This window comes from Antechinus flavipes, chromosome 3, assembly GCF_016432865.1.
Source record: "Antechinus flavipes isolate AdamAnt ecotype Samford, QLD, Australia chromosome 3, AdamAnt_v2, whole genome shotgun sequence".
NCBI lineage: Eukaryota > Metazoa > Chordata > Mammalia > Dasyuromorphia > Dasyuridae > Antechinus > Antechinus flavipes.
The window spans coordinates 159,794,144-159,938,322 of NC_067400.1; the positions used below are offsets into that span (position 1 = coordinate 159,794,144).

General features: G+C 32.7%; 2 long non-coding RNA genes across 2 annotated transcripts; both read left to right on the plus strand.

Annotated features, from left to right (window-relative positions):
• Positions 1-9,904: 9,904 nt before the first annotated feature.
• On the plus strand, positions 9,905-72,734 carry LOC127553438 (uncharacterized). Its single transcript, XR_007951739.1, has 5 exons — positions 9,905-10,068; positions 52,121-52,163; positions 53,358-53,442; positions 58,489-58,566; positions 72,009-72,734. It is a non-coding gene; the product is annotated as an uncharacterized LOC127553438 (long non-coding RNA).
• A 3,737-nt stretch (positions 72,735-76,471) lies between these two features.
• LOC127553439 (uncharacterized) lies at positions 76,472-111,153 on the plus strand. Its single transcript, XR_007951740.1, has 3 exons — positions 76,472-77,383; positions 110,084-110,168; positions 110,561-111,153. It is a non-coding gene; the product is annotated as an uncharacterized LOC127553439 (long non-coding RNA).
• Positions 111,154-144,179: the final 33,026 nt, after the last annotated feature.

The following is a 144,179-nucleotide window of genomic DNA, read 5'->3' on the forward strand; positions in this document are numbered from 1 at the left end:
TATTATTTTTTTCTTTCTCATTGACCTTTTTATGCTTCTCTTGAATCCTTTATTTCAAGATCAAATTTTCTATTCAGTTCTGATCTTTTCATCAACAAAGTTTGAAAGTTCCCTGTTTCATTTAATATCCTTTTTCCCCTTGAAAGATTATGTTCATTTTTTTTTTCTCAATGGATGATTCTTGGTTGTAATCCAATCTCCTTTGCCTTCCAGAATATCATATTCCAGACCCGCTGGTACTTTAAGATAGAAGCAGCTAAATTATGTGTAATCCTCATTGTATCTTTATTTGAATTGTTTCTTTTTGGCTACTTGAAATATTTTTTCTTTAACCTGATAATTATGGAATTTTGCTTCAATATTCTTTGGACTTCTCATTTTAGCAGCTCTTTTAGGAGGTGATCAGTGGAATGACCATTTTAGCCTTTGATTCTAAGATAATTTCTTAAAAGATGTTTGTTGGATCATTTTTATTTGTTTGTTTTTATTCTTTTTTTTAGATATGGGGATGATCTTGACCTTCAGGCAGTCCAATAATTCTTAAATTATCTCTCTTGGATCTATTTGTTTCAGATCAGTTATTTTTTCAGTAAGATACTTTACATTTTCTTCTATTTTTTAACTGATTTGTAATGTCTCACAGAGTCTTAGCTTCCATTTGCCCAATTCTAATTATTAAGGAATTATTTTCTTCAGTTAGCTTTTGCACTTTTTTCCCCTTACTTGGCCAATTCCATTCTTTTCAAGGAATTGTTTCCTTCAATTGTTTTTTGTGGTTCCTTCTCCAAGTTGTTTACTCTTTTCTTCCCCATAATTCTTCTGTATAGCACTCATTTTTTTCCTCCCAATTTTTATCCTACTTCTATTTTTTTTTTCAGATACCTTTTGAGTTTTTCCAAGAGGACTTTTTGGGATGGAGACCAATTCATATTCTTCTTTGAGGCTACATATATAGGCATTTTGAAGTGTTGTCCTCTTCTGAATTTGTATTTTGAGCTTCCCTATTACTGTAATAGTTTTCTATGATCAATGCTCTTTTTTGTTTCAGATTCATTTTTTAGCCTACTTCATGATTTTAAAGTTCTTCTTGGGGCACAAAGTTCACTGTTCCAAGCTGGGGAAAGGGGCCTGTTCACTGGCTTTCCACACCAGGGTTTTAGGTGTTTGTGGCTTGCACACTCTGCTGGGATAGCCCAACCTAATTGTACCTATTGTCCAGGGTTTTGGGGACTCATAATTTGCCTTCTTAATTGAGTCAAAGGTCTCACAGCTGACCTTCTATGCCACTAGTCAGCTGAGCCAGGATCTAGGGGCCTCAGTTGCTTATCCATATTTTGGCTAAGAGCTCCTGATGCCTTGCCCAGACACCATCTGCGCTGGGACATGATCCCTTTTTACATGATCCCTTTTTACCCAAATAAGACAGACCTTTTCTAATATCCTTCTAAGTTATCTTAAGCTAGAAAATTGTTTCACTCTGCCTTTTTATGGATTGTATAACTTCAGAATTTAGTGAGAGGCTTGATATTGTTTCTGAGGGAAACTAGGAAGAGCTTAATCAACTTCCTGACTCAAATCTGCCATTATGGATCCATCACTCCATCATTCATTCACTCACACACACCCAAAAAGGGCGGGGGGAGTAAAAGTATTTCTGTTACAAAGTACCTAATGTTCAATTCTCCAGACTCTTCACAAAGATCTCCAATGAGAGTCAACTCCCTGGTTGACTCAGCAGACTATTCTACTTTTGGATAGCCATAATTGTTGTGGTTCAGCAGAGACAAAGCCTCAGTTGAAATTACAAAGAGTCATCTTTCTGCTTCAAATCTGGTCTTAAATACTTACTAGCTGTGTGATCCTGGACAATTCTTTTAACCTGATTTGCCTCAGTTTCCTTATCTGTAAAATGAATAGGAAAAAAATGGCAAACCACTGCAGTAACTTTGGCAAGAAAACAGCAAATGGGATCATAACTGAAAATGACTGAATGACAATTTCTGGATGTTCTCATCTTTGTGATTATTTTTTTCATTATCCTTTATTGTAATTTTTTTAGTTATTATTTTAACCTTTGCTTTATCATTCAAAAGACTGTCAGCACAAGAACTTGATTCTGATATAGTAACGAAGTAACAGATCATTCTCTGTCTGCTAAGAAATAAGCTATTAATTTAATGTAAGATATCATATCTGACTAAAGTGATAACTTTCCTAAAGATGTTTTAAATGTACTCACATTAAATACTACATTTTATTTATTTTTTGGACTTCAAAATAACAAAATAATATAATATTTTAATCTTAAAATAAAATATTATAAAATATCATAATACTGTACCATACTTTATCAAAATACTTTAAAATATCATACTGTTCATTTGTGCAATATCTTTGTATACCATGTACCTTTCACCTATACACCTGAGTGCCTTACATGGTAAAAGCACAAACTTGAGCTATTAAATGATTCAATGAACCACAGACTTGGACCCAATACAATAGAACATTTAAAAGGCCCTTCATGAAGCCAATATTTCATGGAATAGCAATCTTGAACTAATTCCTGAAACTTGCTAAACTTGGGATTTTACAAATTTGCCAGAAGGGAAAAATAATGTTGGGCCCCAGAATATACTATCACTTTTAACCTAGTAATCATTGATAAGAGTTAGTTAGTTATTATAAATCAAATATCCCATGAAAGCCATAAAGGTTTTGTTCTGAACAATTTATTAATCCTATTTATGGAAGCCTACTATTTTCCAAAAGTTTATATGTCAAAAATCAAAATTCTCTAATTCAATTGAAAGAGATCAGTTTAATTCTAATTACAAGAATCTTTACATCTGTTATCTTTGCATATAGTATTCTATTGTCAATACTCTCAAGTAGCAAAAGCAAAGCTTTTAGAGCAAGCAAAATAAGAGAGACAGACAGACACAGACCCAGAAACAGACACAGAAAGAGCTCTTAAGAAAAATGCTTTCAAAGCATGTAACTGTTTCAATATAAAAAAGTACCAGAATTGAAGATAGAAAATAGCAGAAGAGAAGGCATTTTGGGCTGGATAGGTTGTTGAGTGTATATTACTAGTTATTCCAATGATAGAGAAAAGGGTATTCTTGGAAATGTCTTTGGAGAAGTCTTTTTTGTTTGTTTATAAATCCAAGATTTGAGTTTAAATTACTGTTTCCAATTAATCATGCAGCTAAGCATCAACTTATATGTATAACCATAGATTCACAAAACTTTACATGAGAAGATATTTAAAAAAAAACATTTGCTTCAATTCATTACTAAAGAAGAATCCTGTGTTTCATACACCTGAAAAGTAGTCTCTTACTTTTTGCTAATAACAATATTGGGCTAAGGAACAAAGTGAGGAAAATATTGAAAGTTTTATATACAGTATTTTCTGTTATTGTTAGTGTTTTGTTTCCCTGGGAACTGGTGTCTCTAAGGCAATAATGAATATACGTGTACCTTGATTTACAATAGATAATAAATGTATTTCTTAGAAGTATGATTGAATCATATTTTAAAAGCAATAGGTTATTGACTCTTTAAAGAGGTCTTGTGATAAGTCATTTGGTTATATAAAAAACTCAACATCATTATTTCAAGTTTTTGTTTTTCTATCATTCAATTATTAAATATTTATTCATCACTTACTAGGGGCATAGAAGTGGGCTAGATGCTGCTAAAATCTTTCTTTTCAATAATTTGTTGAAGAATTGGTAAATTTCCTCCCACTCTTAGAAAGGAATGTACAATAGGTACAATTCTAGATCCTCTTCTAACAACAAAATGTTTTTAATGATCTCATCTACTCCCATGGCTTCAGTTAACACACACACACACACACATATATATATATATGACTCACAAATCTTTATCTACCTTAGCCTCTGCTAAGACTTCTGATATTCTTATGTTCATATCTATATCTACCTGGATGTCTCATTACCTCAAATTCAATATGTCTGAAACTGAATACATAATCTTCTTCTCTGAACCTTCCTCTTTTCCTCATCTCCCTATTTTGGTTAATTTCATCACATTCTCAGAAATTTCTAGATCCAAATCCTGGAAAAATCTACTATATTTCCCTTCCCTTCATTCTGAACATAGTTTATAGAATTTAAAGCAGTAAACAACTTTAGAGATCTAATCCATTTTATTTTTGGATAAGTAACCTCAGAATTAGGGACTTATCCTCAGTTGGATAGGTCATATCTTCAAACTCATAAACGCTGATTTCAAATTCAGCATCCTTCAAATTGGTTACTCAGTCCTTCTGCTTTCATTTTTTAAATATCTCTTACCACCTGATTCTTTTTCTTAACTTTTAATCCAAATTCTAACTTTACAATATTTCTAGTATATGTCACTCTCTGTACTTTTCTCTTCTATACTTTTCTGTACTTTTCTCCCTTCCTATATTTGAATATTAACCTTCTGCCACTGTGTTCACCTTGCATTGATGAGTTCCTTCTAGCATTTCCATTTTGAGGGCAGACTCAGGCAAGCCATCCTTCATTTCTTTCCCACCCCCCAATCTATTGTCTATACCTTTTATATGTTTTCCTCTCCAATTAGAATATGAAGTCAGGGGTTTTATTTTTTGCTTATATTTATATCACCACTATTTAATGCAATAGCTAGAACATTTGATAAATGTTGTTAACTTAATCAGGGCCCAACATATATATAAGTTTTATAAGTTTTAGAATCAAAGAACAATATAAATCCATTACCTCAGATTACAAATGTTCTCTAATTTTATGAGATCAGGAATTGTATTTGTGATTTCATTTAATGTAGGGAACTCCTGAAGAAAGATAGCTTGTACCTTACCTGTAACGTATATTCTCAGGTCGTAACCTATTTAAAGGTTATATAACTTGACCAGTTACACAGTAATATATGTTAAATGAAAGACTTGAAGGCTTTCTATACACCACAACCTCTCTGAGGATAGGGGACTCAAAATTGACTATGATAACTAGGAAAAACATATATTAGATAAAAGAGATGAAGAAGTACTACAATAAATGAAATATTATTTGTTAAAGAATTATCAATACAGTTTTTGACAATTGTTAGGGGACTGATAGATATTGTTTGTACTTGGGGAAAAGCCGATAACATTGTGATTTAAATTTTCTAAAAATGTCTGCCTTTTAAATCATTTTTGCCCTTTATTTTTAAAAAGAGGGGATGGTGTTTTTAGAAACATATAGTGTAGAGAAGAAGGTTAAAAATGATATGAGAAGTTAAATATGTCCTTAGAAGACTGTATCTAGTCAGTTTACACCTGAAACAAGTAAAATCGTATTAGCCAGAGGTCTAGCTATATAAAAACAATAGATGTGTTTCTTCACATCTAAAGCATCAAGTTTGAGGAATGTGAGAAAAGATACAGGGAGAGAGGAAAGATATAGGGAAAAAAAAAAGAGGGAGAGAGGAAGCAAAGAAGGAAAAAAAGGGAGAGAAAAGCAAAAACAGAAAAAAGGAGGAAAGGTGAGAAAGAAGGAAAGAAAGATGGAAAAGAAGAGAGGATGGAAAGAAGGAAAGAAGGAAGAAAGGAAGACAGGTAGTAGGGACAGAGGAAAAGAAGGAGAAACAAAAAGGAGAGAGGAAAGTAGAAAAAATGGACTTTAATAGGTTTGTTAGTTTGTTAACAATCAGAATAAACACAAATTTATGTGTGTTGTGATGGTCTCTAAAACACTTTGTCTACATAGTTTTATTATTTAAGATTAAGTTTTTAACAGGCTTAGAAATTACCAACATTTTAATGCTTGGTGGCTATGTCGAATATCGGATTTATTGCAAAGGATGAATACGTTTTTAAAGCATTTTTTTAAATTAGAATTTAATTTTTTGAAAAAAAAAAGCCTCCCTCTTATGAAGTATCCCATTCCAATTGAATACACACACACACACACACACACACACATACACACACTCACTCACTCACATACACACGCCAAAACAAAAACAAAATGAAAACAGCAGCAAAATCTTTGGAGATTAAACAAGGTACCTTGCTGAGTAAGTGATAGGGAATAGAAATGCCATGAAGATTACAGAAGGACTTAAACATTAAACATCTATAAAAATAATAAACTGGCTCTTTGGCTTACTGTGAAACATGAGGGAAGCTCTCCTGCATCACACTTAAGGGAAACATTTGGTTCTGTGTGGTCAAAAAGAAATTTCCTCCTGAGCTAATATTACAGAATTTAGAAGGGCTCTAAGGTCTCATCCAGTTTGAAATCCATAATCCTATGAATAATAGGTCCCATTCTTCTGAAGCATTTATCATCAACCTCTGTAGGAGACCAAATATGGAGTTTTAGATGATCAATCTATCCCTGCATGACCATTTAAATTAATTAGATTTTACAATAAAGTAGATTTAAAAAGACAGAAAATGGTCATAACTAGAAAGATAGTGTCTAGATTCTCAACTTTCTATTAATATGTGCTCCTCAACAATCTGTTTCTGGATAATAATAGTAATAGTATTTATAGTGTAGTTTTAGGTTTTTAAAACACTTTAGGTTTTAAAACACTTCATATATATATATATATATATATATATATATACATATAATTTGTGTTGAATGTACAGTAAGAATCTGATATAGTGCTTTATAGTTTACAAGCATTTCTTATATTCATTGCCCTTTGAACTTCAGAGAAATCCTGTAAGATAGTAAATTCAGATATTATTATCCCTCTTTTCATAGATGACAGCAACAACAATAAAATTATATAAAGTTGCTAACATTTATATATTGCCTACTCTGTGTCAGGCACTTTGCTAAGTGCTTTACAAACATTAAGCCATTTCAGTCATACAATAATCCTGTGAGATAGGTGCTATTATTTCCCCATTTTAAAGTTGAGAAAACTGACTCCAAAAGATATTAAGTTCTTCTCCAATGTCATGCAGCTAGTAAATATCAGACACAAGATTTGAATTTTTATCTTTCTGACTCTAGGCCTTGCACTCCATCCACTGGTCTATTTTGTTGCTTAGAATGGGAAAACTGAGATTTGTGGCTGTTAAGAAAATTACCCACAAATAAAATAAATAACAGAATAAGAACAAATTTCTGGTTTCCAGAATAAGGTTCTTATAAAAATACTAAGCCTGGTTTATATAATAAATGTTTATATATATATATATATATATATATATTATATATATATATATATACATATATATATATATATATATATATATATATATATTATATATATATATATATATATATATATATATATATATATATAAAACAAAAGCATCAGACAGAACCTAAACACCTAAACTCTTCCTTGCTTCATATCTGTCATAATAGTTATTTTTGAGCACACTCTTTACCATGCTGTGGGAATTTATCTTTAGCTGGTTCAATGGGCATTTGGGAATTTATAGTTGGGGAGACAAACAAAAAAACAAAAACAAAAAAGAAGTAAACAATAACAACAGTAAAGAAGCAGTGCTATCATCCATCTCTTGCAGACTACTCCACTAGGACATAAGGAAAAAATAGATGAACAGTTCAGGAAGCAGCCTTGCATAGAATCAAAATATAGCAAGGATAGGATACTTCAATTATCCATTCATCTTCTGGATTATAACTAATACGTTCTTGGCTGACTTTACAGTCATGTTTTCCTTTAAAAATGAAAGAAATAAGAAAAAATTGACATTCTAAAACTAATTTTTATCAATAAGAATGAAATGCTTGCAAAAATAGATATATGATCTTTGTGGAAAAGTAATCACTCGCAATTTTTTTTTGAATATCTCTATCAGTCATACTCTTGAATAGACCCTAAATTTTGGGAAAGGAGATTTCATTGGCTTCAGATTTTTTTTCTATAGGTAAGTGAAAAAATTTCTTCCAAATAGGGTTATCAAAAAAACAAAGCGGAATATGTTGCTTCTAGATGTTATGAGTCAACTCTTAATTACATGTCTTTAAGCAAATCCTGGAGTTCAGCTAGATGCTCAGGAGATTGAGCATTAAACCTGAAATCAGGAAGATCTGACATCAAATCTGCCTTAATTTACTGGAAAAGAAAATGTCAAACCCTTCTAGTATCTTTGTCAAGAAAATCCCATGGGCACTGGCTACATTGGGTGCACTGGGTGTACAGATGACTGTCACAAAGAGTGGAAAATACTGGACCATAATAACAACAAACAAATATTGGATATGAAGTTCTTTGTGTAGAGAGAGAATGCTTCTTTAGGTAAATTCTGAACTAATGTAGCTTCTAGCTATCCCCATATATTAAACCATAGTTCAGAACTATAAATAACTAAATTTTTAAATAAAAATATATGCATATAACTTTTGTCTCAAATTATAGCTAATTTCATGTTTATGGTATCTAAGGCTTGCACAATTCATTTCCTTCTTGATGAAAAAATTCTGGAAAATCTATATTAAGTTTTAATTAATTATAACAAAATGAATATAGGATTATATTAAGAAATACTGAGAAATAACAGCAATGTATCTCAGTTTATTATTTTTTCTTTTCATGCAGAGTGTATGGGTTTGGGGTCTAATTTTCAGTATCCCTAAGTCAAAATTATAAAATTGGTAAAAGATACATTTCCTTAGGCAGACAATTTCTTGACTATAGCACAGATCTAGAAACCCTATCTTTGTAATTACCAAGAGTGTCTATTAAGAAGAATGACTGCTCTACTATCCAGTGTGGAAAGATATCGATTCATGTATTATTTTAAGAAGGCATCCATGTACTATTGCAGTAAGCATATAAATCACTAAATAAGAGAGATAAAATTTAAGAATTCAAGTGCACCCAAAAATACTTAAAAAGAAAAAAAAAAACACAAATAACATGTAAATTGCAAAGGTACATGAATACTGATTAATAAATGAAGGATAATATATCATCTCTTATAAATTGCCAGGGTCTAGACAGGTAATTTTCAAATGAAAATAAAAGTTGATGTCCTCATCTTATTCTTGATACTTTTATTTTGACCTGAATTAATCTGTTCATGCCAAATCAGGAGATGTTTAAGTATATTAATAACTCTTACTCTTATGAAGCCGTCCAAATAAGCAAATATTTCAAAGTGTTGACTTAAAATTTAGGTTTCAATCTAATAACACAAGTAAATAAAATTGACTTGGGGAAAAATAATGAGTCTTAAATGGCTCAATAATAGTTTTTTAGAAAATTATTATCCTGGAGTTCAAATTGAAAGTCTCTACAATGAGAAAAATCCTAAGTCGAGGTATGAGATAAGTCAAAATAAACTTTACTCTTGATTTTCAAAATCACAGTCCCAGTAGATTATAGAATATCATTTAAGGGCTAAAAATGATATTATTGTATCTTTCCCCCTAAACAAACAAAATCCTAAAATAGAAGAGAGAACAGAAGCAGGAATGCTGACAAATAAAAATGATTCAGTCCCTGGAAGAGGTTTTTTTTTTTTGTTTTGTTTTGTTTTGTTTTTTTAATATCATGCATTACTACTTATGGCAGAAATATCACTATTTGAGATTATGCTTCAAGGTTATATGATTTTGCTTTGTAATTTTCATAGTGTAAGGATTTTAATAAACTTTTGCCTCTGAATATTACAAAGTGATTTTATTGTGTCATTTTATTTTTTTGGTCTATTGTGTAGGTTGCATTAATATTTCCTGTGCAGGGCTTTCTACTTTGATCTGTAGTTTGGTTTGAACATGTTGTCCTTCTCTAACTTGTTTGCAGTAACCTGCTTTGTTGAAGTGCCCAGAAGAAGCCTTAGGGCATGGGACACTGATGAAATTTAAATTGGCCATTGTTAGTAACCTGCTCATTATTTAACCAGAATCCCAGAAGACAGAAAACACCTGATTTGGGGCTAGTAGAAGGATTAGTTTAGGGAAGACATTAATTTCACCTTAGGAGTCGAGTTCTGACTTTTTGTGAAGATTTCCCAGCCAACTATTGAAGGAAGGAATGACACAGGTGCTAGGCACAAAGTAAGATATGAAGCAATATCTGATAATGGTGAGTAACTCAATTATAATAAATGTCTAGGACTGCATTCATATAGGCTGAGACAGGCACATATTTATTCCCCAGTGTTTAAAGGGCACTCTTCCTTTCTAGAAGACAACCTAGGGAGAAGTCATTGTTTGGGAGCTAGGCGGTGCCCATCTCTGGAGCTTGCTGATAAGGGTGACATTTACTCTGTCAGAGCAATACAATCATTATTCTGTTTTTGTCTCTCCCTGGTTCTTATTGCTCTTGAATATGACCTCTCATGAATGGGTGGGTTGTTCTGCCTGTGGGAAATAAAAGATTCCTTCTGTGACCCTTGTGCTCCTCACAGAGTTGGAGTGACTTGTGACAGGACTGCTTTTATGTTTCCCTTTAATATTCATAGATCTGCTTTCCAGTGTGGTGTAAAATTTAAATATTCAGTAGGTTGGTAATTATTCTAAAATATTCATGTAACTGAATCATAGAATCTTAGCTGGGAGGGACCTCCCTGGTCATTTAGTCCAATATCTTCCTAAAGTATGAAACCTATGAAACATCCCTATGGAAGAGCCATGTAGACTTCATTTGAAGAATTCATGTGGAAGAGAAATCCACTACCCTTATAGTAGCCTGTATCCAAACAACTTTAATTATTATGAGTTTTTTCCTTATATTGCTTGAAAATCTGATTCTCTAACTTGTATTCATTAGTTCTAATTACAAGCAGGCAAACTAAACTTTATGAAAACTATTTTCATTGGTGATCATTTGTGGTTATTTTATAAAGAACAGTAGAAACAGTGCTCCATTAGTTATTAGTAAGTCAATAAATCTTTTCAAAAATACCTACTATATGTATATTACACATATACACACATATGTAACATATGTATATATATGTATGCATACACATATATATACATATATATATATATATATATATATATATATATATATATATATATATATATATATGGCTAAAAGAAGGAAAAGACAGGCCCTATTCTAAAGGAACTCATAGTCTAATGAGTAAAACAATATACAAACAACTATGGACAAATAAGCTAATGTCCTTGCAGTAAAAATTTGAAATGCTCAATGGAAGGAAGGCACTGGAACTAAATTGGAAAACCTGGATTAAAATTTCAACTCTAATAATATCCTCTTTCTATGTAATCCTAGGCAATTCACTTCATTTTTTTCTCATTTGCAAAAAATTTAGATAGAACCAGTCAACATCTAATGTTTTTAACCAAGGGAGCCGGAGTCAGCTCCCACTAACTTTAAGAGCATGATATTAAACATTTTTGGAATCAGTAAATGTCATAAATCACAAATTGATTTGTTGTTTTGATTGTCTAGAGTTAATAAAATAATGGAGAAAATGCTAATACTGCAGATTAAACTTAAAAATATGTTGTGGGTATATATTTTTATTCTTTTTCTAAAGAGTCAGTCAGTTGTTAAACATTTGCCCACATACTCCTTTTTGTCAGCCCTAAAATTTTGATTTAAGGCTCCAAATTTCCTCTGATATCCTTGTCCTCTAAAGTAGTTCTTTAAAAAAAAAAATCCTGTTTTATGCCTCACCGTTACCTTGTTTAATTGACCTATTTTATTTATTCTTAGAAGCATGATAGAATCATTTCTTCATAAAGTTCAAGTTCCAAGTAGATTTGTGCTTTGATATGTTAATTTTTTGTTAACAGATTTTAGAAGGCAAGGAAGCAAAATAAAACAAATAAACAAATCAGCCTTACCACAGATAAAAAAGGCAAATAGGACATGGGATTGCAACTTTTGGTATTCTGTTTAAATTCCTCAAGTATAGGAATTATACCTTCTACTATTAAAGTAATTCCCCAAAACACAGTAGAATACATCTAAGTGCTAATAATCATAAATTGCAGACATTCAGTTAAGAGAAAATGCATGAAACACAATGAGAGATCACAAGGAACACTAGAGATAAAGGAACATTAAAATTCAACTATGGCTTGACCCTTATAATGACTCTGATTAAAGGCTAGCCTCTTTTGGTATTCCTAGTAATTCTCTAAGACTAAGTTACAAACGCATAAGCAATCTACATAGGTAAAGGGAGTTAGCACATGAGGCAGTTTTCTACACTAATGAAATTAGTTTCAAAGCAAAATTTATAAAATAAATAAATACATAATTTTTTAAATTAAAAAATACCATTAAAAGTTAATGTAATATATTCAAGTTAATTTTATGATGTTGACCTTTCAAAGTATGTAACAAAATCTACTATAAAAAGCTTAGACAACTCATAATTTTTATTTTTAGAATAACACTGAACTCTTATGGCAAACCACCAAACTTTTTAGTGTAGTCAAAAAGTGGGATAAATTGTAGACTGTAAAAAAGCTTAACTTTAAAAGAAGAGACTTTAAAAAAAAAATTGAGACCCTGACTAATGTTTTTTTTCTTTCCATGTAAAAAATTTTTTTATAAAATTAAAAAAGTTAAAAACTAAAAACTAATACTTCTATAGTAAACAGTTTAATTTGGAAACTATGCTAGAACTCTAAATTTTCATTGTAAAATAGAACTATTTAAGGGTAGAGTTTTATGGAAATAATTTCACTGCTAGAATATAAAAGGGCTGAAGTTAGATAGGATTCAAGACAAATGGAGAAGATACTAGAATACCCACAGTGATTTTTTTTTTTTGTCATAAGTTCCTTTCTCATTAGCATGCAAAATATCACTTTTACATGAAACATTTCAGGGAGACAAGCACCATTTTTCAAAAAAGATGTTTTTATAAAACTTGCACACAAATAATTAGTTAATAAACAGAAGTGATGACCCAAAGGTTTTTCTCCATATCATTTTCCTCTGTTTGCCTCAGTTTCTCAACAATAAAGTGAAGAATATGGAAAACTACTTCATATATTTGAGAAGAAAATACCAAATGAGATTATAAAGAGTGTTATACAACTGAATAACAATGTGTGTGTGTGCACCCACATGTATGCATATGTATAGACAAATAGAAAAAAGGGAGGGAAAGGATAGAGATGATCAATTTTGAAATCCATTAACATTCTCTTATATCTTCTATATTTGATACTATATAAGTAACTATGGGCTCCTATAGGCAAAGTGAAATATTCAATCTCTTGCCGTCCTTACTAGGATAATGTGATTTTGATTATTGCCCAAAGAGATTCTATTTTTGATTTTTTTTATCTCAACACAGTACAAAAAAAGAATTCTTGAAAATGCAAAACAGCACCATGAACTAAGAAGAAAATATTGCTGCAAAATTGCTTTATTAAATCTTTACAAAACAAGGAAAGACCTTCCATGAGAATTGGAGACAAGGCTTGTTAATGATTTCTCTCCAATTTATTATAGACTTATTGAGATAAAAATAGACCAAAAAGAGAATTTGCTGCTACCCCTTGTTATAAAGAAGAAAATAAAAATGTTACAGCCATAACAATATAAAGACAAAAATTTTAATATTTAATTATTAAAATCAGTTTTCATTCAAGGCCATACTAAAACCATTGTCAAAAGAAATCAGAGATGGACAATGAAAACTGGCCACATTTATTAAACTAGATTTAAATTAAAATTTTAGGGATATTTATCACTTTCAACACTTCTGAAAGTGTTTTCTCTATTGATGTAATTGTTGACTCTTCTAAATATATTGATATATTGAAAAGCAGAACTTTTCTGGAATTAAAGAAAATCCCAAATATAACAATATATATAATACTGCAGAAATATAATACCCTTATGTAACTTTACATCAATATCATGCCACCAATTATTTTTAAAAAGTTAAAGAATGTATACCAGAGATGAAAATAAATGTGCTTTAATGATCTAATAATTCACTTGGCTTTGAATCTCACTTTTAAAAAAATATTCATTTGAAATACATTAAATATTCATTATGATTAAAGTGTAGTTTAATGATAAAAATGAAAGAATACATGTCAAAATTGTGTAAGCTCAGAGCTGAGTTGTTTAAAGCATAATGACATCAAAAGGAGTATATATTACATTATTTGTAATAAAATATAAACAATTGTAACATTTAATATTTTCCAATATAATTTATTATTTTTCTTTGTCTCAACTGATGTGTATACCACTATAAATATTGACTTCTATGCAAAATATTCGATAATTTAAATAAATTCACTAATTTGCATGGCTATGAGTGATGTAGAACAGGAACTTTAATAACTAATCCATCCATATCGTTTCCATTGTCACATAGAGATAAACCATCTTCTGAGACTGTCTTAATTAGTTTATCTTAAGACAGACTGGTATATAGTTATGACCACATTGACATAATCGACATACATTTAAGTTTGTTTTACACCAGGCTACTTCTTGGACCCTCTTTAGTTCCTCCCCATTTTCTTCCTAATTTCTCCCTTATACTCTAGACCCTGCCTTTCCTTCTCTCCCCTTCTTCTCTCCTACTTTAAAAGTTCACAACACCTGGAAACATGTTGCTTAATCATATTTAGTTTAGCTTGTGAGCTGCATATAATAAATGCTATCTTTTATGGCTGTGGTAAAAATCTTGTGAGATTTTTAACATCTGAAACCACTCTCCCACCTAGTAACTGGTACTTTGTTTATCTGATACTTTAATAAGTATATTTTTTATAGAAGATGGAGTGAGATAGCTACATGGTGGGAATAGGGACTAAAGTCTTGATTGCTTTGGGATAGGAATCTCCCCTCTGCCCAGATTAAGCATTTCCAGTTAATGTAAACTGATGTCTTTTTCTGCACCTTCTCAAAAAATTTTGGTCTACATTCTTAAGAATGATTTAAGACAGACAGACAGAGGGAGAGAGAGAGAGGAGAAGAGAAGTAAATATTTATTGTTATTTATCATATTAGAAATTAGAACTTCTCAATATTATTATGAAAATAGTTTAGACATCCTAGATGCATAAAAATTGTCTTAGGTCTACCAGAGAGACTCAGTTTGAGAACTGTGGATTTAGAATACTACCTAGAGATCATTATACACTTTGACAACGATATTGTATGAGGATGTATTCTGATGGAAGTGGATTTCTTTGACAAAGAGACCTGAGTTTCAATTGATAAATGATGGACAGAAGCAGCTACACCCAAAGAAAGAACACTGGGAAATGAATGTGAACTATTTGCATTTTTGTTTTTCTTCCCGGGTTATTTTTACCTTCTGAATCCAATTCTCCCTGTGCAACAAGAGAACTGTTCGGTTCTGCAAACATATATTGTATCTAGGATATACTGCAACATATCTAACATATATAGGATTGCTTGCCATCTAGGGGAGGGGTGGAGGGAGGGAAGGGAAAAATCGGAACAGAAGTGAGTGCAAGAGATAATGTTATAAAAAAAATTACCCTGGCATGGATTCTGTCAACATAAAATTATTATTAAATAAAATTAAATTAAAAAAAAGAAAACTAGAAAACTAGAAGGGTTAAATGATTTGCTCAGCGTCACAGTTAAATGTAAGATTTGGACTAAGTGATTTTTTGATTTCAAAGGCAACTCTCTAGTCATGTATCTTTCATCTTTCCTGCCTTCCTCCCTTCTTCCCTCCCTCTCTTCTTTTCTTCCTGTCTCTTTTCCTTCCTGTCTCTGTCTTTTCATATTTCTGCCTATCATCTATCTTTTATTTATCAACTTTATAGGTGTTAGTTGTGAAGCTGATTGGACTATGGTAGTGGAACTTCCTTGAGCTACAGATGCTGTCTGTCAACAACATCATTGAATAAGACACATAATTTTAATATCAATAATGTAAATTCTGATTTCTTTTCCTCCAGGAGCAACTTCTTTTAAGTTGGTTGTGATTAAATTTTAGTGATTTAATTTTAGTGATTAAAAAGTAGCCTTATGGCAGAACTTACATTTTGAAAATGTAGCATTTTTTTTTAAATTGATAGGCTTCAAAATTGAAATTTCTATATCAAAAGAAATCTTTAATTATCAAATATGCCTCCATATATTTGTGTGTATATATATATATGTATGTATGCATGTATGTGTGTATATTGTGTATACATATATATGCATGTATGTATATCCCAATATAAATATTCATACACGTGTGCAATCATTTTTTCAGTCATGTCTGACTCTTTGTAACTCTTTTGGAGGTTTTCTTGGCAAAGATATTAGAGTGGCTTGCTATATCCATTTCTTTTTCCTGCTCATTTTTACAGATGATGAAACCAAGGCAAACAGCTTTAAGTGAATTGCTCAGGGTCATATAGCTAGTAAGGTCTGAGGCTAGATAGAAACTCAGAAAGAGGAATTTTTCTGATTTCAGGCTGACAATTCTATCCACTGGGTCACCTATTGCTCATATAAATTAATATATATAAACATTTGCAAACAATTATAGGCGCACAAATTAGTTAAATTACATGTATGTATGTGTGTATCAAAGAACATTTTTTGTCTGAATGCATGTATATATGCTCACATATGTATAGATAGGTAGGTAGATTCATACATAGGAAACATGACATTGGAGATAGCATCAGAAATCATGATGAACTATGTTTAAATTCTGTCATTTACCCAAATCATCTATCTAATTAGGAGTAAATCACTTAAACTCCCGGTGCCCTGAGAAAGCTCAGAAAGTAAATCTTAAATCCCATCTTCAATGACAGAAAAAATTTCCTCTCTGGGACTTGAAAGTATCAATGAAATCATAGCTTTAAAAAAATCCATTGACACACTAAGTTTTATCATCTCTGCTTGTTCCTTTTTAAAATGATATTTATTTACATGGATTCTCATTTATAACACTTCATATCATGGGGATACGTTAAAAATTTCTATATTCTCTTTTTATCATTTTGCAGATGTTTCAATTGCATGTTCCTTTGGAAAAAATGAAGCATGACTATATGATGAGCAAGCAGTAGTTAAGTTTTGAGTCTATAATGGAAAACACTGACAGATCTTCAAAGCTGTTAAAGAAAACATTCTTCTTCACTTGTTAGGTAGCTTGAGTAGTGGTAATGTACCAGGTGTGCTTGGTTTGTGGCTAAAGAAGCCAAACTAAATAGAATGATTTCCAAAATGCAACATTTTTCTGAATTACACCACTAAGCCAGTCAATCAGAATTTCCTAATGTCTCTTGGAAGAAATATGTGTTTTTAAAAGGCAAAGAATTTTGTTCCTGTCTGATCTGGTCAAATTCAACAAATATTATTAAATGCCAGCTGCATACAATTACAGCATTGAGGGAGATAAAAAGATTAACTAAAGCATAAATCTTTTTCCTTTTAGAACTTAGAGTCTAGTTGGGAGATAAAGCACATTCACAATAAATTATATTGCAGTGAAATATATTATGAGTATTGAAGACAGGTATTAAAGTGCTATGTAAATTCCAATGAGCAAACAGGGAAAATTTGGGGCAACAGGGAAAATTTCTTCGAGATGTTTATATTTGAACTGGGGTTTAAAAGATAGATAAGAATTAAGCTATATAGGAAAGAGAAGGTAAATCTGACCTTCAGGATCCACTATTTCATGGCTGAAGTTTTAAAATCAGACATCTAATAAGGTATATTTATTTCAATCATATTCAGTAAGTTGTAAAATTGTGTTTTCTTCTGTACCTACTGTTGCTCTCTCTTCTTCTCTTTATTTGACATCTTGTTGTCATCTTGGTAACTCATCACTTTTTGCTTGCACTATTGTAAGATTGTCCTATTTAGTATCCTGACTTGACACATTTTCCACACCAATTCATAATCCAGGCAGTGACAATGGTTCTTTCTGTCTTTGTCAGTTCCCTCACCCCTGAAAGAAAAACCAAAAACCTAAATTACCTCTTGAATTAAATAGAATTCATTTCCTTTCTCTTTTTGTTTTCACTGATTTTATTTTATGTCTAGAGTGTTCTTGCTCTGCAGATCCTGGAATTCTTGGTTTCTTCAAAACTCAGCTTAAACATTGTTTTCCACAGGAAGACTTTTCTGATTCTTCTCTTTTTACAAAGTCGTTTTTTTAAAAATGTTAATAATTTATGCTTACAAATATATATTTTGTGTCTACAAATTGAATGAAAATATCTAGAGGGGAAAGAGTTTTCAATCTGTCTTTTTAAATCACATTTTCTAGTATGATAGCTGGCAAAAAGTAGGTAAAACACAAATGAGTTCATAGTTGGTCATCATACATTCTTGCTGTTATTGTATACAATGTATTCCTGGTTCTGCTTGTTTCATTTAGTACCAATTCTTACAAACCATTCCATTTTTTCCCCAAAAATTGCCTATTACACATTATTTTTATAGAACTGTATTTTCCCTTACCTTCATATACAATTCCCCAATTGATGGGCATCTACTCATTTTCCAATTCTTTGCTAACACAAAAAAGAGCTGCTATAGACATTTTTGCACATGTAGGTCCTTTTCCCTTCTTTATGATTCCCTTAGGATATAGCCCCAGTAATAACACTGCTGGGTCAAAGGGTATTCACAGTTTTATAGGCCTTTGGGCATAGTTCCAATTTACTTTCCAGTATGGTTGGCTTATTTCACAGCTCCACCGACAATGCATTAGTGTCCCAGTTTTTCCCACATCTGCTCCAACATTTATCATTATCTTTTCTTGTCATCTTAACCAATCTGAGAGATGTGAGGTGGTATCTCAGAGTTGTTTTAATTTGCAGTCCTCTAATCAATAGTGATTTAGAACATTTGTTCATGTGACTATGGATAGGTTTAATTTCATCATCTGAAAATTATCTGTTCAAATCCTTTGACCATTTATCACTTGGAAAATGACTTGTATTCTTATAAATTTGACACAGTAAAATTAGACTTTTTAAGAAACATTGTCTATAAAGATTTTTCCCAGCTTTGTGGTTCCCTTTTAATTTTGTTTCTGTTGCTTTTGGTTGTGCAAAATCTTTTTAATTTTGTGTTATCAAAGTTGTCCATTTTGCCTTTCATAATGTTCTCTAGTTCTTCTTTGGTCACAAATTCCTCCATTCTCCAAAGATCTGACAGATAAGTTATCTCTTGTTCTAATTTGTTTATATATTATTCTTTATACCCAAATCAGGTACCCATTTTGATCTTATTGTGGTTTGAAGTGTGAGATGTAGATCTATATGAGTTTCTGACATATTATATTTTCCAGTGTTCCCAGCAAATTTTGTCAAATACTGAATTCTTATTCCAAAAGCTAATGTTTGAGAGTTTATGAAATACTAGATAACTATACTATTGGTTATTCCGTCATGTATATTTAATCTATTCCACTAATCCACCACTCTCTTAGCCAGTAATTATGCTTTTTAGGTTTGGTAATGTTAAACCACTATCATTTGTATTTTTTTTTCATTAATTCCCTTGATGTTCTTGATCTTTTATTTTTCTAGATGAGTTTTATTAGTTTTTCTAGTTCTATAAAATATATATTTTTTAGCAGTTTAATTAGTATGGCACTGAACAAGTAAACCTAGGAAGAATTGTTGTTTTTATTATATTAGCTTGGCCTAGCCATGAGCAATTGATATTTTTCCAGTTGTTTCGATCTGACTTTATTTGCATGAGAAGTGTTTTGTAATTGTATTCATATAGTTCTTGGCAGGTAGACACTCAAATAGTTTATTTTATCTATAGTTAATTTAAGTGGAATATATTTTTCTAGCTCTTCCTGACAAATTAACTGATTGGCTAATTAAAAGAACATTTTTTTCCCTTTATTTTTGGCAAATATGTAAATGCATAGTTTTTTTTTTTTGGTTGGTTTTGCATTAGCATTGTTATGAAAGGTACAATTTAATATATTTAAATTCATATTTTTCTCCCCAAAATAAATGTGGAATTATAAAATATGCTAAGCAACAAATATCCATTGGGGGAGAGATGGGGAAGAGTTGAAGAAAAGTATCATTTCTACTAGTATCTAAATACAGAAATGTTTTTTTACATTGTGTATGCTGCTCCATGCTGTCCCTTCTCTATTTGGATTATCAGGTCTACTTCTACTTACTGATATGTAACTTGAAGTAAGCTGGCAAAAATGAGATGGCAGAGGAAGAATTTCAGTCAACAGCTTTTGCCTTGTGGTATCTGTAGATGGGCTGATGTTTCTATCTTGCCAATTCTAAGTACAAATTGATTTAGATTTCAATTTATATTTGTTTGAATAAGGGAAGAAATATCAATGAAATAATATTGACACTGTAAATACTAACAAGTAGAAATCCCAAATCCCAAATGATTTTGAAGCATGTTACAAAATCCTTCAGGACTAAATACAGGAATAACCATTTGTTCTCTTGGGGTGGTCAAAGATAGGGAGGGACAAGGAGAGAGAAATTTGGAACTCCAAATTTTACGAAAACTGAATGTTGAAAACTATTTTTACCATGCAATTAGGAAAAAATAAAATACTATTAACTACAAAAAATGTATCGAGATTCTGATTATTCTCCTCTAATATTTTAGGGTTCTCCTTAATATACAAAAATCATTAGGAAAAATTTAAAATGTGTATTAACTTTGTGGTGTACAGTGATACATTCAGTAAAAAATTTTTTATTAAAATTTCAAACCATATACCAAAATAAAAGGTATAAAAGTTATTTCTATCTTAAATGTACATTGTTCAGTATCTCAGCACTAAATTTGATAAATGTTCTTAAATTAATCACCCATACAGGACTTCCTAAATATTACTCTGACATTGAGTGCTATCCCAGCAACTTAATAGTATAAAAACTGGAAGGCATATTTATAGTCCAATCCAGATGGACAAAAACAAAGTGTGATTATTCCTTCAAAAGTCGACCTTTGCATGCAGCTTAAAATGGGTTGCTTCCAAGACTCAAATAGAGAAATGAACTCAGTCCCCCAATTGTCTTTCCTTCATTATAGCACTATTAGACTTGGTTTAGGGCTGTGCTAATTAGTGACATGTCTGTGTTAAAAGTTGGACTCACTGTCTCATTTGTGGAGTGGCAGCAGGAAGAGTTGTTATGAAACTAATTACAGCTACCAGAGATGGTTTTATTTTAAACTGCTTGTGAACTGGACAGTTTCATAGAAGCAAATAAACTTGAATTCAACAATGGCAATGAATAGATCTATGAAAGGACAGCAATCCAAGTGTATTTTATCCTTAGAATGCTTCCTATTCTTAAAGTACATTGCAACATAGAACTATGAAATGAATCTTGATTTATTTTTCCAAGTGGATAATAAAGAAATAAAAAAAACTGTTAGGTTGGAATTTTTCTTATAATCATAGATAAGGAAGGAAAGAAGGGAGGGAGGGAGGGAGGAAGGAAGGAAAGAAGGAAGGAAGGAAGGAAGGAAGGAAGGAAGGAAGGAAGGAAGGAAGGAAGGAAGGAAGGAAGGAAGGAAGGAAGGAAGGAAAAAACAAGTCCAGCAGAAGAAATGTAAGCTAGTATCCATAAATTTCAAAATCTATCCATTCTTCCTATAGAGTACATGTTTCAAGTGGAAGAGTAATTTATGGAATATAATGCACAAAATGCCAAAAAGTAGCAGTACCTAATTAATTTAATGGCCTAGACTCTAAATTGTGAATATTCTGAAGAAGCTATGCTTATGAAAGGCAGAATGGCATAGTGGACTTCAAAATTAGGAAGATTTGAGATCAAATCTTACCTTTAGCTTATATGCACTTTGCCATCCTTAAAAACTCATGTAATCTTTTGGTTCTCTAAGAAGTACACTGAAGCTTTTAAATGGCAGAATGGTCACCAATTTGTTTGAGATAGTTTCCTCACTTGTCCTATTATTTAATAGGTCCAGATATTAGCCCATGTCCCATCACTCCTCTCCCTCTCACCAAAGCAAAATAAACAACAAAACAAACAAAAAACTCCAAAACAACATACACACAAACACAGAAAACATTGAGTAAAGTATTTATTTTCTCTCAATCATGCAGCATATTCAGTCTTTCCAGTCATGTCTAACTCTTTGTGTGCCTATTTGAGGTTTTTTTGGCAAAGACACTGGAGTATTTGCCATGTTATTTTTCAGCTCATTTTACAGATAAGAAAACTGAGATAAACAGGGCTAACTTGCAAGGCAAATTTGCTAGTAAGTATCTGAAGTCAGATCTGAACTCAGATCTTCCATCCACTTTACCATCTAGTTGCCCTGCAAGTTAGGTACATTCAAATAAGTACCTTTAATTTATGTTCATCTTCCCTATTAGGAGCAAGGAAAATGGAGAATACTTTTTTATCCCCTGGTAAATGAATGAATGAATAAATGATTGAAGTGCTTTTTAAATATTCAATGTGTACAAAACACTATTCTAAGCACCAGGAATACAAATATTGAAGTTAAAAGAGACTATGCTTTCAAGAAGCTCTCACTCTCACAGAAAAGACAATGCATGAGGAAATATCAAGGGTATGTAAAAAAAAAAAAAAAAAGCTTCATGGTCCTTAGGCTGAAGGAGCAAAGCAGGTGAAAATGCTTCTTTTTCTAACATAATTTTTTACTTATTTACATATATCAGCTTCTGAGGTTGAATTACCAATATTCCAGTAGATAGTGCATTAATTAAGCATCTCCCAAAAATCCATATGGATTGGAGTCTACAGGATTATACACACACACACACACACACACACACACACACACACACACACATGCGTGCGCATGGGCACACACACGTGCACACACACATATGTATGTATGTATATCATACACCATAATCAATATATGAATATCTTTTTTTTTTCTTTCCCAGCATTTCAGAAAGTATTTCCTTCTCTAGGCATTTTACAAATGAGGAAACTTGAGTTAAAAAGGGTTACATGACTTGCACAGGGTCACACAGTATCTGAGGTCAGATATGAATTTAGGGAAATAAGTCTTCCTGACTTCAAACCCATGTTCTTTGTACTATGGTGCCACCTTCTTTCCTCTTAACATTGGTTTAGGTTTGTAATATCTTTGGATTTCTATTTTATTAAAAAGAGAAAGGAGAGAGTAGAATTAGATGTTCTCTAAGGTAGTATAAATCCCTAAATTCTCCAACTGTAAAATTCTCCAAGTACTTTAATCTTTAAGGAATGTAGATGACACAACTATAAGGTAATTTTTAATTTTAGTGATTAAGATAGTACACCAAATACAATATAACTCATTATTTATTTGTCCTTAATATACGAAATCTTTAGATTTATAAAAACAAATGTCAATACATGATACAATTATCAATTATAAGAATTAGTAAATTTTATAGTTGATCATAAGACTATCACACATATATGCTTCTCATATATACAACATAATGTTGGGAAATAATTGTTCATATATTGTTGTAATATAATTTGAACTATAATGATTTTCATTATCAAACTATATTATATATGTACATATATATGAGTATATATATATATATATATATATATATATATATATATATATATTCAGTATTCTTTAGTGATCTCTAATCATTATCCCTGTTAGAATCCCATTAATTGTAATGTCTTCCCACTGTTGATATTTCCCACTACTAAATATCCTATAGTTTGTTTATACATTGTTGCATGTATGTTATTCTTGTTGCTTTTAATGAAAGGCTTTATTTAGTTATATAAACACAAAGTAACATTTTTTTTTTGTCCCATCATATCGGTATTTCAAAATTCCAGTATGTGGACTTTTAATGTAGATCTATCCCTGAATTCAAATTTAGAACCTTAGGGAATGACTTGAGGAACTGGGAAGTCAAATGAAACTAAAGCTGGCTCTCTATCCACTGCCTCATGACTGTCTGTCAGGGAAAATGAGAATCATCATCATCATAATACCTACCAAAAGCAATCTCTTTACCCATCAATGTGTTCATAAATAGAACAAGGGCTCTTGACAGTTTTTGTGTGCTTTTCATACCTTTTAGCAATCTAGCTTGGCCTGTAGACCTCTATTTAGAAAATGCATAAAATATATTAGATTACAAATGAAATGGATTATATTGACATGCAGTTTGTATACTGGAAGTTTGCTGTTATAAGTGATAAAATGATTCTAATCACTATAGTAATTTCAAGGTATTGATGAATGTAAATAGTAATTTCAAATATCTATAACTAATAAAATATATAATAAATATTATTAATATTGGTGAGAATGTCAAAGATCCTGCAAATACTACTGTGACTTGTTCATAATCATAATTTTTAAAATATTAAATTTCAGTTTAAAATTAGGGAATCTTAAGATACAGATATAGATAGAGATAGATAGATATATATATTGTTTATTTATTACTGAACTACTTTACAGATCCCCAAAATCTTCCATCAGGGGATTTATTGCTACAGATTAAAAACTCCTTCCATAGGAAATTAAATATAAGCATGTCTAGATAGTCCATATTAAAAGATGAGAACCAGATAATGATGATTATTAACAATTTACAATATATTATGTAACTTAACTTTTGACATAAAATGGGTATTAATTTAAAATGAGTGCCCTCTGCAGGAGTTGCTACCAATACTCTTTAGTTTACTCATGTAAAAATAAATGAATTGACTACCCCAAAATAGATCATGAATAACCATTAGGGCAGCTGATTTTCAACCTATTACTCCATGTGATGGGAATGCTTAGAAATTATAGTCCTGGCACTTAGATTTGTTAAATATAAAAGAAACTAAGAAAAATACCTAAGTCCCTTTTGTTTTCCTTTTAAATCTTTTCAGTCATTCCCTCACTACTTACTCCTTCCCCTAGAGCCTCAGAGGTTGGCCTCCACAAGACTAGCCATTCTTGATTAATTTGCTCTCACCCTTTTAGCATATGCATGTTTCTCAGAAAGTCTGTAATGATTCTGCCCATATGGGAAGGAAGATTACATCAGTTACAGATCTCCCCCCTGCTGTTCCTGGAGTCTGAAGTCCAAGTTTGTGGGTGTGTTTAGTCATTAAAAGATTTCACAATATGGAACAAAAAGGATGAAAACTCAGTTGCCTGGATAATTTAAGACCTCTTCACACCACTTGAGCTAAATACCCCTGTCTTGCAAAACTGTTCTCTAGGGCAGTTAATTAAAATATTCACCTTTTCAATCAGATTGCATTGAATATAATCTGGCTTAATTCTCATAGGAATTAATTTTAAGGGGTGGAGGACAAAAGATTATATTATTGACCCAGGAGATATAGTAAAAATATAATTACTCAATCAAATAAAAAGGAAATAATGAAAGGAACATATTAGTATATTTCTATTATCTTTTAGGTTACTTATGTTAATTAAGTAAACTTTATTTAAGGAGAATAAATGATTGACTATTGGTCTAATAAGAAAAAAATGCTTGCCTTCAGTATTACTTTCAAATACATAATCTATCCATAATTTAATTTAGTAATAATGCCTTTGATTCCATAATTTTGGGTGCTTCTGTGTGTGTGAGTGTGTGTGTGTGTGTGTGTGTGTGTGTGTGTGTGTGTGTATGTGTATGTGTATTTGGGGGCTGAGCTGAGTGATCAAAATTTATTCTAAGTATTTGGTCATCCTAAATTGAACTTCCGTGGTTGACACAACATGTAAACTATGTGAAGTTCAAAATATAATATTTTTTTTAAAAAAATCAATCCCTTTTTCCAACTGTTTAGACATAAACATATTTCAACTCAGTTCAACTAAATCATATTCTCCTCATTTAGCCTAGCTTAGATTTCTTAGCCTATAACCATATCCTGACTATCACTTCTAAAACTGACCTTTCCACTTCATTCTTGAATCTAAGGTTTTTAGAATAATTCCTAGCTCTTAAGAGGTTCAGTTTAATATCAACATTTTAAAAATTCACCTCCAATCACAACTATTTTCCTTGGATTCAAAGGACCTCAGTTTAAACCCAAGTTCTGTCCCTTGTTGACATTCTAACTTTGGACCAATCACTTAAATCCTTTGAGTCCTAATTTCTCTTCTATAAATGAGAGGGTAGACTAGATACTTTCTAAATTATGGATCTTCAAGCTCTCAGGGGATGATTCTATGAGTTTGTATATATGTGGAGCTATTTTGTAATTCTTCATATTCATTTCATTCCTCCCCTTCTCTCATCACTTTAAGATCAGTTGGAAATAGAATTGACATTTATGTAAAGATTTAATTTTGAAAAGTACTTGGCTTTCATTGTCTTCATTAGGAATTCATATCAATAGAAACCAAGACTGAATACTTCCAGAAATACATGGAATGAGAGCTGATAGACTTATATGCCTAAAACTCCAAAGTGAGATAGACAAGTAACAGAACAAAATTACAGAGAGCAGCTAAAGGGATCATGTTGGGTTTGGTGATGAAGTGAAGTGAGTTGCTCATATATTTTGGAATCCCACACACAGAGAGAGGGAAACATGTGTCAGCAAGCTTGAAGAAGAACTTGGAAAATTTTGGATATGTACCTAAAGATTTAGAAATTAACTTATCAGTACTTACTCTGTACATTATGATTTCAGAAAAGTGCTCAAAGGCATATAGACACAAAAGCCATCTACCCACATAATTCCCATTATAATCCATGAAGGAAATATTGCACCTATCTTGCCTTTGTATCTATATTTTTAAAACACTAAATATACATTTTTAATTACTCTGAGGAATCATTTGAAACAAGTTAAAATGTCTTTCATGTATTACAGTTTTCTAAGTCTTGAGAAAATAGATTTTAGCACATTCCTTGTTTGGCTTCCTTGATTTTCCTCATCACTCAATAATCTTGTTAGACTATAGGAATTCTCTTTAATCATGCTAACATAAAAGAAATTCTGTTGTTTGTTGTGTTTTTCCTCCTCAATTAATTAATTAATAATAGAGAGACCTCAGGACACAAATATCCTGGATTAGTGTTAGAATGCATGACAGTAGAATACATGATTGTTCAAAAGCCAACTCCAATAATTCAATTTCTGCAAACTTCCTTTTTTGACCAGTAGGATTGTGTTTTATATTTTCACATCAGCTATGCATCATGATTCTGAATTAATGAAAATTATTCTTATTTATAAAATGGGGAAATCAGTCTTGTTGCATTATAATAAATATGTATATGCAATAAAATTAAATTTGGGGCAGCTAAGTTGATGGATCAAGTAGTTTTAGTGGGATGCTGCCTTCTACATGCTTTTGAGGATACAAATATCACTCACTAATTTCAAAGTGCCCCAGTCATTATAGTTCCTTTCTTCTTTGCTACCTTCTTACTTTGCTCTCTTTAGTATAATTGGACTTTGCTTACTTTTCTGTTTCTTCTTGCAATGTCCCTTCTTTCCCCTTTTCACTTCCTGTTTGATGTAATGATGCAGTGATTGTGGGGATGAAGGGTAAACAAAATAAGTAATTCAGGGTAGGTACTTTTTGAAATCCAAATTGTGACAGAAATAGAATGTTTCAAGTTTAATGCACTCTTTTGTATTTTGTATTTAATGTTGAGTTGTAAAGATTCAAGATTTGTTCTGTTTAAATCCTTTATTCTGTGTCATTAAAATGCTTTGAAGCCGTGGATTTATTGAAAATGTACATGTGCCTCATTTATTTCATCTGTGAAATGGATAGAATCTTGCTTTAGCTCTTTTTTCCCCACAGTGATTTGAAACAAATATCATGATACTATAATTCCTAATACATTGTCATTTTATGATTAGTGAGACATGATTAGGAAAAGTTCTAAACATTAATGTTGACAAGATAAGATTGTTACAAAACATTATTCTGATTCATTGTCAATTCAGACCATAAAAAATAATACAATGCCAAAATTCACCTGACTGTTATAGCTAATAGAATATGCTAATCTAACATGGTTCTCATTGTATGTTTTATATCAGTGAAATGAAATAAGCATCAAAAGAAAGATAGCCAAGGGAGAAGTCTTTTTTGTTCAGTGCTGAGTATCCTGGAAGATAGGTGTATTGCCAGTTAACAGAGCTGACAAATTGTTGTAAATACATTGTCTTGAGATTTATGAATACACCCATATAGAATAAATCTTGTAGGTACAATTCCCTGCTAAAATTAAGTTGTGCATCATTTAACTAGCCTCATTCAGTGTGGCAATTCATGCCACTATTTGGTAATCAATGAAATATTAGCATTTTCCTTACTACCTTGCTCGTTTTGCAAAGGTAGAAATTTCCTACAAGAGGAAATAAGTGGTATTCTAACAGGAATTATAAAATTATTCAGCTGAAAAAATTCAGTCTGGGGTCAGCTAGATGGTGAAGTGGACAGAGCACCAGCCCTTAAGTCAGGAGGACCTGGGTTCAAATTTGATCTCAGACACTTAACACTTCCTAGCTGTGTAACCCTGAACAACTCACTTTATTTGTCTCAGGAAAAATTGCCTCAGGAATGCCTCAGGAAAATTGCCTCAGAGGAAAAAAAAAATTCAGTTTGCAAAATAAGAAGATAGATGATTTCCTTTGTCCCCTCCTAAGGGGAAAAAAAGTCTTACTAGAAGTCATGTGTGAGACATGAGAGGATCATAAATTTAGAATTGGAATACACGTTAGAGACCATCTAATCTTTATCTCATACACTGTTTTATAGAGTACAAATCCAAGTCTCTTCAAAGATAAGTAACTTTACTCAACGTACTAATCATACATTAGTAGCAAGTATCAACAGAGAGAGTCCTAGTTTTCCAGTGATATTTTTTGGATTTCCATTGCTGGCCATTTAGAAATTTTCATTTCTTATTTTATAGGGTGGAACTATTTATTTATAATACTTTGTTGTTTTTCTTTCCATATCAGTTGGGTCCATATTCAAGATCCTAACTTTCAACGTAAATATATTGTTAGGGAACCAATAGGTTTCTCATGATTATTCATAAATCAATGAAGAATTTTATTCCATAAAATGTTTTTAATATTACAGTGATAGTCATGATCTAATAAAATGTTTATAATGCTCCATTTCTTTTAGAGTAGATATAACTTTTTTGTCAACACTTAGCAATAAGGAAGCTATGGTACTATTCTATTGAGAATACCTTTGATTTTCACTTAAAGGTGTCCAATCATTCACTTTGACCATTAAACTATTTAAATAATTTTATCACATTGTTGATTTTTTTATGTCTTTGTGTGTAAATCTTTTATGGGTCCATTTTTTTAAAATGAGATATAATATCATTTTGACTACAATGTTTCCATATATAAGATATTCCCACTAAAAGAAACAACTTTTTAAAAAGCTTATATGATTTCTGAGTCTCCTATTCCAACACTTCTGAATAGTGAATTTGGGTACAATTTTAGTAAGATGAACTTAGTTATTTGATTAATTTTCATCCTTTGTCTTAGAGGTTGTGACTATAAAAACAAGTTAACTAAACTGATTTTTTTATCTAGATTGAGAAATAAAATTATTTATTTTTGCAAAATTATTATATTCAGGAATGTCAAACAATGGGGGATTTTCTTTTTTATGTTAACAAATATAATGTTGGTTTTATGTTATGACTAATATTTGAAAATTTGAAAAAAATATACTTAAGATGGGATAACATGTATCATGTAAATGATCTAATGTGTTAGAAAGAAAAATCAAATGTTTTACATCATAAGTTGTTTGTTTTCTTTTTGAATATCAATCAATGAATCAACTAGGATTTAAGTGTGGTGAGCAAGGAAGATTCAAGTACAATGAAACAATCTATACTTGAAAAGGACTTTTATTCAAATAAGAGATAAGTGCATTTATAAATATATACAACAAATATAAAATAAATAAACACAGATATATATGAAGTAGTTAAAAATAATTAGTTTGAAAACATTGGCAGTTGGAGGATTAAGAAAACATAGCAGAGATCAATTCTGTAATTCACCTCAGTAAATCCCAGTTCTCCTCCCATTATCTCATTCCATAGTCATCTAAAAAGAGAAGAAAAAAAGACCATACCACCACCCCCCACCCACCCCACCCGCCCAAAAGGAGAACACAGCTATAGAAAAATTTTTGATTAAAGTCTACCACAAGAAACAAACAGAAAAGCAAGTTTAGGTATTATCAGGGGCCATCTCAGCAGTCACAAAATGACTTCTTCAGAAAGCTGTAATTGCTAACAAATCAGCACTCCTCTGTTACAGAGAAACAACACATTTTAGCTGACAAATAACTTAATCATAGAGATGAGACAATTGCAAACCACTTGAAAATTTACTGTTAGCAAGCTTTGTTTTGTAGTGTCTCATCTTAAACTCCCGGCTTTGTGTTTACTTTTCTATTTTAGGAGGCTCTTGGCAGTAGTTTTTATTTCTTGATCATCTGAGAAAAATGAGGACAACATAAGGCCTGACTGTTTGGGTACTAAAAATTTAACTGTATAGAAGAAGAATAGCATTTCAAAGCTACCTCTGAGAACTAGCTGTGAATCCATAAACAAGAGAAAATTGTGTGTGTTTGTGTGTGTGTGTGTGTGTGTGTGTGTGTGTGTGTATGCATGGGCGTCTGTGTGTAGATAAGATTTATAAGGTAATAGTGCCTTTCTAGATTATATACATTGAATCACTTTAAATATTGACACACTACAATACCTTTATAGAGGAAACAAAAAAGGGATATATCAGTTCAGACATCCACATACCTTTCTATTTTGTATAGAGTACCATTCTTTACATTCAGTAAATGTCCAGAAAATAGTGAGGCAAGAAATCTTATTGCCTTGCCAAACTAATTGTTTCCCAATGTCATTTTATGTCTTAATATAAGTGAAAATAATTTCTTCAGAAACACTCTGAATTTTACTTGAACAAAAATGAAAAAAAAAAAAAAGACAAAACACTTCTGATAGAAAGCTAAAAGGAAGAATCATTAAGTAGACATGATCTTATGAGCATATTTGCTGACAGTTTATAAATAAAAGAAGCAAACGCATATGACCCAGACAATTATTCTTTTTTCTAACTTGCTTTCTTTCAGGATTCCCCCAAGTTTCACAAAGTTTGAGACACTAAGGAAGATAAATGATAACTGAATGGTATCAGGTGTCCTTCAACATTCTCGGCAACACCCTGGGGTTCCATTTGTATTTTAGTCTATTCAGCACTGAGGGGAGCTAGACTAAGCACTTATTAAATTTGTGCCAGTGTAATAATCATCATCTGCATAATCTCCCTTCTGGGACAAACATTTGTTAGCCAAATATCTTATCTTTTAAAAAGTATTTATGTCAAGCCTACCAACTTTGAATGAAGCTGAAACCATAAACTAATTTATCCCTGCATTTTCTTATATACCAATGTTTAAAATTGCATTAGTCTGCTGCCCAAACACCTCATGGAACTAAAAAGAAGGGGCATAGCAAGCATTTTGCCTTTCCAATATTTCTGTCCAAAAATATTAAAATAGTAATGATAAACTACAAACTAAATACAATAGATACAGTGATAAATGACTGAGGGTCAAATCTCAAGCAATAATTCACTCAAGGGGATTTGCCAATGTCATAAACTAGGAAAGAAAAGTGGAGCTATTTTTAGTTAGTAGAAATTTTAGGGTGAATTACTACATTTCTCTCAACTCCTGGGGATCAATTGTTTCTCAGAGTCTATCCATCTCAAAAATTAGAGACTAAACAAACAAACAAACAAAAACCTACCATTTATCAGCCAAAGCAAACATAATCTTGAAAGTTTTTACTATTTATAGATGATTATCTGTTGGAATCCTTACTAACTGCTAACTAATTAGAGTTGATCTAATCTTACAAGAAGATGTTTTGGGCAGAACCTGAAACAAGGTACTAAGTAGAACTAAGTTCAATGAGTTCACACCTCCCTTGAAGCTCGTTGGGCCAGAGAGCACTATGGGAGAAAACCCATAATCCCTCTCTCTTGTATCCCACAATTCCTCCCTCTTGGATAAAAGAAACAGACAGAAGCTCTCGTCAGATTTCAGTAGAGTTACGCCAGAAGCCCTCTCTCCGAGGCAAGGCAGAATATTTTCCATTTGGCTGGCTGGTGGCAGAAGTGTTCTGGAGAGAGGAAGACGCTACAAGTCGAGATTTCACTGGAATGACATGAAGACTGGAGCTGGGGAGGCTGAAGAAAGCAGAAGCAGAGGCTGAAGGACAAAACCTTTGGATTTAAAGACATTTGGAGAGAGCTCTTGGAACCAAGCAGAGAGATAGGCCTCTAAGCTAACCGGGCTATATTGGGATAATAAAAGATCTGAACTTTTATCACCTGGCTGCTTTTTGAGAAGAAAAAGCTCACAACATTTTGGCGCCCTGAACGTGGGACAAACAGACCCCCTCAGTGGATTTCAGTGGAAAAGCTCCGATCCTGATTCAAGTGGAAAAGCTCCGATCCTGATTCAAGTGGAAAAGCTCCGATCCTGATTCAAGTGGAAAAGCCTCTGATCCTGATCCAGTGGAAAAGTCTTCTTGACCCAAAAAATTAGAGTGAGTACAACAAAGATATTTTCACAGGTGGAAAAGGCTAACAATGAGACTGTCAAAAGAACTTTAAAATCTTCAGCTTTCAGTTCCTGAAAAACCAGCAAGAATCACTGGATTCCCTGAGATGAAAAATTGTTGATGAGACCTTTTGCAGTACTTCAGAGCTTACAGGAATTATTAGATTCCTGGCACATGAACTAATGGACAATGGAATCCTATTGGACTGTTTCTAGGACTTATGGACATGTGTAAATTTTCAGGATGATTCATGTTATTTGTTACATTACTACTAGCCTGTGTTATATTGCTATATGCTTATGTAAATTATGTATAATGCCTCCCATATTGATGGATTTATGTATACCATGTATATCTGTTACAAAGTTCTGGCCCATATTGATGGATTTATGTGTATCCCCTCAGAAACCCCCTATGTTTTAAAACAAAAGAAAGGGGAGATGTTGGAATCCTTACTAACTGCTAACTAATTAGAGTTGATCTAATCTTACAAGAAGATGTTTTGGGCAGAACCTGAAACAAGGTACTAAGTAGAACTAAGTTCAATGAGTTCACACCTCCCTTGAAGCTCGTTGGGCCAGAGAGCACTATGGGAGAAAACCCATAATCCCTCTCTCTTGTATCCCACAATTCCTCCCTCTTGGATAAAAGAAACAGACAGAAGCTCTCGGTCAGATTTCAGTAGAGTTACGCCAGAAGCCCTCTCTCCGAGGCAAGGCAGAATATTTTCCATTTGGCTGGCTGGTGGCAGAAGTGTTCTGGAGAGAGGAAGACGCTACAAGTCGAGATTTCACTGGAATGACATGAAGACTGGAGCTGGGGAGGCTGAAGAAAGCAGAAGCAGAGGCTGAAGGACAAAACCTTTGGATTTAAAGACATTTGGAGAGAGCTCTTGGAACCAAGCAGAGAGATAGGCCTCTAAGCTAACCGGGCTATATTGGGATAATAAAAGATCTGAACTTTTATCACCTGGCTGCGTTTTGAGAAGAAAAAGCTCACCACAATTATCACTTTGAAAAAATAGTATTTCATGACAAGTAAAGATATAGAAGTGTATTTTTAAAATGATAGACAATAACATGATTAAAAAAAGAAAGTAATACAGCTCTTTACTATCATCAGTTGAAAATGGTTTTCACTTTTTTCAAGCCCTTTGTCACATTTGACCTTTGAGCTGAGAGATAAGAAGCTACTAACTTGAATTATTTATAATCAAGTACTATAGGATAGAGAGATCAGCTTATGTAGATATTGAGTTAACTGCTTGTCTTCTCTATGAAAATTTTAAAATAGTTGGTGACCTAGTATAAATATTGAAGCATGCCTAATATTATTTACCAATCATTTATACTTTGAAGAAAGGATGGTGTCAAGAAAGGGATAAGAGCCATTAGACTTGGGGGAGGTAATATGCCATTTTCAGGCTTTCTTATATAACAAAATTTATTCAATCTGTGTAAAAAAAAATTCAATATTATCCAATATCATCTAGTACAAAGAAATAAGTGATCTTTCTCCAAACTTTTCTCATTACCAAATCTCATCCATTCTTTAGAAGTTTACAGAAATTATACAAAGCATACATTCTTACTCCCAAAGACATTTTGGTTGTTAGACCTTCTTTATTTTCATGGAGAAATTGTTGCAGAGGATTTCAGGAGAAGCAGCTTGGTGGATAGTACTCTAGCTCTGATGTTAGGAAGAGCCTCAGAATTATGTGTGAGCCAGAGCAAGATACTTAATTTCTGTTTGTGTTCATTTCAGCATGAGTAAAATGAGGATAATATTAGAATCTACTTCTAAGTTGCTGTGATGATTAAATGAGAAAATGTTTGATAAAAAGATAAACAACAAAAACTTAGCATAATGTCTGGCACTTAATAAATGATTATTTCTGTTCTTTTTTTTCCCCTTCTAACTTGGAATGGTTAATTTGACCATATGATTATATATAGATTATTGCATTCCTTTGTCATTTTCAAACTCTTGTTGTATACCCAAATTTATCAACACTCCCTTTGTAGGTGAATAGTGTATTTTATCAACTATCCTGTAGAATTATGCAGTTATTATAGCTTTCTTTTATTTGTTGGTTTGTTTGTTTTTAATACACATTGCTTCTGAATCATATTGGGAGAGAAAAAAATCAGAACAGAAAGGAAAAACCATGGGAGAGAAAAAGAGAAAAAAGAAGTGAACATAGCATGTGTTAATTTGCATTAAATCTCCATAGCTCTTTTTCTAGATGCAGATGGTGTTTTCTATCCAAAGTCTATTAGGATTGCCTTGGATCACTGAACCACTGAGAAGAACCAAGTCTTTCACAATTGATCATCGCACATTTTTAATGTTATTGCCTACAATACATTCCAGCTTCTGCTTGTTTCACTCTGCATCAGTTTGTGTAAATCTATCCAGGACTTTCTAAAATCAGCTTGTTCATTTTTTGTAGAATAATAACATTCTGTTACCTTCATATATCACAACTTATTCAGCTATTCTCCAAATGATGGGTATCTAGTCATTTTCCAATTCTTTGCTATTTCAAAAAGATCTGCCACAAACATTTTTGCATATGTGGATCCTTTTCCCTCCTTTATATATTCCTTGTAATACAGAACCTGTAGTGGTCCTGCTGGGTTAAAGAATATGCACAGTTTTATAGCCCATTGGAGAGAGTCCCAAATTACTCCTTAACATGGTGGATCAGTTCACAGCTCCATCAACAATGCATTACTATCCTAGTTTTTCCACATTCCCTCCAACATTTATTATTATCTTTTCCTGTCATCTTAGTCAATTTGAGAGGTGTGAGGTGGTAACTCAGAGTTGCTTTAATTTTTCATTTCTCTAATCAATACTGATTTAAAGAATTTTTCATATAACTATTGATAGCTTTAAATTTGTCAACTAAAAATTATCTGTTCATATCACTTATCACTCATCATTTGGAGAATGATTTGGATTCTTATAAATTCGACATATTTCTTGATATATTTTAGAAAAGAGACCTTTTTCAGAAACACTGGTTGAAAAAAAAATTCCCCCTAACTTTCTATTTCCTTTTGATTCTTACTTCTGCTGGTTTGTTGTGCAAAGCTTTTTTTTTTTTTTTTTTTTAATCTCCTTTTGCATTTGGCCAATTGAACTTTTCTATGAAGTGTTTTGTTCATTGCATTTTTTTTTCCATTTCACAGATTGTTTTTCAAAGAATTGATTTCTTTTTCATATCTGTTTTGTAATAAGTTATATGCTTTTCCCATTTCATCAAGTCTATTTTTTAAGGAGTTTTCTTCAGATAATTTCTGGTTTTCCTTTTCCATACCCTCTTGCAAAGATCGCATTCCCCCCCCCCCCATTTTTCTTCTAACCCCCTTGTAAGATCCTTTTTGAATTCTTCCAAGAGAGCCTTGTGAAATAGGGACCAACTCATATCAACCTTTGGGGCTTCATCTGGAGCTGGCTTGCTTTTAGGATCCTCAGGGTTTGAGATCTGTTCTCTTTTACCATAAAAGTTGTCTATAATCAGAGTTTTGTTTTGTTGTTGTTGTTGTTTTTTGCTTTTTTTGCTATTTTTTTTAAGGTTGGGGTCTGCTCTTAAGGCAAAGGGGCAGATAGCCACTTTAGTTTGCCCTGGGGCAGTTCTGATGACTGACTTTTGGAACTGGGTAAACACCGCCAATTCTGTGTTCTTCCTGACCTCAGAGGCTTTCAATTTGCCTTTTGTATTGGCTTTTGGGTATCTCACAGAAAATCTGCTAAACCACCCATTTGCAACCGGGACAGAGTAGCCTAAATTGGGAGATTGATCTGTAATTTTCTTTCTCTGCTTTGATCCTTCCTTATTTAGATGTCAGTGCCATATTTGTGTCATAGAAGGAATTTGGCAGTACTCCTTCTTTACCTATTTTTTCCAAATAATTTACAAAATAGTGGAATTGATTGTTCTTTTAATGTTTGATGGAATTCATTTGGGAATCCATCTGGCCCTAAAGATTTCTTCTTAGGGATTTCATTGATAACTCGTTCAATTTCTTTTTTTCAAAAATGGGACTATTAAGTATTTTATTTCCTCTTCTGTTAACCTGGGAAGTTCATATTTTTTGTAAATATTCATCCATTTTGATTAGATTGTCAGACTTGCTGCCTTAGAGTTGTACAAAATAGTTCCTAATTATTTCTTTAATTTCTTTTTCATTGGTGATAAGTTCCCCTCCCCTTTTCATTTTTGATGGTGATGATTTAATTGTTTTCTTTCCTTTTTCTGATCAAATTAACCAAAGGTTAATCCATTTTGTTAGTTTGTTCATAAAACCAAGTCTTAGTTTTGTTTATTAATTTAATAATTTTCTTTGTTATTATTTTATTAATTTCTCCTTTGAGTTTCAAAATTTCTAATTTGGTATTTAATTGGGTTTTTAAAATTTTGTTCTTTTTCTAACTTTTTTAGTGCATGCCTAATTCATTGATTTCCTCTTTATTTTATTTGTGTAGCTATTTAGAGATAGAAAATTTCCTCTAGGAACCACTTTGTTTGCATCCCATAGGTTTTTGTATATTGTCCCATTATTCTCATTATCTTGAATAAAATTTTGGATTGTTTCAATGATTTTTTGTTTGACACACTCATTCTTTAGAAATAGATTATTTAATTTCCAATTGGTTTTTAATCTATCTTTCCCTGGCACTTTATTTCATATAATTTTTATTGCATTGTGGTATGAAAAGGAAACATTTACTATTTCTGCCTTTTTGCATTTGATTGTAAGGTTTATGTGCCCTAATACATGGTCAGTTTTTGTGTGGCTGTCATGTACTGCCAAGAAAAAGGCGTATTCCTTTCTGTCCCTATCTAATTTTTTCTAGAGATCTATCATATCTAGGTTTTCTAGGATCCTATTAACCTCCTTAATTTTTTTCTTGTTTATTTTGTTATTAGATTTGTCTGATTCTGAGAGGAGAAGTTTAAAGTCCTCCCCCAACAGATAGTTTTGCTATCTATTTTTTGCCTGTTAACTCGCTCTACCATTTGGTGCATATATCTTTAGTATTTTTACTACTTTATTATTTATAGTATCCTTTAACAAGATGTAATTTGCTTCTTTATTTCTTTTAATTAGATCTATGTGTACTTTTGCTTTATCTAAGATCAGAATTGCTACCTCTGTGTTTTTTTTTTAACTTCAGCTGAAGCATAATAAATTCTGTTTTAGCCATTTGCTATTATTCTGTTTGTTTCTCTGTGTCAAAGTTGTTTCTTGTTCACAATATATTTTAGTATTCTCTTTCTTAATTCACTCTGCTATTTGCTTCCATTTCATTGGAGAGCTTATCCCATTCACATTAATAGTTATAATTACCAGCTCTGTATTTTCCTGCATCCTATTTTCTCCTTGTTTATGCCATTGTTTTTCCTTTACATCAGGTTGTTCAGTATTGTTTTGCTTTTTAACTCATCCCACCCTTTATCTTATCTTTTATCAGCCTTCTCCCCTTCTATTAACTTTTTTTCTTACATTCTAGAAAGGGAAGGAATACATTCTAGAGCTTAATATATCTAACACAATATCATACGCAAATACTTGTAGTATTATATCAGGAAGAAAATCTAATTTTATATTATGGAATCAATGTTATTCATGACTGTAGCAGTTTCTTAGGGAAACCAAATATTTCCCTGTGAGACACTTTAAATGTATTTTTATTGTTGCAATTTTAAAAAAAAGCAATATTATATTATCCTCAGATAATCATATGATACCTTATAGAAAAATATGTTTAATAACTGCATCACTTCACAAATCAAATGCTTTTTCATAATAAAAACCAAATGATAATAACAGTAAAAACTTCTATTACCTGCAAACATTAATCTAAAAAGTAAGGATATAGTCTGTCTAGAACATTGTTTGTTTCACTCCTTGTTTTATGGGCTTTTACTACCATTGCTCGGAAGCCTTTTGACCCTGAAAGTTCATTTTACCCCTGAACTTCTCACATTAGATGAACTCTTCTCCACTTTTAGGTACTAATTTTCTGATTCTTCTGGTTTTTTATCTGGCCCAAGGATTGTCTGGTTCATTCTTGAATTTCTATTTTAAGGAAAACACTCAGATCAGCCACAGTTCTCTAACCTATATTTCTAACACTCTGAACTTTCTCAACTACTCCCCCTCCATTTCCTCTTCAGTTTCATTTAATGTGATGTATTCCTTCCCTTTCTAGAATGTAGGTGCCTTTGAAAACAGGCACTGTATTTTGCCTTATATTTGGATTATCTGAGGTTGGCCAATAAAGGCATTTAATAACCAAATACTTTAAAAAAAAAATTGATTGCAAACAAACATGATGGCAATTGCTAATAAATCCAGCCAAGAGTCTGAGGGGAAGACTATCAATTGATATATATTACACTATAAGTTAATAGAAGGGGAGAAGGCTGATAAAAGATAAGATAAAGGGTGGGATGAGTTAAAAAGCAAAACAATACTGAACAACCTGATGTAAAGGAAAAACAATGGCATAAACAAGGAGAAAATAGGATGCAGGAAAATACAGAGCTGGTAATTATAACTATTAATGTGAATGGGATAAGCTCTCCAATGAAATGGAAGCAAATAGCAGAGTGAATTAAGAAAGAGAATACTAAAATATATTGTGAACAAGAAACAACTTTGACACAGAGAAACAAACAAACAAAGTCAGAGATAGGAAAACATGCTATGACCAAAAAAGATACTTGCACATGGATACATTCTTTTTCCTCTGCTGGGAGTTCCTAGAAATTTTGTGAAAGAAGTTTCCTATGTTCAAGGTTCTTTTCTGTTTCTTGTTCATTTTCTTTCGGCATTTCCCTTTTTTTTTTTTTTTTTAACTTTTAAGGTTAAAATGTTGTCTTTATAACATTGTAGTATAAATTATTCTTCTATTTCTACTTAGTGCAGTATTTCAGTTCATATATATCTTTCCAATTCCCTCTAAATTGTTTGTGTGTTTGTGTGTGTCTGTGTGTGTCTGTGTGTGTGTGCACGTATGTGTTTCTGATCTATGTTAGTTATTGCAGGGAAGCTAAATGTTGCTTCTTCAAAACAGGATCAAACCCAAGACTGCCAAGAAAGACTTGATCTTTTCAGCTACAAAACTCTCCTTCCCCCTTTCTTACCTCACTTATAGTCTACTATTTAGGGAATACCTCACAAGGTTCATAATATCTAGGAAGCTCCAGTTATATTTACCTATAATAGTATTTTCTCAACATCTACATTGCTGCAGAGTGTGTACTTCCTATTCACTATGGGCTACCTTATCAATACCATATGAAACTAAAGAATGAAAGTTAGTCTATGCTCATAAAATTTGTCTCATCAAATTATAATTTTTCCAGAAAAACTGCCAGTTCCTGGTTGTCCTTCTTTATGTATTGTTCCCTCTACTAAATTGTAAATGCCTTGAAAGCTGAAATACTCATTTGACTTTTGTATTTCTTACTTTCCAATTTTGGCCATTCTTTTATATACAGGTTATGTATCTATTTGACATTTAGAATATATTATGAAATGTTAGTCTAAACCTAATTTCAGCCAAACTACTTTAAAATTTTCTCAACTGATCCTATTAAATAGTGAATCCTTCCACTAGTAACTAGGATATATGCCTATCAAATATTTGTATTTATTTATTTTTCTGTGTTATATAATCAAATTTTCTGACTGATCTCTTTGTTTTTAAATAATCCCAAATTGTTTGAATTATTACTGTTTTGTATTACAGTATGAAACCTGGTATTATATACCATCTTCTTTCTCACTTTAATTTTTCATTTGCCTTGAGATTCTTGAAATTTTATTTTTCTATGTTGTTGGAATCCTTACTAACTGCTAACTAATTAGAGTTGATCTAATCTTACAAGAAGATGTTTTGGCCAGAACCTGAAACTAGGTACTAAGTAGAACTAATCAATACAAGGCTTGTGTTCACACCTTTACTCATTGGAGTTCAATGAGTTCACAACTCCCTTGAAGCTCTTTGGGAGCATAAATAGAGCTTCAATGGGCCAGTCGAGGAGTTAGAGAGAGGAAGACGCTACAAGTCGAGATTTCACCGGAATGACATGAAGACTGGAGCTGGGGAGGCTGAAGAAAGCAGAGGCAGAGGCTGAAGGACCAGACCTTTGGATTTAAAGACATTTGGAGAGAGCTCTTGGAACCAAACAGAGAGATAGGCCTCTAAGCTAACCGGGCTATATTGGGATAATAAAAGATCTGAACTTTTATCACCTGGCTGCTTTTTGAGAAGAAAAAGCTCACAACACTATGTAACTATAATTTTTGTAATTCTATTAAATACTAGCTGTATAAAAAATTCTTTTGATAATTTAATTAGTATACATTGAAAAAGAAAATCAATATTGATGATATTTTATTTTAAAAATTGATTTAGGTAGTATTGTCTCTCTATACATATTATAGATATAAAAGATATTTAGCTACCTAAGTACCTATTGGCTTGGCTTGACTTACCCATATGCAAACATGGTTTCTCTAATTATTTAGGACTTTTTATTTCTACAAGAGTGTTTTATTGTTGGACTCACATAGTTCCTTGTTGAATCCTGTTAGATACATTGACAGATATTTTGTAGAATCTATTGTTATTTTGGATGTAATTTTTCTTTTCATCTTTACCTATGTTTATTTCTTCTAATTTTTTTTTTCCTTACTGCTATAGCTAGTCGCTGCCAAAGCTATGATAAATTGTCATGGTGACAATGGTCATCCTTGTTTACCCCTTATCTTATCAGAAAGGGCATTTTTGTTTTTCTTCTACTGCTCTTGGATTTACATAAGACATAGAAAAAGTACATATGTTCCTATACTTTTAAAATCCTGAAGATAAAAGAGTTTAGGATTTTGTAGAAAAGACTTTTCAGCATCTATTGATATAATCAGAAGGTTTTTATTATTCATATTATTGAAATGGAATTTTACATTTATAATCTTTCTTATGAGGAACCTACTTCATATTCCTAATATAACTCCAACCTTCTTATAGTGCATAATCTTTCAACTTTGTTTTTGATGTCTATTAACTAAGGTCACATCTCCCAAAATCATTTACGTTGGTCACCTGGATCCCCAAAGGGCAGTTGATATCCTATACCTTCAGGTATCAAGAGGCAAACTTTAAGGGTTGGCTATCTAACTATGTTTATCATGACCCTACCTTCTCTCTCTCTCCTTTGTTTCCTTCCCTCCTTTCTTCCTTCCTTTCTTCCTTCCTTCCTTCTTTCTTTCTTTCCTTCTTTCTTTTCATTCCTTCCCAGGAGAGATTGAGACTGGCAACTTTGCACTCCCCCACTTAAAACCAATTCTCTTGCATGAACTCTTCAAGAATAACAAACAACAACACTGCTTTCTCCTTCTCTGATCCTTTCTATGGCTTTGACTTGAATCAGGATCCTGATCATTTATATGTGATATTCAATTGGAAGCAGACACTCTAGTTCATTCAAAAATTAACAAATGATTCATTTAGCTCTATCAAGAGAAGGACATTCAATAAAGATAGGCATTAAAATGCCCCAAAGTGATTTAAGTGAAAAAGCTTCTTTTGCTGCTGAATTGTCTACAGTGAATAACCATAATAAGCCATTTGTTGGTGGTAAACTGCTTAAGGTCTTCTAGAAGATTTGCCCTCAATTAAAATGAATTTAGGGCATTGGTCAATCTTGACCTGAAGTTTGTAAGAAACTTGACGTAAGTGGTTTTGAAGAGAAGAAAAAAATTAAAAATAAGCAAAATCAAACAAACTGCTAATAACCTTCTGAAGGAGAAAGCACATATAGAAAAGACACAAGAATTCCAACTTAGCCCTAAACCCTCTCACCTTTGGTTTGTAAAGACTCGGTGCTCACATCCATGTGGTAGATAATGCCATATCTTTCAGATCATTGTAAATCTCTCATCACAAAATATCACTAGGCACATCAGAGTGAAAGCAAAGTTGATTATACTTTCTGAGTTATATTAATTCCTATGACATGGAATTGATAATTTTCCCACTTAAAGTTCCCTAACCTATTGATGTAAATTGTGTCCCCTTTGACTTTGGGGGGGAGGGCAATTTTGTCCCCATTTTCCAGTGAAGTTCCTATGTCTCAAACTCTCCTCTGAAAGAGGTCCACTCTCAGGGAATAATAGTCCAGAATCCCTCTCAGTAGTTCAAACTTCAAGGATAAGTAAACTCTTTTCACTTTGAGATCTAGGCTCCAGGATTGACAACATTGAGTGACTCTTATTCGGTTTTGAATTGAAGCCCAAGCCCAAGATAATAAAAGACAACTCTGAACCCTGAATCTTTGCAGAAGTCCTAAACAGGATTATGCTTGCCAAAGAAGCTATATTCTTAGCAAGCTGTCCTGCCAGGACTTTTTGCCCACTGGTGAAGATATTCTTTTCTCAGTGTTAACCTTTGCTATCTTCCTAACAAGCTCTTTAGCTCACTAAAGAAGTCTGTCTTCCTAGCAAGATGGCTTCTCAGTGCCAATAAATTCCTTTTTGCCACACAGATTTTGAGTTTGCTAATTATTTGGTATAGCACCTGCGCCTCCCAGCAAAGGGGATCTCCTACCCCAATTCTCACACCTCATCACTACTACACTAACCTCATCATTTGCATCTCATCATTTGGTTCCCTGACTTCATCACTATCAGCTAGGACTTTGGCTTACAAATTTGCAGCAAGTTGTATAATATTTACCCCATTATAAGACACTGAATGACTGTTCTCCTTCTTCCACTGTCTATGGTGTCTGCTACCCAATAGGCCTATCTCTGCCCTCCCTTCCACTTATGGTGGGGCAAGGAGTTGCCACAGATGAATACTGCCATTTCTAGGACTTGACACTTCATGCTTTAGTGGGACAACCACTTTTGCCTGTCTAGGTGCTCTAGGCCAGGTGTCACTTCTCTTGGATAGTCTAGAAAGACCAAGGAACATAAGTTGATAACTTATATAACCCACAATCTTCTATAATATCAAATTCATAATCACCAAGTCTATCACCAAGGCTAAGAAAGTGCAAATCATAATGACCCATAATGTCCTTTATCTATCATATCCAAGCATTAGTCCTATTTTTCATGGTGGAAAAGACTTGGAACCTTGAACTCTTGAGAAAGGGAGGAAAAAGAGAGACGGGAGATACTGCTGATAGGGCTCAAAGTCTAAGTTAACCTCTTTTTAAACCCTTAAATTTACACAGCATCCTCCATTCACATGAAATCACCAGGAATGTAATTGACCTAATTGACCATATCACTATTTTAAGAAAGGTATTTGGCTTCCTAAAAAAATCAAGTAAATTCCTTTCAAATTCCTTTCTACAATGTCTACAAAGCAGTTCAACATGAAGAAAAAACAATCTTAAAAAATTCCTTCTGTAAAAATTTTAGAATATTCTCATGTTGACTATAGGACCCTAAAACTCCTTAAAGGACAATTTTTCCTTGAATCCTGCCTCTGTAAAAGACACGAGGACAAACATCTTCATTCTGTTATCTAGGTGGGGCTAGCTGAGTCTGGAGTTGGAGATTCTAACCTCATTGAATTGGAGAAACACTCATTTAATTCTAAGATTTTCTATTCAATTCCAGCTCAAGGTGAAACTCAGCTTGTAGATAAAAAGAGCCAACTTGGAACTCACTCCTTGCAGAGGAGCTAATATGCCATGCCCAAGGAAACTGTCTCTCTTCCTGGCATAATAGCCTCTGTCCGCTAGAATAATATTCTTTTTCAGCATTACCCTCTTTTTATCTCCCTCACTTATTTCCCTAAAGAGACTTTATATCTCTGTGTCAGGATTTCTCTATTTGAAACTTTATTCCCCTGTTGGGACCTTACCACTAAGGAATTCAGCCTTTCTATTGGCTGACTTCTCAATGCCTATAATAAACTTTTTATCAAAAAAATATATCAAAATATATTTATTTATGAGTTCATAAATTCCTTTAGAAAGGACTCATGTGTTGCCAGGGGGGTTCCCCAAAACTCTCTACCCATGCACCAAATCCCAAGGGAATTTAGGGGAGCCAAACCTCTTCATTTGGTTCCTTAAACCCCAAACCTGCCACTAACCTCATCATTTAACTCCTGACCACTGGGAACCCTAAATCTCATCATTTTGGTTCCCTCAATCTAATCTCATCAACATTACAGTTTTGGGAGTTGAAGAAATGAGTTCTGGTAAAATCATAGCCTATACCTTTCACTACCAAAATTATATCTACATTTAAAAAAATTATACTATTCCAACTGCTTACAGTTTGTTCTAGTTTTCTTCAGAATACAATTCTTAATAACATAGTAATGTATATATTGATTTTTCCTTGCTGAATGGCACAAAATAGTTGATTCTCTAATGTTCAAAGCATGAGTGCCGATGGAGGGCATCATAGAGTAAACACAAACAATATCTCCAGAGGTATTGCTAAAAGATCATTAAAACCAGAAGTCAATCTAGGCTTATTTTATTTCCTTTATTGTCCATCCTCAGCTTCAATGAGATCTTCCCACTCTAATCCTGCTTGATTATGCCACATTTTCTAGGATAGATGGGACTGACTCAGGCAAGTATGCTGGTAGGTTTTTGTTTCATTGGGATGAAATGAGATATCCCAAGGTCATTAAGCAGTTAGGGGGGAAAAGGTTTTAAGTAGTCACAACAGGAAAAAGATACTTAGAATAGTATCCATTTAAGTAAGATATGTAAAATTGTTTCAGCTGAGCAAAGTTCCTTTGACATTCTAATGACCATTGTATCATTCTAGTCAACATTACTCTATTTGTAGTTCTTTATTGTTGTTTATGCTAAGGTAACCAGGAAATTGTATCAAACCTAAGTCATTAATCCTCTTAGGCAATCATACCTCAAAGATGATATCAATTCATTGTAAAGATTTAAAAAAAAAAAAAAAAAAAAAAACTAGTTGGAGAGCAAATTTATGACATAGTTCTGATGAATGCTATGCCATGACATTGGGATGGCTCAAATGGCTTAATGATAACAAAGCAAAGTATATGTAGCAGAGTTGTGAAACTATCAAGGTGGAAGTATATATAAACACCTTCCCTCCATAGCCCCATAGGCAACATGATGTAGCTGGTGAATAAATGACAGCGTAATATGCTTTCTGGTCAGTCACACAGAGCCACTGAGTTTTTATATAAAGAGCCTTCATTGGCAATTAGGGCCCTGGGTTCTCAGAATATGGACCTTTAACAAAAATAAGCATTTTCAAAATCAATCAGGAAGGGTATTCATGATTAGGAAAGTGGAATTTTTACTAACGTTAACATTAGCAAACTTAGTGGAAAGTTTTAGCAGTCTTTTTTTTAAAATAATTGTTTTTTATTTTCAAAATATGTGCAAAGATAGTTTTCAACATCCATCTTTGCAAAACCTTTTGTTCCAAATTTTTCTCCCTCCTTCCACCTCCATTCCCTTCCCCTAGATAGTGAATAATCCAGTATAGCTTAAACATGTGCAATTCTTCTAAATATATTTCCACATTATCAGGCTGCCAAGAAAAATCAGATCAAAAACAGAAAAAAAAAAAGAAAAAAGAAAAAACGCAAGCAAACAACAACAAAAAAAAAGGTGAAAATATTATGTTGTGATCCATATTCAGTCCTTATAGTCCTTTTTTTGTATGACTGTAGCTTTCTCAATCACACTTTTGGAATTGGCCTGAATCACCTCATGGTTGAAAAGAGTCAAGTCCATCATAGTTGATGATCATGTAATCTGTGCTGAATACAATGTTCTCTAAGTTCTATTCAGCTCACTTAGCATCAATTCATGCAAGTCTCTCCAGGCCTTTCTGAAGTCAACCTTTCGCAGTCATTTGTAAGTAGACCAGAGTGCAATTTAAACATTAAGCCCATCCCAGGTTGTGTGAAAAGAAAAAAGTCCTAGAGTGGAAATGTAGATACCACTGGCTATTCATTAGCTCAACTTGCAGGAGAATGGGGATTATTTAGTACATAATTTCCAGCAAACTATTTTGTCGTATTTATACTCATTGTATCTCTCTTTATCTGGTTGGAGGGATTGTTGCTGATTTGTCCAGTGATGTGTCCTCCTTGTTGTTTCTAGTATACTATACTTTATTCTCCTTTATATTTTCACTTGCTGTACAGCATACTTAGAATATCCTTCCTGACCTCAAATCTACTTATCCAGTCTTCACTATCTGCTGACATTTGATCAGGCATGTTCAACTGCTGAATGGATATCTCAAACTGAATATCTGCCAGATATCTTAAACTCAACATGCCTCAAACTTACTTCAATAATTTTCTTCCTTAAACTCTTGCCTCTTCCTAATTTACCTATCATTTATATATCACCACCATCCCAGTCACCAAGGAATACCAACCAAAGGTATTCCAAGATACCATCCTAACCTCCTCATTTTCTCTCTGATCCATATCTAATCTGTTGCCAAGGCCTGTCTATTTTATCTTTGTAACATCTTTAGTTTATACTACTACTTCTCTCCTGACATTTGTCATAATCCCAGTACAGGATCTCAACACCTCATATATACATGGAAATAATTGGCTAGTTGTTTTGCTTTCCCCAAGTTTCTCTAAATTTGTCTATCCTCCACCCAGATGTCATTTTTTTTTCTCTATACTGCAAATCTGAGCAGATCACCCTTTTAGTCAATAAGCTCCAGTGGTTCCTCTGAGTCAAATATAAACCCTCCCTCCCCCTTCTAGTCTTCTTATTCCTGATTATTACTTACTCCTACTTCCTACTTCCCCTCCCAAATCATGTACTTTATGTACTTTTCAATCCAGTGATGGGCCACCTTCCACCTTACCACTCCTGATATTTTAACTCATTATTCTCGATGTCTGTGATTCTTTCTCTTAACATCTATCTTCTCTGGGTTCCTTTAATTCCCAGCTAAATTCAGCTTTTACAGGAAACTTGCTGATATCCTGAAATTCCAGTGCTTTTCCTCTATTGATCATTTCTAGTCTATATTGTACATAACATGTTGCATAATAGTTTGACCCCTGTTTCCTCCAGTAGATTGGGAATACCTGGAAAGCTAAAATAGTTCCTTCTGCGAGAAATTTTTCCTGTTCCCACTGTTGTGCCACAGTTCCCTTTTATTGTCCTGACTCAGTTTCCCTAATTGTCCTGCTTCAGTTCCCCTGAATTATTCTGCCTCAGTTTCCCTGAATTATTCTGACTCAGTTATTGTTCTGCTCAGTCCTGCAACACTAGGACTGATCATCCTGATCCAGATAAGATCCAGATAAGAAAGACTTCTATCTTAGACATCATGACCCCAGCTCTTCCCTACTTATCAGAATGTCTGGTGCTTCCCTCCCTCTCCCCCCATTCTGTCATTGTTCTTCTTGATCCCAACTTATCAGAATGTCTGGTGCCTCCTCCGACCCTGTCAGAACCAGATTGATAGTCAGGTCCAGCTTTCAATGCTCTGATTCTGCCCCTGCCTCAGTTTACCCCCTGGTAGCTTGGAACCACGTGCATATATACTTCCTGGGAAGCACACATTAGCTGCTGGATGCTGGATTCTTAGAGATGATAGTCTCATTTAACCCTGGGACCAAACCATGAATCCCTTTGGTCTCAGTAAATCTCTTCCTTTCAAATGAAATATTAAAACTCTCTAATCTCTATCTTGCCTCAGTTTCTCCTGCATTACACTACTTAATGCTAGTTTCTTCCCTATGAGATTATTTCTACTTTACCCTATATCTATCTCATAAGTATGTTATTTGTTTATTAGTTACCCTATTAGAATGTGACCTGCTTGAGGGCAGGGACTGTTTTTGCTTTTCTTTAAATCCCCAGGGATAAATAATAACTAGTATATGCTTAATAAAGAATTAAACATTATAACAAAAGGATCTTAATAAATACTTTAATGACTAACTAAATTGACTTTGATGACAGTGAAGGAGAAAGGGGAAAAGAGAGAAACTACTTCTTCCCACCAAAGATTCCCTCAAGTGTCTAGCTACTCTTCTGAACTCTAATTCTCCACTATTATACTGATTCATACCTTGATTGAACAACTGTTTAATTTTCTGCCTCTATTTTAAAGCCCTCAAGATTCTACCTTAGCTTGTTTAGTTAGACAATCTCTCAGTTCTCTTCTAGACCAAATTAAAGGGGCGATCGTAACTAATATAAAAAATTATAAGATACAGAGAAATTTGTTTACACTTTTAAAAAATTAAATAAGTCTTTTGGTCAAGCAAAATGAAACTTCTAAAATCTTTCTCAGAGAATTCTGTTCTCATCCTCACTCTAGCCCTTCCTTAAGCATGTGTCACTGCAGAAAGGAAGTGACTTTGTACAGAATTCCTGGCCACTATTCAATTTCAAGCTGTGGTTTGGAGAAGTGTAAATGACAAGTGGGACCATTGGAAAACAAATCATCAGATGTGCCCATAAGTTCTCAGTCTGTCTTTGATGTTGATTTGACACACCTAGCTTAGCATGAGGCAGACGATTGATCTCTTAGGTTCCCTGGATATTTTTAGCAGTGTACTTGCATCCATATTCTGAGGAGTTCATTACAAGGGGCTATGAAATCCCTTTCTGAAAGAAGCAATTATGGGGTGTTGAATTCCAAGACTAGAAAGGCTTTATTGTCAGAATACAGAATTAGTTGATGGGATCCCCGGATTTTATCTCATATTTTGTCTGGAATGTACCTCCTGATGAGTCATTTAACCTTCTTAGGAACTTTTGTAAAGCTGATGAAATTTATGTAGGGTGGGTATGCTTAATTAGCATTGTTGAGCACCTAAGGTTCACCTACATTATATTACTGAAGTGCAAAGTAGCATTACTGTAGGTAATTAGCAAGCTGAGTTATCCAAAAGACCACAACCTCTTCAATTCTCAAATAGGTTCAGCAACTATCACAGCTGTGGCTGATCATTAAGATAAAAGAAACCTAAACCTTAAGGGAGAAACAGCTTAATTGATGTATCCCATCAGTTTCTGTGCCAAATTAGTTATGGGCAATAAGGCCAATGAGTAGGCAATATCATAGAAACCGGAAATAGAAAAGCAAAGGATTACCTCCAAGTACTAATTTTTTTTTTTTTTTGCTCTCTCCTAAATGTCTATTATCTACCTATCCATATTTCTAACTATTAAATAGAGCAACAGAACTGATTTGGGGGATGGGGGAGCCAATTAAAGGAGAGGAATGTAAAGGGAAAAAGGTGGAATAGAGGGAAAAGGTTAGCAACTCTTCAGAGTATTGTTAATTAAATGCTTAATTTTGCTAAATGTCATTTCATTAATGTGGCTTCAGATGGTATTGGACTCACTCTGCTCTCCTGAGGGTATTTTAAGAGAATCTATTTTCCATTTTTTAAAGTGTCTTTCTACATATACTTTGCCGATTACATAAAGATTCTTTGGAGATCAAAGTCATGAATGTTAGCACTTTTAATTCTTTAATATTGTAATCCAATGTCTCTATAGTGTTACTTTATTAAAGGACAAACTGCTTTATATAAAATCATTGTAAAAGACACTATCTGTACTGCAATATCTGGCATAAATATTAAACGATAGAAATTACCCAAGAATCATTATTTCCTTTATTAGAAAATATTGAAGTTCTCTTTATCTCTGCTTCTGTCACAGTATCTCTGTCTCTGTCTCTTTCTCTCTTACTTTGTCTCTGTCTCTCTGTTTCTTTGTCTCTGTACTCTGTGTGTGTGTGTGTGTGTATGTTTGTGTGTGTGTGAGTGTGTGTGTGTGTGTGTGTGTGTGTGTGTGTGGCTCTTTTTTCCCTTGTGGGTAGAGGGTAAGTGGAAGACTCTTAATTGTTGCATATCTCAAGTTTGGCTTCACCTCTACAGATTATTCCCATAGCCTTCTCTACTTGATCTGGATGTCCCTAGACTCTTTACTGACATAGTCCATAAAATGTGTTTCTTAGATCCAAAGATCAGATATTTATTAAGTTTCACTCACCTCCTAGTATATATTCAATCACTCTTTCTATCAACACATGTATCCATACTGTGTCATAAGGATTTTAAAAGGTGGTAAAGATAGAAAGAAAGGAACAAAATAATCCTTGACTTCAAGATGCTTATATTCTATATTCTGAAATACATATACTAATGAGCACTTAATAAAGCTTGTTCTATTGAACAAATTACACATTTACACAAAATAATCAGTCTTCAACATCTTTTGGAAAGATTTGTTTCCCTTGCAAAAAACTTTTAATTTACTAATATGTCAGATATAAATTTCTATCTTTTAAGGCTTCTCATAAACTAGCTAAATAAACTTACTTCCAAATATCTATCCTCTGTAATATTTCTCTTTCTCAAACTTAGGAACAGTAATGATAAATGGCTATTATATAGTGTTTTAAGGTTTGTAAAAATCAAATATTATCTTATGTTGTATCCCCAATCATGTTATGAGATAGAACTAAAGTTATCAGTATATCTGTTTTACCAATGAGAAAACTAAGATTCAGCAGAAATTGTTGCTTGTCCATAGTCACAAATCCCATAAGGATCAATAAAAGCTTTGAGTTCAGATCTTTCCTGACTTTTTCTTCAAGCATATTCCATCCTGTCATATCATGCTATATATACTAATCCTCCCTCTCATTGTACACACCCACACCTCCACATCCCCACACACACACACGTGTGTACACACATATAACACACACTACCATATATTAAAACCTCACTTTTTTTTTTTTGGTGGGGGGAAAATATTTTACATGCCTTTTTTTTTGTTGTTTTTTCAAAATACATTTTGTTAATTTATAATTTTTGAGTTTGTATTTGTTTTTAGGTTGTTCAATAAATAAAAATAAATCTTTTAAGACTATACTTATCAAATGTTTGATTTAAAATACATATTGCTTAGTTAAAAAAATCATCCAAATAAAATATGCTGGATACATCTTTGGTAGTACTCAGCAATTGTCTTTCAAATTAAAGGTGTACATAATAAAATCTGCTTTATCCCTTACCTTTATACCTCTTAACTATTTTTTGTCTATACACTAAAACTGAATCAGTCCTAAAACTTATGACTCAAAATAAGGTGATCTTTTTCAGGGAAATTAATGAATTAGTGTAAAATCAAACTAAATTTATTCTGTCTCTTATATGCCTGGCCATCTATAATCTTGATAAACTATTCATTGTTTGAATGCCAGCTTTGTGTTCTCAACTTGGAAACTTATCAAGCTGAAGGGGGATTTTTCACCTTTGCATATTTCATGTATTGTTTAGTATTGGAAATCTCATAGGGACTCAAAAATATTTGCTGATTATTTTCTACTCTCATATTGTACAACATCTATCTGTTCAATGAAGAACAAATAAACTTTGAAGAATATATAGCAAAAGTTCTGTTTGCTTTCAAAGGAGTTCCTGATGCGACAATTTAGTTGTTTAATTAATGGTAATTAATTCATATTAATAAAATAACTCATGCAATTTAGAGTTTTGTTATCTTTTTACTTTTTTCCCCACAAACAGGAATGAAATCAAGGGCTACTAAGTCTCCACCAATAAACTTATGGTAAGGTTTCTAATTATCATTCTCATCAATTTCTAATGTCATTAATGTATATAAGATGAGTAAAATACATTAAAACTCTAAATTGGGAGTGCTTAATATATATATTTCTTTCCTTCCTTTCTCATGAAAGAGGTAGTGATGACTCTGACTATATTAGCACTTAGCCAAGGCATGAGGTACAGGTAATTTTTTTTTTTTAATCTTTAAAAGAAATCAACAAAACAAGAGATTTCTGAAAAGCCTCAGGGAAAGATTTTCCAACTGGTACCATAAATATATTTTATATCATTGAAACAGATCATTGTAGATACTTTAACTGCAAACATTGTTTTTCTTTTCCCTTCTCCTTTTTGTTAGTTAGGAAGAACAAGTTTTTGATAAAACAGGAGAGGGCACACTTTTACATAAGACAACATCTATAGAACCAAAGCTAAGGAAGCGATTTAAGACAAATTCATGTAAAAAATATCTGTTAGGAGAAAATATAATTTGACTATATTTTTCTCTAAAAACTATATATATATATATATATATATTTACTAATTTGTCGAATTAAAATATTTGAAGGAGACATTGGAACAAATCCATTAATCATTTTGAAATCACTTAAAAGAAATCATAACATTGGGACATAACGAATAAAGATAAATAAAAACAGATGCTTTTATAACACTTTAAGGTTGCCAAGCACTTTATGTACATTATCTCATTTGATATGCATCATCATTCATAGTTAGGCACTATTGTTATGTCCTCCAAATGTAGGAAACAAAGAATTTAAATGACTTGTCCTTAGGAATATAAGTATAAAAGAGTTTGGTACAAATCTAAGTCTCTCCTTGACATCAAGTCTGGTATTTTTTCCAGGACATCATGTGTTGATTATTGTTTTGACTACTTTAGATATGGGCCAAATTGAATACTGGTTTGGGGCAGAGGCTATATGGAGAGGCTTTCCAATGTTTAGTCTATGATAATATTATTCTTTATCAGTAAAAGAATTCCTAATTCATGAATTTGTTTGCCATAAACCATATCAATCCATTGGTGTTTTGTTTTAGTGAACTTTATGGAGTATAGAATCATTTGAAAAAAGTAAGTAGCAACTTTAAATATTGTACTTTCTTGCGCATCAGTTAAAATATCAGACAAATTTGGAAAACTTCACATTTAACTTTTCTTAATTCTATGTAGTCTTTCCAGGTATGGCTAACCTCTACTGAAAACAACTGAAAATGAGTCTTTTACACAGTTCCTTCTTTCCCAAAAATACTGTGAGGTAAGTAGTGTCAACTATTATTACCCCCAATTTACCATAATTGAGATTTGTTTTAATAACTCTTTGGAGAACATGGAAATAAAAGCATCTCCATATTAATCTTAAGTTCAGTATAAGATAAAAAAAAATAGGACAGTCTCTACTTACAGACTAGATCAATAAGCAGAAATCAGATAAAACACTGAATTGAGCCAAAAAAAAATAATAATAATAAAGTAAAAACAACAAAATTAACAGAAAAACCACGCAAGAAAAATCTTTCTCATTCTCTCTAGCCCATATCTCCCATGCACTTGAACCAAGGAAAAAAGGGAGAAAAATCACTTTAGGGTGGTTGTATGATAAAAGGGGAACTTGTGCTCTATAGATAAAGAAAAACTACTATGAAGTGATAGTGGAACAGTTCCCTGGGCTGCTTCTTCCCTCACCAATGATTACTGAGGAAGGCACAGTCTCCATCAGTCAATCACAGCCAGCTTAGTCTTTTCAGTGTCAATCATCAAGACTTAAGATTCAATAGCCATCCATCCATTCTGAAACTACCACTGTGCCATCACTCACTGATTCTCCATAACATAGATACACAAGTAGCTAGCACTTGGGACTTTTTTCTTTTTGTGCCTGAGGCGTTTCAGAAATGTTTTGTTTTGTTGATTTTTTCTTCAAGATAAAAAAAAAAAAAAAAAAAAAATTTACCTGTACCTCATGCTTTGCCTAAATGCTAATATTGTCTTAGAGTCATCACGATCTCTTTCATGAGGAAGGAAGGAAACAAATATATATTAAGCACTCTTTATATCCCAGAAATTCTAAGCCCTTACAAATATTATTTCATTTGATCTTCATACCAACTTTGGCATGCAAATGTTATTTCCCCCCTACAGTTGAAGAAAGAAAGGAAGACAGAGACAGTACAGTGCATCATGTGTTGATTATTGTTTTGACTACTTTAGATATGTTATCTAACTCTCACTCTCCATATTATCTTTTAGTTGCTTTGCATATATTATTAATGAACTTAAACATAAGCACATTGTTTTCATCTAAACTCCTTGAGGGCAGAATTTTTTTTTTTGTTGTTTTTGCAATTGTATTCCCTACTTCTTGTACTCCTCCTTTTAGCCCTATTCTCACCAGACTTGCTTGGAGGCCCAGACAATTTCTGGTCAGCCAACCAACTAAACATCCCTCCCCACATCAAACCAGAATGGTACTTCCTATTTGCATAGGCAATCCTCCGCTGAATTCGCAACAAACTAGGTGGAGTCCTTGCTAGCATAGACCTATCTAGCATAGACCTCAGCAGATAGTAGCTACTCAAGAAATGGTTGAAAAATGAAAAAAAAAAAAAAAAAAAAAAAAGGTTAGAGACCTAGAGCTAATTATCATACTACTGTGTTTAATTTAAAAAATAATTGCAGTTTTATCTATTTGTTCTTACCTTTAATTGGCCCTTCAGGCTCCATTATTCATCTTTAATCCTCTTTACTATAGATCTTCAGCCTTGATTCCTATCAAGGCCTGATGAGTGATGTAATTTTTCCTTCCTAGGCTATTTGGAGAGGTGCATTTTTCTTTTTCTTTTTTTTCTTTCTTTCTTTTTTTTTTTTTTTTAGTTTTATTTATTTTTAATAGAATTTTATGAATTATGTTGAGAGAGAAAAATTAGAGCAAAAGGGAAAAACCATGGTTAAGATTTTAAAAAAAGAGAAAAAAGGAAGTGAACATAGCATGTGTTGATTTACATTCAGCCTCCAGAGTTCTCCTGGATGCAGATGACATTTTCTGTCCAAGTCTCTTGGGATTGCTTTGGATCACTGAACCAAGTCTTTCATAATTGGTCATCAAACATTCTTGCTGTTATTGTATACAACGTATTCCTGGTTCTACTTATTTCACTCAGTATCAATTCATGGAAATCTTTTCAGGCCTTTCTAGAATTAGAATTTAGAATTTGTTCATCATTTTTTTATAGAAAAATAATATTCCATTATTGTTGGCATACCACATCTTGTTCAGTCATTCCCCAATTGATGAGTACTTATTTTCTAATTCTTTATTATCATAAAAAGAGCGGCTACAAACATTTTTTTTTTTTTTTTTACATATGGGTCCTTTTCCCTCCTTTATGATTTCTTTGGGATAGATACCCAGTGATGGCCCTGCTGAATCAAAGATATGTACAGTTTTATAGCACTTTGGGCAGAAATGCATTTTTCTAAAACTATGCTAAACCCATATATCATTTTTATCTTGGTCTTTCTAAATATCACTATGCTTGGCCAAGAATATATAAAAATTGTCTTCAAGTTTTATTGTGTCAAAAAAGAACAGATAATGTTTGTGTGGAGAGGCAAAACCATTGACTTTATGGCTGATGTTCCTATTGTCAAATCTTTTCTATCTTATATTACAACCTTGGGAAACTAGCAATTAGAGGAGTGAAGTAATTTTTCCAGTAGCACATTTCTAATTCTATGTAAATCCATGATTATGTCCCAGGTCTCACAATTTCAAGAATGCTTTTTCCATTATTGTAATACTTATCCTTATCTCACCAGGAGAAAACAAATAGGGAAAATCTGTTTTTCCATTTCTATGGGATCTTTCAAGATCCAAGTGGGAAGAAGGAAGTAAAGGAGCAACTAAGTAGATTCAACTTGTCCTTGGACTATTGTTTGAATATGTTCTATAGCATCATGTAGATATTTAAGGAAATAATAAAGATAACACTTCTTATTTATATACTATGTTATAGTGTACAAAACAATTGTCTCTAGCAACACCATGAATTGGATAATATAAGTAACATTATTCATTTGTGGAAACTGAGGTTTACAGAAATTCAGTAAGTTGCCTGAAGTTATATAGGTCTCCAGATTCATAGTCTAGCTTTCTTTGCACTATATCTCATCTTGTGGACTTTGTGAATTCTTATGAAACCATCCTCTAAAATTGGAGAAGGGATCATATTTTCTGTATAAAACTACATAATAAAAGTTTTTCAGCTTAATCTTATGAAGCATATCATGCTAAATTTACTTTGTAGAGTTGTAAATGAAATAATTTTATCATTATGCTAGTAAATTATCCATTACTAGGATAATAACATTAGTGTCCTATCAAAAAAAATCCATATTTTTGCAATTTCTGCACACTGTACATTGGAATACTATCTCTTGGACATATTCTTAACTGAAATATTTTCAACAATAGGAAATGAAAATTTCAACAATTATCCTTACAATTTTAACAAAATGTTTTATTTTGAGTTATGATAAATCTCTTTTTTTATTAAAATATAATGGTATGCCTTAAAAAATCTCCAAATAATAAACAATTCTCATGTGGTAAATTCAGAAATTATCTAAATAATTAACTTACCTGTATGACCTTTGCAAATTACTTCTCTTTTCTGGGTTTCTTTAAATTTCAACTTTAAAATAATAGAGTTAAATGATATCTCTAAGATGCCTTTCAATTTCTAGGTCTTGTATATAAAAGTCATTTGATGTTTCTGAAAATGAATTTCAGTTCAGCATTCACTATTCTAACATTGTTATTTGTATCACACTTTAACTTTATTTTTTAAATTTAAAACTAATTTAAAAAATTTTTAAATTAAATTAAATTTTAATTTTAAATGTTAAAATAAAAAAAAAAACTTTGTTTTTTTTTTTTTTTAAATTGAGTGATAAATCTTGTGTTATTTAGTTTAAGTACTTTAATAACATCAAGTATTGGGCAAGAAATAGAATTTCATTTAATTTACCACATATGGACATTCCTTAGGTTGGCTGATCACAATCTTGCTTTGGGGTTAAAGTTCACTCAGGTGAAAAGTGCTGATGATTAAACTGCTCATTCACACATAAGTGACTTTCCTCCTTTAAATTAAATTATAATTGAAGGAACTTCTTGAAATAGTTAGAAATTACAAAGAGAGAGAGAGAGAGAGAGAGAGAGAGAGAGAGAGAGAGAGAGAGAGAGAGAGAGAGAAAGAGAGAGAGAGAGAGAGAAAGAGAGAGAGAGAAAAGATAGCAGGAATTATTCTTTTCTTCTCAGGAATTTTTTTTTTTTTTTACTTCTTTATACTTATTATAAAAAAAAAAATCTGCTTTCAGAGTAGGATTCAGATGGATATCATCTGAATCTCTCACATTCAGGCCTTGCACATTTTGCAAGCAATTTTGTTACTATAACTCTTCCCATAGCTAGTGAAGCTGAAGAAAATTGCAGACTTACTCTATGACACTTTTATGAGTCAGAATTATCACCTTTGTTTCTGGGTTGACCAAGATACTCAAACTAATCCCACTGTCTAAAATTTATGCCAAAGGCTTTGTGTTTCATAGACATAGACTAGGTGAAACAGAGTTTTTTTCCAAAATAAGAAAAGAATAAAAATAATAAAGTGCAAATTCTGAGATTGATTAAAAAAGAAGAGGGAGGTGGTAAATATACTTCAATATTTGTGTGGGTGAATGAAAGATTTTTAAGGATTATTGCTTTTTTGAAAATTCAACAGACAGAAATAAAGAATAAATAATTATTGTTGACTATTGACAAAATAGCCTTGAATATCAAACAGAAGTACTTGCATCAGTGGTAGTCAATGGAAGTTTCTGTTAAAATTCTTAAGATATATTCATAATAATTTATTTTTAAAGAATAAATTATCTACTAGTGATTGCATATGATTTTCCCTTTGTCCTAATGGATTTTCTCCAAAAAAAGTCTGACTTGAGCAATTTTCGGTATGGTCTTATGGTTCTCAGGGAAGATCAAAGAATGCTTGCATAATGCATAAAACATGCATGTTTATAATATATAGTAAACATTAAAATGGATGTGACTACAACACATTAAGTTCCTTAATATGGGTATGTAGTAGACTTTAAGTTAAACCATTTGGTAGAGTTTTCACTTTTGATTTGAAACATTCTGGCTTAAGTTTTGCCAAGCTGAACGTTGTTTTTAATCTAACCGAATCACTTGATTCGTTGCATTGTAATGGCCTTTTTTATACTGTATTTTGACCTACAGCAAGACCTCACTAAATGAATAAGCAAGAAGGGGATTGAAGGATTCTCAATCAATTGACAGAATGCCATCAGCTTCATGGTAATTTTCAATTCTTATGCATGACTCTCATGGCAGAGCATAAATATATTTATTGCAAAGATGTAATGCACTTTTTGAAGTAAAATGTATGAATAAAGTGAAAGCATATGAAGTCATTTAGTCAGGAAATTAATTTCCTTTTGTTCTTTCAAACACACACCCAAACCTGACAGAAATTTCTTATGAATTACTAATGGGGGTTTAATCCTGACAAGGCTTTATTTGTTCAAGAAGCAAGTCTCAGCTCTGGTTCCTCAAAAAGCCAATTATCAGAAAATATTCTCTTCTGCTGCTGTCATTAAGAGACAGACACTAGTGGCAGTTTAACTTGGTCTCTGAGCTGCTCTTGGGCCACAGCTGCTTACCAGGCAATCTAAGTACCACTCTAAAGCTCAGTCAAAGATTGACCTTGTGGTAATTGAGGTTATGAAAAGGCTCTTGTTCTCTGAAATCTTGAATGAACACCTCTCCCCATGAGACGCGACAGGCTACTCTGGGAGGGCAGTTCTGATGAACTATACAGAACCTTCTGCTTTGGGCTTTTCTGAGGTCAAACTGAGAAACAAATGTGAAGGATGAGGCAGAGAGAATGTAATAGAGTAACACATTACGCTGAAGTTATCAGTTCTTTGCATTATTTTTTCTTATTTATGCCTTCTCTTCTCTCTCCAAAAAAAATTAAGCATGTGGACACAAACCTGTTAGCACTTTGCCCTTAATGGGTAGTAAAGTCTGCTCTTATCCGGGTATTTGATCACCAATAAATAGAAGGGACAGATGCATGGAAGAATTTCAAAAGTATAAGAAGTAAAATCATCTGCTAAAGTCACCAATGATTTGATGACTGGATTCTATAATATAGGAATTTATTATGGTGTTGAAAAGTTCTTTCATCTGTCATGATCATAGCAGTCAGTGAAGATGAAGAAAAGAATGAAGGTGAATAGGGATATCTAAGTATAGAATTCTGCAGTGTGTGTGTGTGTGTGTGTGTGTGTGTGTGTGTGTGTGTGTATTCACTATAGATTTGCCAGTATATTTATATTGAATACTCAGATGTCTATATAAAGTGATTAGATATGTACATATATAAATACACACAGATATCTATGGATCTAATATAGATTTTCTATGTATATATTTAAATGCATCTATAGATAGACCTATGTACTTATAAGTACATTCATTTATCTATATATTTAAATACATCCATTTATCTATCTGTATATTTATAGATATGTAAGTATATATGTGTGTATGTATATGAGTATGTGTGCATTTGTATTAGTATAACAGAGTATATATATATATATATAGGTGTGTGTATGTTCACACAGATATAAACATATCTATGTATCCATGTATATACATATACACACATACATATATATACATACATATATACATACACATAGATATACTTGTAGATATATCTATATAAAGAGATGTATTCTCTCTATATCTTTATATAGAGAGAATACCTAAGGATATAACTACTTATATAAAAGTATATCTACAAATATACCTAGGTATCGACTATGGATATATTTTATAAAGGGAGGACTTTTATTTGTTGTCCTGATTTATATTTTGCGGCAGATCTAAATAGCTCTGGAGAAAAAAATGAAGGTTTTGATTTTGAATAGCTTTTTCAAATTTAAATCCAATTCACTTGCGTGTCATGGTCCTCTTTGAGAATGAACGACCAAAAAACAGCCATCTTTATATAGATATCTGAGCATGTAGAAAGATAGCTATGGATCTATTAATCTTGCCTATAGATTTATCCTATATATTAGATAGTTATCTCTACATCAGTGGTTTTGAAACTTTTGTTCTCAGTAACTTTATACTATTAGACATTATTGAGGATTTGTCCAAAAAATTTTTGTTAAGGTGAGTTATATTTATAAACATTTACCACATGAGAAATAAAAACTAATTTTGAAGTTATAAACCCTCTAAAAGGGTTTCAGAAACACTCAGGATTCTCTGGATCACACTATATTATGCTTTTATATTATATAGGTATACTTTATCAATAATAATATATACATAGCTCTCTATAGAAATATTTCTATATAGAGACACAGATATCTAGAGAGCTGTCATGTTCTCAATATGTAATATCACTTTTTTATAAAGATATGTTTACAGAATCTATTTTTATATATAGGCATATTGCATAAAATATTTTATTTAGGAAAATACATGTATAAATATAATTTCTTGTCAATTAATTGAACTAGCTTCTACTTATGTTGTAGGAGAAAATGTGTGTTATATGTTCCATATACATGTGTGTATATATATGTATGTACATGTGTGCACAGCCATATTTCAGGATGTTAAACTATGCATCATTTTTCTCCCTTAATAATAAAATTATATTTTTATAATTATAAATACCTTGGTCTCATTGACCTAACTGAAAGATTTTAAATATATATAATACATATATTCATATATAAATATGGGGAAAATAATAATTTGATTCAATTTAAGATCATTTATTCAACACCTAACTTTTTTTTGCCAGAAGTCTACTAAATTTTGAGATAGCATATGAATGTTCCTCTATGAAAGCTGAACAGAGACATTTTCTGCATTGCAAAATGTTTAAAAAGTTTCCTGGAGACACTCTGAAGCTGAGTGATTTGTCCCAGATAGAAAATAAAGCAGGTATCAGAAACTGGACTTGAATTCAGATCTTTCTGATTCCATGGCCAGCTTTAATTTCAAAAGATATACATTTCAATAGAACTTTTCATTTCAAAATGTTCATTATATATCACTACCTAGTGTAGTTTGAAGATACAAAATAAAATATTCACTATCTATAGGAGCTTGTCTTTGATTCAGGAAAACATATTCATAGTTTAGGTATATTTACAATAAGTATATAAATTTCATAAAATGATGATAAGGGCAAAGGAAAATAGGCAGAAATGTCTGAAGAGTAAGAAATAGGAAATATCTCCTTCTTTAGAAGGAGGTACTAGAGGTATAATTTTGAAGGAAGTGAGGATTCTTTGAGATAGAGGTTAAGAAGAGAGGCTTTCTAGATTTGGGGATTAACTTATTTAAAAAAAAGGCATGGAAGTAGTAGATGGCATGTCATATATGGAAAATAGCAATTAAGCTGAAACACCGAGGGAATGATAGATCATGAGATGATTTCAGCTTGAAAGATGAGGAGTAAGTAGTTTGTGAATGACTTTAATTGCCAAATAGAATATTTTATATTTTATGTCAGAGGCATTGAATCTTTTGGAGTAGAGAAATGACAAAGAAAATATCAGAATTGTGCTTTTGCCTTCATTTATAGAAACACATATATCACAAGTATTTATGAAGAAGGGGAGAGGAGGGGGAAACTACTTGTTTGCACACATTATTACATTTATCATTAAAATATAAATAAAATGGATTTTTATGTTCAAACTTTGAATTTGGGGAATTTAGGAAAATAAAATATCAATTAGCTTGTAAAAATGTGGCAATAGTTCTTTTACATGTAAAGTTTCCCAAGGATTGATGAAGTTGTGGCCCTTCTTCATTTTTAATATTTCTTAATTTCAATTCAAATGTAATTTTAGGGCAGACTCTCTTGGTCTTTAAATGGGCATATTAAAACATGGCCAGCCTAGTTATATTTTCTTTCTGGAACACCCTAGACATGGTTCAAAGGGTACTCTGATTCTATCCATGGTCAACTCCAATGGATCTCTAAGGAATGCTAGAAAGAAAATAGAGCCAATTGGAGAAGAAACTTTTAGAACAGCATAAAATTAGATTCTAAGGCACATAAATTTGTCACAACTAAGCTGAACAATTGAAATCCAGTCACTTGATTTTTATTCAAAGTGTTAAAAATAGCTTGATTTAAAAGTGAATGATCATCCTTTGTACATTTAGCTATTAATTATGAATGTGATGGCATACCACTGACAAAACTGATCTGTGGATCAAGGTAAATCAATCCTTCAAAGACCTTTAAAATCAGCTCCAGTAGAGATTCCACATTTTATTCACTGTCTAACTTAGTTGTGTTATACAAGAGTTACGGTGGCTAGGAATTCATTACTTCACAGTCAACCTAATGATGACCTCTTTGAACTTAGCTGGAATAATGCTTTGACAATAGCTACACAGTCGATCACAAGGCCCATTATTAAAGCTTTTTCTAGTTTCATAGAGCCTGAAAGAGTTTTTACTTCTCTGAATGAGTTCTATCAAGCTAGGAAAAGTCTTAGCTACAGGCCCCAGGATTGGGGCTTCTGTATGGCGTATAGTCAATGACTCATAATCACATTTTGAGTTATTAGAATAGGACTATGATATAGAAAAGTCAAGTTAGACTATTGCAAGAGCTACCAATTTTTGAGGCTTTATTTTTTTGATTTGCTTTCCCTCTATATTCACTTTTTTGTTATGGTATGGGTTTTACCTTTGAAAGATTTGACTTTTTAAAAAGAGATTTAGATAGTGTTGATTAAAAATATGCCAAAATGTAGATGTAATAAAAATCATTTTATGTTATAATTAGAAAAAAATAAACAAATATATACAATGGCTTTGGCAATGAAGTTCAAAAATGATTTATTTTATTGTCCTCAAAAATTTGTATGGAAATTAACTATTGACTTGTAAAAATAAAGGCAAATATCTCATATTTCATATGTGAATAATAAAATTATATTAATTTGATATTAATTTAAATTCAAATAATTTTAATTATTCTCTCTGTCCCTCTTTTTAGTCTCCCTAACTCTACTATTTATTTAATTTATGGAATAAAAAATAAATCAGAGGATCAATAATTTATAGCAAGAAGGAATATTATCTGTCATTTAATCCTACTTCCTAATTTTAGAGATGAAGAATTGAAATGCAGAAAAATTAGGTGATTTATTCAAGGTGAGAGATTAAGTGACTGAATTAAGATTTAAATTCAGAACCTCTAATGCTCTTACACTCTGGTTAGGAACCATTCAGTATTATTATTTTGTTTTTGTGAGGCACCTGGAGTTAAGTAACTTGCCCAGGATCACACAGCTAGTAAGTGTTAAATGTCTGAGGACAGATTTAAACTCAGGTCCTCCTGACTTCACTATACTTCTCTATCTGCTGCATCATCTAGCTGCCCCCATTCATTCATTATATTTTTTTTGTTTCATTGTATGTTAATATATTTTATTAATGTTAAAATCTGAATAAGTTAATTTTGTAAGATGATATAAAAAATACGGAATGTCAAATAATAGGATCTAAAGACAATTTAAAAATTATAAGATGTTTTAGCATCTAAAATTTCAGTCTTATGATAATAGCCAGACATAAGATTACTATGAAACTTATGAGCAAATATCTGATAAAAACAATTCATATGTAGAGAAATCTGATGGAAAAAATTGATAAGATCATCAAATTAAATAAATATAGACTTCAGTATTAGATTACATCAATTCAAATGTGAAACTATGAAAATAGTAAAAAAAAGTATTTTGAAAAACATGATTCAGGAATAAGACATCAAAGATATCAAAAGATTTGTGTATTGTATATAAATTTAATGTATATTTATACACACACACACACACATATCATTAATAATTCCTTCGTTATTGGATACTTATCCAGAATAATTTTCAAAAGATCTCTCTGTTTAATAAGGCAGCTGATTTGTTGAAATTAAGATAAAAATCAATAGTAAAATAAATGGAAGAATAAAAATGAGATGAAAGTGTGGCATATAATTGAAACAATGCAATTTTAAAAGACTATGACATTAGATAATGGAAAATAGGTTTAAAAACACATATAGACTAAGGAAATTTAGCCAAATAATCAACTTGACAAGAAGACTAAAACAACTTTGAATGCAATACAGCCAACAAAAACTTGATTTTGCCACATGAAGAAATATAACAAAGCAGGTTTAGAATAAAAAAATACAATTTATAACATTTAGTTTAGAAATATAATATATGAACTTTATTGTTTTGGAAAACAGAAAAACGTAAAAGAAAGAAAATTAGATTTAAAGAAAGTTTGGTTGGAGACCTAAGGAGTTATCTTGGGTGAACTTCAAGATAAAACAGGAAATAAGATAATATAATATTTCTTTAAAAAAAGGAAAGACCTATACAAATGTTTATAACAAGTTCTACTCACTATGAATGACACATAAAAATGCCACATTTAGTCAATAATGTTGAAATAGCAGAAAGAATGACTAGATGACTATTTGATTGTTAATGTCAATGTAAGCATGAAAAAGGTAGGTGTGTTTTCATGAAAGGTACTCACTATAGTCATGGAGAATAAGCATAAAACCTTGGATAAAGAGGGACTTTATAATAGATTCTTATGTCCTCAAGTATCTTCTCTTAAAATATGAAACCATTGATTTTATCACACCCTAGAATAATGCAGAGGCTTCTAAATTAGTCCAATAAATATCAAATGAATTTTCCACAGAGAAAAAAATTAACAAAGAAACAAAATGGATATAATTTGAATTTAGATTTTTTTTTATTCAAAAAGTATATGAAGAATTCCTAGTCTCTAAACTGATTTGCCGTTGGCTGAACAATCCAAAGACCTGGAATGTGTGTGTATTTATATATATATATAATTACACACACACACACACACATACACACACACACACACACACACACACACATATATATATATATATATATATATATATTTTTTTTTTTTTTTGCTGAAGCCATTGGGGTTAAGTGACTTGTCTAGAGTCACACACAACTAGGAAGTGTTAAGTGTCTGAAGGCAGATTTGTACTCAGTCCTCCTGACTTCAGAACTGGTGCTTTATCCTTGCTGTCCCAAATATAAGCATAAGCACGCGTGCACGTGCACATACACACACACACACACACACTTACTTATGGGTTGATTTTTGATTTAATTAGTTAGGAAAATAGGAAAATAACCAATATTCTTCTGAGGATTTTGTATGGCTATGAAGCATAGACTACCATTCTGAAGAATGAAGTTGAAGATCAAACTAAAAGCAATGCATGTCCCTCTGTACACTTGTATGCTGTAAAATAATACTAATCAATTTTGAAAGTGGAACAATGCAAACAATATCATTAGAGATGTGTATGAATGGAAAAGAAGATAGGCTACAGAATGAGAATTATTAATGGACAGCCCATCTGCTCTTTTAATAAATGCTGAGAACTATAAAAAGGTATTTAGAATGTCAATTGGATCCAAAATGGTAGATTTCCAGGATAATATGAGTAAGATATTAGAAAGTGTGAGAGCAATTAAATATCTGCATCATTAGCAGTTAGAACTTAGGCTGATAAGATCACAGAGCTGTGGAACAATTGGCAAAGTGACTCTTTAACTTTGGAAGTGATTTACGTTTTTTACTATTTCATTTTGGAGGAAGAAAGTTTGTGTTTGAAAATTATATTTTTTCTGTATATCAGTTGAATACTACTACTCTCTGCCCCTTCTTTTTCAATATAAATACATAGATATAAGTATATAGATTTCTTCCCCCTGTCATGGAAAATTTCTCCCTCCCTCCCTTTCTCTCTCTCTCCTCTCTCTCCTGTTCTCTTTCTTTCTTTTGTTCTCTCTCTCTCTTTCTCTTGTTCTTTCTCTCTCTTTTTCCTTCTCCCTCTCTCTCCCTATCTAATTATCTATCATTCTGTGTGATTGTCTATCTATGTAGTTATCTATTTATGATTCTATCAGTGAAAGAACCCTAGGAGGAAGTTCACCTATTAGTCCAGACCAAAATTTCATTATAATTTATAATTTTATAGAATTGCCTAGGTATGAAATGATAATTGATTCATAATAATAAAAAATAATAATAAGCTTAGGATTACACAGAAAAAATATGGGTTAAAAGTGAATTTTGAATCCAGGCCTTCCAGACTCTGAAGGTGAGTTTCTTTTCTACGTCACAGTTCTACTCAGTGATTATGAAAATTCACCTACATAAATCAATGCTAGGGCAATTTTTCTATAGTTAAAAATAATATAATAATGTCCCAGAATTTGGTCTCTTTATGTACTTATTCCATGTTGGATAAAAGCATGGAATGTAAAACATGTAAAAAAAAATGTAAAACATAAAGGATTTCTATATCCTTTAAGGAGAGGAAGTATGTGAGCAATAGATAGATTGCTTAATACCTGTAATACAGGAATACTTGTATTCAAATTTCATCCCTGGTAGTCCATGTGACTTCATGGGCCTTAGGTTTTGCCCCATAACTTACCTAATAAGTATTAGGCAAGTAGTGGTCATCACTGCTAAAGAGAGTTCCTTCAGTAAGTGCCATACATAGCTTGACAAAATCATTCATGTTTATGTACGTTCTCAATACATCATTGTTCTTTACTAGATTTTTAAGTCTGTCAAGGGCAGAAACTGCCTGTGATTTATTTTGTCTAGAGCTGCATGCAAAATAGCCTTAAGGAAGAAAGGCTTTGCTTGATGATTGTATAAGATATACCTACAGCACTGTTTTCACAAGTTTATTAAGTATAATGCTTCTGTGTCTCTTAAATGCCATTAAATGATTATTTTCTTAATTTAACTAGGAACAATCTTTATGGAAATTCATTTCATGTCATGTCATGAGATCTTTAATGCATTTCAATCTGTGATGGTATAATAACAACTTACAACATGATTGCAGATACATTGATATAGTTCGTGATGTTCTCTTGAGCAGATAAAATACCTTTTTTGATTCCAGCTGAGTGGAAAGGTATTGATGAAAAATAAATGTTTTACATGATATTCTGACATGTTTGAGGCTATGCCTTATTAAAAGGGGGGAAACAAGGGAGAATGATTTTAACTAATACATTGTTTATGACCCTGAGTAAGTCACTTAAACTATCTGACTCAGTTTTCTCATCTGTGAAATAGGGATAATAATAGCATCTGCATCTTTTGTGAGGATAAAACTAGAAAATATGTAAAACATCATTTTGAAATTTTAAAGTACTATAAAAATACTAGATATTTTTTTAATGCTAGCTACAATTTCTTCTTGAATTGGCAGTAGTGTGGGCTGAGATGTTAAAAAAATACCCTAAGTTGAATTAAATATAACAAAAATGGAACAATATTATAAAACTAATGATACCATCTCCAAAGGGCTATATTACATAACCAATTACAAGCATAAGATTTATTTCAGAGAAACAGAAAATATTTTAAAGAAAAATAATAGGAAAAAAGTAGAAATATAAAGGCTTTAGAAGTACTTTAACTTGCAATGTAAAGTATATACCATTAAAAACAATTTCTTCTTCTTTAAAAAATAGAAAAGGAGATCTTTATAAAAGACTAAATAAAAAAGACCTGAAAGTAAAGGAACATAATCCCAACACCTTGAATTACTAGAAGAAGAACTCATTAATTTCTAAGAAATTCAGAAAGCTTTATTTTTTTTCACAAAATAGGTTATATCAAATTATTCTTTCATGTGCCATGATAAGGGCAACTAGGTCACACAATGATTAGTACCCAGGGCTTGGAGTGAGGAAGACCTGAGTTCAAATCTATCTTCAGATACCTACTAGCTGTGAGACCTTGAGTAAATCACTTAGCCCATTTGTGTCATTTTCTCATCATTCAAACGATTTAGTGAAGGAAATGTCAAGTTACTACAGGATTTTTGCCAATAAAGCCCCAACTGGTATCATGAAGAGTCAGTACTAACTAAAATAACTAAACAACATTAAATTTGATAAGTTTCTAATGTGGCCTGACCTAAATAAAAAAGATCACAATAATTTTAAAAAATAAAATATAGTTAAAGGTCATACCTTACAATAATATGGGGAGAAACTTTCCAAATAATTTGTAGAGAATACAAAAGACAAAATGGACAGTTTATATTATATAAATTCAATTTTTTCATATAAAATCTTTGTCTTTATGATAATACAATATTAAAAAATTCTAGGAAATTGACATATTTGACAAAGAATCAACATATAGATAGGGAATGATCAAACTAATGTGGAAAATTATCTCAAAAGAAAAAAATGCTGCTTACCAACAACCATTTGAAAAATGTTTCAATTACTATTAATAAGGGGAATAAAAATGAAATAACTGAATATCACTTCATACTAATCAAATTGGTAAAAGTAATAATAGATGGAAATATTCAGTGTTGGAGAGCCTACAGGAAATCAAATGCACAAAAAAGCATTAGAAGAACTGTGAAATGGTTTCACCATGCTGGGAAACAAAGTAACTAAAATGCTATTATACTTTGATGCAGAAATTTCACTAATATATATCATATAAATCAAAGGAAGTGATAAAAGATATATGTATATGTGTTATAGATAGAGTCAGAGACAGAGAGACAGAGAAGGAGAGAGACAGACAGAGATGGAAAAAGAAAAAGAACATTCTATTCCTATATTTATATTTACCAAAAATATTCAAATACTTATTTTTATAAATGCAAAAATCTAGGAAACAAAATAAATTTTATTAATGGAGTAATGACTAAAGAGTTGTGGCACATGAATGTAATGAAATACTATTGCTTCTTTAGAAATGACAAGAATTCAGAGCAACAGAGGAATATATATGAAGTGAAACAGAGCTAAGAATGTAGAACCAGTTAAAATATATACACAATCACTATAAAAATGTAAATTAAAATAAGACAAAGATATTTCACAAAGTATTTTAAATATAATGATCAGTCTTGGTTGCAGATGACTGATGATAAAATATGCCATATTACTCTTCATACAGAGGTGGCACATTCCAAGAGTGAAATGAACCATATGGTCCACATTGCATTAGTTGATTTGTTTTAACTTTATTGCATTTTTTTTAAAGGAAAATTTCAGGATATCAGGGTAGGGAGGAGACATTTTGGTATAAAACTAAAAATCATTAATAAAACATTCTACTGTAGTCTTCAATAAATAATTCTTGAATACATAGTATGTATTTAGGTTCATATATCTGTGTCTCATGTTAAATATGAAAATGATACATTATATATTTACATATATAGTATCTCACATTTATAAAGTACTTTCATGTTTGTAAAGTAATTTCTTACTAACAACCTGTTAGTAAATTTTTTATTTCCACTTAATAGATGAGGTGAAATTATTCTCAGATTATTCTCAGATCAGTTAACTGATTTTATCAAAGGTCAAATATTTGAAAGTGTCAGAATAAGGATTCTTTCTGAATTCAGTATACATTACAGCATATCTTCTTTGTTTTATTTTGGTTGACTCAATGAGAGAGAGAGAGAGAAAGAGAAAGAGAGAGAGAGAGAGAGAGAGAGAGAGAGAGAGAGAGAGAGAGAAATAGAAAAGACCAGATAAGAACTTCAGTTGTGCTTCTGGTGTACAAATTTACTGTTGTATTGCTCAAATTGATTACTTGTTAATCCATGAAGATATTTTTAAAGTTTATACTTTCACATAGAGAGATAATTTCTTATAGACTTCACTATATCATCTAGGGTCTGCCACATTGTTTTGTTTTTTTCTGGGTCTAGATAATATAACAGTGAAAAATGCCTCTAAAGGAACTTATTCTATTGATTACACACACACAAACACACACACACACAAACACACACACACACACACACACACACGCACGCACGCACGCACACACACACACCAACCATTTTTTTCCTAACCTTCAATTTTAGAAAATTGTTTAGGGACATTAAACACTAAATGACTTGCTTATGGTCACAGTATATCATGATTTGAATGAAAGTCTTCCAGACTCCAAGTTTGTGCCTATATCTACCTACTTTCCCATAAGCATATTCTAAGATATGCACAGATTCATACATTCATCCATAAATTAAACTTAGGATTTTATTGATTTAAGGAAACCTTCCCTTCTTCAAGAAACATAGTTTATTTCCTTGGCATTCAAAACCCTTCATAAATTAGCTCTTTTACCTTTGCACACTTTATTCCTCAACACAAGGATTTTTTAGTCCAGTGCTAATTGCCTCCTATCCATTCCATGAACAAGATATTTTATTTCTTAGTTCTCCATATTTTTCTGACTATCCACCATGTCTGGAATTCTCCCTCCTTTACTCAGATTGCTGAATTTTCTGACTTTCTTCAATTCCCAATCTAAATTCTGCCTTACAGTCTGCCACAGTCAGTTTAATTCTAATTCCTTCTCTGTTAATTATTTCTTATTGATTCTTCACAAATCTTCTTTATTTATCTTGAATATATATATTTTTTCAAGATGTCTCCCCCATTAGAGTGTAATCTCCTTGAAGTCATTCATTGTTTGTTTTTGGTTTTTAGGGAGTTTTTTTTGCCAATTTTGTATTCCCAATACTTACCCCTGTGCCTGACACATTTTAGGTCCTTGGCAAATGCTAACGGATTGAATAAACAATCAATGCAAATTAAATATCTATTTTATAATTTAAACCCCCTAATTAACTAGAACTTTGATAGGGAAAGTGATTTACACAGTCACATAGCCAATAGTTTGCTTTGAACTTTCACACACTGCTCTCTTCTATACCAAAGCTATCTCATATATACACTTATAATGCTTTTAATACTACATATATGCATGCATATGCAGTAATAGTCACATACCCATAGTCATAGTCAGCATAAGTAATGTTCCACAGACTTTGCCTCCTTTTTGTTTATTTTCAATTACCTATCTTCAGAAATCTTTTATTGTCTTTTATTTGTTATTTTTAACAGAAAAAAAAGCAAATCTGTTTTGCTTTGTTTAGTTTTTTCCCCTGATTTGATATCAGTTTACACTCTAAAGTGCATTGGAGGAAATTATGAATGAAAAGATAATGCAGAGGCTTTCAACTGCCTTGATAAAACATGCACACTGCCAACATTTTTGTCACCAATAATTCTCCCATAAACATGGGTCTCTCCTCTCATTATGCAGGCTGTCATGCTTTATTGAACCACATAATTTCACCTAATTAAAATGAGCAGTATGAAGTTTTCTCCCCCACTACTTTTTTCTTTAGTTGGACAATTGCCAGTAATTATGTTTGGAGTACCCTAAGTGGACACCATATTAAATATTCATTTCAATGCTTCTCTCTACAGTCAAATATAGCCCCTGCTGCTTTTCCTTTTTGCATATTAATATTAATTTTATTTATATAATACAGCAGAGCGAATACTTTGTAAAATTCTCAAACTTGTTTAGAACATTAAAAGTGTTTGCTATTTTCAGAGTTGGGTATGAAGCATTTGGCTACCAACAAGATTAAAAAAATGATCTTCCACAAGACTCCCTAATGAATTTCTCATTGAATTCCTCATTTCTATAATTAATTCATTTGCTACTTCCAGGAATTTTTTTAGGCAGTTTGTCCCATTTGAAAATTTTATTTTTTCTCCTTTTTACCTTAGGGATAGAACAACAACAACATTAACAAAAAAAGAGAAACAAATGATTATTCAATGATCATATCAAACACACATGCTACAACTGAAAACTGTTGGCCAAACATTATTGGAGAAGGACAAAAAAAGACAGACACATTTAGGAACCAGTACAGGTGGCAATTAATGCATTTCCACTACAATGGTACTTGGAAACAAGCAAGAACTGATGAACAATACTTTGGGAGACCAAAGCAAGAAAATTTTCTTTTTAATGAAGAAATCCTGGTGTGTATCTGTGAGTATATGTGTGTGTGTAAAATATGATTGTGCACAATTCAGTAAAGCCTTTCAATGTAGCAAAGTTTAAAAAAAAAGTGTCACAAAAAGAGAAATTGACTCTGTTGCTGAAATTTTCTTCCCATTTATTTTCTCTTAGTGGAAACTTACTTAAAAAAATAAATATATAAAAGCACTAACACTGATAACTACTTCACAGGTATACCTGCAATAGGATGTCACATACTACATGATAAGTAATTAGAGCTGCAGGTTAGTTTCATATTAAAAGACAATATTTGTGTGAAAGGGTGCTACAACTTACCATATCAACACCTTCTAATTCCATTTGTTCACTTCCATTAGCAGGTCTTACCTTGTAGCTGAATTTCATTTTCAGATAACTTTAACAATCACACTGAATCCCATTTACAAAAATGGATAAGGGGGTGAGGAGAGAGGGAGAGAGACAGAGAGAGAGAGAGAGAGAGAAAGAGAGAGAGAGAGAGAGAGAGAGAGAGAGAGAGAGAGAGAGAGACAGACAGAGACAGGGAGAGAGAAAGAGAGAGAGAGAGAGAAAGAAAAAGAGAGAGAGAACTAGCTTACAAATAATCAAAAAATTGACATGAATATTAGCTGTCATCTGTTCCAAATGACAGCATGAGTGTGTATTCTAAAATATTAGACTTGCTGGGCTTGTGTCAGTATCCAAGATAACTGACTTTCAGTCGGTGCTGTAACCTGCTTTCATATGTACATTTTATTGTAATTGCTAATTTTGATCCTCAATATGAACTTTCAGAAACCTGATTCTGAAGAATATGTGATTTATGTCATTTTAAAAATGTATTTGGTAGGGCACCAACCTTTTTTATTTCAGTTTTGGTTTTGATTAGTGCCCCAGGATGTTTTTAGTCAGTATAATTTGCTCAATTGACCTCCATTTTGTTTGTTCTTGATTGAAAATCAATGATATTTTTGAAGAACATAGTCAAAGTACCCAATTGGACAAGATCTGTCTAGTATATTTCACTGGCTTGGAAACTGAAAAAAGAAACTATTATCTTAAAGAAGGAACAATAATATCTAGCAGTAAAATAAATAAGTATAGATGAACTTGATGATTTATACTATTAAATGAAGGTGAAATGTCTTACATCTGTAAATGAACTTTTTTTGGTTGTGTTGTTATTGGATAACATGTCTACTGTTTTCACACCCTAATGAAAAGCAGATTTTAATGGCAGTTTTGAACCATCCCCAAAGTATTAGATATTCAGATTTTTTTTGGTTGTTGTTGTTGTGTCTACTTCTGAAACTGCCAATGGCATAATGCTGAGATTAATTATTTCCTGCTTCATCTGTTCCATAAAACAGCAAGAAACATGTTTCGTAATTGGCAAAATTGCTTTGTTTTATGATAGCATTCTTACACTGTAATATTTGATTGCTTTGACAATGATAAAATTAATTTCCCATTGTTTGGGGGAGACCAATGCTCTATAAGTTATGTGTCCCATATGGTTGTTACATTTTTATTAGTCCTCTATGTTGAATCAGATCTAAACTCACAATTGTCTTTCATAGAGCCTTAGTAATACTTTAATGGATTTTCAACTTAATAAAATTGGGGTAGAGCACAAGAAAGAGTAATTTGACAGGAGTTTGTAGCAGACAGATATAGTAATTGCCAGAGAAACAAAATATTCATTTATTAAACCAACAAACATCCATTAAGTGCCCATTGTGTAAAAAATATTGAGCTAGGCATTGGGAGAGAGAAAACTTTAAGTAAAACTCATATCCTGATATTATGGAGTAGAAAGTGATACGGAAACAATAATAACTATATGCATAGTTAAAATGGGTGTTTCTGCAAAGCTTTTGATCTCTTCAGGGAGCCAAAGGGACCAGGAGAAAGTTCCCATTAGGAGAGAGAGAGCCAGTGAGACACTGAGAAATTAAAATGTCTGGTTCCTCTCTAAGACAGAAAGAGAGAGAAGGCAGTCTGAAAAGATCAGGACATGGTTATAGAAAGCGTTCTTGGCCATTTTTCCTTTTGTTGTACTGGAGAGATTCTAGCTTATTTTGTAGGGTACCTGGAACATTATGGATTATGGATCACCATTTGGGAAAAGGGATGCTAATCTCTTTGCTAGTCATCGAAAACTGACTTGGGGAATGATACCACAGCTGCTCCAGCACAAATGACTGTATACCCGTGGCGGGGAGCAGAGGAGGAGGAGCTGAGGGTGTGACCAGAATTCCCCAAATATATACCACCCATATATCCAGACAACTGAGATCAATGCAAGTGGAGGTTACTCTGAAGCAGCAGGGATTGGCAGCTATTCAAAATTGTGTTGGCTAAGATAAAAGGAAAGTCAATTCTCTTCCACCTCCCTTTGCCTGCTTTCCCTTTGGTAGAGTAGTTGATCCTGAGAAAGTTTCCAGACATGCAACCCCTTCCTTAATCTTTCCCATGACCTGTGGGGATTGGTAGTGCAAAACTACTCCTTTGACAATCCAAATGTCTACTAGGTAATAAAGAGAAATTAAGGAGTTGATTAGAAAAGGACCTTGTGAAGGAATGTTTACTTTTTTTTTTTCATTACATTTGCTAAACTATATTAGTATTCTAAATTGAATTTGTTGTCATATAAATGTGAGAAGTCATTTAACTGAGACATTATATAAAGGGCTATAAATTAGAATAATATAGTGGCTAGCCAAAGCTAATTTTTACTGAGCACTTACTACATGTCAGGCAATTACTAAGACCTGGAGATACAAAAATTAAGAAAAGAGGATGTTCTCTAAGCTTAAGGAAATTACAGTTTAAAGGAGAACATAATATAAAGAGAAAATAGAAATCAAGGTGGAAGGAACACCTAGTGTGGAGGAGAATCAGAAAGGAGACTGAGCTGGGAGGGAAGTGAGAAATACAGTTAGGATTTCTAATGCTATAAAAGTTCCTGAAAAGGAATAACCAATCATCAAATCAGCCTTAGGGTATTGTCTTCCTCATCTGGGAAAGTTGACAAGTTTGGAGGTGAAAAAACACTGAAGAATGAATCAGAAGGGAAGTAAGTAGCGTAAGGTAGGCTTCTGATAACATGGAGGTAAATACACTATTAGGACCTTCTGTTGATATCATTGCCTAACTGATATTTTTCATCTTGAAAAAAAAATAATCATTCAAAGATTCTGGGCTCAGTAGTAGGGATATGTTTGGGTAGGTGAAGTAAAGTAACTACTAAACTAGAAGCTCTAGGAATAACACTCAAATGGTTGACAACTGAAACATTAAACTGTCTCAGTAGATAATTAATATATCACAATATGGAAGATGAGCAGCTAGGCAGAATAGTTTCTAGAGCAATACACTTCAAATCAGAAAGATTCATCTTCATGAATTCAAAACTGACCTCAAAGACTTACTAACTGTGTGGTCCTATTCAAGTCACTTAACTCTCTTTGTCTTAGTTCCTCATCTATAAAATGATCTGGAACAGGACAATGGCAAACATCTCTAGTATCTTTGCCAAGAAAGCCACAAAATAGTGTCACAAAAAGAATAAGAAAGAAGATGATATACAGAATAACTTGGTATTTGCTTATTACCTCTATGATCCTGAACAAGTTACCTAACCTGTTTGCCTCAGTTTCCTTATAAGTGACCTGGAGATAATAATAGTACCTGATACCTGGGGTTATTATGAAAATGAGATAAGATCATTGCAAAGTGCTTGCTATAGTGCCTGGCTTATAGTAACTGCTGTATAAATTTTAACTGTTGTTTTGTTTTACAGGAAATAGCATGAACAATGTCAAAGAAGCAGAAACATCTACTGCAAATTTTGTGGCAGTTTGGATGAAACATAAATTGCAAAGAGTAAATTAATATTAGATTAAAAGAAAATGGGACCAGATTTGTACAGTATAAAACTAGGCTATTCAAAAATGGCATGGTGTTCTTTCTAGACAGTAGAATGGATCTAGGAATATTTCCTTCTTCCTTCCCACCTTCCTCCCCATCTCCCTTTCTTCCTTTCTCTCCTCTTTCCCCTCTTAATTATTCCTCCTCCTCCTCCTCCTCCTCCTCTTTCTCCTCCTCCTCCTCCTCCTCCTCCTCCTCCTCCTCCTCTTCCTCCTCCTCCTCCTCTTCCTCCTTCTTCTTCTTTTTCCTTTCTTTCTTTGTTTCTTTCTTTCTTTCTCCTCCTTTTTTTTTCTTCCATAAAAAAGAAAACATTGACAAAGGTACAGATTATATAAATTGATTTAGTAGTCCTTCATTCTATCTTGACATGCAAAACTAGGTATATTTGGAGTAGTTGATATTATACTTAGGCAAATTCAGAATTATTCAAATGACTGAAATTCAAATTATTGAAACCCTAGACAAAATCATAGTCAATAATAGGTCAGTGCCAAATTTAAGACTCACATAGTGTTGCTTAACTATTTTTTTTTAATCAAGGCAAAATAGAAACAGTCAACTTATTAGATTTGATAATATGGGAAGCCAAGATGACATAGTTAAGGCAGGAATGTACCTTAGCTCTTACAAATTTTCCTTCAAATACCATTGAAATAATATCTCAAGATAATTTTGGAGTGCTAGAATCAACACAAGAGCAGGCTGAAAACATTTTCCAACCAAAGACAACTTAGAAAAATTCAGCAGAAATTCTGTCTCACTGGGATAAGAGCGAATTTACCACTAAGAAAGCTGTCAATAAGCCTTGTGGGCAACTGAATTTGTGGAGATGATTTCCTGAACTCTCAATACACAATTTTTAAAGGAGTCAGATAAATGGTCAGAAGGAAATTATAAGGGGCACTTTATTAGTACTGGGAGAAGGCCTCTCTAGCATTACTCAAAAAGAGTTTCCAGTCATACACCTATCAGGAAGCTTGGGACAACGCCCCCTTTACCCCAGGGGCAGAGGTCCATCTTAAAAATAAAAATAGAAGAAATATCAAAAGAAAAGGAAAGAAAAAAAAAAAAAAACAAGGAACAGAACCTTGACCATAGAAAGCTACTATGGTGAAAGGGCCAACCAAAGCGCAAACTCAGATGAGAACAGAATGTCCACAGAGGAAACCTCAAAGAGTGAAATGTGAGTGAGCACTGTAGCTGCTACTGGGACAGACAATGGGGATTGAGGGTGGGGGTGGGGGTGGGGAGGGTATCACATGACCTGAGGGCGTGGCTGCAAATGTCATCACTGGGATGTGATGATATCAAAGAAAAAGACATTAAGGGGTGGGAAACTGTCTACTAAAAAAAAAGGGAAATATAATGGCACAATTAAGTTCATATGGAAAGGTACAAAAGACCTATTACAATCAAGGGAAAGAAGGGAGAGGGATAAACATTGTCTGAAGCTTGATCTCATCAGTTTTGGCTCTAAGAGGAAATAATTTAGTCAGTTGGGTATAGAAATTTATCTAACCCTATAAAGCAGAAGGAGAAAGAGGGAAAAAAGAGAAAGGACAGGATAGAAGGGAGGGCAGAAATACTAGAGGAAAAGGCAAGAGAAGGGGGAAGGGTTGATAGAAGATAACTTAAGTGAGTGGATTAGGTTAAAAATACTACTAAGAGAGGGGGAGGGGTGATATGAGTTAAGGTAATGGGTGGGGTGAGTTTAAAAAAAACACACATATGACAGCAGGGTGGAAAGAGAATAATAGTATGTACGAGGAGAAAATTAGATGGAGGGAAATACAGAGATGATAATCATAATTGTTAATGTCACTGGGATGAACTTTCCCATAGAACAGAGTGCTTTAAAAAACAGAATCTTAAAATATGTTGTTTACAAGAAACACATTTGACCCAGAGAGACATATATAGAGTAAAGGTAAAAGCCTGGAACAGAATTTATTGTACTTTAACTGAACTAACAAAAAAAAAAAAAAAAAAAAAAAAAAAGGAGTACTAATTGTGATCTCAGATAAAACAAAAGTAAAAATAGATCTTATTAAAAGAGATAAGGAAGGAAATTACATCTTGATAAAGGGTACCATAAATAATTAAGTAGTAACAATATTAAATGTGTATACACCAAATGGTAGAACAGGCAAATTCGTAAAGAAGATTTTAAGCAAGTAACTAGCTACTGTTTAAAATCTAAAGTCTAAAGACTAATTACTGTCCAAAGAAGTAAGCAGCAAAACTATTCTATGGGGGGATATCAACCTTCCCTTCTCAGAATCAGACAAATGTAACCGCAAAATAAACAAGAAAGACACTAGGAAGATTAACAGGATCCTAAAAAATTCTAGATATGATAGATTTTTGGAGAAAATTGAACAGAAAGGAATACACATTTTTCTCAGCAGTATATGGTGTCTACACAAAAATTGACCATGTATTAGGGCATAAAAACCTTATAATCAAATGCAATAAGGCAGCAATAGTAAATGCTTCTTTTTCAGACCATAATGCAATAAAAATTATATTCAATAAAGGGCCAGGGAAAGATAGGATAAAAACAATTTGAATAATTTAATTCTAAAAAATGAGTGGGTCAAACAACAAATCACAGAAACAATCTATAATTTCATCCAAAAGAATAATAATAATGGGACAACATAGAAAAACCTTTGGATGCAGCCAAAGCAGTTTGTAGAGAAATTTTATGTCTCTAAATATAGAAATAACTACATAAATAAAATAGAGAAAGAAGAAAACAAGGAAATAAAAATGCAACTAAAAAAACTAGAAAAATAACAAATTTTAAAAACCCCAATTAAATACCAAATTAAAAATTTTGAAACTCAAAGGAGAGATTAATAAAATAGAAACTAAGAAAACTATTGAACTAATAAATAAAAGTAAGATTTGGTTTTATGAAAAAAAAAACTAACAAAATAGATAAATTTTTGGTTAATTAGATCAGAAAAAGGAAAGGGAAAAAAGTCAAATTACTAGCATCAAAAATGAAAGGGGTGAACTTACTGCCAATGAAAAAGGAATTAAAGAAATAGTTAGGAGCTATTTTGCCCAACTCTATAGCAACAAGTCTGACAATCTATCTGAAATGGATATTTATAAAAATATAAATTGCCCTGATTAACAGAGAGGAAATAAAATACTTAAATAGTCCCATTTTAGAAAAAAGAAATTGAATATGCCATTAATGAACTCACTAAGAAAAAAAATCTCCAGGGCCAGATGGATTCACAAATGAATTCTGCCAAACATTTAAAGAATAATTGATTGCATTATTATGGAAACTATTTGGAAAAATAGGTAAAGAATATTGCCAAATTCCTTCTCTGACACAAATATAGCCCTTATACCTAAACCAGGAAGAGCCAAAACAGAGAAAGAAAATTGCAGACCAAGCTCCCTAATTAAATATTGAGGCAAAAATTTTGAATAAAATATTAGCAAAGAGATTACAACAACTTATCAGTTCAATAATACACTATGACCAAGTGGGATTTATATCAGGCATGCAGGGTTGGTTCAATGTCCGTAAAACTATTACCATAATTGGCCATAATTATCATGTTGACCATAATTGCCATAATTGATAATTTACCATATCAATAACAAAACCAACAGAAATCATATGATAATCTGAATAGATACAGAAAAAACCTTTTGACAAAATACTGCACTCTATTCCTGTTAAAAAACAGTAGAGAGCAGAGGGATAAAGGGTGCTTTCCTTAAAATAATAAGCAATATCTATCTGAAACCTACAACAAGAATTGGTTTACTTATTGAGCGCCATACCAATCAAATTGCTAAAAAATTATTTTATAGAACTAGAAAAATAATAACAAATTTCATTTGAAAGAAAATAAAAAGGTCAAGAATATCAAGGAAATTAATGAAAAATCAAACAAACAAACAAACAAACAAAAACCAAAGATTGGAGATTAGCAGTACCAAGCCTAAAACCATATTATAAAGCAGCAGTTATCAAAACCATTTGGTACTGACTAAGAAATAGAATGGCGGATCAGTGGAATAGATTAAATACATATAACACAATAATCAAATCCCAAAGCAATGTAGGGTTTGATAAACTCCCTAAACTCCAGCCTCTGGAATAAGAATTCAATATTTGACAAAAATTGCTGTGAAACTGAAAAATAATGTCAGAAACTCAGCATAGACCTACATCTCATGCCCCATACCAAAATAAAGTCAAAATGGATACATGATTTGGGCATAAAGGATGATACCATAAACAAATTAGGAAAACAAGGGATAATTTGCTTATTACTCATTTGAAGAAGGGAGGCAAAGGTAGCATAGAGTATATGAAAAATCATATGGTAGTTTTATTGGATTGAAATGTCAATATTTCAGTATTATTACTGTATTCTGCAGTGACCAAAAAGTAGTTTCTTATTGTTTAGCATCTATTAAAAGAGTCATAATGTTTAAATGATGTGTTTTAAATGAAATGAGATCACAACAGTATTTTGTCCTAGATTCCACATTTTAGCATTAACAGATCAGATTATGTTCAAATGGCAGGAACAGGTATTGTGATTATGAAAATCAGTAAAAGGAGATAGAACTGGAAAAGAGCAAAAACAGGAACGCAAAAATCATTGTCTTGAAGCATTGAAAGTTAGGTAGAAGGATGAGACTTGTTTTGTCATGGACCCACTATGTGATCCCACAAGTCATTTGCTTACATTGTGGTTAAACTGAATGAAGAATCCTGGAAATACTGAGGAGAAATATTTTGTGGGACCATGGGATACTTCCTGGCTTCCTAGTGCCAGAGCCCTTCTAATCATTACAGGCAGTGTTCTTTGTATGATCCTCAGCAGATGGATTAGTTTGTTCATAATGGAAAACCAGGGAAATCATCAAAGCCTGAAAAATTGAAATTGCCGTGAAAAGTTAATATGTATAAAAATGAGGCCAAAATGGCAGTGTAGCTGGAAGAAGTACAGCAAGCTCCTTCCCTAAACTCACTTAAACAAATGAACCTGATAGAATCCTGTATAGGAAATCCAAGAAAAAAATCATGAGTAATTTTTACAACCTAGATCCACAAAGGGAGACTCATAGACAGTGGGTTGTGGATTTATAGGATTTTTATAGGTCAGTCCCACAAGGAGCATATCAAAGAGTCCTCAAGTTCACTGAAAGGCTGTACGTAAAGACAAGAAGGGATCCCAGATCCCACACAGAGTGGTCTAAACCTGTGTAACATGCAGAAACAAGAGGCAATTGGCAGCTCTATTGGTCCTTACACAATTCTGAATTATATAAGAGGGTGAATTTTGCTTAGGGATTGCAATCCAAATTGAGATTACAGGGACCCTCCCTACCTTATGTATTAAGTAAAGAATACATTCAAAAGCAAGTAGTAGCAGTCAAATCTTAGTTCTAGTATTTTGCTCAATTTAAAGTTTGTAGAGGAATAAATAGAGAAAGAATTCCAAACCAAAAGGAAGATAGTAGAATTTTCTGCTACTTCATGTTAGCTAGTTAATCTAGAAATGATCAATTGTTGCTTAGACACAAACATTGGTCAGGAAGTTGCAAAGTTCAGAAAAAAGGTGGGGGAAGAGAAAGAGAAGGAGCAGATTAAATTTTGCCCTAAATAAGAACATTTCGTTAGTCCTATTCTGGCATTCACTAGTTACTAAGCATTCCAGGAATTATACCAAATTCACATTGGCAATTAAAAATGCTTGGATGAATTTTCTGCTAATTGCATGGAGCTTAAACTTCCAATCATATGCACATTAAAAGTCATCAGGACTCAGTCCATAGTTTTGCCATCTTAGAATTTCCACATTCAGTGATTTTTGAAGTACAGAATAATATTGTGCCAGGAGAAAATTAAAAAGGAAAAAAAAAAAAAAGTTGTGCAATGTCAGAATGATAATATAAGAACTTCTAGGCTGTCTCTGTCTCTGTCTCTGTCTTTCTCTCTCTCTCATAATTATATGCAAAAGAATGCAATACAATTGATTCCACAAGATAAGGACCACCAACCTACTTCATGCCTCCAAGTAAATTTTAACTAAATGCTAGAGAATTTTACTACTTAGAGGTAAGGCTTGCATTCATCTCATACTTGGTTCTACAATCTCAAATGATGGATTATCTCTGTAGTTTCTAGAAGGTTGTCGGAGAGGCCAGCTCTTTCTACATGTTGCTGACTGTACTGCAGAAGTTAGAATGTTAGAATAGTCAGACTGAAGGTCGGCTGAGCCAACCAATTCAGCAGCTAGCGATAGAACTCTTGGCCTTTTGGTACTACAACAAAAACAAAAGAATTGTGAATGAAGGTTGGGTGATGCAAGTGAAGAGATTTTTTTCTTATGAGAATGAGGATTAAGACATCTCATCTAGAAACTGAATGAAAGGTCTCTAATCTTATTCCTTCTGAAACCTGAGCCATGAGATAAGAAAGGGAAGCACATCTGGGAAAGAGACTAAGGAACAATCAAATTTAACTTCTCTTTCCTCCCCAAAGAGGGCTTTGGTGATCCTCATGTGAAGATAATTGCCAGAAAAGCTAAAGAATCTCTGTGTATTAGAAACATTTCAGAAAAGACTCTTGGCTTAGGACTTCCCTAGCCTGGGAAAACTCTAAGGAACATTTATTGGGCCAACTAAATTTGTTGGAAGGCTGAAATAGGGAAGTATTTGCACCTGGCATGGTATAGACGAAATAACCTTGCAACCAAGTAGCAGAAGATATTTTCAAAGGAGCGAGTGAAGTTTTGAAAAGAATTTAATAGATTGAATTTATATTTTCCTCAAGGCCTACCAGACAACTAGGTAGTACAGTGAATAGAGTCCCTGGACTGAAGTCAGGAAGATCTGAGTTCAAATATGGCCTTGGACATTAGTTATACAACCATGGGCAAGTCAATTAACTCTGTTGTCCTCATTTGCCTTATCTGTGCACTGATCTGCAGAAGGAAATGACTGACCACTCCAATATTTGTCAAGAAAAGTCCAATTGGGGTCAAAAAGAATCTACTACATATAAAAACAGCTGAACAGTAATAAGACCTACCATGACTTTTTACACTCATCTAGTCTTTAGATCAACTAGATTAAAACTTCTTTCATCCAGATGGCTTCAGATTTTATCTCTGGATCTCTAAATTAATTATTATATACTAATTATATAACTGCACGATTGTAGACTGAGCCATTTTCAGCAGAAAGTTGTGGCACTTGAGGCTTGGGAAAATACTGCTATCAATGCAAATAAGTCATTCTGAGACTAGAGTTTCAGAGCCCATTACTGCCCTGATAAGGAGGCAGAATGAGATGGTGCCATTCCTAGGAAGGTGTTTTGGTTCTGGTTTATGAACAATAAAATTAAAAAAAAACAAAACAAAACAAAACAATTTATGGCCAGACTAAGAGAATGCTGGTAAAATTGAACCAAGAAATTAAGTACCAGACTACTAGGATCTGTAAGCCCCACCCATGCCTAAGTATCCCTCAAGGTTCCTGCCCCATTTGAATCATTGAGGGGAGACTATAGGAGGCTGTCCATGGAAGGAAGGAGTATTATGTTCTTATTATTTGTTGAGATCTTTTCAACTAACCTCTAGGTGTGTTACAGTGTGTAGGATCAAATGAGAGCCATTATTGTAATCAAGATCTTATCAGAATAATAATCCTGAACCATCACATGTGGTAAACACCATATAATGTTGGTGCTCCAAGAGGGCAAAAGAAAATGTCCTAATGATGGATATGAAGGATGCTGGAGGATTCCCTTTTATAAAATCACCTAACAATAATCTTGTAAGTAAGACATATGGTACCTTATGGTGGACTACAGGAAGCTGAACCAAGTCATCAGAACTATCTCTAGAGATATTACTGATTTTTTTCAAGGTTGTAACCCGATTGTATAGTGAGTTGTTTAGGCTATCAATGTGGCTGATTCTTTTTTGTCTATTTCTATGGCTAAGACTAATCAGGAACAGTTTCTTTTTATCTGAGGAGTTCAATATATCTTTGTTGTCTTTCTCTAGGGCTACATGAACTAACTTTCATATTGTTATATTATAGTGGGGATAGACTAAAACAACAACAACGCATTCCTTCCCGAGAGCATTTTGTTGTTGTTTTTTCCACTATAACAATGGCATAGACCAGACTAGAAGAAGCCACAGTAGCAGAGGCTTTAAATCATATTAGAGCCCATTAGAGGGACAAGGGGTAGAAAACAACTCTAAGAAAATCCAGGGTCCAACCCATTCTATAACATTTTAAAAAATACAGTGGATGGAGAAAATCCAGATTATTCTAGACAAAATCCTGAATAATCTACAGACATTCATTTCCCCATGATAAGGAAAGAAGGCAGACACCTTATTGGTTTCTTTACGCTTTTGAAAATCTACACTATTCATCTGAAAGTTTGATGAACCTATTTTACAAATATCTGACTTGTAAGTGGGGCTTGGATTAGTCCTTGAAGATGTAAAACAGATTGTCTAGCACCTCTCCATTTAGGCCTTTATGACCCTGCGATATCCATGTTTTTGGATGTCCATAAAGAACAGGTTAGATGAAGACTTTGTCAGGAAAAAAAGGGTGGGCAGAATCAGCTACTTTTAGGCATTTGGAGCTTCATGCTCCTCAGAATAGCCAGTCACTCTCCAGTTTATGTAAAACAGTTGCTAACCTTTTTATTATTATTATTATAGCTTTTTATTGACAGAATTTATGAATGGGTAATTTTTCAACATTGATCCCTGCAAACACTTCTGTTCCAACTTTTCCCTTCTTTCCCTCCACCCCCTCCCCTAGATGGCAGGCAGTCTCATACATGTTAAACATGTTAAAGTATATCTTAAATACAACATATGTGTACATATTTACACAGTTCTCTTTTTATAGGATTCTGACTTTTAATCCAGTCTGCTATCTGCCTCCACTTTATGGGGAGTTTACCCCATTCACATTTATGGTTAAAATGACTAATTCTGTATTTCCTGACATCTTGTTAACCCTAGATTATGCTTTTCACTTTCCTTTTCCCCTTATTCCCCCTCTCCAATATTAAACTTGTGAGCACCACTTGCCTCGAGCAGCCCTCCCTCATTAGTTTCTCTTCCTCCCCCTCCCTTAGAGTCCCTTAAACTTTTTTTTTTAAACCTTTCCCTTATAATTTCTGTATTCCCTTCTATTTAGCCTGCTCCTTCCCTTTTCACTTTTCCCCTCCCACTTTTCAATGAGGTGTGAGAAGTTTCTCTGTAAATTTAATATGTCTAATATTTTCTCTTTGAGCCAATTCTGATGAGAGTAAAATTCACACTATGTTCACCCCCTCTCTTCTTTCCCTCAGATATAATAGATTTCCTTTGCCTCTTTGTGAGATGTAGTATCTCCACTTTTCCCTTTTTCTGATACAATTTCCTTTCCACCTCTAGATTCTTTTTATATTATAACACTAAAAACCAAGTTATACATGTACTCTTTATGTATACTCATAACAGAAATAGAGTTCCCAAGATTTCTTTTTACCTTTTTATGTTTCTCTTGAGTACTATATTTGGAGGTCAAACTTTTTTAGTTCCATTTTTTTTTTGTTTTTTGTTTTTTGTTTTTTGTTTTTTGTTTTTTTTTGGTCAGAAATAGATGGAATTCACCTATTTCATTGAATGTCCATCTTCTTCCTCAGAAGAAAATGCTCAGTTTGGCTGGGTAAGTTATTCTTGTCTGCATACCAAGTTCCTTAGCCTTTCAAAATATCAGATTCTAGGCCCTTTGATCCTTTAATATGTATGCTGCTAGATCCTGATTAATCCTTATTGTGGCTCCTCTGTATTTGAATTTTTTTTTCTAGTTGCTTGTAGTATTTTTTCCTTGTTCTGGAATTTAGTTCTGGATATTTAGCCACAACAAATTTTGGAGTTTTGGTTTTGGGTTCTCAGTAGGTGATCAATAAATTCTTTCAGTGTCTATTTTACCTTCTGTTTGTACAACATCTGGGCAGTCTCTTTGATGATTTCCTGAAAAATAGTGTCTAGGCTTTTTTTTTTTTAATCATGATTTTCAGGAAGTCTAATAATCCTTAGATTATCTCTCCTAGATCTATTTTCCAGGTCTGTTGTTTTCCCATGTAAGTATTTAACGTTTTTTTCTATTTTTCTATTTTTTTTTTTTTTTTGTTTTGCTTGATTGATTCTTGGTGTCTCCTTGAGTCATTCATTTCCATTTGTTCAATTCTGATTTTTAATGAATTATTTTCATTTTCTTTTTAAAATTTCTTTTTGTAATTGTCCAATTGAGTTTTTAAATGAGTTGTTTTGTTCTAAGGAACTTTTTTTCCATTTCACCAATTTTATTTTTTAGAGAGCTATTTTCTTTTTTCGTTTCACTAATTCTGTTTTTCAAGGATTTAATTTCTTTATCCACTCTATCTTTTAATGAGTAATGTAACTTATCCAGACCCTCTAGTGAAGCTTCCCTTTCCTTTCCCCATTTTTCTTCTAGTTCTTTTTTAAGAGCCTTTTTAATTTCTTCTATAAGAGCCTTGTGTGATGGGGATTAGCTTATATTACCATTTGGGGCTTCATTTGGAGATAATCTGCATTTAGTCTCCTAAGGGTTTGAAGTCTGCTCTCTATCAGTATAGAAGCTCTCTATAGTTAGAGTTTGTTTTAACTGTTTACTCATTTTGGCAAAACAAAACAAAACAAAACAAACAAACAAACAAACAAAACAAAAAAAACTGAAGTCTGCTTTTGGGGCAATGTTGTATTACCAAGCTTCCGCAACAGACAATAGGAAGTAGTAGTGAAGCAGCAGTGGGACAGCAATGGCTGTGCTGGGATCAGCATCTGCGCTGTGGTCAGCATCTGCACTGGGATCAGAGGTTATGTACTGAGATCGTGCTGAGTCCCTCCCAATGCTGGGTGAGTGTGCTCAGGTCCCGAGAGACTCTAGCATTTTGCGGTCACAATTTTTACCCCGTGTTTATAGCTTCTCTTTTGATCTACTGGCTTGCTGCCAGAGCAGCTGACACTGTGGTAGAGTTCTCCCCACAAATTTTCCACTGGCTGAGACCACCCCCTCACTCCCTCGAGTCTGCTCAACATGAGCTGTTTTCCATGCTCTCACCACCTACTTGCCTACCTACCTATTACATTCTGCGCCTGGCCTAGCCATCTCTACCCGCAAGCAAAAACAGACTTTTTCTGGTGAATTTCGAGATTATCTTCTGTTGGTAATGTGTTGTACTCCCAATATTCATGGATTTTGATAGTCAAGCACTAATTCTGAGGCCTTTCATAAAAGAAGTAGGCTGAGTGTAAAGGAGAGCTTGGATAGATGTGTGTGTCCTGTCCTCCATCTTGGCTCCACCAGTTGCTTACCTTTTATTGTGCCCTAGTTGATACTTATAAATTATATGGGTCAAACAATTACATTTTGTCCAGTCTTTCTTATTATGGACTTAGTCTTACAAGATGTTTACTCTAGTAAGATGAGCAGAGGATAGCAAGCTTCTATTGATAATTAGAATTTATACATTGGAAATTACACATCTAAATCCTTCTGATACTATTCAGAGACTGAAGCATTCAGTTCACATTTTGGAACAAGCCTTCTCTCCTGGCCTAGTAGGATCCCAACTATAAGGACCTGGCTCCTGAGGAATGCCATTTTGCCTGGTCGGTTAATTGCTGATTCCACTTGCCACAAGACAGGCATACAAAACTAGAATTTAGCAGCCACTAATTTGACACTTTACTATAGATAGCTCTGATATAAGAAAAAATATTAACTATGGGAGGCTAGGTCTAGATGTTCTCTTACTTTCCCAAGTTCATCACTACATCACATAAGGATAAGTAATCTGACTATACTGAAGGTGTCTGGGATATGACTCATGTATTCTTGGTGCTGCTATGGCTTATTATAACTTATCATAAGGGCCAAAATGTGAGACTTTGAGAATTACTCTTTCTGAATGGGAAAGCAAAGGTTTAGGATTTCTGATCTTTTTTCCTCCTTCCCTTGTGAGAGCTTTTAAAATCTTGATTATACTACTGTCCATTTTTTTTTTTTTTTAGCTATCCCTCTATTCTTAAAAAATCATCTACTTCTATTAGTATGAATTGTATACATTCATACAAGTAATTGATAAAATTGCTTTGTTTTACTTTATTTTTAATTGATAAAATTGTTGAACAGCACAGGGACAAATAAATGCCAATTCTTTGAGGAACTTTACTGAAGATTTATGTTCCATTAATGTTGTTACTGTTACTTGGGGTTTGCATGGTTGGAATGATTTGCCATTTTCCTATTCAGCTCATTTTACAGATGAGTAAACAGAGGCAAACAGGGTTAAGTGATTTGTCCAGGGCCCATGGTTAGTAAGTATCTGAGGTCAGATTTGAACTCTGAAAGAGGAATCTTCCTGGCTTAAAAGCCAGAAAACTCTATCTACTATTTCATCTTTCTATCATTCCCTAATATTGAACTATTAAAACCATCTAACCCGTTATGAATGTCTCTAATGAAATTATCCTTTATTTCATCTCTCCATAAGAATGATATGAGATAATTTATCAAAAAAAAAATTTGCTAAAAACTTTGCTAGACAAACTATAGCCATAGAATATCCTTACCATATAGTTTAGGAGGGATAGTAATAGCTTAGAACTATTTCATTTCATTGTTATATGAAATTCTCAGGAGAGCAAACTTCTTTTGTGTATATTGAAACACAAAGTCTTAAAAGAGTTGCCCAGATCACTGATAAGTTAATTGAGTTATGCAAAATTGCACAACCAACATGTCAAAAAAGGGACTTGAATTCATATTTTCCTGTTTTTACAGCCATCTCTCAATCTGTTATACCACAGTGTGGTTTAATAATCTTTCCCCAAAAATGAAAGTTAATTTCATCTGGCATAATCTCTTCTTAACAAAATAATTCTGGCTTTTTTTTTTGCAATCATCATTTCATTTTACAGATATTAATTATTTACCTCTTATGATCTGTATTAGAATTTTCTCAGGAATCTAAGCCAAACTCATTATTCTATTGTGTAAGACTCTCTCCTTGTCTTTTTGAAAATTGAGTCATTTATTCTCCAACATTGGTCTCTTTCCCAATTTTCATGATATTTCAAATATTCCTTATAATGGCTCAGCAATTATAACTGCCAGCTCTTCCATTATCTAAAGATATAGAGTATTTGAGCTTCTGGGCCTGGTGACTTGAATTCATGGAGGATAATTAAGTTCCATCTTATCATCTCCTTACTTATTCTGGGTATCATTACCAAGTTACAGCGTTCCATATAACTTCCTTCTTCCTCAAAGACGGCACATTCTGAGATGGTATAACATATCAGAACCTTTTAAGCAATGCTTGCTCCTTTCCTTTACTTTGACTTCTCTAAAGTATAGTGCTTTCCTGGACCAATGGCCCCAACAATCCTCTAGTGTTTACAGTGGATTCTAGCTGTTGCTCTCAACAATCAAAATAAAACAAAACAACAACACTCTCAATACTTTGGTTTGTTTGATTTGTTTGGGTTTGGGTTTTTTTGTTTGTTTATTTATTTTTTTGTTTTGTTTTGTTTTGTTTTTTTTCTGGTAAGACTTCTAGTGATAGTTACGTTTAAAGAACTTAACTTCACCTTAGGAAAGTGTGCCTATGTCATACTATACATTATTATTTAAGCTAAGCCACCTAAAATAAAAATGTAGACTATGGGATTTATTCCCAAATTTACTTCAGAACACATATGTGCACACACAAAAAGATTATATATGTATATGTGTATATATATACATATATATGTATGTATATATATATTAACGTATGAACATTTCTTTTCCATTTCTGGTTATTGATCAGATTGCAGTTGGTGATTTGGCAGAAAAATGAAATATTTTCCTCCCTCCCTCCCTTCCTTCCTGCCTCCCTTCCTTCACTCATTTTTCTCTTTCTTCCTTTCTTTCTGCCTCCCTCTCTCCCTTTTCTTCTCCTTCCCTTCCTTCCTTCCTTCCTTCCTTCCTTCTTTCCTTTCCTCCCTCTTTCCTTCCTTTTTTCCTTTCCTCCCTCTTTTCTTTCTTCTTTCCTTTCCTCTCTCCTTCCTTCCCTCCTTCTTTCCTTCCTTCCCTGCTTCCTCCCTCCCTTCCTTCTTTCCTTCTTTCTTTTTTATCTCCTTCCCTGCCTCTCTCCCTCCCTTCCTTCATTCCTTCTTTCTTTTCTTTCTCCTTTCCTTCTTTCCTCCCTCCCTCCCTTCCCTCTTTCTTTTCTCCCACCTCATTTCTGTGTTGATTCAATGTACAAAGTGTGAATTTAGGTTTAAATTTTCACAGTGCTAATAAATTGTAAATAAAAAGGTAAATTTCTAAATATAATCCTTTTTTTTTGGGGGGGGTCATTATAATAGCTTAGACACATTGGTCAGAAATACATCCTTCCTTAAAATATTAAAATATGCCATAAAAGAAATATATGAAAGCCTAAGTGTTTAGATCTGAAACTGTTTCCTTAAGAAATTGCAATCTTTCTGAAAACACATGGTAGGCAAAATAGAGGTTATGCTATTGCAGCTGGCTAGAGCATATGAACTATCTGGGATGTACACTTTTGAAGAAAAATGCATTATCTCCTGTTTTAACACTGACAGATTCTCTTTTTTGCTTGTCTCCACGTAAAGCCAAAATCTACAATAGTCAAGTATTCATCCAAGAATACAGACATGAGTTGCCCATTGTACTAAAGTACAGAGAATTATATGTTATAAATAAGCACTCTAGTGAATTTGCTTTTGTTTATAACTATCCTCTTTTCACAGTGAACAGAGAAAACAAGTGTAAATGCAGTATCATTATTTACTGAGTACTTATTTCACATAGACTATGATATTGCTAAAAGCCATTTAAGTGGCAGGGTATTAGAAACGGTTACCTTCTTGCAGGTTTTTTAAGACTGAAAAATCAAAAAGTCCAAATCTCAACAAGGATTTAAGATTACTGATAAAGTAACTCTAGATTGATGAAAGTAAACAAGATCACCAATTAAAAGATTATTCACTTATCTATCAATATTACCATTATTTTATTCAATGAAACAGTAGTCTTTCTAGTTACTCACTAATATTGTCAAATAATCCTTTTACAATGATGATCACTGTGTCAACCGATTATTCTTCTACAGAAAAGTATCCCTAATAGTCATTACATATAATTCCTGAATCAGATCTAACAAAGATAAGTTACTTACATTTATATATCTATAAATACTTCTGAAAGCAAATCTGAAAGACTACTCTTGTGATTTTGAATTAATTTTAATGAGATAAAAGAATGTATATAATGTCATTCAAGTGCTTGAAGTTTTTACTCTTTTTTCTGTTGTAATCCAGACATTTTACTATGCATTCCTGAAACCATGAGTGTTATAAGGAAATATCACTTTTCTTTTGGCCTAGGATCAATGACTATGGAATATTACATTAAGACTTATTAATCTGTATCAGCAGTTAAATGAACCAGGGTTATTCTCTGTTTTGTTCTAGCCTTCATGATTTTAGTCTAACAAGCTCTTCAAAACTCATATTGTAGGACAAATATTGCTTGCTTTGTAGATTCACTTGTCATTATATGTCAGCTTAAGTGGTAGAAGCCTAAAGAAAAATGAGGTTACAAATAAAAGAACTCAAAGAGCCTGCTGAAATGAAAAGTAATGTTTGGAACAAAATGAGAAGCCATCAGAGGACCTTTGACTGGGCCAAAGAGATTTGAAGAGGTGGAGAAGAGTCATAGAGAATTTTATTAAGATCATCAATCTATTGGACTTGGATAACTGAATAAAAAGAGACAAAGTATCATTATTGTCAGGAGAATTTTACCCATCTCAGGTCAATAATGTCTTTTCAATAAATGTCCTTCTAAAACTAGAGCATTTCAGGTAGGGCAAATATACATTTTTGCTATATTGAGAGATATGAGGAATAGAGGAAATAAAGAATGTGTTTGAACATCTAGAAATTAACTTTTTGATACATGAAAAATCTCATTTTCTATGGATAACATTTAAAAAAAGAAAAATTTACATTCTTTCAAAATGTTCAAAGTAAAAAGTGACACTATTTTTCTCCCCACAATTTGAGGTAGCCTAAAAGGTTATATTATATCAAGTGGATATTTTTTAAATTAAAAACTCAGAGAAATATGGCATTGTACTCCTGAAAGATACTTTAGCATCTTACAATGAAATATCCTTTTAGAATTATTTTTTTACAAAGTAGAAACAGAAGTCCAAAAAAATAAAAAATATAAAACACCACCAAATGGACAATCAAAGCACTTTAAGAGATAAATCTCTATAATTCTCTTGTAAAGTAGGGTGGACAAGTATGCATGAAATTAATTTATTCCCCAGTTGGGAGAAAGGTTACTGGGGAGGATAATCAAAAGCACTTTCTTGGAACTAACATTTTAGCGGAAAAGATCAGGGGAAAGAGGAGAATTACTATTCCCTATTTTGATCTTCTTGCCTTGCACCTTGTAGTTCTTTGTCTACCTATTCAGCTTTGGAGGTTGAAGATCAAATGATCCTTGAAAAGGATAAAGGAGTAGAATCAATGGTACTTGTGAGAGAAGGAAGGGAAAACATGTTTGAGAGAATACACATTGTCTAATGAATATAATTTAAGCTATTTCAGGAAAGTGAAATGACTTCTTTGAAACAAGTACTTTCCCAAAAGAGAGATAAGACAGCCAGTTCCTGTTCTCCCCTCTGTACCTTCCACTCTGCACATCTGGAAAAGCAGAAGGCTAAGGAGCAAATAGTACCTTTGTAAAGATCAGCATGGAACAATCTTCAGGATTTGTCCAAGAGAATGGTGGTATGTGATATAAAGCATGCTTTTCATAACCAAAACTTATCTAACTTTTCCAAGTTAATCACATATCCTATGATTCAGTTTTCATGCTATACAGTTTAGCCACATGACTTTCTCATATAATCTTCATCGATGCATCATCTATGTGCTGCTCTAATTTCTCACTTGAGTGTTCTGAATGCTCTCCTCAATTTCCATTTCTTAGATTCTCCCCTTTCACTTTCTTTCAGTTCAGGTTCTATCTTCCAAATAAAGTTTTGTGTTGTTTTTTTTTTTTTTTTTTCTCTCACTCAAGCCCATCTAAGGTTAACTTTGTGTATGTGCCTTGTATATTAGAATATAATATCTTGAATCTCAGGAAATATTTGTCTTTTGTCTTTTTCCCTTCACCCACCATCTAGCCTATAGTAACTACTTGTTGTTTGTCCTTGATTTACAAAGTGTCGTATTTACGTTTAGAGTCATGTGTAAATTGAATTTCATTGAGGCAGAGTTGCACAAAGTTATCTCACTCTCTCTTCCAGAGTCACTGAAGCCCATGACAATGTAAAAAATCAAAATGATTTTTATGGCTTTGGATGTGGCAGATAACCTTTGTGTTTTTAATGTTTGACTAAATTCTAAGAATTCCACAGAGCCTGCACTAATTATTCTTCTCTACCCACTCAACCAGAGGACTTCTTCAGTACTTAAAATATATGTGTATTTAGGAGGAGTATCACCTCTGACCTCAGGGATTGCTGAACCCTTTTCAGGGCTGCTCCTCTAACTAATCTTGGTGTCCACCTGGTACTCAAGTCTCATTTGTGGCTCCATCAAGCTATAGTAAGTACAGCAGTGACACCCTAATAAACTATGTTATCAGATCAGCTAAACCTGCTAGCATGCCATCACTTAGAAAGAAGAGCTCCCTAAAAAATGTTTATTGGTGGACTAACTGCCCTTCCATAATGCTGGTGATGGGATCAAAGCATAGTTTGATCTTCTAACAAAAAATAAGAATGACATTTTAAGCACTTCCTCATGACCTTTTTATTTTCCAATACCTAAAATATATGCCTTACTCACTTGTGACTCATATTATTTATGACTTTCTTCAAGGCTTAGCTTGAAGATATAAGGATAAGTTAATTAACCTATCCTGAGCTCTTTTTGTTAGTACCTCCTCCACAAATAGATACTCTTTTTATATGTTGCTGTTATTTTTTCTCAATTTAACTTTTCTTTTATAATAAGAGTTTTTATTTTTCAAAATGCATGAAAAGATAGTTTTCAACATTCATCCTTTCAAAATCTTTCTCCCTTCTTCCACCCCTTCTCCCTCCCCTAGACAGTAAGTAATCTAATATAGGTTAAACCTGTGCAATTCTTCTAAATATATTTCCACGTTTATCTTTCTGGACAAGAAAAATCAGATCAAAAGGGGAAAAAGTGATAAGGAAAAGAAAAAATAGGCAAGCAAACAACAAAAAATGTGAAAATACTTTGTTGTGTTCTATCTACATTTAGTCCCCATAGTCCTCTTTGGTTTGAGATGGCTCTCTCCATCACAAGTCTCCAATATAAACTCTATGAGGGAAGGGTATCATGAGGATTTGGACAAAGGATAAATCTCCAATATCTAGTGTAGTAATTAAAACAAACTTAGGAAATATTTGTTGAATAAATGAAAGGGAATGAATGAAAGGATTTAGTTATTGACCAATCATATTGGTTATAATGGGTCAAAGCTTGGAGAGAATACTTCATAATAGTGGATAAAAAGATAAAGTGGATATAATGAATATATATGCAGGTTGGTTGAGAACAAAGTGACAAGAACATGGAGGTAGTATGTAGAGGGGTAGTAGTTTTCAATAAGATCACTTATGAAAGAAATGTTTTTGTTTGGATGGAGATTGAAGAGTGCTTATGAGGAAATAGGAGAGAACCCATTCATAAGGAAGAATTTAAAATCATGTATTTAGAACTAGAAGGTCTTACAGATTATCATGTCCTTTTCCCTCTTTTAACAGATGGAAATAGGAAACAAAGAGAATTTTAAAATGAAAGCAGCTTGAGGCAAATCAAATAAAAAATTCTCTAGGAATTCCTCCTATATTTAATTCAGTGAAAATTTATGGCTCAATAGATTTATACAAACACATTAAGGGTTTGTTGTTTGAGTTTTTTCTTTTGTTTTGTTTTAGTATTACTGTTTATGATTTGCTTGCATCACGTTGAAAAGAAAAAAAGAATTTTCTTTAACAGAGGTTATCAAGGATTTAGTCCTCACTTTGAAGGACCCGAAGTCTGTTTAAAATGGTTATTTCTTTATTAGCACTTTTGAAATTATCTATCTACAATCCTTGTTAACTTATAATATTCTTATTTAAATAAAGGTATAAATAAATTTTCAGGAAAATTAAAAACAAATAAAAATATTGGCAATTGTTTTTCAGTCATATCTGACATTCTGTGACCCCATTTGGATTTTCTTAGCAAAGAAACTAGTATGGTTTGTCATTTCTTTCTCTAGCTTATTTTACAAATGAGAAAACTGAAGCAAATAGGGTTAAGCAAGTTGCCTATGGTCACATAGTTGGTAAATGTTTGAGGCTGATTTTGAAGTAAGGTCTTCCTGATTCCAGGCCCTGTGATTTATCTACTAAACTACCTACCTGCAGTGTTAAATCTCAAATCACCTATAGTTTTACTTATAATGACATAATAAAGGTGATAAGTTAAACCTTTACTCACTCATTTGCCACTATTTTTAGTCTATCATCTTTCTTCTGCCTCTCTATCAATTGAAATTAGATTTTCAAAGGGGAGGTCATATCTTAATAAAATACCAAATAATTTTTCTTAATTTTTATTGACTTTGACATTTCTGAAGCATTTTGGCACTGCTAACTACTATCTCTTTTTTGGAATTCTCTCTTCCCTAGGCTTTTGTTAAACATTAGTATCTTGCTATCCTATCTCTCTCTGGTGATTCCTTGTCTCTTCTACTTGTCCCTTTTTTCTTTTTAGGAGTAGATAAGTAGTACAGTGAATCAGCCACTGGGCCTAGAGTTAGAAAGACTTTGATTTAATCCTTTGGAAAATCACTTTACCTCTGTCAAACCTCAGTTTCTTCAACTCTAAGATGTGGATAATGATATCACATACTGCCTAGGGTTATTGTGAGTATAAAATTAGATAATATTTGTAAAGTACTTTGCACAGTACTTGGCACATAATAAGTATCTCATAAATTCTTGTTTCTAATATTTCCTTCCTTTTGACACCAAATGTGAATATTTTGTTTTCTCTTTCATCATAACTGATTTTTTATGCTATCTTTTAACTTAACATCTCATCAAATAGTTTACACTTTATTAAGAAAAATAATTTAGGGGCAATTAGGTGGTGCTGTGGATAGAGCACCAGTCCTGAAGTCAAGAGAACCTGAGTTCAAAATTGGCCTTAGACACTCAACACTTCCTAGCTGTTTGACCCTGGGCAAGTCATTTAATTCCAATTGCTTCAATATTAAAAAAAAAAGAAAAGAAAAGAAAAAAAAAGGAAGGAAGGAAGGAAGGAAGGAAGGAAGGAAGGAAGGAAGGAAGGAAGGAAGGAAGGAAGGAAAATAATTTACACACATACAAAACACAAGGTAATTTAAAAGTATTTCCTAATCATGTGACAAATAAGAAAATCAAGAAAGTGTTCATGTAGGAGATGGTGCTGCAACTGAGAATTTATGAAAATAGGAATCGAAGTGGAGAAAAGGAAAAAGATAATTTCAGGAATGCAGAACAATGTTTGCAGAGGCAAAGAGATGGCTAGAAGATGGGATGTCATATATGAGGATCAGAAAAAACAAACAATAGAAAAACAGTTTGTCTAGCTTGTAAAAATAATGTAAAGGAGAGATGATTGATGTATTATTCCTCTCCTTGCTAAATATTTGGTAGTTTCGTGATGAAGCATAGAAAGCCATAATAATTATGTTGGAATCTCACTGTAGAAAAATTATACTATTAGCTAATCCTGCTAACTTTTTTGAACTTTTGCCTCACATATTACATTGTAATCTTTTATTTGCAAAGGTTGCCTTTTGCTCTACCAACTTATCCCCTTGCTTAATAAAGTACTCTGTATAATGAGTACCCGAAAAGCAGCAAATCTCTATTGGAAATACTAGAATAGTGAATTATACTAGAATTATACTAGAAATTCAGGGTGTAGACTAATACATTCCAAAAGGCTCTTGTAACATCTTACATCTCTAATGTTGATTCATGGAAATGATTCACTCATACATAAATGGTAGAAGAAAAACATGATTCTGCCTTGCTCTTCCTTCAATGAAATAACTGATGCTGGTCCTGTTTGAAGATTATGAGGCATGAATTCCAATTTATTGATCATCAGAAAACACGGAACAAATAGTGATGACTCCAGGAAATGAGTCATTATCTCCCCTTTTTCAGAAGCCAAACCAAGCCAAATGTTGAGAAGGCCCTTTAGTCAGCCTACCTTTAGGAATTTCATTTCCACTTCTTTCACTAAACTTACTATGCATATGTTTTCCAGGTGGTCTGAAATGAAGTAATGGAGCAATTTTAAAACAACACCCAGGCGAAACTTCTTTAAGCAAATGAATGCATAAGATGCTAGTAATAGAGATTGTGCTTTGTCTCTTTCTTAGGAGAGAAACACAATGCTCCAAGGAAATTAAGAATAGATAATAAGATGGCAGGAATAAGAGAGGTTGAAATGGATAAATGCATGGACCAGCACACCATTTGTTTTGAAATGTATCTTTTATGCATTCCCAGTTTCCCTGGGGAAAATTGCTTCTCCTATATTTTCACTATGAAATCACAAATCCTTCAAGTAAAAAAGTATGCTTTTCTCACCTCGGGGGTCTATTTTAGTCATTCAAAGGTTGTCCACTTAAAACATTTATATATATTTGGGAGAAAAGAAAGGAAAAAAGCCATAGAAAAACTTACTAAGATGGGGCTGGGCTGAATTGATAACCTTAATTTGCAGCAATGTGCTTCACCTGAATTACAATCACTATCTTTTATTCCTTTGTCTATTTTTCTGCTTTTCTCTTTACATTAGTAAATTACTAGTGAATCTTTTTTTTTTTTCTCCCATTGGAAAGATGTCACAGAAAAAATAATGAAATGATCACATCATACAAAAGTAATGTATTTGCACTGTAGCAGTAGTATTTATATTTCTTATATCTTTATACTTAAAAGACTTCTTTCTGAGTGAACCCAACTTTCAATAAATATAAATATTCATTTTTGGGCAGAGGAAAATTAGATTTCCAATGCCATCTCAGGGAAAGAAGCCCAGAGGATAATTCCATTCCCATCCTACACATATTGGTGGGCTGGGTCTTTGAGATAGGTATTACATTACATCCTGAAGGCAGAAATGTGCTGCCAAACTGGTAACAGGTTCCATCGTGATGCCTGGGCATCCCCAACACCCACAGTTCCTTTTTAAGCTCCCGAGCAGGCTCCCACCTCCTCAAGCAGATGCTCCAACAATAATAGATTGGTCAAGATTTACTGGAGGGATAAGATATAAGATTCGGAAGACATAAATGAATATTATTCAATATTTCAAAATCAGCCTGGGTTTTTTTTTTTTTTTTTGAACTTTGGACAGGGAAATAGTTTATAAGGTAAAGGATAAATGTAATCCTAAAATATTAATATATGTGTGTATATATATACACACATATATTTTTCTTCTTCCTTCTCTTCATTTTTGTTCTTTTTTTCTTCCTTTCTTCCTTCCTTCCTTCCTTGCTTCCCTTCCTTCCCTTCTTCCTTCCTTTCTTCCTTCCTTCTTTTGTAAATAAATGAGACAAAATGTGCAAAAACTAAAGTACAGTGTTATGAACCTGAACTTCTTTCTTAATAGAGCACAGGATATGGAGATATTAATGTAAATAGTAAACTTACAGAAAGCAGTAGGGACATGGCAACATTCTGTACAGAAATAAAGGTGCTTAGTTTTGCATAGTCAAATTATTATTTGGGAAGTATATGCTGAGAGAATTTTAGGTCCTATTTTTTTCTCCCTGTGTCACCCTGCTACCTAAGGAACCTTGTAGTTATATTCAGTGCCATGCTCTTTAGGAGACAAAAGCCAGTAATCTTTTCCTTTAATTGCCAAATATTAATTTAGACTTAGATTTGGGGAAACTAACCTAAATATTTATATACTTTCTTCTGCTGGGCAATAAATGCTTCTAAAATTAAACTTTCTCACTGATATTCCTACCCATAGTCACTTCTAAATTCCACTCTCTACAAACTGTCAGACTGATATTTCAAAAGGAGGGATGTCACCTTGTCATTCTCCTGATCAATACTTTTGTTGTTCTCTCTTGCCTCTAGGATAAAATATAAAATATTCCTATTTATACAAGTCTACAAATCTTAAATTTAGTAATAAAGTCAGATGTTATATATATTCTGAGAACTCATAGAGAATCAAGAGTTCAAATTTTACCTTTGACATATATCAGTTACCTATTTGAGGCCAAGTAACTTACCCTCAAATCTCTTAGACTTCTAGGTAACCCAGTGGATAAAGCTCCAGGTTTAGAATCAAGAATATCTGAGTTCAAATTCAGCCTCAAATTAACTCTGTGTCCCTGGGCAAGTCACTTGACCCTATCTACCTCAGTTTCTTCATCTGTAAAATGAGTTGGAGAAGGAAATGCAAAGCACTCTAGTATCTCTGCCAAGAAAACCCCAAATGGAGTCACAAAAAGTTGGATATGACTGAAAAAACAATAGTACATGACTGTAAAAAACAATAGATGAGGTCCTCTATTTCTACTATGCTTTAGCATTATTCTGTATTCCAGTCAATACGACCTCTCAACTGTATTGCATCTCCTGCCTCTAGTACTTGAACAGGTTGTGACTTCTTCTTGGCATTGATTCCTTTCTCACTTTTGTCTTTTGCAATCCTTAGATTCTTTCTTGACTTAACTCACGTGGCACTTGCACGTGAAGCCTTTTCTGAATACTTCAGATCTACCTCTTTCTCCCCATCCAAATCAGTGTGTGTTTGTGTGTGTGTGTGTGTGTGTGTGTGTGTGTGTGTGTGTGTGTGTGTGTGTGAGAGAGAGAGAGAGAGAGAGAGAGAGAGAGAGACAGAGACAGAGAGAGACAAAGACAGAGAGAGAGAGACAGAGAGACAGAGACAGAGACAGAGAGAAGGAGGGAAAGAGAGACAAAGAAAAGGAGGGAAAGAGAGAGAGACAGAGAAGGAGAGAGGCAGATAGAAGAGAGAGGGAGGGAAAGAGAAATGGAGAAAGAGAGAGGCAGAGTGACAGAGACAGAGAGAGACAGAAAGAGAGAGACAGAGAGAGACAAAAGACAAGAACAAAGAGACAGAAAGACAGAATCAGAGAGACAGAGACAGATAGCCTAAATGCTGTATCACTCCATTCACCAGAAAGCAAGCTCCCTGAAGCAAGAAACTGTTTACTTTATATCTTGGCATTTCTTGAACCTAAGATTGTGCTTTTCATATAATACATTCATTAGGGCAAACAAATTGTTTAAAAGAGTGCCTTCTATTCTATTAAGATTATAGCCATAACCACCTTATTATTATAAATGTCTCTATTATACTTTGTGATATCTCAAGGCTTTTAATTTTTTTTCATTGAGGCAGCTCAGTGTTATAAAGAATAAAATATATTGGAAATGCAAGGGATAGAATGACTTGAAACTAGAGGAACTTAATTAGAATTCTGGTTTGGATATTCATTATATATGTAACTCTAAATACTTCCCTAAAGGTCTGTCACCTTCAGTTTTCCCATCTGTAAAATGAGGGAAAAAAATAGCATGCTCTTCACAGAATACTTGTGAATACCAAATAATATTTATGTAAAGTGCTTTGTAAACCTTAAATTCAAAAACAAATGATCACTATCATCTTCTTCATCGCTAATTATAAGACTGAAGCACATATTAGAAATGAACAAAAATCATGGTAAACACAAGTACACTGCAGCCCATTAATAACTAAGCATTATCCAAGAATATTGGTCAGTTGGCAAATACAAGGCACAACCAAGGGACAGGAAATGCAGCTCCCCATCCACACAGCAACAAGAGAATGAGATAAAAGCCTTTAACCCTTAGGCACATTCCAATAAAGGACATGAAGAAAAATGTGATCAAGAATTGTCCAGCGTGTTAGAGCATGGATGACATCACAGAATCATTAAAGTAATGAAACATAAAAGGCATCTATCTGCATATTTGATGATTTTTTCATAAGTCTAAATCTAGAGAGCATTTTAAGGGTAATGAGAATAATTATTGGCATCCACCTGTGAAGCTTCTGGGACTGAGCAGCATATCAGCTTTGTTGTATTAGTGATGTAATAATCAATAGGGAACTTCTCAAGGCTTAATTTTAGCTGAAACAAGCTCACATCATGCAACACTGCTTCTTCCATTAACTTAAGCAGCATTTGGCTTTGGAAAGCACTGAGATAGTAAGACCAGAAGCAAAAATATGTTCATTTGGTTCCCAGCCTTTTCTTTTATGGCTTAGAGCATCAAACATGTATAGCATTTTGTTGTTCCTTGAAGTCTGGCGTCACATCCTTGAGTTTATGTCAAGAGTAAGTGGAAGAATAAGAGACCTCTGTTACTAGTAATTCTTCTTAAATGCACATCTCTGGATCCCCCCCCCTTAATAAGTGGGGAGCTATGTACACATACCCCATTACCCTAAGATTGCTACAAGAAATGAATGCTGACATGAATGTCTTTCAGCTAAAGCATGTAACCATAATCCACACTGTTTCAGAACACACTTTTGAAATGGTCCCACTCTCCTTCCTGCTTTAGGGTTGTCCATCACAAGCATCATGATTACAACATCTAGTTATTTCCATGCATAGTACTTGGCATCCATAGGCAGTTTCATAGAGAGGGTGTGCTCTAATAACCTTACAAAATGATCAGTGCAGTGCTGATTTATTTCAAGCCCTGCTGTTAGTCTCCTTCAGCTAGAATAATTTTATGCTAGAATAACTTCATGCAAATAAGGTTCATTCTTTACTGGGAGAGGGTGAGAGGTGCTGGTAGGGGAGTGAGAGAAGTTGAATGGATTTTTTTTTTTTTCCAGGAGAAGAATGCAGCTTGAGTTGAAGGTTGTTTAGCTGAGTTAATTAAAAAAAAAAAGAAAGAAATAAAGAAAGAAAGGAAGGAAGGAAGGAAGGAAGTAAAAGAAGAAAAAAAAAGATAGTCATTTCCCTGAGCCAAGAGTAGGTAAAGAAAAATAAAAAGAAACCATAGGTTAAATTTTCTCATAAATGAGGATCCTCATTGCTTAATACAAGTTGGTTTGCCTTGCACAATGCTGATCAATAACTTAAGTGATTGATTTCTTAACTAAACCATTATATACCATCTTATGGAGTAATTCAATTCTCCAATTCTAATGATAGATTTTTTTTTTTTTTTATTAAACTTGGACTATGGAACCAAGCTGTTGGAATTAATGGAAAAAATAAAACATGAATGCTCTGCTAGGTTCCCCCATATAGCTGCTGCTAAGACTAGGTTCATATAATCCTCCAAGAAGAAATTTTATTATGAATATAAATTACTTTCCAGAAGAATGAAAGTTACACATTTAGTTACATATACTTTTCACTGGTATACATTTGCTAAATTTATGATATTTGCTACTACATTAATCACCTTCATCACCTTCTCCTAATCATTAATGGGGAAAAAAAATGAGAGCTTGTAACCCTTAAATAGTTGAGTTGTTTCTATACATACAATTAGAAAATTTTTTACAGTATTACTTAAGGGTTATGATGTCACTGTCCACTTCATTTTGAAAGAGAAAAGTATTTTTCAAAGGTACTTTTTATTTTGTAAAATATGTCACATATTATGTATTTGCTTGTATGAACTGGAAATGTTAACAATTTTGAGTGAACTTAAATGAACCTCTAATTCTTATATTCTCTCCCTCTCTGTCCTCCCCTCTGTCGCTTCTCCTTTCTTGCCCACCTATCTCTCTTTTTGTCCTCTTCTATTTTCCCTCTCTCCTTCTCTTTTCCCTTCTTCTCTGCCCCCTCCTTGTATTCTTCATCTTTCTCTAGTTTTTACTCCTTTATTTTCAGCTAAAATATGGTCACAGCAACAGGAAAAGGGTGGGGGGAGGCTGAGGGAAGCTAATGAAGAAAATCTGTGCCCAAGAAAAGAGGGAAGGCTGATTTAAAAAAAAAAAAAGAAAAGAAAAGAAAAAGAAAAAAGTTCACTTAATTGACAAGCAGCTGCCTCAGCTTTCTGAAAGCATTGATTCAAGTATTTATTTGGCTCACAAACTATGTTGTAGAGGAGATCTTACAGACTATTTTATTTACTGTGGTAAATCAAGGTGTACAGACATTAGCCACAAAAATGATTTTAAATCATCTGTCAGGTGAATGAAATATGGAAAATAATACCCTGTTATTCAGAAGGTTCCAAAAAAGTAAAGCAGGGTGCCCTACTTCAGGAATTGAAAAAGGAAGTTCTTAAATTGACCTTGTAATTTCCTTTTGTGAATACTGAGTTTATGCAGTACTCTTATTTTTGATATAATCCCCCCACCCCCCAGGAAATCCATGAAGCTTTTGGAAATTAAATAAAGGAGAGCTAATGAAAATATGTACTTTCTTGTTTAGATGAATGTTGTATTGTTCCCCACAATCTAAAAAGTCTATTTTTAAAGAAAAAAAAAGTACTATGGAGTTTAGAGTACCATCACAATCATTTTTATAGTTTCAATTCAGAAATTGAGGTAGAAGTAATGTTTATTGCTTTATCAGCTTAATTTAATTTTAAGAGAAAACATTTAATTTTTTTAAAATCACTGCATATTGTATTTTCATTCATTTATTTAATTATTTTAAGACATTTGTCAATTTCTAGATCATTGATAATGATCTTAATGCACTATTTACACATTGCTCACATCTTAGATGGTATCTCTAAAACCTCGGGTTAAAATATCAATTAATACAAGGATAATGGATAAGAATAATGCATCTATACCTCTGACACACATACATATTGAATAGCTAAATAATATAATGTTATTTGCTCTATTTCAAGTCCTAGATTAACTTTTTTTTAAAGCAACTGATCTAAATATAGCATTATATTAGGATGATCTAAGCTGTAATAAATATGGAAGGAGGATGATTCACATGCTAGACTCTTAATAACTTCTGATGGTGCACTTAATGGTATAAATAAATAAAGCTTACAAAAAAACAAACAAACAAACAAACAAAAAAAAACAAAGAACCTATACCAATCTCCTACCAAACTACACAGTAGGGAGTTATAATGGGTCATGTATAGAGTACTGGCCATAGTTTTAGTAAGCTTAAATTCAAATTTTGTGTTCAGGACTATCAAATGTACAATCATAGGTAAATAATTAAACTTTCTGCAACTTAGTTTTCTCATTAGTAAAATGGGGGGAAATATAAAACAAATAATCTTCTTTCTTAATCCAGAAGTTTCTTGTTTATCCCAAAAGAGTCAATGTATATAGAGGGCTTTGAAAATGTTAATTTGCCATTATTAATATTCGTTATTATTACTAAATATATATTGTTATTATACTTTAAGCTTTCATTGGATTAGAAATTTTCTCTAATAAATTGTAATGTAACTTTATATATTCACCCATTTTGTATATGTCAGAATCAGGAGTTGAGCACAGGTTTTAATGATTTCCTCCTTCCCTTCTTCCCTCTTCCTCTCCCTTTTCTTCCCCCTTCCCCTCCTTCTCTCCCTTTCTCTCTGTAATTACCTCCCCCCTTCTCCTTCTGTCTCTATCTCTGTCTCTGTCTCTGTTTCTGTTTCTGGCTTTGTCTCTCTCTCTCTCTACACATAATCAATATAATTTATTGAGTGCTTACTATAGGCCAGACACAATGTTATGGGGAAAAATGACAAAGACTACAAATAAAATATATGTTATCAATTAATTTACATTCTAAGGAGAAAGATAGTAGGAGCTATAACTATACATAGAATAAATTCAAATAAATCAAAAATAGTTAAATACAGATTTTAAAAAGGAGGACATAACATTAAGCCAGTTCAAAGGCATGAAAGGGTGGTGATAGTGGAATACTATGCTTAAGAACAGACAGAAGATCATATGGATTGGCTCAAGAACAGGGGAAAGAGGTAATACTAAATAAGTAATTTAGATTTTTAATGTTTTTAAAAATATGATGAAACCTTAAATGTGTGACCCCAACTGCCTGGGGGGAGGGGAGGGAGAGGAGGGAGATGAGACAAGATGATGAGGATATTTAAAGCTAAACAGAGGATTACTATTATTATTTTAAATCTTAGACATAATTGGAAGCCAATAGTTTTGATTGATTGGGAGAATAATTAGGGGAATTTGTTTAAGAAAAATCACTTTGGTAGTCACATGAAAAATGGACTAAAGTGGAAACTTGAGGAGATAAATTTGAAGGCTGTTGAAAATAATCCTAGTCAGAGGTAATAAGAACCTCACCTAAATTGATAATTGTGTGAGAAGAAAGACTAAGTCAGTTGCAAGTAATATAATGGTGGTAGACACATGAATTTTTGGCAATTGATAATTGATATATAGGTGAATAAGAGAGAATGACTAGAAGACTGACAAAGTTTTGAATCTAGAAAACTAGAAGAATGGTATTACCTTTAGCAGAAATAGGCAAGACTGGAAAAGGGTTGAGTTTTAAAAGGAAAGAGAAGTTCTATTTTGTATATTCAAGACATTTTCTAGACATACAATTTAAAATATCCTATAGGTAATTAATGATTTGATTTTGAACCCAGGGAAGAGATTGAGGATTTATATCTATATGTAATAAATCTATGTCTATCTATATCATTGATATCTATAATTAAATCCATAGAGATATATAAATGAAGGAAAGATATGAATAACTGATAGATAAATGATAGAGGAAGAGAGTCAGAGACAGAGAGAGACAAAGACAAAGACAGACTCAGAAACACAGAGATATAAGTCTTTGTCATGAAGAAGATAATTAAGTCCATGAGAGCTGATGATGTCAAAAGAAATAAATATAAAAAGAGAAAAAGGTCAAGTACAGGGATACAGATTTTTGGGAAAATATAGACATCAAAATAAATTAAGAAAGAGCAATTAGAAAAGTACAAGGAGACCAAGGAGTGCCATGCATGTAAGAATAAGATGAATAACAGTGTCAATTTAGGAGACATTGTAAAAAGAAAGAGGACAGAAAAAAAATAACCTAGAAAGTTTACATCCACATTAATGAAAAACAAACAATAATCTTAATAATTAAGGAACAGTATTACTTCATATAATAGCTTCCTATTTTAATAAGAGATAAGGGAAATAGCCAATGAGATGGAAGAAAAATGAAATGGTATTGAATCATAGACAAGAGAGACAAAATTGACCTGTTTATTAATATTCCAAAGAAATAGGTACTTGAGGATAAAGCCAAGATTTGCAGCATTTCATTTGTGTTCCTCTCCTTAAAATAATTTCTATGCAAATTCAAGAGATCTATGTGGACCAAATAATTTAAACTATTTTAGGAGAGGTACAAAAATGATTCAATTAGTCAAGAAAATGCCATTGTGCTTTCTGAGGAAGACTGGTCTAATTTCTTTGACCAATTAATGCCCCTTCAATTGCACTCTATAATGTCTTCTTCTAGCTTTCTGTAAGTAAAATGAATGTCATGTGCCATCTGTTTACCCAAAGGAATAACAGCTGTGTGTTTATTTAATATATACTGGCAAGTACTTTATTGATTTAAATGTTGGTGCTTCAGCTATTTAGGAGAGGCTGTGTAGTGTAGTGGAAAGGGAAATAGACTGAAAGTTAAAAGACTTATGTTGAAGTCCTTATTCTGTCATGGAGTATGAGCTCTTTGAACCTCAGATTGTTGTTGCTGCTGTTCCTTCTGTTGTTGTTGATATTGTTTTTAATCTGAAAATAGGATGCTAGAATTGACCTATTTTATGGACTTGTGGTATGGTCCAAATAAGTTAGCATAGTTGAGAAAGCTTTAAATATCAGGATATAGCATAAAAATATACAACATTATTGTTAGTTTTCCCTAGGTCAGAGAAATACATTGAATGCAAAGCCCTAATTTAATTGTTTTTGTCATTTAGGAGTAGCATTATGGTTAAAATTCTATTTATTGCTCTCACACAGTTATATTAATCACATTCTTGGATCAAGCTAACATTTGTACATAATATAACATAGCATAAATATAATATAATGATATAAATAGAATAAGCTAACATATATTACATATGTAATTACATATTATATATATATAGCTAAAGCAATATTTTTATAAAATTATTAAAGAAAAAGGCTAAGAAATAATGATAATAGAAAGGTGATTCATGTTCCTGTGATCAAAAATAGATCTTTTCCTTTTGACCAAAATCATTGATCCATGAAGAAACAGAGTGAACTACAGATAATGACCATCTTTTGACAGTGCAATCCAAAAAGAACCTGCAAAATTATATTATAAATTGATTTTTGACTCATATAGCCTATAGAGTACAAAGCCATCAAACATCATAGTGAGATATTGGCTTCTCCCAAGTAAGACATACAAATAAATTTCATTTTAGAGTAGGCTACCCCTATATTTGAGTAGGGAGTTGGCACAGTAGATAGAGTGCCAGGTCTGGAATCAAAAAGACCCATCTATCTTCCTGAGTTCAAATCCGCCTTCCTTCAGACACTAATCTATGCAAGTCACTTAACCTTTGTTTGCTTCAGTTTCCTCATCTATAAAATGAGGTAGAGAAGTAAATGGTGAACTAGTCAAGTTTCTTTGTCAAGAATAACCCAAATGGAGTCAGAAAGAATCAGAAACAATTGAAGAGAAACAACCATCTAAATACCTGAGAAGTGTCTTAGGTGATGCTTAAGGAGCTTCCATCAAAACAGCTGACACTTGGCTTACCTTCAACTTTTTTCAAGTAAACAGAAAAACAAACTGTTGCTCAGTTAATTTATTAGCATGGGAATACTGCAGATAATATGGTCAACAGGTCAATATAATATCATCACTAATAAAATGGTTTTAAAAGGAGGTACACAGTGAGCATGGGCTGACTTTCTCATAGATTGCAACATTCCCACTGCTCACCAGATGGCACTAACCTATTAGACCACAGATTACCCTCTATACAATTATGGACACTTCTTACAAGGTTTAATCATCCTTGCTAGGTTAATTCGCAATGCAGGTTGGGGGAAATTAAATAAGAAGTTACTTTGAACTATGAGAAATATGTAAAGTTCTTTATGGTTCTATCATTAACCTTTGTCTGAAATGCATACTTCCATTTAACCAACCCTCAAATTAAAATTTCACAAGCAATTTATACCATAGCCACACATATTTTATTGTGCAAAGAAATGAACAAGTTAGGAGCCACTTGACATGGCCCAAAGCTTCATTCTTCCTTTTTTTATTCTTCTGAATACATTCATGTTTCTAGTCATATGGGAAAAAGAATTGGGAAGAATTTGTATATTTAGGATCTTAGAATGTGATACAAGAGCCAAAGATAGCCCTGGGAAAAAGAATGTTTCTTCATATTGTTGCTCATGCTTTTCCTTTCTCTGAGTTAACCAAAGAAAGAGTGTTGGCGCTCTGGAGCACACCACTACAGTGAATTAGTCCTATCCAGGATGGAAGCTTTTAGCAAGGAGCCAGAAGGAAATACAGGAGATGCTTCAGGAAAGTGAAATCATTGCTTCCATTTTCCTTCAAACCTTTATGGACAAGATGCATGATTTAAGATCTGCAAGAATGGCCATGGTAACAGTGATCATTTTTAAAGTATGGCTCCACTAGTTATTTTTGAGGAGAATGACTCCTTTGAAAGAGGTACCAGATTTCCCTATCAAATCCCAAACAGCTCCATTTGCAAGACATGTAAGTTAGCATTAGAAAAGGAACAAGGCCTCCAGCAGAGAGATAGAAGGTAGTTTGGGCCAGGAAAATTAAAATATTGACACCATCTTGACCAAGTCTCTCCTTAGTCACTGATGATTTAGTCCAGGACCCTAAATTCAAGAGTTCCTCCAATCTCCAACCAAGTTTCCTATCTGTCTCTTGCAACTACCAGTTGGAGAATGTCTTTATGTACATATGACTTACAAACTATCCTCTCAACAACTATAGCAATTGAAGAATTGGAAAAAACTTCTTGCCATAACATTGTACCTAAATGATGCGATGGATAGAGTGATAGGCCTGGACTCAGGAAGATTTATCTTCCTAAGTTTACATCTGGTCATAGATACTTAGTGCATGACCCTGTGCAAGTTACTTAATCCGGTTTTCCTCAGTTCATCATCTATGAAATTAACTGGAAAAGGAAATGTCAAACTGCTCAAGTGTTTTTGTCAAGAAAACAATGCAGTCATGAAGAGTCAGAATAAGGAAATAACCAATCAGTGTTTCAGGCCTTATCAAATAATTCAGCTTTAGAATTGGCCAGTTTTATCAGAATAAATACCATTAAAGAAGATACATTATCATCTTTTAGAATACTATATCCTAAGAACAATGGAATGTTATTTGTCTTGCAACTGAAAAGTACCTATGTGTATTTTCTCTCCCATTACAATATGAGCTCTTTGAGATTAGAGACCAGCATACCTTTCTACCTGTACCCACAAAATATATCAAAGTGCTTTGTACATATTAAGTGTTTAATAAATGCTTTCTCTTTCATTTATTTTTGTTTCACATCCAGATCTCACCTCTGGCAAATCACAATCCCCCTAAGTAATAAGTCATAGCTGCAGCAGCATTGATTAATTGTTGCATGTTCCTTATCTCAATTCTCCCTTTCTTCCCCTATTAGAATTCTGATATTCAAAATGTCACCTGTCCTGGAAAGAAGATAGACTGGTATTCCAAAAGGAAAATCCTTTTTGAGATCAAACTAAGTCAACAAAAGAGTTATGGGGTGGTTTATAGACTGAGACATAAAAGCTTACCCACATTTCCCAACTTATTTTATCCTGTTCTCATGCTATAATCAGTCATTTAGCACATTTAATGACCTGCTGACTTAATTTCCCCTGTGGCAATACTCGAGAACCTCAAATAAATGCATTGTAGAACCTGCTACATAAATATAGGGAGATGTTGCTCCAAACAAATTAATTACTTAAATTGGCATTAAACATGGACACCAGCAATTCAAGAGAAAAATACATGTGTGTGTGTGATATGAGATATATAGATATAGATTTGTATGTATGTATTAAAAAGATACTTAGATACAAGGTTATGGAACTGAAATTCATTAATTTAATCATTTTTTTTTTTTTTTAAGAAGACAGTACTTTAAAAAACAAAAGACACCCACACAGAAGCCTGTAATCCATTGTTTTGCGAAAGCCACAGTTCAGTTTGGGAGGAATATTTGACACTACTTCACAGCAAATGAGGGAGCCAAGAAGGAGGAAGCCTCATTATCTCAATGCCTAATTAATTTTCTAAAATATTGTTATTCAAACTACTGCTCAAATATAATATTAGACTGAGTAGCAAATTTGGAAAATTCATGGCAATAGAAAAATTAACAAATGCAAATACAAAGAAACAAAGCAGGGTAAAAAATGCTCAGTTCAGGAAGTGACATCTTTAATACAATCAAGAATCATTTGCCATATGAATGCAACCAACAAGATTTTTATTTAGTTATTTTAAAACACTGGTAGTAAAAATGAGTATTTTTAGCAACCATTTCATCAATCATAGGCTCATTATCAATGGAGGGATCTTGTTCCCTAATTGAGATATTTGCATTCAAAAGTCTTTTTCAATCATCGTATATTCAGTGATCATTTGGGGAATAAAAAGCAAACAAAGAAATTTGAACATGTGTAGTCCCCCTGACAAGAAAGAAGAAAGAGACCCCTTTTGTGCCCCTCCGATATTTTTTTTTTAAAACAGGTGTTTTAAGTCTAAAAATTTCTCTTGCACTGGTTTATGAGTGACAGACTTGGTGATTTGAGATCTTTAGCAATGAGAAGTCAGAATTATTCATTTATGCAGGCATATTGCCATTTTGATTTAAATTGTCAAAAGATTATTTAGTCTTCAATAACTCATGTTCTCTGAGTTTATGTCAGATAAGGTTAGATGTTATGTTTTCCTCTTACTATCAATGCTTCTTATTATCAGTGTTCGCATCTTCTGCCATGAAAATCCTTCTGCCACAGAAGAATATCATTGATTAAAGAATCAGAAGACTTACTTACATTCAATTAAGACACAGCTAGTTTCAGTTTTCAGTTTCACTTTCACTTTCAGTTTCTTCATCTGTGACTCAAGGGCAGTTGGACCTGCTCATCTTTGAGGTCTCTTCCAGCTTGAAGTCTTATACTTCTATGAATTGTATAGATCGGCAATTTACTTGCAATTTATAATCTTAGAGAGTTGTTAAGGGGTTAATTGACTTCCCTATAGTCTGCAATAGTTAGAAACAACTGAACCTATTACTTCTTGACTGGGCAATCACTAAGCAACTCTGCCATGTTAATTCAATAAGGTCAATTGTACATTTTCAACTACTTTTTCTAAGTAATTCATCTGCTAATGAACGTTTGATTCTCTCTTTTCCTATCCTGACAATGATTCAGGTATCTTTTTTTCTGTATCTAGGCAGATTCTTTAGTTCATCCAACTATGTAGTCTAGACAGGGATTCTTCCCTATAATTCCATTTTAATTTGTAAAGCAGCCAAGTTCATTTATTTATTTTGGAGCAAAAAAAAGGTTTATTTCCCCCCTCTTATTTGGGCTTCTGTTTTACTTTTAAATTTTAGGTCACTGCTTCTGAATTCTGAAGGTGGTGCCTGATGTTGTGTTTTGCATTATTAATGGTATGGCTGGAATTGCAGATATATGGGTATAATGGAAAGATCACTGTTCTTAAAATCAAGACTCAAACTCTGTGCCCTGCCTCTATCAATGTATTTTAGATGCTGTCTCCCGGCATCCTAAACTGCTCACTATGCATTTTCATATTTATCTATAGCTTTGTCATGAAACTTCTGTTACTTGTTCCTTTTGTTACTCTCTTATCTGAGAGATATCTTGCCTAGCCTCCCACTCCCATATACATACCAAAAACAAACACATGTATAAATAAATGTAATTATCAGGGTATTTATATATCTTTAGTGTGAGAAAGCTAAGTCTCTGAGGAAACAATATTTGTCTTCCAATATATAATTTTAAAGGCACTTAGGGTATATAGTCCAATACAGTATTGGACTTAGAGTCAGAAAGAACAGAAATCCAATCCAGCCTCAGACAAGTACCAGTAGAGTAAGCTTTGTTAAGTCACTTAATCTTTACCTGTCTCAGATTCCAGGAGTATAATAATAGCATCAACCTAAAAGCATTGCTGTAAGGGTAAAAATGGACCTTTATTTATTTTTAGAATTGAACAAATGGAAGCTGATGACTTTATTTTCTTTTCGTATATAGATAACTATTTTCACATTGAATAAATTTTATTTTGTAGCCTTCCTCTTTCCTAAAATAAGATATTTATAAAACATTTTGGAAAAACTTATTTGATAGGCTTTACTCTTCTCAGCAATCCAATGATATAAGACACTTGCAAAAAACTCATGATGGAAATACTATCCACATCCAGAAAAAGAATTATAGAATCTTGAGTGAAGATCAAAGAATACTATTTTCAATTTTTTTGATTATTTTTTCTTTCTAAGTTTTTTTTCCCTTTTCTTCTTATTTTTCTTTCACAACATGACTAATATAAGAAAGATATTTAACATGATTGTACATGTATAATCTATATCAGATTGTGTGTGAACTGCGGTGTTGGTGGCAGTGTTCACACATGCACAGTATAAAGTTTATACTATAGATATAAGTAATTAAGTCACATGATGCAACATAGGCAAGCACTGCCAGAATCAGCTCTTATCCATTACACTTTGGGTTTTGAATTAATTCCTGGTCATTGCATGTTCAGAAGCCTTTTACTGTTGTCAAATTTTATAAGATCCCACATTGTTAAATGACCTCTTATGAGGTCACAACCCCTAGTTTAAGAAGCTTTGATCTATAGTATAAGGGGTTTGAGTTCAGTAAGTAGAAACATCTCTACAATTTGGCAGAAGTCATCAAAAATTGATGCACAGCAAAATTTGTAATGCTAAAGCCTTTGTGATATGGCATAATTCTCAGCAACATTGTATATATTCAGAACAAATGCTATGTATTTATTCAATCAGCAATCATTTATCCAATATCTATTACCTCCCAAGCGCTTGTTAGGCTCTAAGATACAAATCCAGTGGTTAAAACAATCCTTACTTTGTATTTTCCTGGGGAGATAAGTACAGATATAAATACATGAAGAATAAAAGGTAAATGTGAAGTATATAGATATAATTATCTATATCCTCCCTTGAGCAGGGAGGACACTGATAGGTGGGAAGATGAAGAAAGGGTCCATGTAGGGGAAGATTATTGTTATGTAACTTGAAGGAGAGATTCAATCACATGGAGATGAAGAATTATTTAATTCTACTATGTTTTCTGCTCAGGTCTCAGGGAACACAGAATATTCTGATGAACGATAAATGTATGATTAACATGTTCTGACTAGATTTCTCTAAAGGCTGAAAGTGTAATTTTAGTATTCTTGATTCCTTTATAGACGCCCAGACTAGATCAATATTTTCTCTCTGTTTTTCTCAATAATATTTTATTTTTCCAAATACAAGACAGTTTTCAGCATTCATTTTCATTTTTTTTTACTTATGTCAAATCAATTTTTTTATTATCATAGCTTTTTATTGACAAAACATGGATGGATAATTTTTCAACATTGACCCTTGCAAAAACTTCTGTTCCAATTTTTCCCCTCCTTCCTTCCATCCCCTCTCCTAGATGGCAGGTAGTGCCATACGTGTTAAATATGTTAAAGTATACGTTAAATACAATACATTATACATATTTATACAGTTATCTCGTTGCACAAGAAAAATCAGATTTAGAAAGAAGGTAAAAATAACCTGGGAAGAAAAACAAAAATGCAATCAAACAACAGAAAGAATGGAAATGTTATGTTGTGGTCCACACTCATTTCCCAGTGTCCTTTTGCTGGGTATAGCTGGTTCTGTTCATTACTGATCAATTAAAACTGATATGGATTTTCTCATTGTTGAAGTGAGCCATGTCCATCAGAATTGATCCTCATATGGTATTGTTGTTGAAGTGTATAATGATCTCGTGGTTCTACTCATTTCACTCAGCCTCTCTGTATTCATCTTGCTGCTCATTTCTTACAGAACAATAATATTCCATAACATTCATATACCACAATTTACCCAGCCATTCTCCAATTGATGGGCATCCATTCAGTTTCCAGTTTCTTGCCACTACAAAAAGGGTTACCACAAACATTTTGGCATATACAGATCCCTTTCCCTCCTTTCAGATCTCTTCATGATATAAGCCCAGTAGTAACACTGCTGGATCAAAGGGTATGCACAGTTTGATAACTTTTTGGGCATAATCCCAAATTGCTCTCCAGAATGGTTGAATCTATTCACAACTCCACTAACAATGTATCAGTGTCCCAGTTTCCCCACATCCCTTCCAATATTTGTCATTATCTTTTCCTGTAATCTTAGCCAATCTGACAGGTATGTAGTGGTATCTCAGAGTTGTCTTAATTTGAATTTCTCTGATCAATAATGATTTGGAACACCTTTTCATATGGGTAGAAATACTTTGAATTTCATCATCTGAAAATTGTCTGCAAATAAACTTGGACCATTTATGAATTGGAGAATGGCTTGATTTCTTATAAACTAGAGTCAATTCTCTATATATTTTGGAAATGAGGTCTTTATCAAAACCTTTAACTCTAAAAATGTTTTCCCAGTTTATTTCAGCATTCATTTTCATAAAACGGTGTCCCAGATTTTTCTCCCTTTCTCCCTTACCTCTTCCTTCTCCAAGACAGAAAATAATCTGATATAGTGAAATGTGCAGTCCTTTTATACATAGCTCCATATTTGTTATGTTGTGCAAAAAAAAAATCAGACAAAGGGGGGAAAATTATGAGAATATAAATAAATAAGCAAAAAACAGAGTTGAAAATACTGTCCTTCCATCCACATTCAATATTCATAATTCTTTCTTCAGATGGCATTTTCCATCTAAAAAAAACCAAAATTTTCTTGTGACAGTTCAATCTCCTTTGTAAGTCAGAATTCACTTTCACCATTTCTCTAGGTATGTGTACAGTGTGGAACTTTCAAGGGCTTTAATAAAAGGAAAACAGGATCTACACTAGACTTCCCTGAGATAAGGCATATAGGGGACTCAAGATTGCCTAATGCCATTGGTCCACCTTAATGCTGGGAAGCATATGTCAATTGACTGTGCTGTTTATTCTTGAATTGGGGTTTTATTTTCATAGTCATAAACCTTATTAATGATACTACATTTAAAAAAAAGATTCAAATCTGTGTAGGCAATAACATCAGATTAGCAATAAATTCTCTTCTGGCAAATGCACTAGGCTTGTGATGACCATTATTCTCGTGATAAAAGACTGTTTCTATGTCTTCTGGGTTAGCATGCATGGAAGATTTTTTAAAAGAGCTTGCTTAGATTTTCATAAACTAACTTTGGACATGTGTAAGGCATTCAATCAAGGCCGTGCATGCTTCTTATTCAAATGATCTCCAAATGAGTTTGAAAAGAAAAATCAAGATTGACTTTTCTGGCTATTTTCCCCCTTTAGAAACTCCCAGTCACATATCCATGAGTGAGATCATTTCCAGACTTAGCAAAAATGACATAATTCTTCATAAAATTTTGATAGTGAACACCAAATTCTGGAAGTCTTTATCCTCAAAGGCTCTTTACATATGATCATCTGGTGAGCACTCTTTCTTCTTAGGAGTTAGCACATCTTGCTGAGATACTATGTGATCTCATATTTGACAAAAGCTGCAGAATTGTCACTTATAAACTGACCACTTTCAGACTAGCATATGCTAGTAAATACAATAATTTTGTTAGTTTTCCCTCATGCAATTACATTATATTCACAAAGAAAATGAACTTATTCAAACTGACTAACATCTATAAAACTTATTTCCAACCACCTTCTTCAAAATTCTAAAAATTGGTTTTTGCTACTACTAGGTGTACACATTTGTATGAAGCTGCTGGGCTGATGAAGATGGTCAATTGGCATAGTCATCTGATTAGTCTACCTTCCAGGTCAAGTACTAAGGTCCAATGGAAGTCTGACAGCTTAAGACATTTAATATTAATCCATTTTAATTCTCTTGTTGCAAGTCCAGTATTGTACACATAACTGCATTTTACCATTCTTCTTACATACTGAAACTGTGGGGTTCAGGACTCTGTTAATGAATGAATAAATGAAAATTACTTCATTAAGTTCTTACTGTGATCATCTTTGTTTTAAATCTAGGGATAAAATACAATAATGAGACAAATTCTACCCTCTAGAAGTTTCTTTTTTATAAATTCAGAAAAACAGTACACATGGGTAATGGTATAAAGACAAGGAATTCTGGCATGATGAGACATAGGGATGGTGAATAGAATAATTATACATAATTATTATTATCTTTTCTGAAGATAAAATGAAGTAGAAGGCATTGATTGAGAAATTGGAAGGGAGAAAGTCATAAGGACACAATTTAAGGATAGATGATAATGCCTTTGGCAAATAAATCAATGGGATAGGATGCTTCAACTGATTAAAAATTCTTTCAAGTGATTTCTGTTTTCACCCAACTCCAGGAGAACAATCTTCTAAGACTATTCTCAAAATAGGAAGAAATTGAAGTGAATTCTGGGTTCTTCTCAGACAACCCTTCATCCTACCAATGAAGTGGAATAGAATTAACTTTTCTTCAAAAACAGATAAATATGTAGTAATGCAAATATGTATATATATATATATATATATATATATATATATATATACATTCACATATATAGGTGTATATACCTATATATTTGTATAAATGTTTGTATACATGTGTATATATATATATGTGTGTGTGTGTGTGTGTGTGTGTGTGTGTGTGTGTATGTAAATATGCATATACTTCCCTCTTCCTTGAAAACTAGTATAAAACTTGGCCTACCATTCTTGTTCTTGATATGTTAAAAAGTTCCTTTTATTTTCCAGTCATAAATATCTATGGTCACATCCCTTTTGCATTTCTTGCTCATGAGGCGTGTGTTAATCCAATTCATATATCCTTCATACACTTTTCTTCTTCTTTTGATGATTTGCAATTGTAATTCTTTTAAGATTTTGTAATTCTATGATCTACAATAATATAGCTATGATTGCATTGTCCATAATACTGAGTTGTAATGTACTTTATCATCTGCTTGTCTATTTTTGGATTACCTGTACTTTTGATTCTTTTGAAATCATGTGTTTCCATGATTCATAAGATTCTGGGAACTGATAGGCTAGAGGAAGTAAAGAAGAAAGAAGTATTAAGACTCTTTCCTTCTTGAGATTATTTTGTACTATTTTGAAAATATTGTTTTATTTATTTATATATGTGTTATGTCCCAAGTCCCTCCTCATACTCCTCCCCCCTTTCAAGTAAAATACAAATTCTTAAATTCATTGTGGACAGGGATTTAAGAGATAATCTAATTACATTTTGGCATTACCAGCTTAGTAGATACTCAATTTTTTTTTTTCAAATTGAACTATATCAAATAATTAATCATTTTAAACTTCTAGATCATATAATATGCATCTTACATAATAATGTACACTGTATAGGATAGAAAATATTGAGGAAGAAAAATCTAGTCACAGAAATATTAAAACATCTACTTCTTTTTATTTTATAAGTATTGAAAATGACCTCCAATAAGATGAAGTATTTTGCTCAAGGCCATATCATTCATTAGTAGCAAACTCATAGAAAATTTTTGGCTTCTATTTCATGTCTAATAATGCTCTTTTCACTACAGTGACTTCAGTTTTGTCTATCTGAATTGGCCATTGACTAATATTAAGGCACAGATTTCTTGGGAATGTAAGATAGTATTTCATTCTTGTATCCTCTTATTATCATGGAACTTCAAATGTAGAAGGCACCCACGTGATGCAGGGGATGGAACAACAGACCCAGAGATAAAAAGACATATTTTTCCTGAATTTAGATTTGGCCTCAGCTATTTACTAAGCTATGTGATCCTGGGTAAATCAACTAATCCTGTTTGTCTCTATTGCCTCAACTTTTAAAATGAGCTGGAGAAGAAAATGGCAAATTACTCCAGTTTCTTTACCAAGAAACCTCAAATGGGAGCAGGAAGAGTAAGCACTGACTGAAACAATTGAATAAAAACAAGATCCATATATATCAATTGCCATGATTTTTTTGATAAACTGTAATCTCGAGTACAAGGCATTTTTGTCTTGTAGTCCAAAAATCTAGCACAGTTCCTTGACACACAAGGGCTGGTTGAATAACTTTTATGTCAATTTGGGATAGCCAACTCTTTTTGATTTCCTCAGCCTCCTTTCCTCTCTGAGAAGAGCAATGGAACACTAAACTTGTCCCAAAGCTTTCTCTTATAAAGAACTGAAACTTACATTTCCCAGTCTGCAGCAATGCATTCTCCCATCAGGTATTCTCTAGAGCCATCCCGCCCCACCTCATTTTTTAGGTTCCTTTTCTGTATTGTCTTTCTCATTAGATTGTGCACTCCTTGAGGGAAGAAACTTTCTTTTCATTATTTGTATCTCCAGTATTCAGGTTTAACACATACCTGGAATATTGTAAGAATTATTTTTCTCTATCCTTATATAAGAAGAGATACATAATCCAACCCTGATTAATGTAACTAATAAAATATTTTAAGACTTAATGCCTTTATCAGTTGAAAATATCTTTTTGAGATGAAATCAATCAAATATGTATAACCTAGTTGTGAACAATTCCAAATTAACCAATCAAAAACATAAACTGAAGATGAACCACTTTCTTAATAAAGTTGGGAAGGATTGAAGTTCTCTAAACTGTTGAAGAAAATCAAAAGACAAAATGTATTGAATCTGGTTAAAAAATACACCTATTATATTCTGATGGAAGTGGATATCTTCGACAAAGAGAAGATCTAACTCAGTTCCAAGTGATCAATGATGGACAGTAGTAGCTACACCCAGAGAAGGAACACTGGGAAATGAGTGTAAACTTTTTGCATTTTTGTTTTTCTTCCCAGTTATTTTTACTTTCTGAATCCAATTCTCCCTGTGCAACAAGAGAACTGATCAGTTCTGCACAAATATATTATATCTAGGATATATTGTAACATATTTAACATGTATAAGACTGCTTGCCATCTAGGGGAGGAGGGGAGAGAGGGAAGGGAAAAGTCAGAACAGAAGCGAGTGCAAGGGATAATGTAAAAAATACCCAGGCATCTGTTCTGTCAATAAAAAGTTTATTTAAAAAATACACCTATTGTATAGGCATGTAAGATTAAGAATGTTTCATCAGAAGCATTTCAGACCTCTTAAGTTCCTTTGCAAGTATTCCATATTTCTTCCTTCTTAGTTACGGCTTGGACCAGTAACAGTCATTGCCTCCAGTTGGGAGCTGAAAGAAGGCAAACTAAATATATAGGGATTTGTTCAGCTCCAGAGCTCTATAACAGTTTGACCCTCAACGAGGAGCTATGTGTAGCTCAATATGTATAGTATACATAGTGAGAAACTGAGTCACACTTTTGTCATATTTGATCTCTAAATTTGAGTCCAATCTCCTCTTGAATTATGTATGTGAAAGACTATGTCCTAGACTTTAAGATAAAACTTGTACCAGTTCTTTTTAGCATACTACTTTTAAAAATTCCCATTTCTATTTGATATAACTAATAGGGATGACACTACCAGAAGTTCATTATTAACAATATTAGAAGACTAATCTAATCCCTTCCGGCTTACCTTTAAACCCCAAAGGGAAAAAATAGAAGCCATCTTTTGAGAACCCAAGCTTCTAGTACACTATGATTTTGGAGAATAGAATCTGTGCTGCATTAAAAAATGAATATGATTATTAGGTAGACCTATAGCTATCTTAGTAGCCAGTATTCAGTTTACTATTGGATGCAGAAAAATATTTTAATTATATATCACTATTGAAGAAGGTTCAGTTCCATATTTAGTCTATTTTCCCCCTCTTGCTCTCATTATTGACAAAGAGAAAACATTCTCTAACATCAAAGGAGTAAACACAGAGTACCTGAGTAACCCCTAGGAGGCTGGCTGTGTTTTTCCATTTCCACAGCAGGCTCTGATCTGTGCTTTGTGATTTTGTTGGCACTAGAAGAGCCATATTCTGAGAAAGAGGGAAGAGTGGGCACTTTGCTTTAAGAAGTGCTTTTGAAATGGGTATTTAGTGGTTTTGGAGAACTTATTTACAGGAATAGATTGGATAAAATAGCAACATACAGCATAGAAGTGGCAGGAACAACAGCTTCTCTTCTTGCTCGAAGTAGTGGGGAGGCACTTAGGATAATTGCCAGCAAAGTGGTAAACTCAGTTGGAAGTCTGGGATTGATCCCCACTCCCCAGTATTTTATCCTTCTTTAATTATAACATTTCTATCACTATTTCTTTCAGAATAGGAAAAGAGAAAAAACAAACAACTCTTTTCATAGTTTTCTGAAAATATGATCATCTATGCAATTTGTAACTGAAAAGAATCCTGTTTTAATTCAGCTGTTGGGATAACAATATTGTTGCCTCATACATGAGAGTTATTTAAATGGGAAGAGAAGAGTATTGCTTCCAGAGATGACTATGTCCTTGTAATAGCTTGGGATCAACTTAATTTTCATTTAAAGTTTTTTTTTTTTTTAACTTTATGTTTTTATCCCCTCATCATCCTTAAAAATAAGAACCAGACCTACAACCATTTTTATAAAGCCATTCAAGATAATGGTACTCCTTCTATCAATGCATCTGTAACTTCAGATCATAGAAAGTTGCCTAAAATACCAAGAAGTTTTGAGAATAAGATCTATTACTTTTAATTTCAGAGAAGAGTGTCACCAGGACTTAAATTTCTCAATGATTTGTATATTTGAAATTTTTTTAAAAAGCTTTTTATTTTCAAAACACATGCATAGATAATTTTCAATATTCACTCTTGCAAAACATTGTGTTCCAATTTTGTTTCTCCCTTCCTTCTCCCCATCCCTTCCCGTAGACAGGAGTAATCTAATATATGTTAAACATATGCAACTCATCCGTACATATTTCCACAATTAATATGCTGCACAAGAAAAAATCATATCAAAAAGGAAAAAAAAAAGAGGGGAAAAAACTGAATGCAAATAAACAACAACAAAACAAGTGAAAATATCATGTTGTGATCCATACTCTGTGCCCACTGTCCTCTCTCTGGGTGAAGATGGCTCTCTCCATCACAAGATCATTGGAATTGGTCTGAATCATCTCATTGTTGAAAAGAACCATGTCCTTCAGAATTGGTCATCTTGTAATTCCATTGCTTTCTACAATGTTCTACTTGTTCTACTCACTTAGCATCAGTTCATGTAAATCTCTCCAGGGTTTTCATCCCTCTGATTTATTCTTATAGAACAATAATATTGTAGGCCTGGTTCCTATTTTTAAGGATGATGAGGGGATAAAAACATAAAGTTAAAAAAAAAAACTTTAAATGAAAATTAAGTTGATACCATTACTTATTCAGCCATTCCCCAACTGATGGACATCCACTCAGTTTCCAATTTCTTGTCACTAGAAAAAGGGCTGCCACAAACATTTTTGTAAATGTGGGTCCTTTTACCCTTTTTATGATTTCTTGGGATACAGGCCCAGTAGAAACACTTCTGGATCAAAGGGTATGCAGTTGATAATAGCCATGATCTAGCCATATGAATAACATTCATATTAAATACATAATGTAATTATCAGTCCTTTTTCATTTGTGAATATTTCACTTGATGAAGATAGTGAGGGGACTTGCTAGTGTAGAGAAAACTTCAGTCAGATGATTCAAATTTGACTGCCAGCTCTGCTACTGCCTATTTGGGTGGTATTTGGCAAGTAACTAACCCAAATGAGCTTCGTTTTTTATTTTCTCATCTGCGAATGGAGATTATAGTTGACCTACTTAATTCAAAGAGTTGCAGTAAGGATCATGTGAGAAAATATATGTAGCTTTTTGAAAGTTCAAAGAATTACAAATGTATAAATGTGTTATTATACTTGTTTTGAAAAAAATATGATTCATAGGATGTTACTTAGGGATATAATTAGTATGTTCATCCTAGACTGGCTTATAATTGTTGCTCAGGATGTATTATTGTTATTATCATAGATGGGGAATAGAAAATGGATCCTTTCTTTAGAGTGTAATGACAGAACTAAAGAGAAAAGTATTAATATATTACTTAAATTTGTTTACTATATTATCTTGCAAGTCAGAACTGGGAACTTAAAGAAATCATTATCAACACCTAGCCTTTTGACCAGCATAGTTTAAAATGATTAAAATATTAGCTTTTCCAGCTCTTAATGTACCTATGAGAATTATACACAATAGGAAAAATAGGCTATCTTCCTCATTAAAGTAAAGTTACCTATTTAAAAAAAGCCAACATTAGTGGAGACTGTGTTCTAAATCATATCACAAGAGAGATGTTGCAAATTGTTAACAAAAACAAAACAAAGAAGTTAAAGAAGTCACATCTTCACAAAATGACAATTAATTTAATTTAGTTTAAAATGTTAATTTAATTTTACATTTAATCAATTTAAATATATATATGGGGCATATGAAACCATTTTCTTTTGCACAGAGTAGGCACATTAACATTTATTTGCTGAAACAATGAGTTACATTCCATCTTTTGCCAAGAAAATGTTGGTTAAATAAAGAATAATAGATATAATAGGAGGATTCATGTCCAATAAGGGGTGGGGATTCTATAAGCAATAACCAAATAAATATATGCCAAGGAAGAAACAAAATAAAATTCCTTTTTTAATAACTTTTATTCTTTCAAAATTCTTTCAAATTATTATTTTTTTGAATTTCCAGTTATGTTTGATTCCTCATAATTAACTTGTTAGAACTAAAATAAAATTTGCTAATTTTAAAGAATGAATATATTAGATGGGATACAAACTAAAAAAATTATAGTGAATTACCTAGCCTAGTGAATTAAATATAATTAAATTAACAATATATTTAGTGTCAATGTCATGCTAGGAATATAATGCTAAAAAAATATGGTATTTAATATTAAGGAACTTATTTTAAAGTACAATTTTTTCTATCTAGAAAGAAGAAAATTTTCTACATGGACAAAAAGGAATTTTAAGATTTAATGTGGGAATTAAAATACTACAGAGACATAATCAATTGTAAGATTCAGGAATAGTTCTAAAGGCATCATATCAAATGCTATCACAAATATCAATCCTAACACAAATTCTAGGTCCAAATAAATATTCAAGTGATGAACATATATTTTAAAAAATTTAAACAAATCAGATATGAAGGCACCAAATAAGAGCTTTCAAAATAATTTAAGAATGAGCCTTAACTAAATTGATCAATCATCCTAACTCCTATTAATGGTTATAGAAATCAGAATCAAGCAAACTTGAGTTCAAATTTTGCTTTAGAATCTTGCAATATCAGCATAAACTAGTAAATTAATCTTTTTCAACCTGTTTCCTTATTTGTAAAATGGATATTATAACATCAATCATTTAACAGTAATTTTGTGAGGATCAAAAGAAATAACATTTTCAAAGCACTCTCATATGTTAAAAACAACAACAAAAACTATATGAATGCTAGCTATTACCATCATTATCAAGTTCAATAATAGGATGTTCTAGTTATGATATCATTATAAGGTTAGAACATTTCTGTTGAATTAGTCAAACAAACAAAAGCGTTAAATAATGAGGAAAGTCCTTACTCATTTTTGAAGTAGGGAAAACTATTAGATATAATGAAATGATGTGTCAGAGGAAGTATATTGGGATTGATCAATGTCAACTTTATCTATGGGATTTAGATAAATTAGCAAACCAATTCAGGATTATATTATTGTCTCACAAAAAGATGTAAACATATCAATGGAATGGAAAAATGAGAGGACATCTCATAAATTACAAGAGACTTTGTCTAGTCTTACCAGTTTCAATAGAAAATGACTCGTGTACTGTTCAGGCGCCAAATGTGATGACCCGGTATTTTAAAATCAGCCTGAGTCAGGAATTCAGGTTAAGGGAAAATCCTCAATCTTTATTCTTTGCGGAGATGAAAGGGGATCATGATAGGAAGTGAGAGCAATCCCAACACAAACCTGCCCAGCAGTCTCTCTGCCTCTCTCTTCCATCTACCCAAATCGTCTCTACGTCATTTCCTATAAAACACATCAAAACTTGCAGAGAGTGGGCGGGGGCTTTCTTTCTCCAAGCATATATTAATAGAGTATCATCCAATTGCTATTTAGCCTCATGTGCTTGGGACCTCAGTGCATCAACTTGAACTCCAGCACATTACAGTGTACTTTGAAATAATGGATAATTTTGGACTTCCTATAGAGGTCTTGATAGTGTTCCTGGAATCATAATGCTTGATTGCAGAATCTACCTTAGCAGCTAGGAATAACATATATTACAGTGAAGAAAAGAAGCCTTAGGATTCTGCAAAGAAGTTAACAAACTCTAAAAGGATGGCAAAAAATACTTCTCAAAAAGAAAGAAATGTTCTATAATACAGAAGCTATGTTATTTCTTTACCATACAAGCTTTATTCCTTTGAATTCACAGTTCCTTTAACAATATATGTAATGTAGAGAAGTCCCCATTTTGAAGAGATCTTTTGAATCAATCGTTTTTATATATGCATATGGGCATATACATATGCACATATATATATTGTGTGAATTTACATGTATATGTGTATGTCTGCACTCATCTACATACATATATGTATTTTGTACATAACACATCTCTCTGTACATGTTTGTGTATGAATCTATTTCTAAAAGATAACATTAGCTATTAGCTGATAACCAATGGTAGAAGGACACTAGTTGGGGTTTATAGTCAGTATTATTAGAAAGATAGACTCAACTATTCAAAGTTATCCATGAGGAAAAAATAACCATCTATCCTTTACAGAGTTAGTTTGAAAGTGTGAATGTGCATTGGGAATAGCAGTTCTAGACTCTGTACCAAATAAGAACTATCAGTATTAAAAAAAAAAAAAATAATTAAAAAAATTTGAAGTACATGTACATTTACTTTTTTACATATTTCCACAATGGGACTTCCATGTTGGGAGAGAAAAGTCAGAACAAAAGGGGAAAACCATTAGGAAAAAAAAAATGGGAGAAAATAATAGGCATTGATCCACATTCAGTCTCCATAGATCTCTCTCTGAATGTGGATGGCATTTTCCATCCAAAGTTTATTGGAATTCCTTGGATCCCAGAATTGCTGAAGAGAACCAAATCTATCATAGTTGATTATTACATGATCTTGTTACTGTGTACAATGTTTATTTAGTTCTTCTTAGTTCTTCACTTAGAGTAGTTCATCTAAATCAGGTTTTTCTAAAATCAACTTGTTCATCAGTTTTTATAGAACAAAAATATTTCATTATTTTCATATTCTATAACTTATTCATCCATTCTCCAAATGATTGTATTCACTCATTTTCCAATTTTTTGTCACCACAAAAAAAGAGCTGCTATGATTCTGATGGATTTGGGATGGAAAGTGTCAAACACATCAAGATAGAGAATTATGGAGACTGAATGTGGATCAATGCATAGTATTTTCATATATATATTTTTTTGTTTTTGTTGTTTGTTTGCTCTTTTCTTTCTCAGGATTTTTCCCCCTTTGATCTGATTTTTCTCACACAGCATGATGAATATTGAAATATGTTTAGAAGAATTGCACATTTAACTAATGTTGATTTGTTTGCTGTCTTAGGGAGGGGAAATAGGGGAAAAGGAGGGAGAAAAATTTAGAACACAAGATTTTTCAAAGGTAAATGTTGAGAAAATATCTTTAGATGTATTTAAATAAAATTTAAATAAAATAGTAATGGAAAATATTTTTTAAATGAGCTGTACAAACATTTTTGCACATGTAGGTCCTTTTCTCTCTTTTATGATTTCTTTAGGATCCAGTACTGGAACTGTATCAAAATATACTGCTTTATACTCTTTGGCCAAATTCGATTTTTTTAAGATACATGTATATTTATCATTTTTACACATTTCCATGTGAATTGTGTTGGGAGAGAAAAATCAGAACAAAAGGGGAAAAAAAATTGCTCACTAAAATAATTGGACCAGCCCACAATTCCACCAACAATGCATAGTATTCTTTTCCCCCCATATCTCAGTCAACTTTTATCATTATCTTTTCTGGTCATCTTAGCCAATTTTTAGGTATGAAGTGGTACCTCAGAGTTGCTTTAATTTCTGTTTTTCTAATCAATAATAATTTACAGAATTTTTTCATATTCCTATAGATGGCTTTAATTTCTTTATTGGAGAGTGACTTGCATACCTATGTTTTTATATACTTTAGAAATAAGGCCTTTATCAAGAGACAATGGCTCTAAAAAAATTGCTTCCCAGTTATCTACTTCCCTTGTAATCTTGACTACATTTGTTTTGCTTGTTCAAAAATATTTTAATTTGATATAATCAAAATTATCCATTTTGCATTTTATAATATTCTCTAGTTCATTTGGTTGTAAATTCTTTCCTTCCCCAAAGACTATCCATCCCTTTCTCTCCTAATTTACTCATAATATTATCATTTACCTCTAAATCATGTGCCCAGTTTGCTCTTATTTTGGTATGGGCTACAATATGTAGGCTTATACTGAATTTCTGATATACTATCATTATTCTCAGCAGTTTTTATTAAAGGGTGAGTTCTTATCCCAGAAGCTGGATTTTTTGAGTTCATCAAACAATATATTACTGTAATCATTGATTATCATGTCTTGTGTAACTACCTTTATCTAGTATTATACCACTTAATTTCTCAGTCAGTAAAAGATGGAGTTGTGAACTAATCCAGCCTTTCTAGAGAGCATATAGAACTGTACCCAAAGAGCTGTCAAATTGTGTGATCCAGCAGTATCATTACTGGGTCTGTATCCCAAAGAGATAATGAAAAAGGGAAAAGGACCCACATTTGCAGAAATTTTTCTAACACCCATTTTTGTGGTGTCAGGGAATTGGAAAGTGAGTGGCTTCCTATTAGTTGTGGAGTGGCTGAATAAGTTATGGTATATGAATATTATCTATAAGAAATAATCAGGAGGATGATTTCAGAAAGGCCTGGAGAGACTTACATGAACTGCTACTAAGTGAAGTGAGTAGAACCAGGAGAACATTGTATTAGTAACGAGATTATATGATGATCAATTCTGATGGATGTGGCTCTTTTCAACAGTGAGGTGATTTAGGCCAGATACAATGGCCTTGTGACGGAGACAGCCATCTGCATCCTAGAGAGCACTCTGAGGACTGAGTGTAGATAACAACAAAGTATTTTCACATTTTTTTTGTTGTTTGCTTGCATTTTGTTTTCTCTCATTTCTTTCCCTTTTTGACCTGATTTTTCTTGTGCACATGATAACTGGAAATATGTACAGAAGAATTGCATGTGTTTAACATATATTGTATTACTTACTGTCTAGGGAGAGGGTGAAGAGAAGAAAGTGAAAAAAAATTAGAACACAAGGTTTTGCAAGGGTGAATGCTGAAAATTATGCATATGTTTTGAAAATAAAAAACTTTAATTAAAAAAAAGATTGCTGCTTTATAATAGAGTATTAGGTCTGATATTAATTATGCCACTGTTCTTTGCTTTTTTCTTCATTAATATTCTTGATATTTTAGACCATATCTTTTTTAGATGAATTTTGTTATTATTTTTTCCTAGCTTTATAAAATAATTTTTTGGTGGCTTGATAGGTATGGCACTAACTTTCTGTTAACCTCCTTATTTTTTTATTTATTTTGTGGTTGAATTTATCTAATTATGAGATGGGAAAAGTTGAAGTTCCCCATTAATATAGTTTTGCTGTGTATTTCTTCCTATAACTTATGACTTCTCTAAGAATTTGGATGATGTACTATTTGGCTCATATACAGTAGTATTGATACTACTTCATTGTCTATGGGACAAAGATATAGTTTCCTTCCTTATCTCTTTCAATTACATCTGTTTGCTTTAGCTCTGTCTGAGATCAGAATTGCTACTTCTCCTTTTATTTTTGTTTTGTTCAGCTGAAGCATAATATATTTTAATCTGGCCTTTTAACCTTATTGTATGTATCTTTTTTTTTCAATATGTTTCTTGTAAACAACATATTGTAGAAATTCTGATTTTTAATACAATGTATTATCCACTTCCATTTTATGGGAGAGTTTATCCCATTCACATTTATAGCATATAGTTAAAGCTATGTTATTTTCTGTGATTCTATTTCTTCCCTGTATATCCTTTTTTTTTCCTTCTCTCTTTCCACTCTGACCCTTCTTAGTAGTATTTTGTTTCTAACCCACCCTGCCATCTAACTAACCTCCCTTCTTTCCCTTTTCTTACACCTTTTTCCTAATATTTCTGCCCTCTTTCTATCCAGCTCCTTCCTTTTTTTCCCCTTTCTCCTCTAACTTGGGATAAGATAAATTTCTGTACTCTACTGAGTGAATATGCAAATTCTTCTTTGAGCCAAATCTGATGAGATTAGGTTTCAGACAATATTCATTCATCCCCTTCCCTTTTTTCCCTCTAGGTCTTTTGTGTCTCTTCATGTGATCTAATTCACTTCATTTTACTTCCTCTCTCTTCTCCCAATACATTCCTTTCACTTACTGCTTAATGTCTTTTTTTTCTTTAATACCTTCACAGTGGAGTCAATTTATATACACACCCTCTATCTATATATACCCGCTCTAATTACCCTAATAAAAGAGTATATATAGGGAAGAATGTGAATGGGATAAACTCTCCCATGGCATTTTCTATCCTAAGTCTATTGGGATTGCTTTTAATCACTGAACGATTAAGAAGAACCAAGTCTTTCACAACTGATCATTACACGTTCTTGCTGTTATTATGTACAAAGTATTTCTGGTTCTGCTTATTTCACTAAACATCAGTTCCTATAAATCTTTCTAGGCCTTTCTAAAATCTGCTTGTTCATATTTTTTTATAGAACAATAGTATTCCATTACCTTCATATACCACAACTTGTTCAGCCATTCCCCAGAGATGGGCATCTACTGATTTTCCAATTCTTTGCTACTACAAAAAAACACTGCTACAAACAGTTTTGCACATGTGAGTCCTTTCCTCTCTTTTATGATTACTTTAGGATGCAGACCCAGTAATGGCACTGCTGGATCAAAGGATATATATGCATAGTTTATAGCTCTTTGGGAAGAGGTGCATTTCTCTAAAACTATGCTAAACCGACATGCCGTTTTTCCTTGGTATTTCTAAATATCACCATGATGGTCCAATAATATACAACAATTTGTCTTGAAGTTAAAACCAAGACATGACATAGCAATTTATATGAAGGGAATTCCAGGGATTTTCCCAGACAATAAGTCACAATAATGGTGATTCTGACAGTGCTATGAACTTTCACTCAACATTTAATATATTGCACAGATTGTCAATGATTGGTTTTTGAAAATTTATTTTCTTGTCATTGCTGATTTATTTGTCTTCCATGTTTGTTTTAATTTTTAGGGAGATGTTTATCTATAATAGAAGAATGTCTTTCTGTAAGGATTATGACATCCTCATTTTATTTTTGTTCCTATTTTTGCCTCTCTCTAATTTAAAAATTGTAATAACCGCGTATTTAAAATCAGCCGGAGTCAGAAATTCAGGTTAAGGGGAAAATCTTCAATTTTTATTGAAGTGAAGAGGTGAATAAGGATTGCGATAGCAATATGGGCAAGAAAGATTGCGATAGCAATATGGGCAGCTGTGACAGGAAGCCAGCTAACAGAGGGGGATCTGAGCTGAAAGTGCTGTCGCAAAGGCAAATGCAAGCAGTCTCTCCTTCCCCTTCCTTTTCCACTCCCCTGCCTCCACCCACCAAAATTGTCATTTCCTATACAACACATCAGGACTTGCACAAAGAGTGGGCGGGGGGCCATTCTTTCTCCAAGCTTATATATTAATAGAGTATGGTCAAATTACTATTTAGCCTCATGTGCTTGGGACCTCACTGCATCAACTCAAGCTTCAGCCCATTACAAAAAATAATCTATTTGAGTCCAAAAAAAAAAAAAAAAAGACTAAAGAGTACTGGAGAGGAAGAAACACCAAAATGTATTCCTTCCCCTTAAAGACAAAAAATGTCTGTAGACCATAGCAGAGTTATAATGAACAGCTTGAGCTGAACTTGGATTCAACACAAATATTAAGTAAAGTTCAGAAAAGACTCAGCTGTTATCTTTTTCCCAGGAGTCACAAAGAACAACTTAACATTTCTTACAAATCCAATAATTCTATGTTAAGAATGATCCATTCTTAAACTTTATAAATTGAGATAAACATGATTAAGCATATGATTAATCTCAGCATTTGAATACTTGAGAAAGAATATATAGTTCAAAGAGCTTATATCTTGATATATTTCACTTTATGTCAATGACTCCAACATTATTTCCATTAATTATCAGAAATGGTCCTAGAGATATATTGAGTCCTTCTCTAATGCCAATAGTTGTTCATTTTATCAAATATTAACTCCACCTTCCAAATATTCTTCATAACTACCTCTGTACTCTGCTTTCATTTCCATTACCCTATTCCAGAAGCCTGTTACCTTACCTCTGAATTTCTGTGATCTCCTGTCTAGAGTTTTTAATTACAAAAATTTTTCTTCCCCCTGAACCTGTCCCACATATTAATTGAAGATAAGGGGTATCAACACCACTTTAATAATATTATTTTGATTCCAAAGCAAATTCTTATAAAAAAGATTTCAATATGTAATATGTCCTCCTTTTGCTCTTGTAACTTTGTTTTTACACAATTTGTTATCTATTTCAAAGATTCTGACATATTAATTCTTAATAATGAAACTACACTTTTTTCACACTGGATATCCTTTAATCAAAAATCAATTTTTCCACTTGTACCATTCATTTTAGTCCATAAATTTTCAGTGTGATCTAAATTAGTTGGGTTCCCAGACCACTAAAACATCTTTAGCTACATGCCTTAGATTAATTTCCTAATATTTCATGATATTTGGCATGGTGCAATATCCCATTTTCATTTGGAAATTTGTATAGCTCCAGAAAATTTCTGATTTTTAGTATCTAAAGTTTTTACAATTTCCTTTTATAAAAGAATAAGATATATGTGTATATTAGAAGTTTTAACAATCCAAAATATTATTTTGAAGGTAGATATTTAATAGCTTTTTTAAGAGGCCCAGATTTTTCATTTTATTTTATTTTTGATTTGACATAGCAATATCATTTTGGCCATCTTAATGATAAAGGACAATGACCAATGAACAGTCATTCTATCATTATTATCTCTTTATCCTCTGGGCCTAGTACAATGTTTGTCATATTCTAGGTGCTTAATAGATGTTTGCGGTTGATTGACTGAGGACTTCCACACATTAAATAGATCTTTGAGGAAGATTTATGAATATACATGCATGAGGATCATGCAGGATAAAAAGATATGATCAGGCAGTGGTATGAATTGGTTCAACAAATATCCATAACAGCAAGATGACTAAGCTACCCACAGATAAAATTAATAGATGTTTGTTTTTTAAAAAGTCCTTCTTTTGCATATGAAACCTAGTATAATCATCATCAAATTGTCTGATAGCTGCAACAAAAGGAGAGTAATTATTAAAAAATGTTAATTGTTTTAAGTTAACCCTAGGACATTTTAGAAAATAAAATACATAGCAGAAGAGAGATAGAACTAAAAAAAAAAATCAATGTTATATGCTACCACTATTTAACAAATTATCACTGGACAAAATACAATGATGAAAACAAAGATAGTCTGGTCTATTGACATTTTTTTCCCAAGGGAATTGGGGGTTAAATAATTTGCCCCAGAGTCTCAGAGCTAGTAAGTATTAACTGTCTAAGGCTGGATTTATAATCAGGTCCTTCTGGCTCCAGGGCTGTGCCATCTAGCTGCCCTATTGGTATTTAAAAAATATCCTCTATTTTTCTCTCTCTCTTCTCTATCCTCTCCTAAATGTCTTTCTATTTAATTGCAGTTGCAATAAAATAGAATATAGATTCAAACAATCTTACCCATGACTGAGATAAGGAAGACACATAAATACTATTACTTAATTAAACTTGAGTCAGGACTATATAACTGTAAGTGAATTTCAAAATATATAAAGTAGCCAAGTCAGAAGGAATGTCTTTTTAGTTTTGGGCTAAAGAAGAAATAATTCTGAAAACTCTAGACATTAAGTAAATGGCTCATATATATTTGGGATGTTTTTGCCAAGAATAAATAAAAGATCATTTGATAATCAGAGGATGCTGAACAATCAGTGGTATCTCAAAATGCCTAGCGACTTCTTTTTGTTTGAATTGTTTAATTACTTATTTTCTATTATCTTTCCATAGAAGAGTGTTTAAATATTTTATTTTATCTTTATAAGGGAAAGAAGACTATATTAAGTGTCTCCAGAGATTTCAACAACCTGTGCTTAGAAATATGTTTCTAAGTATACTGAGAGCTGACTAGCAAAAACACGAACAGCAATGGTCACAAACCACAGTGGAAGAAGCAAATTCCTAGAAGAGCAGCTTTATACTCCAGAGAACACTAAGGATGACTTAATCATACAAAGGGAGGCAAAAGTTCACAACTTCTGCCTAGATCTTATAGACACATGTGTGCTATTTTTTTTTTTTTTTGACTATAATTGTGCTGTAGTTTCAGAGGAAAAAGTAAGTTTGATCAATAAAAATGACCTCTTTTCCAGTCTTCACTACTACTTCACTTTACTACTATAATCTTAATATAGTGTTGTCAAACAAAACCAAATCAGACAAGATTAGAAGGGATGCAATAAACTGGGAAAACATTTTTACAGTTAAAGGTTCTGATAAAGGCCTCATTTCCAAAATATATAGAGAATTGGCTCTAATTTATAAGAAATCAAGTCATTCTCCAAATGACAAATGGTCAAAGGATATGAACAGACAATTCTCAGATGAAGAAATTGAAACTATTTCTATCCTTATGAAAAGATGCTCCAAATCATTATTAATCAGAGAAATGCAAATTAAGACAACTCTGAGATACCACTACACACCTGTCAGATTGGCTAGAGTGACAGGGAAAGATAATATGTAATGTTGGAGGGGATGTGGGAAAACAGGGACACTGATACATTGTTGGTGAAATTGTGAACACATCCAGCCATTCTGGAGAGCAATTTGGAACTATGCTCAAAAAGCTATCAAACTGTGCATACCCTTTGATCCAGCAGTGTTTCTACTGGGCTTGTATCCCAAAGAGATCATAAAGAAGGGAAAGGGACCTGTATGTACTAAAATGTTTGTGGCAGCCCTGTTTGTAGTGGCTAGAAACTGGAAAATGAATGGATGCCCATCAATTGGATAATGGCTGAATAAGTTGTGGCATATGAATGTAATGGAATGTTATTGTTCTGTAAGAAATGATCAGTAGGATGATTTCAGAAAGGCCTAGAGAAACTTACATGAACTGATGCTAAGTGAAATGAGCAGAACTAGGAGATCATTGTACACTTCAACAACAATACTATATGAGGATGTATTCTGATGGAAGTGGATTTCTTTGACAAAGAGAAGATCTAACTCAGTTTCAATTGAGCAATGATGGACAGAAGCAGCTACACCCAAAGAAAGAACACTGGGAAATGAATGTAAACTGTTTGCATTTTTGTTTTTCTTCCTGGGTTATTTTTTACATTCTGAATCCAATTCTTCCTGTGCAACAAGATAACTGTTCGGTTCTGCATACATAAATTGTATCTAGGATACACGGTGACATATTCAACATGTATAGGACTGCTTGCCATCTGAGGAAGTGGGTGAAGGGAGAGAGGGGAAAAGTCGGAACAGAAGTGAGTGCAAGAGATAATGTGTTAAAAAAAAAAATTACCCAGGCATGGGTTCTGTCAATAAAAAGTTATAATAAAAAAAAAGAAATACATATTCAAAAAGTAGATTTTGTGTTACATAAGCTAACGTAAGTAAATACAAATACAATTTTAGGTGAGTAATCATCTGGATACAGAAATTATCTTTCTGTACATGTTTATGTACAGGTTTTTACTCTTTAAATTAAAAAATATATACATATCTTCTAATAGAATACAACTTACTTTAGAGGAGGGATTGTTTTCATGTTTGTTTTTGTATTTTCAATAATTTCATCAATGTCTGTCACATATATAGAAAAGGATTAATAAATACCAAACTACATTCAATTTTATATTTGTATATATTTTATATATGGATGCATATGAAAATACATAAATGAATGTTTGTATTTATGTTAACTTGATATCCAAATTGCTATTTACTTGGTTGACTTAAAAATATAGCTTAGAGTATGTATATCATTAAATCAGTTTTGTTTTTTTTTTAAGGTATTTTGTACCTCAGTGAATCCATGATATTACAGTTGTTGCCATGACAGTGTCATTTCTTTAAAAAAGAAGAAAATAAATAGAAGTGTAAATTAGTCAAGTTTGTCTCAGGCTGCAAGAGATTCAGTGTTACCATTGCCACGCAAGTCCTTATATAAGGCATTCTCCTGATCAGGTAGCCTGTCTGTATTGCCCTTTTCCTTCCCTAGAAACTTCTCTTTCATCTTCAAGTAGTAGTGGCTCCACATCTACCATTCTGAGGTGTCAAAGAGCATTGAAAGGAAAGAATTTTTAAATTATTCCAAATGAAATGAATTTGGAGTTTTTATGAAGATCCTAAGAGAAATTGTATCATGAAGCCTACATTTCACTTTTTTATTTCAGTTTTGATTATGTGATTGTTTCTGTGGAGACCAATATGTTACCTTCATTAAGGAACATACTATTATACTTGAAAGCCATAAATTAATCAATTTTTAGAATATGCTAAGTTTCTTTATTTTAATTTCTCTAAAGAGAATTTAACAAAATTCAAATTGATGACTAGATAGTGCTTTGCATCCTTCATATCTCCAGGGTAAGTAAGTAGTAAAGTGGAACATACTACCTTTCCATATAATCTATTCTACATTTCTACAACCTTAATGGTTAAAAATATTTCTTTGTTTCCTCCTATCCCACCTTGTATCAAGATTAAAGCTTTCTCCAAATAATTTTTACCCAGTTTTGACTTAGAATGTCATAGAAGCTTTAATTTCCTTTCTATAACAACCGTTTAGACTCTTTAATCATTTATCATTCCAGTTTCCCTACTACCTATCTTTCCTCTTGAACATTTACCATTCTTTCTATTTTCCTAATCCTAATTCTGGTGCCTGGGGAATATCATAAAAATGCAGAATTAGTTTGCAATATAAAAATGACAGAAGTGTACCAAATGGCATAATAGAGAAGGACTATTTCCTTTGCTGAGACACAATACCTACCTTAATAAAGCCTGCACTATCTTATTATTTTTTATATCTACTGAACCCCTTTCTCCCCATTCTATACCAAGGCATGTCTTGCCTAGACCAAACTCACTGGGGGTGGGAGGGAAGGAAGAAAGAGGCATGTGAGAACCTTTTCTAATTAGGGGGATAGGCTCTCCATTCCTATACTCACTGACAAATACCCGTTACATTTGTGCACAACTTACTAGGAAGGATGGCTTATATCTAAGTATTCCCAAATGGAAAAAAAAAAAAATGGCTGTCTAGTGAACAGTATGAATCAGGTATAGAATAGGAATTTTTTCTTCCTCACAAAAGGTAAAGCAAAATTTGAAAGAATCATAACCATTATAAAAATAATGATTAGTATATATTTCAATAACTTAATCTATAACTACTAAAATAGTCTGTTGGGAGATTTGCAGTTATTTAGCCATTGTATATTTCATCTGTATTTGTCATTATCTTAACTACTCAAAGAAATTTTCTCCTAGTAGAACCAATCAATCTGGTTCTTTTTCATCCACTGCCATTCCTGTGGCTACTACTCAACAGTTATTGCTGCTATCACCTGCAGAGCTCACAAAATTGTGAAGGTTTCACCTACTTAAAGAAAGGAAACACAAAGAAAGGTAGACATAATCAAGTGTCTCTTAGCATGGGCTCACCTAGTCAAGGCCCTTTGTGCCAGTTGCCATTGGGTGGCTTCACAATGATACTTCAGATAGGAAAAGACCTATCCTATCAGCTCCCTCACTGGAGCCATATGTGACATTTATTTGGAAGCCAAAGAAGGGATTGATACTCATTTGTCTTTGAAGCTGCTTACTGATGTCAAGAGAAACTAAGTCATGTAATCCTTTTTGCCTCAGTGTCCCCATCTGTAAAATGAGCTGGAGAAGGAAATGGTAAACCACTATTTACCAAGAAAACCCCAAATGGGGTCAGTAACAGTTGAATACTAAAGAGACTCAAATGATTGAACTACAATAAACTGATGTCAAATACAGCCAGAAATAGGCTCCTAAGGTTCCAACATGGTTTGTCCTTCTCTGTACAAAGTTATCTTTAAAAAAATAGGATTGCTTTATTTTGATCTAAAAAGTTGTTTTAAAATCAATAAATAAATCTAAATGTATGCATCTGGAAACTGTTTTCTTCCATTGCTTCTATTTTAAAATTGAAAAGTCCTAGTGATTGAATAATTCATTGATTTATGAATATTTTTATGGCAGACGATCAGATTGTTTTCTTTTTTGGCTAAAGAACAACCTGCAATCTTAACTCAAATGATTCAGACATTTTAGTCACCTATAATTCAAAATTAGTTTCTCAATATGATTAGACAAATTCATAATTCTACCAAAAGGTTTTGGTATTAGTATGTACCACTTGGCTTTTATTCACCTCAATTTTAACTCTACTTACTTCTCAACTAAGTCTCATCCCCAATCAAGGAAATTCAATAAGGAAACATGAGAAGGGAAGGGAATAAGTATGTGTATAGTGTCTACTACTTGATAAGCATTTGCATTTACAACTCTGTGAAGTAGGTGGTATTATATTCCCAGTTTATACTTTAAGAAAGTGAGGGCAGCCAAGGGGCATAGTGGATAGAGCACCAGCTCTGAAGTCAGGAGGACTTGAGTTCAAATCTGACTTCAGATACCTAATACTTCCTAGCTGGATGACCTTGGGCAAGTCACTTAACCCCAATTGCCTCAGCAAAAAATAAAAAAAGAAAGAAAGAAAGAAAAGAAAGAAAGAAAGAAAGAAAGAAAGAAAGAAAGAAAAGAAAAGAAAAGAAAAGAAAAGAAAAGAAATTGAGGCAAATAAGTGACTTTCATCATGCAGATAGTAAATATGTGAGGCCAAATTTGAACTCTTTTGTTCCTAACTCCAGACTCAGTGCTCTATTCTCTCCTGCTTTGTTCTTATTCATTTGAAGCTCTTGACTCATACCCTACCTCTCTCTGATATTGACCACTGATTGCCCTTGAGTAAAAGAGAACAAAGATAAAGTTTGTATCTTTCACCATTTTATCCAGGGTTGCATAATATAAAAATGGCCTATTATATCTAAACCTTCTATTCCATTGGTCTTTTACACCTGTTGAATTGCTTTAATACCAAGCACTAAGAAAACCACATTACTAATGGAAATAGCATAGGAATGAGAAAAGGAGCTGCTAGGGTGTCTAAAACAGCAATGTCTCGAACAGCGACTGATACATAGCAGTTCCAAGTCTAGTCCTCTTCTAACTATCCATATTCTGTGGAACTTTTGTCAAAATTATTTACTTTCTTGGTAACTAAAATTTTTTAGCTATAAAATGAAGGATTAAGACTGGATGACTTCTAAGTCCTTCCTAATCTAATTTTGTACTATGAATCTTATTTTGTTATATATTAACTGTGGAGCTGTCGGAATTGCTCCTCCAAGAATCTGACAGGACCTTAGTCCATTTCTGCTTTTCTGTTAACTTATTTAGACTGGTTGACTGGTTAGCATGGTAACTACAATTTACCAATTTGGATAAGCACAGCTTGCTCCAGAAACTAGAAAGCTTCAGTATTGGTATGCTCAGTGACAAAATAGAAAAGTACATAAAATTTTAAATCTTTGAGTGTGTGTATAAAAATCATCCTGTTCAATAATAAATCTTCTATTTTACTGTCAGTTTAGTTGTGACAGTCTTCTCTCTCACTCTTTGCATTGCCATCTCTCTGTCTGTCTGTCTCTGTCACCATAGATAGATAGGTGGCTAGAGAAATATCTGTAGCTCTCTATCCAAATATCTATTTATAGAAGTATATCTATCAAATTATTTGTCAACATAATATTTATATTGATACTTATTGTAGTATATTTATATTTATGTGTACATACAAATGAATTGATATTATCCAATTAAATGAATATATATATAGCTACTTATTAATGTAAGAATTTCAAAAAATTGCTATATGTTCAAAATAAAGATTATGTCAATATCATTTCTACAGGGCATGTGGAACCAAATAATATTTGGTGTAGCATAGAGGAAAAGACTTATCTGACAGCATCATTGCCTGTAGAGCCAACCTTTTATCAATTTGTGGAATGTCCTCCTCGTCACTTAGAAGAACTCCTTTCTTCCTACAAGATCCTATCTCCTAAAAGAGACCTTACCTCAGTAGGGCTATGCCTGAAAAATTACTTTGATTTCACTTGTAGATATTTTGTTTTTACAAAGTTAATGTTAGCTCACCTCAGTAACTACCATATGAAGCTAGACGATCAGGGATTGGCTCATTTTTACTTTACCATTCAAAGTCATGTCCTGTGAAGTCCCGGTTAGCTCCTGCAGGTCTCAGAATCAGCCAGAGTCAGGTTAAGTAAAAGTCCTTGGTCTTTAGTGGGAGAAGAGAAGGGGATGGACAAAACTGCCACAAGCTCTCCACCAACCTCCCTTCCCCTGGTCCTGCTGCAAAGTGACTCTGGCTTGTCTTACTCCACCCCCTAATCCCTCCTACAATTATCTGTATACACCAAAAGATCAAGCCAGCATGGAATAGTTAGAAGGGCCATTTTCCCAAGCATATGCTAATAGAATTATTGTCCAATAGATAATTAGCTTTGAGTGCTCCGTTGTCTGATTCCAGTGCACCTATTCAGAGTTTTAGCCCTTTACAATGTCCAGTAGAATTTGGTAAGTAGTAGAACACCTAGAAGGGCTTGATTGCCCTAGGCCAAAAGATACAGAGGATCTTAAGGAAGGTCTTTGTTATATTTCAATCTCAATCAATTTCTTTTTTCTCTCCCTTTCATCAATCTTTATTTTGAACAATCAAAAAACCATTATTCCCATTTATTACACATATAATCTATGCCAAGTATTGGGCTGTGCAGGAGAAGTAATTACAAAAGTGAGATAGTTTTCTCTTTCAAGGAGTTTTTATGCTATAGATCAAAACCAAAGGCCTTATATTTGTGTTCATATTGCTTTTTTTTTTTTTTTTTTTTTGGTATTCTGAAACAATAGCAATTTAAATTTGAAATAAGTTAGACTGCTCTGAATAATAATAATAGTGATAATTTTAATAACTGCTATTTTGGTGGTGGAACAAATCTGCAATCTAGAAGACCCAAGTTTAAATTTGACATCAGACACTTACTATCCAGGTGAACCTAGGCAAATCTATTTGTTTCCCTTTTCTCAATTATAAAATAAGGATATTATCTCTTACCTTCCAGGGCTGTTATAAGAATCAACAGTGCTTTTGTACTTAGTACCTAGTACATAGAAGGTGCTTAATAAATGTTCATTTCTTACTCCTCCCCTCCCTTGAGAAAGAGCTTGCACTTAAAACTATCTCTTGTAGTTCTCACAATGAGAAGAGATAAGAAGTACATATAAATTATTATGTTGATTTCACAGGGAAAACAACTACAGCTCAGACAAATGACTTATTAAGAGAATTCAGGTAGTAAAGTGATAGAATTTAGGTCTAGGGTGAAGTCCTTTTCTGTCTCTCTCAAATATTCCTCTCACTACACATTGACTATATTGGGAAATTAATAATTTCTATTAATTATCAATGCCTTTAAATATTGCTAAAATGTATTTTGCAGAATATTTGGTTTTTCATTAAATTTTCCTGATAGGTATTTTTAAATATCATTTTTCTTTATATCACTATAGACTGAAAAAATGAGAAAAGGTGGTCTATTTTTATTCATGCATCTTCTTTTTTATATACTTAATTTTTTTATTAAGAGATTTTAAGTTTTAATTTATCTTTTGAGGAAAGCTGTAAAAAAATGTATTGTTTATTTACTCAGTTGACCAGAATGAATAATATGAAATTGTTCTAATCACTTGATATAATTAAGATTGAAACCCACTTTGGTATCCCAAAGGCAGGAATATGAAGATTTCTCATATGGAGTAAAAATAAAACAAATAGAAATTCCTATAAATTAGCTGATACACTGAGTCTATTAGATGAATTATTATATGGTATTTTGAAAAATGTAGCCAGACTGCCCTGACCTCCTCCCACATATTATGAGTCCTTCTGTTATATTTCTAAAACAACAGAATGGATCTCTTCAACTAATACATATGCAATTACATTTACTAAATGGGGTAACCATAACCAGAAAGGAAAATAATTACTATATTTATCAACAAAACCCTTATGCACAGTAATATATATGTGTATATATATTATATACATATATATGTATGTATATATATATTATATATGTGTCATATATATACCATATATATGTCATATCATATATACATGTCATATATATATATACATATATATGTTTGTGTGTATGTGTGTAAAACATTAAAGGGGGTATTCCAGAATCAATAAAGTCTATAAAATCAGACTGTTAGCATATGTCAATTCTAATCTTACAAAACCATGTTGCATTTTCTTTATTGATTTTTGAGATTCCTTCATTTCAGTTGAGGAGTGATAACCATGCAGATATTTGTGGAAACACCAAGCATGATTAATGTCTTTTAACTCAAGTGATGCAAACATTTTGTCAAATAGGAAATCTTATCTCTTAACAAATGATATTCCCTGACTTTTCCACTCCTACTAGTTGAAAACAACTCAACCTCATCTGATTTAAGGATGCTTTGCACCCTTCTTATACACTTATTTTCTAATTTATATCATATTTATTCCCATTCCCATTCCCAATCTTATCTCTTCCAAAATATCTAAACATTTTAATGAGAAGATATATGGCATACAAGAATTAGTGTTCATTCAGATCTTGCCTCAGAAATTTAATAAATATATAGTTCAGGAAAGTAACTTATATCTCATTTTCTGTCCTTAAAAATTAATATAATCATCCTAACAAATCCTATTACTTAAAATCATAGATTGAGAGCTGCAAGACATGTCAGGGGCCATTTAGTCCAAACTCACATTTTACAGATGAGGAAATTGAGGGGTATGGATCTTGCTCAAGGTCTTCTATGCAGTAATCATTAAAGCAGGAATTTGAATATAGTTTTTTTCTGACTGCAGAGATAGTATTCTCTCCTTTGTATCATATTACAATGAAAGTATTTTGTAAGTCTCAAAGAACTAAAGTTCAATTTTTCTTGAGAATAAAACCTGAATATGAATGATTCTGTCTTTATCTTTCTGTCTCTCTGTGACCGTCTCTGTCTTTGTTTCTGTCTCTCTGTGATTCTGCCTCTGTCTCTGTCTCTGTCTTTGTTCCTGTCTCTCTGTCTCTGTCTCTGTCTCTGTCTGCCTGCCCGCCTGTTTGTCTGTCTGTGTTTGGCTTTTCTCTTCCCCCTCTTCCTGTATCAGGAACTACATGATAAATGCATTCTCCTTTTCTTGTTCATTTAATAACTAAATTTAATCGATGATCATGTATTTGGATTCATCTCAAGAGCATAAAACTTCTTGCGAATGCTGAAACTTCAAGTTTTCCAAGACTCAGTTCAATGTTTTTTTTTTTTTTTTTTGTTTTGTTTTGTTTTTTTTTTTTTCATTTTCTGATTATAGTAATAATGATGTGGAATCAGAGTTCTATAGTGGAAATGTTTAAGACTTTGATTGCAGATGCATTCAATTCTAATCCTGGCTGTCCTGTGTGACTTTGGGAAATTCACTTAATATTTCTGACCTTTATTTAAAAAATAAATAAATGGATTTCACTAGTATTCTCCGAATCCCCTTTTAATTCTAAAATTCTGTGGATTAATAAAACTATTCATTACATAATTATATTGTATCCCTCCTGTTTCCTGCAGTAATAATATTTTCCAGAAACCTAGACTTATGCTCCACATGAGCTCCAATTTTTGCCTTGTTAGCCATTTACTCCTATTCCCATTTAGATCTATAAATTTCATATTCTATTATGGGAAAAAAAAAAAACACCTTGGATATATTTGCTGATATATCATTTAAAATGACATTTTAATGGATAATAAGGGATTAATAATGGAATATGCATTATACTTGATGCTGAGGAAACAACATTAAGTACCTCCTATGATTTGATGAAAATAATGTATGTGACTTCATCATTGGATATCTTTAAAGAATCCTAGGGTAAAGAGCAAGCATAGCAACTACTAGAATTAGAAAAGGTCATGGATGAGTGTAGATCAAATTGCTCCCATGAGATCTGCAAATGATAACGCTGTCTCTAATGCTTTCATAGAAAAATGAAAGGGTTTTGTATTGCTTCCTTTAGGCGTATACACTTCGAGCTATTCCATCTTTATCTTAATAGTATCTGTTTTCACATTTAAAGCTGTCCATTAGAGCCTCCTTTAGCATGTTCAGATGAAGGTTCTAATTTTAAAGCCTCCAACTGAAGAGATTTTTTTTTCTTTTGAAAGTGTATTCAATTCTTTCCTTTTTCACAATATGTTCCAATTCCCACACTGAATAAACTTTAAAAATATTTTATATTAAATGGCATAGAGTTTATGCTTAACATTATAGATATCCAGAACAATATCTTAAATGGCAAACTTTAAGACAGGAGCTACTGTCAAGTTCAAATGCTGCCTAGAAATTATATACAAGACTTAATTAGTAAATGCCAACATTGCTAAACTGACAAGTGCTAGACATTTTAGGAAGTAAGAAGGTGGATTTCTATTCCCTGTAGATTTATTCCCTCCCTGAAACAGATGAAAATTAGAATGAGAGATAAAATATGCATATATACATTTATAATACAAATTAGAAGAAGTGCAAAGGAGAAGGAAAATGTGTTTTTGAGCATTTACGCATGAGAGAGAGCAGTACAAGTTTGAGGGAATCTGAAAAAATATGTAAAATAAGTCACACCTGAGCTGGCCTTGAATTATAGAATATAAATTCTTTGATGTCAGGCATTAATTGTTGAAATTTTTATGTTTGTTTCTCTAGTTTGTTTCTCACATTTCCTGTCTCATAATAGATGAATAATAAATGCTTGATTTGTGATTTATTAATTGAAGTCTGAGAAGGATTTTAATAGGTTAAATTGATGTGACAAAGTTGGAAGTATACTCACATATTGGTAAAAGAGAAGGGAAAGCAGGAATGTGGATGTTGTAAATGGCACCACATGTTTAACACTATGACACACCCAAAATATGACCAATGCCTAGCCTTTGTGCTGATGTAGTTGACAAACATATATAACACTA